The sequence below is a fragment of the Parasteatoda tepidariorum genome, chromosome 5 (genome assembly GCF_982258835.1).
Source record: "Parasteatoda tepidariorum strain Cologne lab strain chromosome 5, Ptep-v5.0, whole genome shotgun sequence".
NCBI lineage: Eukaryota > Metazoa > Arthropoda > Arachnida > Araneae > Theridiidae > Parasteatoda > Parasteatoda tepidariorum.
Window position 1 is genome coordinate 83,387,911 of NC_141759.1, and position 120,096 is coordinate 83,508,006.

At 28.6% G+C, this 120,096-nt stretch overlaps 7 protein-coding genes across 11 annotated transcripts; 4 read left to right on the forward strand and 3 right to left on the reverse strand.

The window, feature by feature from the left end:
- The first annotated feature begins 7,595 nt into the window (after positions 1-7,595).
- LOC107448168 (uncharacterized) lies at positions 7,596-18,501 on the forward strand. Of its 4 annotated transcripts, none has more exons than XM_016063283.4 (4): positions 7,596-7,734; positions 12,901-13,170; positions 14,413-14,547; positions 18,301-18,501. In XM_016063283.4, the coding sequence occupies exons 2-4, from the start codon at positions 12,909-12,911 to the stop codon at positions 18,393-18,395; spliced, it is 492 nt and encodes a 163-aa protein (XP_015918769.1). In that variant the 5' UTR covers positions 7,596-7,734; positions 12,901-12,908; the 3' UTR covers positions 18,396-18,501. The 4 variants fall into 4 exon arrangements, with proteins under 4 accessions (XP_015918769.1, XP_015918770.1, XP_087020552.1 ...); XM_016063284.4 differs by lacking the exon at positions 7,596-7,734 and adding an exon at positions 8,025-8,110; XM_087164426.1 differs by lacking the exon at positions 7,596-7,734 and adding an exon at positions 8,036-8,135.
- Positions 18,502-28,729: 10,228 nt separating this feature from the next.
- On the forward strand, positions 28,730-45,461 carry LOC107448162 (EF-hand calcium-binding domain-containing protein 7). Its single transcript, XM_071184731.2, has 10 exons — positions 28,730-29,227; positions 29,334-29,532; positions 32,164-32,219; positions 32,353-32,482; positions 33,778-33,869; positions 35,853-36,147; positions 37,766-37,905; positions 40,934-41,143; positions 42,636-42,743; positions 45,364-45,461. The coding sequence occupies exons 1-10, from the start codon at positions 29,105-29,107 to the stop codon at positions 45,445-45,447; spliced, it is 1,437 nt and encodes a 478-aa protein (XP_071040832.2). The 5' UTR covers positions 28,730-29,104; the 3' UTR covers positions 45,448-45,461.
- A 787-nt stretch (positions 45,462-46,248) lies between these two features.
- Positions 46,249-49,685, reverse strand: Srx (sulfiredoxin). The gene is made up of 2 exons (XM_016063286.5): positions 49,327-49,685; positions 46,249-47,537 (listed from the first exon to the last, which is right to left on the reverse strand). The coding sequence occupies exons 1-2, from the start codon at positions 49,597-49,599 to the stop codon at positions 47,328-47,330; spliced, it is 483 nt and encodes a 160-aa protein (XP_015918772.3). The 5' UTR covers positions 49,600-49,685; the 3' UTR covers positions 46,249-47,327.
- A 72-nt stretch (positions 49,686-49,757) lies between these two features.
- On the forward strand, positions 49,758-60,079 carry LOC122269720 (leucine-rich repeat-containing protein 42). Its single transcript, XM_043044110.3, has 5 exons — positions 49,758-50,256; positions 51,836-51,954; positions 52,939-53,024; positions 55,836-56,013; positions 59,800-60,079. Exons 1-5 carry the CDS (start codon positions 49,859-49,861, stop codon positions 59,862-59,864), a joined length of 846 nt encoding a protein of 281 aa, XP_042900044.2. The 5' UTR covers positions 49,758-49,858; the 3' UTR covers positions 59,865-60,079.
- A 3,944-nt stretch (positions 60,080-64,023) lies between these two features.
- On the reverse strand, positions 64,024-65,567 carry LOC107448170 (methylmalonic aciduria type A homolog, mitochondrial). The gene has a single exon (XM_016063287.4). It carries the CDS (start codon positions 65,301-65,303, stop codon positions 64,134-64,136), a length of 1,170 nt encoding a protein of 389 aa, XP_015918773.3. The 5' UTR covers positions 65,304-65,567; the 3' UTR covers positions 64,024-64,133.
- Positions 65,491-97,288, forward strand: Art4 (arginine methyltransferase 4). 2 transcript variants are annotated; one of them, XM_087164427.1, is made up of 14 exons: positions 65,491-66,168; positions 68,199-68,333; positions 69,754-69,854; positions 74,920-75,024; positions 77,327-77,437; positions 77,626-77,803; positions 79,308-79,398; positions 80,196-80,277; positions 82,081-82,256; positions 84,607-84,744; positions 86,139-86,320; positions 87,858-88,001; positions 93,823-93,935; positions 95,196-97,288. In XM_087164427.1, the coding sequence occupies exons 1-14, from the start codon at positions 66,036-66,038 to the stop codon at positions 95,331-95,333; spliced, it is 1,827 nt and encodes a 608-aa protein (XP_087020553.1). In that variant the 5' UTR covers positions 65,491-66,035; the 3' UTR covers positions 95,334-97,288. The 2 variants fall into 2 exon arrangements, with proteins under 2 accessions (XP_087020553.1, XP_087020554.1); XM_087164428.1 differs by lacking the exon at positions 93,823-93,935 and having other exon boundaries at positions 65,786-66,168.
- Positions 97,289-98,499: 1,211 nt separating this feature from the next.
- MED8 (mediator complex subunit 8) lies at positions 98,500-110,939 on the reverse strand. The gene is made up of 7 exons (XM_087164429.1): positions 110,757-110,939; positions 109,071-109,183; positions 107,366-107,510; positions 104,708-104,848; positions 104,546-104,630; positions 102,544-102,699; positions 98,500-98,676 (listed from the first exon to the last, which is right to left on the reverse strand). The coding sequence occupies exons 1-7, from the start codon at positions 110,760-110,762 to the stop codon at positions 98,600-98,602; spliced, it is 723 nt and encodes a 240-aa protein (XP_087020555.1). The 5' UTR covers positions 110,763-110,939; the 3' UTR covers positions 98,500-98,599.
- Between the last annotated feature and the right edge of the window lie 9,157 nt (positions 110,940-120,096).

Below are 120,096 nucleotides of genomic sequence, written 5' to 3' on the forward strand. Positions count from 1 at the left end.
AAAAAAAATCTCTGGTGGTTGGCAAACCTATATTATCTATTATACTGACACCCATATTTACTATAGAACCGTCCACTTGTTTATTTTGTTGTATAAATTATTTATTCTGTATCTGTTACATATCTAGTCAATATTCTATACTCGTTAATAATGGAATAACATATAAAAGTTTCACATTTTGTCTATTGTGTTTCCTATTTAGTTGTGTGGAGCTGCAACTCTAGTCAGTTCTTATTTACTATCAATAAGAAGCCCATTGTCAATATTATACTTTCAAATTACGTTATCATATTTAATTGTTTATATTTCCTTTGACTTATTTATGACTAAATTTAACCTGGGAGGACGACTACTGAACGAACATTAATACGTCCAGGGATCATGGAATGGCCCCAAATTTAATTCATTCATACGCTGTTAAAAAACTTTATTGTTTTTATTGGAAATATTACACTATTAAGTCTTAGACAATGAATATTTATTTCTTAACTATTTGAAGCTTTTTACCATTTTTTGTGATAAAATTGAATGAAGCATAATATTTACTGCTCTGATAATTGGTATATAAATTTTTATATTATACTCAATATGATGTTTTATTGAAAATATAAATGCATACAATAATTTTTATTCATATTTTGTTTTATGGAATTTTATTATATGTTCCTTGCGAAGAAAAAATTGTGCAGTAATCGCTAGTTCCTGTAGTTCTCGATTTCTTGAGCAGAACTTCCTTTCAAAGAAGTTTTTTTAATTTCTGTTTTGGTGACAGCAGGTGTTTAATATTTAAAATCGTATTTCACGATTTAAACTTGGATTAACCACTGATTTGCTGGTGTTGATCACTAATAAGTGAAAAAGATCTTCGCTTTTATATACAATTAGGTGACCTTGTCTGTTTTTATGCACAAGTTAGTGGATTTTTGTTTGATAGCAAAGCAATTCTTGTATTTATTGCGTCAAAACTTTCATGAACATTGTAAGCAAGTAGAAATCATTTTATTTGATACTAAATATAAGTTTGTTTGTTTTTTAAAAAAAAAGTTTAATTTTTGTAATAATTAATGGGAATTTTCGAGTATTACCAGCTCTAGAGTTCTAGGAATGTGAAGCCCTGGGCATATGCCTCTCTTTTTCCTACCCTTATGACTCCTCTACTTATAAAATGTATTTCAAAATTTGATGTGTATGTAAAGATAGATAGGTGTCCCAGGTTTTTTTTAATTTTTTTTTTTTTTATAAAATATATTTTAAAACTGGAGCTTGTCAGGTATTTAAAATATTTATGGCCGTGACCAATAACTTTCTTTTTCTACACTGGCAAGACCAGTGTATCTTTAGTAAAACAAAAAAATTTTAAACATAATTATAAAATATATATTGAGAAAGAATATTTACGCTTTGAACAGCGTTAAAATCATAAAATAATAATATTTTCCTCGCTTAAGACTAGGACTGGGCTATAAATCGATATATCGCGACATATCGATTTAACGCCTATATCGGCAAACCGATACAGCGACTTTCATTCCAAGCGATGCATCAGAAATCTGATTTAAGCCGTCGAGTGAAGAAGACGATATAGCGATACACGCAAGGACTTTCTCTTACGTTCCGATGCCAACTCGCGCTGTGGAAGACGATATTGTTTCGTTATGTTGAGACGGCCTTGACTGATGAGCGGTAGAATCAGAATCACTTTTGAGACCTTATATCGTTATATCACATGTTCGTTTTCGCAACTTCGCGATTTGAAATCGTTTCTTGTAGATTATTTTCAATGGGATTAACTTCGTGATCGCCGTCGTAACCTTGTTCTGAACGCAATCTATTATTGAAAAGAATTTATAAAGAAAAGTTTATTCATTAATTAGGTAAGTTTTTTATTTATTTTCTGACAAAACTTTTTTTATATTTTTAAATGTGAAAATTATCGGAAATCTAATTTAAGGCACCCATAAGGAATTAAATTACAAAGTAAATAAATTTGTTAGGTTATTTTTTTACTTTCTTTTAATTTATTAAAAACCTTTCGGATGAAACTTCTAATAATTTAATGGGCTTCTATTACTGATTTTAAATTTATAAATCTTGAGTTGTTTTTAATTTTAGAAATAAAGTTAAAACAAAACTTATTTTTTGGACATAAGTCAATAAACTTTATTTGTTCAAAAGAATTTGAAAAGTTTGCGAATTTTATTCATTTCTTTTTTTTATTTTTTATCAATTACTACTTCGTTTTATCATTATTTTTTTAAATCATTAAAATCATTATTTTTTTAAAATCATTGTTAAAATTCGTTTGTCATTTGTTAAAATCATTATTTTTTTTTAATTTTCGTTTTATATTATTAGTTAATTAGCTAAATATATTACCGAATATCACAATTCTTTTGTTTTTATTTTTAAGAATTTAATTAAGAAACTTTGCCTTACTTTGTTTTTCGTTCATAATTCGGTCATTATTTAATTTAATTTAATTATTTATATGAAATAATAATAAAAATAGTGTTTAAGAAGCATTTTTTTTTTCTAAAATTTATTTAGCTCTTTGTTTTAAGCATACAAATAATTTTTTAACGAACTTATTTTTTAAATTTTGTTCCTATGCTGTTAGGTAAATATATTGATAAATTTCACTTTTATTTTTTATTTTATTTTTAAACTAAGAAATCTTTTGTTATTTGCGTGATCATTTTTAGAAAATATAACAAAACTTGTGTTTACTTCTTCATTAAGAATTTGAACATTACGACCGAACTTAATAATTCTGTAATTATTTACGCATAATAGTACAAGCAAATATTGATTTGTTAAAAAAAGTTCCTTTTTTTAAAAAAAAAAATATTTTTAACACTTTGTTTTAAGTGTATAATGAATTTCTTAACAAGCTTTTTTTTTAATTTTTTAAATTTTCTTTCAATAATTTCAGCTAGATATCTTTATAAAATTCCCTTTTTATTTTTAAACTGAGAAATCTTTCAGAGAACGAAAATTTTAAGAAATTATTACAAATCTTATGTTTACTTTTTAGTTTAAAATTCGAACATTTTTAATTTTAAACTTCGGCTTTTAGTCAATCTAACTTTTATTTTAATTAAAATATATTTTGAAATTTTAAAATCAGCTTTTGTGTAATAACAATATTTTTTTTCATTAAGGGTGTTTTAGGGGTTAACTTAAATTAAGACTGCTTATGCCTTATAAACGATAAAGAAGTGCAAATATTTCATTCTGTATCTACACACATTTTTTCAATAAATATTTTAAGTAAGATTTGTACATCTTAGTCAATTTATTTAATATCTTTATTTAGCAAAACATATATATTTTCAAATTTATAAATTGATTTAAATCAATATGCGTATGAAGTCTTGATAGAAATCTGACTTTCTGTGCCTTAAAGTAAATGAAATTCAAAAATACTATATCGCGATACATCGCTATATCGCGATGCAAAACTGACGATATATCACAATATATAATTTCTAATATCGCCCAGTCCTACTTAAGACCTTTTTTATGAAATAGCTCATGTGTTGAAATAAAATATTTACTCCCGAGTTAATTGTTTATATTAGATTTAGACACTTTTTCATTAATTTTTTCTTTGAAGTTCAATTACAATTCATTTCATTTTTACCAAATTATATTGGCTATAGTGTCAGTTAAGGCTTATTGTTTTATTATAATAATGTTTTGCTGTGATGTTAAACATCAAATCTAGTCTCAATCAATGATAAGGAGTTTCAAGATAATCATTAAAAATAGAAAAACTTTAATGGTGTTTTAACTGTGCTTTAAAGCAGTATCAAAAAATTGAGTGAAAAACTGTGTTTGAGTCGCATATTTTTATGGATTAAAACTGCCTGAGATATAATGATGTAAAAATTTTCTAAAAATTCATATTAAAGTTAAGAAAATTGTCTCCTATTTTTTTTCAAACTGAGGTATAGGATGCTTGTAATTAAATATTTTTGTACTTTTATTGCTAAACAGATTTAATATCCACATTTTCCGTGAAAATAATGCACATTAAAAATTCAGATGTTCCCCATTTACTTCAATCAAAGTAAAGTTTATGCAGGACCTGTGCTAAGCATTCGCCACCTTGCCAAATGTGATAAAATAGTAAATTTGGCAAATAAAATTGTGTTTTGGTGAATAATTTTTTCCACCAGCTAGAAAAATATATATTTAACTCGATCCTCAAAATTACGTCAAATTGATTTTTCTAAACAAATCAGTATTTTTTATTAGATTACAGTAATTTTCAGTAGATGCACTACATAACCAATTAGAATTGGGTCTGAATAATATAATAATAATAATAATAAATTGCTAAGATTTGCATTTGGTGAAGACTTTCAAAAATTAGTGAATACTTCTGATATTTGGCTAATAATTTGAAATCCTTAGCACGGGCCCTGTGTATGAAATTTATATTCATAGTGTACTAAAGCTGTAAACAGGCACCTGTTCCAAATTGTAGTTTTGAGATCAAAGTGGCATGTTTCATGTATTCTTAAGATAATTACAAATATCTCTCTACCTTCTTTCATTCTAAAATCTAGAATGGCACTCACTGGAAAGTCTTGGGGGATCTATCCCTTATGTGATTACCTGGATTCTAGAAAATAGACAGGCTTGGAGTATACTTGCATATACTCTCCGGTTGTTTACATGACTGCCGGAATCGAACTTGCAATCCCCAGCAATCTGAGGGATGCCTTAACCAACTGTGCTACCAGAAAGCTTTGCCAATGTAGGTCTCAAAGTTACAAACTTTAACAAGTTGCCTATTCATTGTATGAATGCTGGAAATATTAATGAGCTTTAAAATCAAGTCAGTCAATCAGCGTAGCTCTCGGTCAATTAATTATAGTTATCTCCTTAAATGATTAAAAAAAAATTTAATAGCTCTGATTCTGAACCTGTATTTCCAAGTATGTATAAAACTATTGTAAATCCCTTCTTTCTGTTATCTTTGTGAGAAAGGACTGATGCTGTAATTTTTCATAATGTAACCAAAGATTTTACATGCGTTATTTATATTTATTTATTGTTACCCATCAAACTAAAAGTGTACTTATAATTGCTTTTTAAAAAGAGTTATGTATCGTCAGAATATCTGTCTGTGATAATTATTAGCTGCATTAAAATTGTTAATATCAAATCTTTCTCTGTTTAATTTTGTCCTTTTGTTATTAAAAAAACTAATGAAAATAAATTATAAAATTTACTCTTGAAGAAGACTCTGTATAACTAATTTAATTTGTTTACATTTAAAAAAATTAATTTAGTTATAGAAAGTTATATTTAATTTTTCAATTAGGTATAAACTAATAATTTTTTTTTTTTTAAATTTACTTAATTTTGCTAACTTAATGTTATTAAGTAATAAAATATATTTTTTCTGAAAAAAGTAACATGCTATTTTATACTTACTCTTGAAATTCATTATTAAATGATCTTTTTTTTATTATTATTACTTAATCAATTCTCTAAGATTTTATCTGAAAAAAATTGCTAATTTTTAATTTCAAGTGTAATATAGGTTTTTTTCTACCAGACGTGTGATTTTATAGTATTTTTACTGAATTCAGTATTTTTTTAGCCTTCCTTTCAGTTTATTTTTGTGTAATTGTGCATTCATATCTCAAAATATGCCGACAAATAGACGTTCTTTCCCGATTCGGTATTTTTCGTTCTGATTGGGTTGCATGTCTGTTCTACTAACATTTTATTTGAAAATAAGTTTCAAAGTCTACTATAGAGTGCAATATCAATCTCTTTATCTCAATTTACATTATTTTATTTTCATTAAATTATATAGTATTATCATAAGATTCTTGCATTTTTTCACTAAAATCTATATAAGATACTTGTATTTAGAGTTCACTATTTAAAAAAATTATTTTGTCTATTTTTATTTTATGAAGTAGTCTGTCAAAATTTATACAGTGGAGAATTATAAATCGATAAGCACTAGTATCAAATTTAAATATTGTAACTATTCAGCCTTGTAAATTTATTTTTGAGTAATCTCATAATATTCTCATTAGGTAAGATCATAAAATATTTTCATTTATCAACTGTAAATTTAATTACTTGTATTTATAGTAGCTTTACAAAAAAATAAAAATTCTGTCTATTGTAAAATAAATTATTTTTACTGTAAAAAATTTTAGTTTCTCATTTTTATTTGGTGAATTACCCTACCAGAGCTCTTTTAGAAGCCTCGAAGAGTTCTAGAAGTCAACGAGCATTCAATACAAAATCAAAATAAATAGATCTATAAAACATTAGTCCAAGAAATTTTATTATATGACTCTGAAACATGGTACCTTGGAAAATCAAACACCCAAAAAGTTGAGATTTTTCAAAATAACTGTCTCAGAAAAGTTTTAAAAATTGTTTGGCCTGTTAAAATTAGAAAAAGCAAACCTATCAACAAAATGAAACCAATAAGAGAAGGTGGAAATAGACAAGACACGTATTGAGAACAACAAGAGAAAAATTGGTGCTTGTTTCTCTATTTAGGGCCCCTGATATGTTAAAGAAAATGGGGAAGATCAAAAACGAGTTGGCAGAGACAAATGAGAAAAATTTAAAGGATTAAAGCATGGAAAAGTAGGCTGTCTTCCTTATGCGCCAAATGGCGTGAAGAGCCTAAGTAAATATTCTTTCAAAATTCATACCATCTAAATTGAATTATAAACACTGGATAAATAACTATTTATGGATTTTCCAGAAATTGTATGCTCAATCAAAGCCAACGCTAAAAATTTCAAAATATTGGCCTAATATCAAAAGTCCTAGTCAAATGTAAATCTTAACAATTTTTTATAATTGTATATGATTAATTTTTTCCCATAGAAAACTATATTATGGTAGTTTGATTCAGGCTTATATTATTTGGACCCAATTCTAATTGGTTATGCGGCGCATCTACCGAAAATTACTGTATTCGAATACTGAAAGGGCAGTGATTTAGGAAGAACACACACACATTGAAAAACTTTATACTTTAAAATATCACCAATGAGTGTTGATTGAACGAAGCTATATAATTATTTTGAAGATTTTAAAATTGTTTGTTTTAAATTCTTCGTTTGAGCATTTGAATTTAGAGCTCAAACAGTTTTAGGAAGCAGCATTAGGATGTGGTGCAGGTGCTTCACATACTCCTCTCTCTAATTTAAGGAAGAATTTGCTCCCAAAAGTGTAAATTATGTGATTTTAACTTAATAGTAAAAGATATTGATCATCCAACAAATATCCGCCGACAATCCAACCAAGGTGTATCTATTCCAGCATATATATGAATTTTCATATGGATGAATCGAATTGGCGATTGAAATAAGCTATAGGTCGCGTAGGGCAAAACTCCTTACCTATGGCAACACTTCGCATGTTTTCATCATTAACGTGTGTGGTTTGTAGTTTCTGTCTTGATTTTCTAAAAAGATTTAAAACTTTTTGATTTGAAAATCATATAGAACAGCTGGTCTTCTCCCAAGATAACGCATTCGAGAGTTGTGATCGCGAATAGTGCAGTATCACTTCTGCGTTTCTTTTCTGAAACAATCAGAGCTTTAGCAAAAATAGGTCTTAAGAAGCTTTTATTAATTTATTCATTGAAGCTGGCATCAGCCATTGAAATTTTGTCTTCTGCTTTTCTCCTCTACTGCTTGCTGGTGTTCATTTTATCAGCTTACCAGAGAGAAGGAGGTAAAAATATTTCTTAAATTATCTCTTTGATGATTGAGTATTAATAGTTATCAGATTTCGAGCATTCGATTATTGTTTATGTTTTCTGCGACTTTTCTTTTCAATGAGCTTTCAAGTCTGCGAATTTTTTTTGTTTCATTTTCTCACCATTCTATTTTTAGTCAATTTTATCGGTTATAGTCCATGTGTGTTTACTTTTTTTAGAATTTTTTTGTGTAAATCGTATTTCATATTTGACAGTTGAGTCGCATTCTGTATCCAATTGTTCCCAATTTTTATCTTCTCTTCCTTCACAGGTTAATTAATTCGATTACGTAATGTCTCAAGAATAGCTTGGACTTAACGGCGCCGGAAAAAAATAAGGTCGTGTCTGAAGGTCTGGATCAAATTCCTAATATTTTGTAGAATTTGTTTTTATTTATAATTAAATGCCTACTTATTGTCGAACTCAACCTTGGTGATTTTTATAAAAAAAAATTTGTATTAAATAGGTATAGCATTCTGAAAAAAAAAATTTTTTTTTTTTTTAAAGCATTTCAAATGTTAAAGATTTTTTTTTTTTTTGCCAAATTCTTAATTTCGTGCACTCTTAGTAAATGCATTTGTTTCATTTGTTAATAATAATTAAAATTACATCAATTTCTGTTGCAAAGTTTTGCATCCGCCTTTCTAATTCATTGTAACGTCACAGCCTACTGAACTGGATTTTTCACTTGATTTCTGGATTTTATAAATATATATTTTCTGGATTTTATTTATTTATCTATTTTCAACTCAATGGTTATCCTGTAATTTGTACTTGAATTAATATTCCCTGAATAAAGTAAGCCTGATTTTTAATAAGTAAAGTTTCTCCTTTTTAAATCCTTTAGGATTTTCATTTTTTAAAAAGAAAAATAGGATTCAGAACTCTTAATTTCAAATTAATAGTCAAATAATGTGTTATAACTGTTTCAAATAAATGAACATCTGAAATAAAGATTTTAAAATTAAGAGTTGAAAAGTATAATAAACATTTTATGTTTGAGTCTTTATAATGTTAATCATTAAAAAAAGATATTGCAGTCAAATGAAATTTATAATTATTAATGTGATGTACTTTTTATATTTTATTAATAATCAAAATGCATGAAATTTCCTGTATCTAGAACATTTCAAATACTATGCAATATCTTATCTAAAATACATATTGCGTAAAATCAACAAATTTTTTTTGCCTCCTTTTCTTGGCAGCTAGGTTTGTAATTTACTATAAAACTTTGAGTAAATGTACTTCTTGAGATTTTTATTTATCTTTAAAAGAAAAAACAAGTGATGAATTATTTTTAGATGTAAAAAATGCTCTGTGTTTATTTTGAAAAATAATTGTTTATTTTAATGTTCTCTTCAAATCCTAATTTTAGTAATGAGGAAAATTAACCTTTTAATAATGATGCTGAACCATAAATTTCTTTTCAAAATATTATGGTAAAAATCAGATCAAAATGATAGTAAAATTTTGCATATAATGTCTGCTAGTACATTAACTCTTAGTTTAATAATCTATGTATTCTGGTCAAAAGTAGATGTTATGTAGACATTAGATAAGTGTGCAAAAATAATCATATTCGTGTGCTGTAATAAGATCTTGGTAATTGCAATGTTGTAATATAGTTAGGGTTATGGGTTAAACCAGACTTTTCGTGAAAGGTTCATTTTCACTAAGTCTTGAAAAATACTCTTTTTTTTTCCTTTTTTTTTTTTTTTTTTTGAATTTTTGATATACAAACCTAATTTTTTCTAATTAATTACTTAAACCATTGGTTGGTTAGAACATTTTGTGAATGATCCATATATGTGAAAATTTATTAATAATTTTTTAAATGAATGAAAATGTCTTTTTTTTTCGGTAAAGAAATGCAAAAGAACATTTCTTTTAAGGATATTTTGTTTTAAAATTATGAATTAAAGCTACTATTAGTTGAATTTTTTGAAAAAGCTGTTATGAACAATAAAATTTTGGAAACAGTCCATTTTAAAGATTAACTTCGTCATGAAGGGTTCTTTTCACAATAAAAAGTTTTGTGAAGGGTCAGTCAACAGACTTAAATACTTCCAAAAAGGACCTTTGATAGATGATATGCTGTTCCAGGTTATTTAGACAATGCTGTGTGCTAATGCATCACAAAGACTTAAATTTTGCTATATATATATTTTTTTTAATATCTATTTTTAATACAATATTTACGTCTTTACAAGAAAGAAAACCACACTTGTAGGAATAAATATTTTCAGAAATAAATAATTATTGTGCGAATAGTTTTTTTATATTTATTTTACTCTGCATAATTAGTAAGGATGTCACGAATATTCGGTATTTGGCCTATTACAACCCTTTTGAAGAAAATTCGGTTGGCTAAATTTTAAGCCAAATGTTCGGAAAAGTATACATTATAAAAAAAATTTTATATGTTTTTTTTGGGGACGGGGGGATTTTAATAGATTTTAATAAAGAATAACCTAAAATCATATTTTTTGTAATACACTATTAGAAATTTTTACTCATATTCGTTAGGTTCTGAAACTTATAAATTTAAGTTCTGAAAAGCAAAATTTGTAGAATTGAAACTAGATTACTTTGTACAGAGCCATGAGTTTTTGTAATGCTGATTTTTTCTTTTTTTAATTATATTCAGGCAAGACAATTTCGTTTTTTTTTTTCAGCATTTTATATTTTAAAAATTACGAACTTTTTTATTTCATTTTTGCTTCTTTTTCTGTTTTAAGTAAAGTGAAGCATGGTAACAGTACGTTGCTAATAAACTTTGTTCTTTTATTGCCACCTTTTTCTTGTACAGTTCAATAATGACTAAACTCATTTTTATATTTAAAAAAATAGATAAAAAAAATCGTGATCTAGCCCCTGAATTTTCGGCTACTCTGCCAAATAACTATTTGTCACATCCCTCCTTTAATAGTTAGAATAATTTTATATAGATAATTATTATTTTTTTATGTAGATAATACTTTATACCAAATAAGTTCTTTAAAAAATAGTACAGTAGGAGTAGGGAACCAATTATCCGGAACGATCGGGACCATCGCTATTCCGGATAACTGATTTTTCCGGTTTTCTGAATCACTACAAAAAGCCGTTTTTTTTAATTCTTAAACCCAACTAAAAAAAATAATATTTGGAAATAATCTTAAAAAGAAGAAAAAACGAAGTAATACACTAATGATTATTTCCAAAATGATAGTAAGGTAAACATCTTTACAAAAAGAAAGAAAAATCCTAAAATATAAGGAAAAAAAATCTTTTTTTTTTCAAAAATGGCGGAAAATGTATCGAATTTCATTCCGGTTTTTTGGTATTGAATATTGTATTGAAATATTTATTTATTTTTTTTAAATTAACAATAGGAATTGGTGTTCTATTGAGCTGTGTATAAAATAAAATAAATATGTGGGTGTTAGTTTTTCAATTATATTTTGTCCTGTTCTATATAAAATAAGAGAACAAAAATTTTACCTCATGTTCAAATAAACAGGACCTGCATTGTCTTGCAGGGTTTCCACAGGTCTGAAAGGATAGTGGAAACGGTAACATTTTTATTTTAGTTCTAAAGATGAAGGAAAATTTTATAATATTGTTTTGTTAAAATCTGGAAAATTCCCTCAACTTACTTAGCCCCCCCCCCTCCCGAAAAAAAAGTGAATTTTTAAAGTTGTAGGTAACACCAGTCACAAACTAAAGTTAAATAGGTTTGACGTTATAATAAGTAGGTTAACATTCCTTGTAAATATTCCACTTTTCAATGGAATTTTTCTCAATTTCTTCATTTAGTGATATTTTTGTTTCTCTCAAAATTTAGTATTTAACATATCAAATAAAAAAATTTTAATATTCTTATAAAAAAATTTTTTTTTTATATAGATTTATAGTTTTGTAAGAATGAAATTTTCTTGAAACACCTGGAAATGTGGAAAATTTTATGTCTAGAATTAAATAGAGAAATCTTGTTCTTTCTAATTAAATTTGTGTCTATACTAGGGGTGCACAACTTTTTTGAGTGAAGGTCCACTTACACACCACGTATAGTAATGAAGGGCCGCATGCGTATTTAGTCATGTTAGCGGCAAATATAATAACTTTTATCTAAACATTAGTGCTCTAGGCACCAAATATTATCAGTAAACCTAACATATTTACAAAAAATTAAATACTTTTAATTATTTGAATTAATTTAAAACTAACTAAGAAAACTGATTGATATATATATATATATATATATACATATATATACATATATATATATATATATATATATATACATATATATACATATATATATATATACATATATATACATATATATATATATACATATATATATATATATATATATACATATATATACATATATATATATATATATACATATATATATATATATATAAATATTGTGAGTAGGATATAAATTCTAACCATAAAGAAGCTTACATAATAAAAGTGCAAAAAAAAAAACATTTTATAGAGTAATATAAATTTGAATTAAATATTTTAATAGGAGAAAATTAAAATGTTTAAAAAAAAAACCAAATTAAAGAAATTTTTTACATCAACAGTAGGCAGGCCGCATGTGGCCCGCAGGTGATAGGTTATGCACCCCTAGTCTATACTATATTATAAATTTAAATTTGTAGGATAATGTTTTCATACGCATGTTCCTAGTAATATAGCGTATAATGTAAAAGTAAAAATTCAAAAATTTTGCTGAAACTTATCATTATTTTAACTACTTACTTATCCTCTACGTGCCTTGGGCACTTAAGGCCTCCAGCATATCCCTCCGACGCCCCCTGTCTTTAGCAATAGATCTTGCTTCCTCCCAGCCAGATATTCCACATTCTTTTAATTCGCCCAAAAACATGCGCTGGATGGTAAGTCTGGGTCTTCCTCTTGTTCTCTTACCATCAGGGGCCCATGTAAGCGCAACAGATGAAATTTTTTCTTTGGGCATTCTAAGGATATGTCCGAGCCAGCTCCATCTTCGTTTTTTAATTTCATCTTCGATTGTTTTTATTTTAGCTTTCTTTAATAGATTTACTTAACTTAACTACTTACTTAATTATTTAATTAAGTTTTCATTCAAGTATAAATTGTAGTTATCCTTCTTGTTTCAGAAGAGTAAATGGCAAGTGGTCTTTATACTTTATCAACAAACCTTTCTAAAAATATATGTCAATGTCTAAAACATTCCATACCTAACACACATCCTCCCAAGACAAAATGGCGAACCATCACCAGCCTGTCGTTCAACTCTGGATTCGTAGATGAAACCTACTCAGAAGTTAAAAAGTGTGATAATGCTACCAGACCATTGGACTTATATGCTTTGAAACAAAAAGAAAAGGAAGACTGGAGGAATTTATCATTACAAGAAAAGCAAGCATGTAATAATATTTTTGCGATTTTATTACTAGTTATTTCAAATTATATGTTTGTATTTTTTATTTTTATTTTATTTGTAATTTTTTTTCATAGATAATTATTATGGATTATGTTTATAAATTCTTTATATGAAATCTAATTATTATATGTCTGTTGATTTGATAATTTTGAGTTTTTACATTTTCACACTACTTCCAAATTGTTTTAAAGAATTTTATGTAGGTGCATAAGTTTAAGACTAAATATTGTCTTTCTCTATAGAGAAACTTAATCTACATTAAATTTGTTTATATTTTAGGTACTTTTTTCTAATTTAAAGGCAGTATGACATTAAAGTATTTTTTGTACACATATATATTCTGATAATTAAAAAGCATTTTTGCTTTATCTTTTTAAGAAGGTGGGGGAAACACAGGATCCTTGAACGATACAAATAATTGGACAATCAGGTAAATCGATGTTTGGATAATTGGGCTCTACTGTAGTGCATACTACTCTGAAAATAACTTAGCATGATTTTTTGTTTTAAAAAAAAGGTACTGGTGGAGCCAGAACAAATAATTCAAATTAAATGCTGCTTTTTATATATGCTAATGTTTGCTTTAAAAAAAAAATTAGGTTATCCAAAATAGCTTAATGATCAAAAAAAAATCTAGTTTTTAAACTTTTAACATATTTTGCTTCCATTTATTTATATCTGTCCTATTTTTTACTTTATTTTAGGTGTCTCATCTAGCTGGATGATTTCATAATGTCATTGATTAAAACTCTTTAAAATTTTTTAAAAAAAAATCAATTTAAAAATTTGAATTTTTTTCCAATATATTTTAAAAAGCATTTTATTTATTTATTAAATTCTAAACCTTTGATTGTCCTTTTTTACATTTTAATCTTTTAATTTTATGTTTTGTTTTTTAGGTATTACATCTAGAAAGATGCTGGTTTTATTTATTATTTCTTTTAATTAGTATTTCTGTAAATTTCTCTTATTCTTGTTCTGTTTGTTTTTTATATGCTTTCAGAAACATGCCTATATTCGAAGCGGCGGTCTCTTTACGTTATCACGCTGGATCGCAATCACGGTAGGCTTTAGCCATTGGCAGCTGTTTGTGTTCTAACAAAAATTTTAAGCCAGTTGCCCATTAGCTTTTTTTCCTTCTCAAACTTGCTTGTAAATTATTTTAATTTGAACTTTATCCTTATCATTACAAATGTATTCAACCAAGTTTTTGTCTCTGTTACAGTGTATCATATGAGTTTTAGCCAGCCATTATGCCTTGCTGAACAACCATCAGATGAGTGGAAGCTTATTTTGGCGGGAACTTTTACAGCTATGGGACTTATGACTTTAGGACTTTATATGTGGCTCTCAAGATTTGGTAAGTTTTTAATTTGAAATCTGTACCCCATGGTGCTTAGTGTTTTTAAAAAGTACTTAAATTTCCCTGAGAGATTTTTTCTGAATGAGATTTCTTTCAAAATGAGATTTTTTTTCTTTACCATGTCGATTTTCGCCTCATATTATGCAAAAGCCTGGTTTTCATGTTTTATTCAACGTTTTCACAATACGTTTCGGCCTACCATCATTCCGTATCATATGAAGGCAGCAATCATTTTGCATGTTTGATTAAATTAAATATTTGCGGGTCCACATGTGCGTCTACTGACCTGAATTCGGTGAGATTGTTGAACTTTCGTATGCAACTCTGCTGTATTTTGCAAGCAGGGCTTTGTCTAGGTTTTTCTAAGAGGTGACTATTTTGTTAAAATTTAGACATAATTTTTGAAAATTAAAAATTATTTTAAAAAATCAACACAAAAATATGGATTTATCATTTCTTATGGGACACAAAAATAAAATTATAATAAAAAGTATTTTGTGAAACTACCGTTTTTCCTAAAGTTGAATTTGTGAAGGTACCGCTAAACAGTAGTCAATTTAGCCGGGACAGACCTCTGGCAAGATATTCTCAATTTCGGGCTTCATTTTCCACCCTCTGATATGGAACGAAAAATCTCTTGAACATTTTATAATAGCTAATATAATCAGGAAAAAGAGTTCTTTGTCAGAAACTAGTTATTTTATCATGTTCATGTCAAGTGTTTGAAAAAATTGTGTTTTGTCAATGTACATGGTACTTAAAAACATTTTTTGAGTGCTTAAAAGGTACTTATTTTATCAAGCTAAAAATAAGCACATACTTCTTCGAAAGCTAATCATTGAGTGCACAGTAGACCACGTGTGGATTAGAGATAACCTTGGGTTGGTTACAGTCAGGGTTTAAGCTGAGTCTAAAAATTCATTAGCAAAAAAGCTAAAATCTGAAAAAAAGTTTTAGCAGAATGCTAAAATGCCATTAGGCTTATAAAATTACTTTATATCAAACAAGTACTGTAAGTTATCTGACAAAGAATAGCTTAATGTACAAGAATATCAAAAAGAATACCTATAACAAAAAAAAAAAAACACATTTATTATTTATCAAAACATTTTGGTTTCTAATTAAGAATCTTCCTTTCTTTCATGTTTGCCCATTTTACAAATGCTTCTTGAAAGTTAAATGCACTTTCAGGGCCCTAAATATTAATCATTAACAAATATATATATCATATATTCTAGCCATTTTTGTTGATCGCTATGCTTCATCTCGTTTGATCACGTTTTTTTCGTGAACGCTAGCGTCATGGTTCTTCTTGCGAAAGATATTTAGATTTTTCTCCTTCTTGTTTGATCAAGTTTTTTTCATGGATGTTAGCGTCATGGTTTTTCGCGGAAGCTTTTTTTTAATGGAATTTAGTAAAATCCTTTAGCAAAAATGCGAAAATGCTTTGTTGAATTTTAGCATTTTTGAGGGGTCTTTTCGCATTTTGCGAAAAAAGCTACCGTAGCGGAAACCCTGGTTACAGTTAAGAAAATGATAATCAATATTTTAAAAAAGAAATAGTAGTTAAATGAGTAAAAATGCAAAAAGCTAAATAAATTCATTTAATACGTTGCAAAAAGTTTAAAAGAAAAATAATAACTAAACTAAACTAATTTGTTTGAATTTGGAAATGTTTGCTTTCGTGTGACCTAGCAACAACACAGAAGAATTTTAATTAGATATTGTAACATTGCTAAGTTCAACTTAAAAACAACCATTTTTCCAATAATCACTCAATTTTTGGCAAATAAAATTAAAACAATAAAATCTTGTATTTTATTTTTAAAGACATTGTTTTGATAATCCAGATTATTGAAATGAAATTATTATCATAATTCCAATTTGGTTGTGATTCTAAACTATTAATGAGCTAGATTCAATGAACTAAACTAGTTAGAAGTAATTTCAGCTTTAATATTTAAGTTTAGTGTAAAAAAAAAAATTGAGGTGAAAAATTTTTTAAAAGTAATTTACAACAAGTAGGTATAATAAAAATAGAAGCATTAGAAATGTCTTATCATCAATGAAGTTTGTCTTAATGTGCATTTTTTATTACTAGAATTCTAAAACTTCCAGGCAGAGTCAAATTTGAAATAATATTTTATCTAGCTAATAAAAGTTATTAAAAAAATTAATTCAATAAGTCCCTAAACTACAGTACTATCCATATTCTACAATAAATATAAAAATATCTCTGAAACATCCTAGAAATATTTTCATTGTCTTAAAGATGAGTAACTGTAAATTCAGAGTCATATAGCTGAGTCAATGACTGGCTGAAAACTGGTTAGAACTTGTTTTCTGATAATAAAAAACTCTGATTAATAACTGATAGGATATCAGTTGTTAATCACTGGTGTGATTAATAACTGAATTTATTGTGATATCAGCCTGATTCTGTATTTGTAATCAGAAACCAAATATTTTATTTATTTAGCAAGAGTAATAATTTCAATTTGTTATGAAAGATAAAAATTAGCAATCTAAATTTTTTAATCAAATTTTTTTTAATGTCATAATTTGACATTATAGTTTAAAGATCTCTTGTTTTTAACACCTAAAAGAATAATTGATATTAGTTTTTATCTTTAATGGTATTTTAAAGATTTTATCTTAAAGTTACATTTTATCTTGAACTTACTTTTTCTTTAGGAATGGTTATTCTTAAAGTTTCTCTAATAAATAAAAAAATTTATTATTTCTTATGCCTTTTAAACAAATATTAAATTTGTTATGGGTTAGATTATGAATGATATAATTTATTATGTAAGTTGTTTGATAATTATAAATTTATATTTTTAGTGCTGTTTGTTTTACTTTTTTCTTAAAATTGTCTAATAATTCTTTTAGTTAAAATTACTCTTACTTTTTTATCTCAAATAGATTATTCTTTTGGAGAGAGGGAGCAAACATTATTTTGTTTCTAAACAATAAAAATCTTTTTTATTTTATTTTCACACGGTTTTAATAAAAAAAAATTTAGCAACATTAATGCATTGGGTTTTAGTTGTTTATTGCGTTTTTGTTAACTTCATATTCAGATTTTTTTTTAAATATTGCTCTGTAAATTTCCTAAGTCTCATTTTCCCTTCCAGCCATGTTTATAGTTCTGACAATTTATTATTTCTAATCAGAGTTCGCATGATTAAAATGACTTGATTATTTCAAATGGAAAATAATTTATTAACTCTTTATTAAAGGCGTGATTTTATTTATAGTTATTATTTACATAAAGATTCTGGAATTTTACCTAAATCTATCTGGAAAAGTCAGGGAAAGTTTTTTGTCACAGACTCTCCTCGACTCTGAAAATCTCCTTTGGCTCTTTTGTCCATTAAGGACCTAGGCCTTCTTTACCACACAACACGTTAATATGTGATTAAATAATGATTTAGTAGACGGTGTAAAGTTGAATTTATATTAGCTAAAAAAGAACTGTGGCTTCTTGTAATAACAGAACTGACTGAAGTGCCTTATGGACCAGGATTTTGTTACTGAAGGACCTAGGATTTTGTTATTGAAGAATTTTTTGAACGAAATTTATTCTAAGACTTCAGTCCAAATTTGGATTTTTTGATTTTTTTAATTCATCTGTTTTTTATCTCCAAGTTATAAATTATTTTTATTATTATTAAAAATTGGACTATAATTTTATATATTCATTGTTAATTTAGATTTTTATCGATAATTTTTATTTATTTTGGTTAGAGCGCACTGAAAATGTGATTGGTCCTCTTTCTCCGAAATCCAAGGAAGAAATGAGTTGTACATGTCCTGACCAAGAAATCTCAAAATCTTCATGAAGCAGCCAAGTGTACAATTATTGTTTTAGTAAGGTGTAGTTATTGTTCTATTGTAAAATATTGCCCACTGCATCGTTCATGGAATTAAATTTTTCTTTTAAATATATTTCAGTATTGTTTCTTTGTGTCTATTTATTTTTTTAATCGAAATATTTTTGTTGGAAGTCTGCATTTGTGCAACATTTTTATTCTAATTTTAGGTAACTAAGTATGAAATAGAAATTTGTAACTTAGTTATGAGCACCAATTAGTGTATTTGAGGTCTCTACTCATAGAATTGGTTTTTAAAATGCATAGAAATTTGATCATTAGAGCAACAGTGATTCAGGATATGATTTGCATTTAATTATTTATTTGCTCATTCTACATGATTAGTTGGGTGCAAATCAAAATTTAATCTCTGACTCATAAATTTCTACAGTAGCTTGAGTAATTTCAATCATAATTTAATGTTTATACCCTAAAAAATTATTGATTTGAGGAAATTTCATGATTATTCCATGGTTAAAATTTTTTAATTTATCCACTGTCCGGGTTCTGAGGATATTGGATAATCAGGATTCTACAGACCTTAGAATAATTTTACTAAAATGAGAATAAAATAGTATATGCATTGGGGGACTCAAATTAATTTAAGAGAATATTTTTTTTCTAAACCTGTTTGATTGTGAAATGAAACAAGTGTGTTGATAAATAATTACTAACATATACAAGTTTTAACCAACAATTGGTGATTCTATGATGTGTCTCTTCTCTATTTAAATATTAATTTACTGCCCCTCCCCTGTGTATGTTTATTTTTCTTCATTTTAGATTAGATGGAAACATGTATATTCAATGAAATCTTCATATTGAGAAAAAAATCTGAATCTCCTACACGTTTGCTTTGTTGATAATAGAAAGAAAAAGAAAACCTCCTTCAACCGAATACATTTGTTGCCTCTCTGTTTCACAAAATATTTTTTGTTCCAAAAAAATATGTTTTCTGAAGAATTTAAATTATTTTTTAAACGTAATTAGAAATTTAAAACCCTGTGTGGAAATAAGTTACTTGAATCAAACATTTCAGAAGTAATTTGCAAGATGTATGTTTTGATAAGATTATATTTACTTATAAAATAGGAGAAAAAAAACTTCATTTTATTGATCCAAAAGAAACGCAATTATGTGGAAGATTGGGAAGAATTTGAAGTGACAAAAGTGATTAAGACATCTGGAAATACATTAGAAAAGGAAGACTAAACAGAAAAATTTCAGCAAAATGTAAAATCACATTAAGGGTGTTCATTAGAGAACACCTTCTATACATAGAATGCATTTGGTAAAAGTTTTAATGAAATTACTTATTGGGATGTAAGTTAGTATACTTTTATAGAACCTATATTAAAGTTTGGCTATATTTCAGTTGACAGTATCAACAGTTAAGTTTGAGGATACAAGTCTGCATTGAAAGGGCAATAACTTTTCTGTCTTCTTTATCTTACTGTAACAATATTTATAAAAGAAAAAGAATTTCTTTGGTTTAATTGAAATGTTTATCACCTATTTAGTCAGTTTAAAGAAAAACGTGAAAGGTTTGAGGCAATTTTATCATTGACTCTTTTTCCGGAAGTAATATTTTTCATTAAACTATTTCTTAATATAATTTTGACATGGGTATTTTAAAAGTTAGTTTATTTTCCATTACATGATAAAACATGCCAAAGATTTTAAATCTTACATAAAAGTCACATTTTTGCCAATTGTTGAAGTTTCTTGAACAATTTGAAAATGTGACTATTATTATATCACCTAATACCCTTCATAATGTCAGCAGGGTATATTTATTATTTTATTTAACTTCTTTAGTAATCTATCCTTTCCAAAGGCATGCATTTAAAATTTTAAAAAAAATATTATTACTAAAGTGCTGACTGGACTGTTTAGGGATCAAGGAATTGACCCTGCATCAGAAAAGCTCTGGGTTCTAATCCCGGGCAAGGCATAGATGTTTTTTCATCCTCTGTACTCTCTGTCCTTACTGTGTGTGAGAGCAACGTTGGCCCACCTAATATGGTGCTCCTGAAAGAGTGGCTAACAAAATCTGCCTTGTAAGTAGAGAAAAACAATGAAACCCAGGCTTAAAAGGGGTTATTTTGGGTTTTATTATCAATTTTCAAAATCAGCCCTTTCTTTAATGAATCGTTATTTATTATTTGACTTTTAACATACATATCCCTACTTTAATATAACAGATAACTTTAAAACTGAGAATTCGAAAACTTATTCCATACGGATTGTTCATGTAGGAATTAATGTAAATCTCATATGTATTAATTCAGGAATTTTCTAAGTAAAATTAGTTACATGTATTTATATAGGCACAGCTTGAAAGAAATTACTATAGGGACACAATTTTTTTTATTTAGGTGAAATAAATCATGCAATTAATTAGACCATGCAGAATATGATAATGATTTTATAGATGTGTATCTGTATACTTAGAATATTTCTACCACTTTTTAATATTTCTGTATGTATAGTGCAATTGTTCTTCCAAGTCTGTTTCATATTTCTAAAGATTTGATAGTCAAATAAAAAAGTATTGAATACATTCTACTGAAACATGTCATACACGACATTTAATATTAATTAGCAATGAAAGACAATATTTCCTGTGAAACGGAAATTATTAATCCATAATGAGAATAAACATAGTCTCTCAAATTTTACCTAAAAATTTATACGTGAAACAAATTAGAATGTTTTGTTGGCTGCTATTAAATAAATAAAAAAACAATGTTAATGAATTTTTGACAGTAGGGAAAAGGATCTTTTAAATTTAATAAAAATAAAAGTTTAATAATTAAAATTGTTAAATGATATAAAAATTATCTAAAATTTTTACTTTTGAGTGAGCAATATCTTCTGGATGTTTAAGAAGGAAATAACTTAAAAGAGGAGAATCATGAAAGGAAAATTGCTGAGTTTTGGGGGGAAAAATTGAAAGGTCACGTGCCCACTCGATGCTACGCCTATGTGTGTGAATATATATATAATAGATTTTAGTACAAATCAAGTAACTGTAATGAATATTGAACTAAAGTGAATGAACAGTAGTTTTATTATGAGTTTGCCTGAAATAGATTTGTTGATTATATTTTAACTTGGAAATAGATCTAAAGATTTAAAACTTAAAGGGCAAAATAAAAAATATTTTTTAAATTTCATAAACATTAGGAAACCACCTAATAAAGACAATATGTTTCTCTGACCTCAATAATATATTATTTTATCTTTAATTACAGAAGGAATTTTAATTAGGAACTTTTTATTAATATTCACAGAAAAAAAAATGGTACTACATTGAAGTTTTTATTTTAATGATTGAATTTGTTATTTTGCTATCAAAGTTTTCTTTCGAACTGAAATTGTACTTTGAAATCAGAATTTTAACTCAAAAAGTGTTTTTCTAAGTAAAAACTTTTTTTTAAAAAAAAAGCTCATATTTTTTAAAACCCTGTTTGAAGGATACTGTTAATCGTTCTGTAATTTGATCAGTAAGAAAATAGATCTTATTTCGACCAAAATATTCCTACTTTTCTTCCTTCATTTCACAATTTTTCTTGAGGTACATCAACTTCAAATAATAACAGGATGGCCTTGCCCCTGACACTTTACATTTTAGCGTTTCTTTTGAGGACTATGTTTCATAAACAAAGAAGTTCTGCCCATACAGAATGTAACTCAATCGGAATAAAATCGAATTTTGATATACGTCAAAAGTTAGCTATTGCAATGTCACTTTATTTCAAGCCATAAAGAAAGGATGTTTATAATTCATTGCCAAGATAACAAAGGATAGGAAGAAGAAGAAAAAAAAGACTTGAAATAAGAAAGTGAAATTCCAATTCATTGAAGATTTAGAACTTAGATTTTTTTTTTGTCTACATTAATATCATACGCGAAACACTAAGGTGGACTGTGGCTAACATGAACGTTGCTGGTGGGGGAGGGGGTGGATATGCGCTCCCTTCAATATTTCATGCAGCTCGGGAAAATTTTCGTGACTCATCATCCATTTAAATTCATCTAAGTTAAGAAGAAATTTATTTATCATTTTGCTGACATAAGAACATTTTTTTTCTTTTGAGTAAGATTTAAAGAACTTTTGTGACTGCATATGTTTAGTCCCCCTCTAAAGTTGATCTCATGTAACACATTTGATGGCTTATAGGGCAAAAATAACAGTTAGATCACAAAGCGATTAAATTTATCAAATAGCGTTTAAAAAAAATTGTCTGCCAGTCGCCACCAAATCACCATTTTTAGGTCAAAAATGCACTTAGTGTACATTTCATTTTATTAAATTTTACAATGAATGTTTATAATGTTCTGAAAAATATTTTATTTCACGTTTGCTTATAATTAATCTTCCTTTCTAGAAATTAACTTCGTAATGTTTACCATATTTTAAGAAGCTTTTAAGTCGCCACCTGTATCAAGGAAAATGCACTTCGTTCCTATTTCATTTTTTTTTAATAAACTTGCAATTATCATGAATATTTATGAAATTCTGAAAATTACATTATTTTGCGCCTGCTTCTAATTAATCTGCATTTTCGGAAATGAACCTTCTAATGTTGAACATATTTTGAGAAGTTTTAAAGTCGCCACTTTTTTGGCGAAAATGCACTTCGTTCCCATTTTATTTATAAATTTGTAATTATCATGAATATTTATAATATTCTGAAAATTACCTTACTTCACGCTTGCTTCTAATTAATCTTCTATTTAGAAATAAACTTTGCAATGTTTACCATATTTTAAGAAGATTTAAAAGAAATGCCTTACATTATAAATATCAACAGCGTTTTAAACTTTTTGAAAAAGTGACGATTTGTATTAAAAGTATACGGCATTTCTCAAAATATAGTTAAGATTACAAAGTTCTTTTATGTAATGTAGAAAACTTTTGAGAAACAAGTGAGAAGAAAAACTTTTCAGAATACAATATATTTTTAATAATTCCGCTTTTATTAATTAAAAAAAACATAATGAAACGCAGAGGATAAATATTTTTAAATGGCCATATAGCAATTCTCCAAACTTGTACGCATAATCGAAAGAGTATTTTCAGAAAATGTTTTTAAAAAAATTAAGTTTTTTTTTTTAACACAACTCGCTAAATTCTGTTTCAAATATAAAATATAAGTCTGGGAGATTTTTTATGAAATTTAAAAAAATTTTGTGACCTACGATGCATTTAAATCTGGTTTTTGAAAGAAAGATAGGCGTAATATTCTACAAAATTGCGCAAATATGCAAAGAAGTTTTTCCAAAAAAACTTTTTTCAAAATGTAATCCTGCGTCAAATGTAAAACATTATTCGACGGATGATTTTGGAATTTCTTTTTAAAATTCTTGGCGACGTGAGGGTACGTTTGAATTTGGTTCTATCAAAAAAAATAATAATGCATAGCATTCTTTAAAATTGCACATATATGCCAAAGAGTATTTTCAGAAATATTTTTTGAAACATTTAATTTTTTCAAAAAGTACTCACAAAATCCTGCGCCAAGGAATTGATACTGATAAAATATCCACTGAGTTATATAACTCAGTGGATATTTCAGAAATTTTTTTAAAATTCTTTGTGACATGGGATACCTGTGAATTTGGCTTCACAAGAAAGATGGAGCATAGTATTCTCAAAAAAATTGGTCGCTGAAGAATATTTTCAGATTTTTTTTTTTATATTTAATTTTTTCCAAAACTTTTCTCTAAATCCTGCGTCATTTGGCGAACATTTCAGGAATTTTTTGCGAACTACGATACATTTAAATCTTGTTCAATAAAACGATATGGCATAACATTCCAAAAAATTGCCCATAGATGTCAAGGGATATTTTTGGAATTTTTTTGAAAAAAAACTTAGTTTTCACCAAAAGGACTCAAAAAATTCTGTGTTAAATATAAAATATTCAGTGGATATTTTATGAAATTTTTTAGAAAAAAAATTTGCTATCTTCGATACTTTTGAATTTAGTTTCACAAGAAAGATGGTGCAAAAAATCGGCCCAAGCATGCAAAAAGGAAAAAAAATTCATGTTAAAGATTCATGTTCTCAAATTCAAAATTCATGCAAAAAGAAAAAAAATTAGTGCAATTCATGCCAAGGAAAATTTAAAAAAAAAATTTTAACTTTATCCAAAAACACGCAAAATCCTGTGTCAGATACAAAATATCATAATTTATGAATTTAGAGAGCTATGAATTAATGGCTCAAGGGATAGAGCGCTAACCTCTAAATGAGGTAACCCGGGTTCGAATCTCAACGATGGCTATTCGATACAAATTCCGCACCTGGCTTGTAGCGACCACTGTGCTGATGTAAAATATCCACAGCGGTGAACGGATCACGGGTTACCGTAGGAGGTTTTCGTGGTTTTGAAACACAAATGCGAATTAGCTCCATCAAAAAGTCCTCAACGAAGGCAAATTTCTTCCAATACTTGATACAGGAGTTCCATTGTGCTCAGAATTGGGTTCAAAATTACAATTCGGAACTACGGAGTTGAAAATCGGTAGCCGTGAACTCAAAATTGGTTCGGTTGTTCAACGACTATTTAATATTATTATTGTAATATTTAAGAATTATTATATTATTGTAATATATATCTGTATAATTTTTTGCATCATGTGACTTATTTAAATCAGGTGTCATATGAAATGGGCATCATATATTGTCCAATAAAAATCAATGTCTATAAATATTAACTCTTAGCGCGGCTGATGCAATAGAACCGGAACTCCAGAAGAATAGAAAGAATGGAAATACCCACATATTTCAGGAGATAAAAACTACAAGTATTACAATTTCAATGATTTATATTAATGTCAAATGTAAACGTCTGAAAATGCAAAATCTTGCGTCAACTGGAAAATATGTGACAGATAATTTGCGAACTTTTTATAATTTACGTATCGTACTTTTCATATTTTTTTTATTTGAAACTAGTTTTATATAAAAAGTACGGTATGTCATATTTTCAAAACTATATCAACATACGTTTAGGGTTATTCATAAAAAAATATTTAAAAAAAAACTGCCAAATCAAATGGATTTTTTTTTGTTCGTGGGATCAAACGATTAAAGAACTACAATTCAATTCCAAGCTGCTTCCCTATATGGAAATTGAACCATTCCATATTTTCTGCGTGTGGAGGTGATGCATGTCGGTAACAGATACAGCAGGTAGAATTTGGGAATCGGAAATGAAATATTACCATAGATAGAGCAACAGAAATTTAAAAGCTTTTCAATGCTTCGATTTAGTCACACTATGTATTAATTTGTATTGTAAATAACTATATTTATTCCAGTGGCGTACGCAGAATTTTTTCAAGGGGGGTGTTCATAATTTTCTGGAACTACTAAAAGAAATTCGAGTATGCAATAAAGCACTATTATTTCCCTAATTAAGACAGCTAGACAATTTTGACTTTTTATTTAGACAGCATTGTTTAGTTGAATTTTGATTTGATTTTTTAAATTTAATAACATAATGTAATATCTTCTGAAAAAAAGACATATGGGTGGGAAGTAACACTTTGAGGGCCACTTCCACATTCATCAGATTTTGTTATGCTAGATGCTAGAAACGTTTTCTTCAACGGAAGTATCACATTTCCGTACAACAGAAAAACTTACATTGGTACTATATGCTGTCACTTCACTAATTTCAGGTCGTGATTTTTCTCAAAGTAATTAAAAATTGTTAAATTCTTGCGTTTTGACATCCTAAAGATCCAAGAACAGAAAATATGTATATATATATATATATATATATATATATATATATATATATATATATATATTGGCGCAGAAATATCCGCTATGTTACTATCTCAAAGTTTCGAGCGGGTAGGAATAACTTCAACGAGCACAGTATCACCAATGTTATTGTTACTGATTTCTTCCCTGGTCAAAATAGTGGCGACGACGGGTTTGGCGATTGAATGAACTTTTTGTTAAGACAAAACAGATTTAGCGACAAGCTTCGAAAGACAAGCGGCAGAGATAACTCTTAGTCCGACTAACTAACTCCACTAGCTAACTATTCAAGTTTTATCAGTGTACCTATCCAGTGTTGGATATATGCTCTTTCATCGCAATGGAAAAATAAATTGGAGGATGGGAAGGGGGTTGCTGCGCTAACAGTAAGTTAAATCTCAGAATGTACAATAGTTGAAAATCATAATTCTAGTCTGGGTTATACATAACAATAAAATCGCAATTTGATACATAATAATAGAAACAATTGAAGATAAAAGAAAAGTAAATTATTTACACTATTCTAGGATTCCAGAATCATCGCGTTAAGATCTCGCGAATGCCAGCCAGTCTCGAAAACTATCGCGACTGGCAGGACAGAAAGGAACCAGTCCGTAACATTATCACGTGAATGTGGTTTCGAAAGTACAACCTTATTATAGTAAATGTTTTTTCAGTATTCTGAGAAATACCGTGAGGAAAAAAAGTAGACAAAAGGCAAATAAAAATATATAGTCTTGAAAAATAATAGCCCGCATAATTTCTACTAAAATTTTAATTTTTGCTATTTTGTCTGAGCTCAAGGGGGATGTTTGAACCCCTAAACCCCTCCCTTGCTTACGCCACTGATTAATTCATTTTTCTCCCGTAATTTGGTTAAATTTTTTCCTTGCAGTGAGAGTACTGTCAGAGTAAGAAATACCGGAGGAGTGTACACCAGGTAATGGCGATTTACGTTAAAAAAAAAAAAAAAAAAAAAAAAAAACGTAAGAGATCAAAATACTAAAAATAAACATTTGCGATGGCAAAATCTTTCTGTTGTAGTTGTAGTTCATTTACGTCGCACTAGAGCTGCACAATGGCGACGGTCGGTGAAACATCCCTGAGGATGATCCGAAGACATGCCATCACAATTTTGATCCTCTGCAGAGGGGATGGCACCCCCGCTTCGGTAGCCCAACGATCTGCGCGCGAAGTCAAGCACTTTACGGTAGCACAATTTAGCGAGGACCAATACCGCACACCTTCGGTCCCTGCGCAGACTGGTCCAAGTGGTCACCCACCCGCACACTGACGGCAGCCAGTGATGCTTGACTTCGGTGATCTGCTGGGAACCGTGTCTTGACGATCAGTCCACTGCGGGACGGTAAAACCTTTCTAAACCTGTAAAAAGAAAGGTAGCATTCAACTGTCGGTAAGGAGACAGCTTGGAATTAAAAGACTAGCGCTGCACGCTTTGCTGTTTTATGATCTTGCGTCGGGTTCGTTGTAAATTGACTTCATTCGAAAAAATAAATGTCATATTTTTCAGAACTGTCCTTTTATGTATCATATATATATATATATATATATATATATATATATATATATATATATATATATATATATATATATATATATATATATATATATATATATATATATATATATATATATATATATATATATATATATATATATATATATATATATATATATATTGTATACATATATAACCGGTGCTGAACAGCCGAGCCACTTTTGAGTTCACTGGTCGAAACTAAAAGAAATCCCAGTATAGGATGATGGATGTATAGTGAACATCAAACATTTTTTATACTTGGAAGTTGAAACTTGAAGGTGTCTTGAACTCTTTCTTCTTTCAAATCTTCTTTCTTCAATAAATTTAAATTTCTTTTGTAGTCTTTTACATAGCAGTTTTTTTCTCGCCTTATGACTTAGACTTTACACTTAGATAAGAATTCTAAAAATGAATAAGGAGCAATCTTAGTGAAACAACCAGTGTATAAAAAAAATATTTGTTTAATATTTTCAAAAAATTTTATTTTGCTCAATACATCCTTATGAAATGGAAAATTTCGATCGCAGACATTTTGATTTTAATTTTCTCTTCTTTAATTTTGTTTATTTGCTTGAAACAAGTTATATATATACATACGCAACGCTCGAATACACCATCTGGGGAGAAGACTGGTTCCATATCTTGATTCACCCCCTTCCCTCTTTTAGCAATTTCGATATTTTCCCCTGTCTTATTATTTTTCGTATTTAGTTGTCAAAAATATTTTTCAAAATTTTCACGAGGCTTTCTTTTACAGCTATGCTCAATGTAGTTTTCAGTTCCATATGAATTCCTAACTTAGACTTTTTCAATTTATTTGGAAATCAACACAGAAACTAACGTACTTTCACTCCTATGACTCTCCACACGTTAATGGTGAAAGCATGCGAAGTGCCGGCATTGGTAAAGAATTCTGCTCCACGTATTCACCAGTATTCTTCTCTCTCAACGGTGATTGGCTGTGCGTGAGCAGCTGCGACTCAAGACATTACAATTTTGTAAGCTACAAGCTAATAAAAATTATTGCATAAAGTTTAATAAGGATTTCATGACCTTTCGTGATTATTTATTTTCTTTAAACTGATTTTTGGTCTCAAGTCATTCATTTTAGCATTTTTAACCACTTAAATATTTTTGTATAGAATCATTGCTTCGTTTATGCATTGAAAATTTTAGATTAAATTTTTTGAATCTTTAGATATAATGAACGAAATTATTTCTTTCATTTAACATGTATATTTAAAATTAGTTTCGGAATTCTGAATATTCCTTAATAAGTCTCAAATTTTAAATATAAGTTAATTTTAAGGTTTTTTACGCAAATAATCACGCATGACTACTCTAAGTGGTACTGATTCAGTTTTTATTGAACGATTTTTAAGTGCTTTTAAAACCATTGGAGGAAATGATCTTGGTTTTATCGATTACAATGTATTTAAAAACCTTTTGAACAAGGTATTTATTAAATTGATGTCTTCGTTGTAACAATATGTTATCCAATATTCGATTATAATTTGTTTTCTTTTTTTGTTATATTCTCTTTCTTTTTTTTCTTTCTTAGATAAGTGGTGCTGACGGAAATGCTATTTTGAATTTAATTGCTGACGAACAACATGTCCGTGAGGGACAGCTAGATTTCATCAGTTTATGCTTTTCAATTTTGACTTTCAAAACTGTTTTTAATTCATTTTCGTCTGAGAACGGAAAAGTTCAACTTGTAAATTCTGGAGTCAATACTCAAACCTACGTTAAAAATAAAGGTAATAAAAAGTATGAGGAAGATTTCCATATCGGTTCCTATGCCAATAAATTTCCAAATTTTTGAGACAGTTGGGCAGACACTTAAAAAAAAAAAGTAGTAAAATAGAATTTAAAAATAACCTAAAATAACAAGGAAAATGTAATGAATTTTGATTTTTTCTTTACAAACTGGGAAAATACAGGGAATTTTGTTTCTTATTTTTGTCTTTTAAAGAATGGTGACCACTCAAAGCGTAATCTATGGAATATTTAACCATGATATTTCAGCTATACTAAACTATATTTAGTTTACTATAGCATTATTTAAGTATGTAACTCTGTTTTTCGAGCAATTGTAACTAATAAATATAGTTAACCCAATGTAGCTCACACAGTAGCTGTTGTTTCGTCTTAATATATTGTGTATAATATGTACAGGGAAATCACGGGAAATTTTTTCCAGATTTGAGTGGAAACCCTGTAAAAAGGGATTGCTTTGTAGGATATAATTTGAAACCTGTGCCAGACTAACTATTAAGCATGGACATAGGGCACCACAAAGCTCCAATAAAAAAAAAATTTCTTGAAATATTTTTTACACATTTGAATTCGATTAAAAGCTCTTACACAAGATCCTAATTTAAACAAAACTTTTATTTTATTTTATTTATTTCAATCCCACTAAATTGTAAGAAAGTTGTGTATCCAATCTTAAAATGACTAGTGCTTTTACCTAACAGACCACCTCCATAGTAGATGGCATATATAAAATGCCAGGGGATAGCTGAGGCCTGAAATACATCACTAAAGCTGGGAAGAAGCTTTGTGTAAACAAGTATAACAAATTTTACTTACCCTGTAAATAGTTTTATTAGTCTATATAATTTAGAGTCTATATAATTTAGTCTATATAATTTAGAGTAATAAGAGCTCACAAAAACTAATAATAAAGGAAATGATTATACTGTCGTCTTTGCTTTCTACTCTGACTTCAAGTGATACTGAAATCAGGACTGCGAATTTCCCAGGTTATTTTAGTCTAAAATAGAGTGAAAATAATAAAGTTAAGTCTAACTAAAGTAGAGTTAAGTCTAAAATGATGAAAAAACTTGGTATACCATAAAGATATATCTTATTTTATATTTTTTAATGTAGGATATACTCTTATTTAATAAAGATAAAAACAAGAATTGGAAAAATGGTATTGATGTAGCAGGTAAGATACCACTATAATTAGTTCTTAGACAGTGCCAAAAAAATTTATTTTTAGAGTTGTGGTCGCTCAGAAAATAGAGCTTTTGCCTCCTAATGATTGACCCAGGTTCGAATCTCAGCAATGACTGGTCAATGTGAATTCTGCAAGCTACTCACACTGACCACAGTGCTGAGGTAAAAATATCCTCAGTGGTTGTGGATTAGAGTCCTCTTGTTACTGTGCCGACAGTGGAGGTTTTCATGGTTTTCCTCTTCATGCAACATTTGCATTTTTTTTAGTTATAGTAAAAAATTTTCAGTGCATGACATTCACGCCTTCATGTTTATTATACAGGTCTGTTCTCTGATTTGTTTACATAATTCTATTAGATTTTTTTATTTAATGAAAAATTACAATATGAAGTATATATGTGAGCCGTGATGGCTCACAGGATAGAGCGTTTGCTTTCCAAAGAGGTGAACCGGGTTCGAATCCCAGCGATGGCTGAATGATGCAAATTCTGCATCTGGCTTGCACTAACCGCACTGCTTACGTAAAATATCATTAGTGAGAGATCACCTTGCCGTCAGACTAATCGTGAGAGGTTTTTGTGGTTTTCCTCTCCATGTAACGCAAATTCTGGTTTGTTCCATCAAAAAAGTTCTTCATGAAAGCTAGTTTGTCTCAATGCTTGATCGAGGAGTTCCCTTGTCTTCTAGGTTGGGTTCAAAATTACAAGGCTATGGAATTGAACATTGATAGTCGTAAACTGAGAATTCAGTCAGCTGTACTGAGTCGGTTAGAATATAGAAATAAAATTGGTTGATTTCAAAATAAATAGAATTTGTTCATTTAATTTAAAATTTTTAATTCCGTTATACTAAAAAACGGAATGAGAGCACAATTGCACAAAAGAGTAAATAAGCAAGAGTATTATATACAATCCAAATTTATTGCAATGACCGAAACACAACTGAAAAACTACAAAGGATATTCAGTGGCACCAACCTAAAAAAGCTAACTAAAGCAATGAATGACCTTCTGCATGAATAATTAAAAAAAGAAAAAAAATATTTTGAATTTTTTTTTTATAAATCTTTCATTACTCTAGGAAATATCTTCACTTTTTTGCTAGTCAGTGAAGAAGAAGAAGTTAAGGTTGTATTAATGATTCTGGTTTATTAGTAATTAGTATGTTTATTTGTGATTGGATATTTTTCTTGAATATATCTGTTATAGTGACGTTTTTGCAACCAAAAATCTTACATGGCCCTATTATTCTCTTGTTTTAACTAGAAGGATGAACAGTGATTGTTTACTTGGAAAACTAATATATTCTAAATTTAATTGCATCATAATTTAGACTACATTGATGAATAGTGATTGTTTACTTTGAAAACTAATATATTCTGAATTTAATTATATCATAAATTAATGCAATAAATTTTATTTCCAGGCACAAGTAATCATGGTAATATTCATTCAACTAATGTAGCTGGTTTAAATGCGGAGGTAATATTTTGAGAAATATTTCAATATTTAATAGCAGTTACGTATTTAAAAAAAAATTGCTATCATATTAATATGTATATTTTAATTTATAAATGTAGTAAATATTTAATTAACAACTTTATATTTCTTTCAGGCACATTTTACAAAATCTGTTAAAGGCATACTGTTTTATAAAAACGGGGATCAACTTGGCTACCGATATCAGCTTGAAGTTTTAGAAAACTCTCTGGTAGAAATCTTTGCTAAAAGTATAATTGATGGAAGTAAGAAATACTATCACCATTTTAATTTCATATATTTGCATTTTAACAGTTATCTTCAATAAAATGTTCTTTTTTCAATGAAAATTATTTTCGTGTTTCCTATTTCGAAGCTGCAATAATATTTGATTATTTGAAATGATTATTTTGCATTGTACACATTTTTCATACTGCAATGTTTAATAAACTAAGTATATTTTTTTTCTTATTTCCTTTCAAACTTAGAAATATTTAATAAAATGTGACGTGTTTAAATAATTGTAATATTCTTCTTTGAAATTCAATTCAGGGCAATTATTTATGTTTTAATTTTTATTTATTTTGAGTTTTGATGACAAACTTAATTAATTGTGTTGAAATCAGGGTATCCATGCGCCTGGAAAGTCATGGATTTTGATATAGAACAAAATATGTCATGAAATGTCATGATTTTAACTATTTTTTAAAAAAAAATCATGAAAAGTTATGGATTTAGGTCGCCGAAAAATCTAATTTTTTAAAATGGAATTTATCTCCATTTCATGGTGTTCCAAATGTCTGAATTTGTAACAAAATCCCCACTCACAGTCATATTTGATTAAAATATAAAATGTTTTTATTGTGTTCTTTAAAAATTACGGTGCTCTTTCAAAAAATGAAAGAAAAAACATAATTTCTAGAGCGAATTATTTATTTTAAACTTCTGTGATTTCAGAATTTTTGTTATTATTTTTATTTTTTATTTTATCAATTTGAAATTCTAGCTGAAGCAAGCCAGTCATAGGTGAATTTTTTAATTCCGAAATGAGAACAGAAAAATCAGGAGTATTTCTTTCCTTTCCGATGAACAAGAAATGTATCTTTAGAATGTAATTCTGCAGAAAAAAAATGATTTGCTTTCATATTTTTTTCATCTATTTTATTGCTTCAACTCTTTCTTTACTCTGTTTTTTAAATTTAAAATCTATAAATATGACGATGCAGAGTATAACAGTTTCCGTTATACCTATCATTTCAATGAATGTTATTAGGATAATGCTTTTTTAAACTTATTGTTGTGTTTTTGTCGGAGAAAATAGTAACTTCGGTAAGTAATGAAAAATTATATGAATAAGTCATGGAAAGTCATGAATTTGAAAATCTAAAATGTAGCAGATACCCTGTAAAATTCTATTTGTAGAACATTATTCTTTAATGCTTGATAATTATTATGTATGTATTTTTTTATTATATGTATTTTTTATAGAATTGCTATATATTATGCATGTAGTAACATATTTTACTTTAATTACTATTTTAAAAATTATTTCTTCTTTTAGATCAGGATAGCAAAATACCTATAGAGATTTTAGTATTTCAAGATGGGAAGAAGAAATTGTTTGTTTCCTCATCATCAGTCATTAATGAAAGTGTAAGCATGCCAAAATTTTTCGTTTAAATGAGTACCATAGTTTCCTTTATATAATTTTAAATCTAATATTCACTTTGTTATTATGATTCCTTATTTTTGGATATTAATACTTGGATATTAATCATGTTTGGATATTACCTTATTTTTGGATATTAATAGGATACATTGGTGTTTTTATATTTCTGTATGTTAATCTGATAAAAATGATTTAAGGCTTATAATTTCTCATAATTATTTAAATGTAGATATTAAAATAATTTTGAAAGGTTAATTTCAAACATTGATTTATAAAATGTTTTATTTCCCTAGCAATTGAAAGTCTCAATGATTTGAAAGAAGCACATACTGGACTTAACTTGTTCATTTTTTTAACACAATAATTATCTAAATATTTTCCTAATGAGATAATTGTTTTTTTTAAAGGATAAAGTGTAAAATGTTTTAAAAAAATGTTTTTAAAATTTTTTTTGGTTTGAAAGTCATTTTATTGTTTATGAAGAAATAATAATAAACAGATATATGAAGATATAAAAGTAGATAAAAAAAACAGGAAAAAATGTGCAAAACAAAACCGAGTTTCACTTTCGCAATTTGGATTTGGGCACGATTGTAATTTCAGAGAAAAGAAATATCTGTAATCAATGAAAATAATGTGTTATGACTCAATTCAGAAAAAAGAATAGAAACCAGTTCCTAAAATGAATCCTGCAGTGGACTGATTGTTAAGACCCCAGCAGATCACCGAAATCAAGCATCACTGGCTGCAGTCAGTGTGCGGATGGGTGACCACTCTGATAAGTCTGTATAGGGACCGAGGGTCTGCGGTATTGGTCCTCATTAAACTGTTCTACTGTAAAGTGATTGACTTCGCATGCAGTTTTCGGATCATCCTGAGGGATGTTTCCCAGACTGTCACCAATAGCCCATTGTGCAGCTCTAGTGTGACGTAAATGAACTACAACTGCAACAACAACATCCTAAGACGAGATAAACCCCCTTCTCTTCTACTTGTTAGTTAAGTTTTGTTTTATTATAGGCCTGTTTCGAGAAAATCCACTGGTTGTTTTTCCCTGGGGGATCAGGAAATATTATTTTGTCTACATTATAAGCTCTGCAGGTAAAGAAAAGCAACTATTTCATTTTAAGCATTGCACCGCTTTTGCCAAAAAGTATTGAAGAATTAATGTGGCAGATGCCTCAGATTTATTTTTGCCTTGCAAATTAGTAAACACAGATGCCCAGCTATGTTCTTTGCTGATAAATCTTTTTTTATGATATTGCTGATCAATACAGAGGTTTCTGCTATTGGGAAGTAAATTTTTTTAAATTTAATTTCATATTTCCTATATTAATTAGTTGGACGAAATTTAGAACGCATGCCAAAATTGTAGACAAGTTAGCAGTATAAATAGGTTGCCCAGGGTACACCACGCGGAGGTAGGTCTACGCTGCACCCCAAACGACTCATGGCTGTCTTTTCACTCGTCTGGAGACAAGCTTTGAAGTCGAAATTCAAAACACAAATACAAGATAGGATTAAATCCAAGATCTAGAGTGGTGAAGATCTTGCTGATATGCCCGATTGCCCAAGACGTGAGGCAGTGGCATTTTTCCGTCTGGTTACAGGACATGACTGCCTGAGTGAACATCTCCATACAATTGGTATTTTCGACTCCTCTCTTTGTTCATTATGCGACCTGGGAGAACCTCTGAATAGTGCTCATCTGCGTCGATGAGGGGCGCATCGTGGTTCTGCCAACTCCGAGACCGCCTCGTATTGGAGAGCTAGGGAACACCTGAGGCTTCAATGACTTCGATCAATATTTGTAATTGCTTGCTCATTGTTTCGCATTGACTTGTTTTTATAAATATAATATGCCTTGCCATTTGAAATAAAAAAAAGTATTAATTAGTTTTGTTGTAATTTATTTCTTAAAAAAGAAGGTTGTGAGTTTTTACTAAATTATTCTTTATCTATTACAGGGTTACTGCTCCGTGAAGTTTCAATTAAAGAAGGGAAAATACGTTTTAATTCCCATTCTTCTAAAGTGGGACCAGATATCCGATAACATATCTTATCTCCAGGATGCAAATCCTCTTATGCAGCGCAATGAAGATTCTAATCCAGAATTCTCTCTTCCGTGTGAAAATGCTTTGAGAAAAGTGTTTGAAGCCATTGATGTCGATGGAAATGGCCTCTTAAATCAACTGGAGTTTGATTTATTTATTCGTTATACTTCTGGGGAAACAGCGGCTGAAGAATGGACCACTGTTGAAGGTTTATTATTTCATCATTTCTTGTAACCTGGTGGCAGAATTTTTTCGGACTTTCTGCTACAAACTTCCCTAGCACTAATATTTTGCTTTAGGATACTTTTGATTAAAACAATTACTAGTTTAAAGTAACAGAAACATTGTGTTTACAGAAGAAAGTATATAATAAAAATGTATAAAGTTTTTTGATTGTAAAAGTAATATTTTTTTAATTCTAATATTATGGGCGATATTCTCGCATTTTGTGGGCAGAAAAATGCACTAATTATTTCCTCTTTCGAATTTTGTAAATTAGAATTCGTTACACAAATTAGAATTCGTAGCTAAATGAAACGATGATAAATTAAAATTCGTACATAAATTAAAAATCGCATAACCCGTGCAATTACTCCCAAAATAAAGATCACAAACCACGCGAATTAGACTCTGAAAAAAAGATACTCAAATAAATGTATGTAAAATATGGTGTTCTTTAAAGAAAAGAAAAAAATGAAAGAAAGAACATAACTTCTGGAGCAAACTATCTTTTAAACTTCCGCAATTTCTGAATTTTTTATTTTATACTATTAATTTGAAGTTCTAGCTTCTCTCATTATGGATTTTTCTTAAAATCTCAAAATGCCGCCGTGTCGTCTCAATTCTGCCACGGGGTCTTGTAGAAGGTGTACTTTTTCAATGCGTATGGAAATGGTCATACAGTCAATCGTGCTTAAAGGAATACCATTGGTCTTAGCCAAATTTATTCAACTAAGCGAGTTATTTAATTAAAAAGGGAGTTCATTATTTTATCTTAAATGCGAAATTTTTAAGAAATTTTACTTTTTATCGGTATATATATTTTATAGTATAATTTTTATAGTATTTGCACAGGCAATTTTTTTTCCAGATTTCATTGTCAACCCTGTAAAATCAGATTATTATAGTAAAAGTTAAAGTTCAAACAAAAATTGGGAGGTAGGGTTGTTTTGATCTTCTTATGCTAGTAAGAGAGGGAGTTATTATTTTTATTTTTGCTGACATTTGCTTATTTTTGCTGACAAGGGGAAAGAGAAGGCCCCAAAATTTACCAAAAATATGCTTATGTAATATTCAAACAGTCTTCAAATTGAGTCGAAAATCTAAAATTACACTTATATGAATTATTTTCAAAATATGTATTCGATGATATCGAACCTAAACTCCCGATTTCAACACTTAGCATTGGGCAGATGACAAAATCAAATACTTAAACAAGAGCCTCTTTTTTTTATTGCAGATTTGGATTTTTCTTAATAAAGTTTCCCCTCTTAAAAGTTGTTGCATTTTAGTTAAGTGACTCTGTAATAAATGGTGTGAAAAGTGTGTTGGAAGATTTGTCAATGAGAAAGGCCTGTTAGTTTGTAATAATAAAACAAAATTGTTTGGCATTTTGAAAAACCTAATTAATGGTACCAAATTCGACCCCCTTCTTCACTCCCGGACGCTAGGGGAACTCGTGGGGGTGGATCTTAGATAAGGGGAGGGTTAAGAAATTAGTATAACTAATTAAATTTGTATCTGTACAGGATTAGTTTGCTGAAAATTTTCAATATAAAATTTTTATCTTTATATATATTTATCTGTTGTAATGTTTTTCTTTCCAGATAATTTTAAAATGCAAAATGGTCAGCTTACCTTTGATGGTTTCTTGGAACTTTACAGATTAGTCTTACAATCAGACCCTCCTGATCTTTTAAATATGTTTCAGCAAATGGGTATAAATGATGAATTTGAACTGAAAAATGTGAGTTTCATAAAGTTCAAAACTTGGATTTTTTTTCATTCAAATAAAGCTAAATAAGATTTTAATTTTTCTTTTTCAAATGTGTTTTATACAGAGTATCTGCGCACCTGGAAAGTCATGGGAATTATAGAAAGTCATGAATTTCAGAATTGAACAAAATTTGAAGTGAAATGTCATGTTTTTAAGTATTTTTTTAAAAGAAAAATCATAGCAAGTCATGGATTTAGGTTGCCGAAAAATCTAAACTTTAAAATGGAATTGATTCCCAATTTCATGGTGCTCCGAATAACTGAATTTGTTACAAAATCCCCACTCAAAGTCATATTTTACTAAAATATAAAATATTTTTATCATTGTTCTTTAAAAATTATGGTGTTCTTTCAGAAAATAAAAGAAAAAACATCATTTCTAGATCGAATTATCTTTTAAATTATTTATTATTTATTTTTTTCACTTTATCAATTTCAAATTCTAACTGAAGCAAGCCAGTCAGTGGCAAATTTTTTAAAATTCCGAAATGAGAACAGAAAAATCAGGAGTATTTTTTTCCTTTCTGATGAACAGGAAAAGTATCTTTATAATTCTGCAGAAAAAAAAGAAGCAAAAGTTATTTGCTTTTGTATTTTTTTAAGCTATTTTATCGCTTCAACTCTTTCTTTACTCTGTTTTTTAAATTTAAAATCTATAAATATTAAGATGTAGAGTATAACAGTTTTGGTTATACCTATCATTTTAATTGATGTTATTATAATGCTTCTTCAAATTTATTGTTGTGTTTTTGTCAAAGAAAATAGTAACTTCGTTAAGTCATGAAAAATTCTTGGAAATAGTCATGGAAAGTCATGAATTTAAAAATCAAAAATGTAGCAGATGCCCTGTTTATACATTTTAAATATTAAACAACTTCAAAGCATAACACAATTTTAACTTTCGATCATTTATGTTTTTATAATTGAACTGTTTTTGTTCTTACATAATTTATTCAGATAATAATGTACATATTTCTAAATAGCGTTAAGTTTAATTATCAATATTTTTCTTGTTTCCTTCTATCTCCTTCTAACAGTTCTTTCAATCTTCTATGTGTGTCGGATTAAGTAGAAACTTTTCTTATGAATTTGCACTTTACATCATAGTCTTATTATAATTATTGCTTGTGCAAACTTTTATCGTTCCCCTAATGCTTAGCTTTTATTTATTTTGAAAAAGAAAAAATTCATAAAAACGTGCAGTACTTTTGTGATTGTTTTCCTGAACTTCAAATGATTCACTCTTTCTATAATTAAAAAATTTTTTTTCTTCTTTATGTAAATGTAATTTGATAATAAGAGTAATGTGAAATACATTAAAAAAATGCTGTATTAGTTTTCAAATTATTCTGGTCAATTTTTTGGATTTCAGGACAAATTATTTCCAAGATGAAAAAACAGCATTACTACAACTATATTGGATAAAAAGAATTTATTATTATTTTTTTTACCTGATTCTGGCTTTGATCTTTAATTTTGTTTTAATTATTTGTTTCAAATTTAATTAATCTTTAAAAAATATCTTGTCATTTTCTTTTTCTTTTCGCATTTGTTTTATCTCTATTTTTCTAACAGTGTCTTATCTTTTAAATGGTTTTTATTTCCATTTTAAAATTCTATTTGTTCTATTCTATAGTTTTATTTCAATTGTAAAACTAGCATTAATAATGTTTTAAAGAAAAAACCATTATTAATGCTAGTTTTACAATAATGATTCATAATACTATTTCTAGGATTTTATTTCGACCCCCCTTCGGTAATTACATACTTCTATTTCTATGGTTTTATATCTGTTGTAAAACCAACATTAATAATGTTTTAAAGATTAAAAGAGGATATCTTTGTAATATTTAAAATGGAAGACAATTTAGGAAGCAGTATTAAAATAAAGTTAGGTGCAGTTTTGACAAGGAGCACAATTGTCAGTACCAGGACTGAATGATGTACTACTGAGACTGATGTACTACTAGCCATAAAGACTTCATTTATAGCATTGAAACAGCTGTATGCAGTTCCGGATTACCTATTAGGCCAGACTAGGCCATGACCTGGGCCCCCTTAAAATGGATTTTTTGAAAATAAATGTAAAAAAATTAATAAAAACAATGATTTTAAAAAAAAATCAATTTCAAATATATATGTTATGATTATAAAATGTTATGATTATTTTTTAGTTCTAATTTAACAAAATAAAGTACGATTTAATTTGTTATTATTTATTTTTATTTTAAATATGCTTTCTTAAATGAAAAGATATATAAATACTTTTATATTTGAATTAAAAAAAATATACGAGAAAAAAAATTTGATCTAAGGGCCCCAAAAATTTGAATGGCCTAGGGCCCCGAGTACGCTTAATCTGGCCCTGGCTGCATGTTTTAAACTATTTCATACATCCTTTTCACATTATCAGGGCTGATTGTGAGTCCAACTCAAAAATCCGGAAAACTTCTTGAGTAAAATCATTAAAGTCGCATAATGTCTTTATAAATTTAAATCATTGATATTTTCAAAACATTGAATTCTAAATAAATTATATACAGCATAACTTAAATGAATAATTATGTATAAGTTTATTTTTATCTCTAATCACATTTATTATTCTACCAGAAAAAATATTTACAAATGAAAGGTACCAAGTATAAATTCTAGTTCTTCTTGGGCACTACAGCTTATGACAGGCCAAGGCCGTCCCAAAAAGTTTTTGCCATCTTGATCTATTCTGTGCCATGGCCTAGTTCTAATATTTTTAAATAAAATATACAAGAATTTTTATACATAAATGTGATCGATGATTTCCTGAAACTCCGGGTTCTAAGATTTCCGTAATCTTCCGGAGTGCAATTTGGGAAAAATCCGGAAATTCGGATTTTTTGCCCAGCACTATCACCCCTGCATTATTTTCTGTATAAAAACTCCACTTGTTTTTCCTACCAAATGTTTCTTTATTCATACCATAAAATATGTTATTTTACATTTATTAATCAGAATATTTTTAGGTTCAACAATTTGCACTTGTTGTAAAATCTGAGACAGCCAAATTCCACCTGACTCCTTTACCAATTTCTTCTTATTTGGAAGTGTCTGAAAAAGTTTTGAAGAAATCAGCCGTTGAACAGGGTGTGTCTTCAAAAATAAAAGAAATGAATGACTTGTTTCTTTTCAAACACATTTTACCCCATAGAGTTACTCTAGTCATCCAGAATCAGGTTTGTTTACTTTCCTTTATTATTGTGGTTTAAACAAATTCTGAGCAACTATATAATTTACTGAATGCCTAAACATTATATGATTAAAAAATTATTCTTTGAAATTTAAATATGATAATCTATATATTTTTTGTTAATGTTTCTGAATTTAAAAAGTTGATGTTGATTTTTACATTAACTGATTGAGAGTCGGAGTGGCTCAGGGAATTGAGCGTTCACTTTACAATGAGGTGAACCGGGTTCGAATCCCAGCAATGACTGTTCGATACGAATGCCGCATTTGGCTCCCACCGACCACAGTGCTTAGTAAAATATCTTCAGTGAGAGATCATAGGTTAAAGTCCCCTTGCCATCAGACTAACTATGGGAGGTTTACCTCTTCATCTAACGCAAATGCGGCTTAGATCCATCAATAAGTCCTCTTCAAAGGCATATTTCTCTCAATACTTGATCCAAAGGGCCAGGATAGCCTCTTTGGTAGGGCGCTGGACCCATGTCCAAGAGTTCGTGGGTTCGATCCCAGCCGGCCGAAGACTCACCGTGTAGTAAATGGTGACTGATGCACATTAAATATGTCGAGTTGCAAAGTCCTCCATGTTCCCATGTCAAATCAATGCATTTAGGGGTACTGATCTAGGAGTTTTCTTGTCTTCTGGATTGTTTTAAAATAACAAGGCTACAGAGTACAGTATTTGTAGTCATAAACCCAAAAAATTTGGTCGGCTGTTCAACTACGGTTACAAAGAAAAATTAACTGACTGAGTGTAAACAGCAACTTATAAGACCTTCTTTTGCATTTTTCCTACCAAAACTCCAGTTTTTCTTTTTTATTCAGTAAAAGAGTTGTGTACTCAGAAGAACTTTCTAAGTAAACTTGCTCTGATAGGTAACAAAAACTTTTATAAAGTGTTAATGAATTTCAAAAGTTGAAAATGAATATTTTATAATATGCAGTATTATTCAATCGAATATATACAGTGCCTTATGAACTATCTCACTTGTTTTCCCACCAAAATACTAGTTTTTATCCATGTTATTCAATGAAAGAGTTGTATATCAAGAAAAAAAATTCTATATAAACTTGCGGAATGCGAACAGAACGTTTTATTTAGTTTTAATGAATTTCAAAAGAGTTGATGTTAAGTATTGTATTAACCCAATGAGTGTGTGCAGCGCCCTATGACTCTCTTTTACCTGTTTTTCCTACTATAAACTAGTTTTTTTCCTTGTTATTCACTGAAAAAATTGTGCATTGAGAAGAAATTGCTATATGAATTTGCCCAAATGGGAAGCAAAATCTCTTTATTTGGTGTTAATGAATTTTTGAAAGATGATGTTTAACACAGAATAAGCGATATATTGTGATGAAAATGAAAAACTGATTATTAATTAGTGAAATAAATAACCTGCAGATATAAATGTTTAACTCTCTTTAATATAAAAATGCAACAGATCAGTTTCTCATTAATAAATTTTATTTTCCATTCTTTAGTCACATAGCAAAGTGATGGTGAATCTAGATTGCAGTGATAGCGTTAACTGTGAGAGTCACAGGAAAAACCTAAGTTATTCTGCTGAAGTAACTCCAAGAACAAGCAAGGTTAGTATTCTTCTTCCTCTTAGGCACTACAGCCAGTCACTGGCCAAGGTCATCTCAGTCAGTTTATCCCATCTAGATATATTTGATGCTATATTTCACCATTTGTTAACTCCTAAGTTCTTTAACAACTTCTCTATTCTAAATAACCACTTTGTTCTAGGTCTTCCTCTTTTTCCTTCTGGCGAGTTTTATTATACAGGAATTATATATTTCCTCAAACTGTGGTTGTTCAATTCTTACTTTTTAGAATATATTTAATAAGGATAATGTATTATGTCTTAAGTTTAACGCATTTACAATTTCCAAAATAAAATTCTGCTTATAGTAAATTTTACGAAATTCAAATATAACCTAATGAGAGAAAAAAGTCTCATTTTTTACTTAGTGGCTATATAACAGTTGGGCTGAAAAGTTCGTAGGCTAACATAGAAAAAAAATTTTTTTTGATGAAATTTCATTTTATTATTCAATATAGTTTCCTTCAAGGGTGATACTATGATTATAGCGGTCATATAATTTTTCGATACCATTTTTATAGTACGATTTGTTTTTAGCCTCAAAATAGGCCTTAGTTTTAGTGATTACTTCTTCATCGGTGCTAAATTTCTTTCCAGCGAGCATTCTCTTGAGGTCTGAGAACAGGAAAAGTCGCTGGGGACCATATCTGGAGAATACGGTGGATGCAGAAGCAATTCGAAAAGCAATTCATATAATTTTGCCATCGTTTTCATTGACTTGTGACACGGTGCATTGTTTTGATGAAACAGCACTTTCTTCTTCTTCAAATGGCATACCCAAATATTCATTCACGATATGTCCAACACGTTTCTTTGATATCTTTAGAGTCTCAGATATTTTGATCAACTTCACTTTATGGTAATCTAAAATAATTTTGTGGACTTTTTTTATGTTTTCGTCGGTAACACCCTCTTTGGCGCGTCCACTGTGTGCATCGTCGCCGGTGCTCATTTCGCCTCGTTTAAACTTAGCAAACCACTTCTCAATGGTTGATTTTCCTGGTACAGAGTCCGAATAATGTTTCTCAAGCCAAGCCTTGGCTTCAAGAGTATTTTTTTTCGCTGAAAAGCAATACTTTATAAACACATGAAATTCCTTTTTATCCATTGTTTTTAAACTAACAAAAGTTGCTTCACTAAAAATACTATATCTCACAAACTAATAGTTCGGCAGCTGTCAAATGTATACACGTGTCTTTCAAAGGTTAGAACTAACTAAAAATCATATGTATTTAATAATAGTAACCCCATCTATGTGTCAGCCTGCGAACTTTTCAGCCCAACTGTTATATAGATTGATTTTAATTCAAAGCATATGTAAAAAAAGTTCTGATGTTAAAAGATCTGATATTATATTTTATTAAAAAATAACTCATTCAGTATGCAAAAATATGATCGGAAACACTAATGATTCATTTTGTAAATAATGGAAATATTTACATACAGATTTTTTTAATAATGAAATATATGCTGTCCATAAAAGTTTATAATATTCGCTTTGGGGAAAAAAATATTTTTAATGACATTAACTTATTTGACTTTCTTATACTTTTTTCAATTTCAACAAGCATTTTAGTACTTAAATTTTACTTTAAGACTGACAAAAAAAAAAACATAATTCATATAGTAAGGAGCATATAAATGAACTAAAAATACTATTTTTGAAAAAATAAAATTTTTATATGGGAAATTAAGTTGCAAAAGTTGGAGAAACATTATTATTTTGAACATAATTTTATGACAAATATAAGTTTTTATCAGATTATTTGTTTAAACTTAAAACATTTTAGTTTTTATCGTGAGATAAATTTATACTAGGATTTGACTAGCCAAATAATATATTTCTTATATTTGTAAAATAGTCCTTTTATCCTGCAAAATTCATAAAGAAATAACAGGATAAAAGCAAACATTTTGATGGACAAAAGCATAATATTGTTCATAAATCTATGGTTAATGTTGCATTGCTAATATAAAACCAGTAGATTAAATCAGTTTACCAGCATTAATGATTAAGATGATTTACCCAGAAAGATTTTATTAATTTAATTTTGAATAATACCTCACTCATTCAGTAAAATTCTAATTATTTATTACTTTAGTGTAGAAAGAATTTTCTTTTTTAAAATTTGATTGAATGGTCAATTTATAGAAGGTTTAGATCAGCATTTAGAAATATTACTCAAGGTAAATTTTGGATTATTCAACACAAACGATTGACAAGTAATCAAGATAGAAAATGTCTATATATATTCTTTTTTTTTATACCAAAGACATTAATTTTAAGACATCAACTTGAAATGTTTCTTACCATTAATAAACTTCTTCTTGTCAGTGTATAAAATGATGTATTTATTATAAAAATAGTTATGCATATCAGATAAAAACAATATCATATTATATTAATTTCAAATTATGTTTATTAAAAATGTAAAATTTGCTGCCTTGAAATTTTTATATTTAAAGATCTATGTAAATTTAAAAATAATTTTTTTAATATCTTTAATTTTATTAATATAAAGTTACAAGTCAAACATTTAATTATCTCTTTTTATTAAGATATTATAAACTATACTTACTTTCATACTTTATTTTTATTTTAGATTGTTCATCATCTGTTCCCAATTGATGTAAACAAAGATTGGAATGTAGAATATAAAGAATCATTTAAAACTGACTTAAAATAAAATGTACAAAACTACTTTTTGTTGTTCTGTATTGTATTTTGCATCAATACGATAATTAAATAAAAAAAAATGTAAAATTTAAAAAATTAAGCCCTTATATTGATTGCTACTATAATATTCAAAATGCATCTAAAACAAATTCTTCATAATTGCTAATACAGAAATGTTATGGCTGCAGTTAACTAAAGCAAACCTTTTAAAGAAAGACAACCTTTCATTTGTAAATAACTTAATTTTAGATTAAGATTTTAATATCTAAAGTAATTTAAAATTGTTCAAAACTATGATTTTATGAAACTCAAGAGTTAAATTTTTTTTATAATTAGATATTAATTCAAGAATGTTTAATGTTAATATTGTCTTAAAAACATTTCATTTGTTTCTTAATATTTTTTTTGAATTTCGCTATTCTCTGTAATAAAATAGCCCTAATATGACATAAAAACTAGATTAAAATGACTGATTAAGCTAAACTTTTTCTGAATTCAAGGAGTTTTCTAACATAAAATATTGCTTTGGAATTCAAATGTATGTTAGTAAATTAATTAGTATTATACCAATTTAAAATAATGAACAACTTCTGTTAACTATGCATCACATAAGTATCAAGCCTTTTTCTGAAGATAACACACATATTTTGAAGCTGCCATAATTTATATATTTGTTTTTATTTTTAGCACCGTCAAATAGTAAAAAAAGAATTGTCAGTCTGAGCCCATCAAACGTTATTGAACTACACTATAATCGTACAATTTATTTGATATATGTTTATATTTGAACATAAGAAAAATAAAACAATAATTTATCTTAAATATTTATTAAAAATAAAAATATATACATTATTAATATAAATTGCACAGAGTTTTTATCATTTTAATTTGAAATAAATCAGTTTAATGCTACTACAGTTCTATACAAAAAAAAAAATAATTATTTTGCAACATTGTTTTCGATTGCTTTCACTGTAAAATAAATGTTTTAAACTATTAGATTTTTCAAATTGATATATTTTAATTTAGAAATATTTAATTGATGTTAAAATATACATCTTTAATTAGTTTTACTAACACTTTATATAACTTTTAAGAACTGTACAAACCTTGCTTTAGTTAATATCTTTCAAATAAAACAAACTTGCATTGTTTTAAGAGTTGTTATAAACTAAAACTTTATTAACTAAACTATTCCAATAGAAAAAAGTCAATATCCTTAATGCATTTAAAAATATACTTCATATTCACCGGCCTTTTAAATTCAACTAAAAGTGACCAGATCACCTTCATTCATAAAGTTTTCTTTTGTTTATTTATGTCTCCAGTCAAGGCACTAGTTTAGATGACCACAGTGCTGCAGAATATGTTCACAAACAAAGTTAGGGGAAAATTCAGACAGCCCTGGGGAAATTTTTGATAAAATTTTAGAAAAAAAAAAAATGCACTGAGGAAATTAGGTTTCTAATTAAAAAGAAAATTGCTAAAAATTTTTTTTATTGTATAAAAATATTGTGTTGCTTCCCCCCTCCCCAAAAAAAAAAATTTAATAAAAAATTACACTTCTATTATAATTTTTTGGAAAATATCAAACCAAAGAAACTTTGTTCTGGAGAAATGTTGATGACCCGACATACCCTATTTGTAACGCTTTATCTGTTAAAGTTCATGAGCTAACTTTTAATCACAGAAAGCTGTATGGAAACAATCTTTTTCCAAAATCCAAAACAGTTTTAGACACTGAAAAAAAAATTCATAATTTTTTAAAAAGTTTAAACAAATGTATTCAAAATGATTCGAATCTTGTGTATTTATCATCCACTCTATTAAAACTTCTAAAAATTTTCATAATATATATCTCTTTCAATACATAAATAATAATAAAATTATTCATTTTAAGTCAGGAGTAGATCCCCCTAGGTAGTGTCTCAAATCATTTATTGTAGATTTAACTAGTTTGCACCTAATTGTTGGAAGACCAAGTCTTTTATGAGCCTCGTAGCGATGACATCCACCAAAAGAATAGTAATAGTTTCCGCCTTCTCTCCCTGTTATCCACAGGACATCGACTGGTGGCACATTTTCTCGTGATTCAGGATTCTAGAAAATATAAATTTTTATATTTTGATCGGGGACAGTATTTTGACCAGAAGAATCTGGTACATAGAACCAGAAGAAAGTAACTAAAAATGACTTACAATTATTTCACAATGAATATCATAAGAATAGTAGCTTAAATTTTAATAAATTAAATTTAAAAAAGTGTCCGGGAACTAAAAGTTTTTCACATAAACTTGTTTTTAAAAAAAACAACCTAAGTAACTAAAAATAACTCACCATTATTTCACAATGAATATTATAAGAATAGCTTAAATTTTAATAAATTAAATTGAATAAAGTGTCAGGGAACTAAAGGTTTTTCACATAAACTCATTAAAAAAAAAACCTTAATGCCTAAAAATGACTTACAATTATTTCACAATGAATATTATAAGAATAGCTTAAATTTTAATAAATTAAATTGAATAAAGTGTCAGGGAACTAAAGGTTTTTCACATAAACTCATTAAAAAATTTTAAAAAAAACCTTAATGCCTAAAAATGACTTACAATTATTTCACAATGAATATTATAAGAATAGCTTAAATTTTAATAAATTAAATTTAATAGAGTGTCAGGGAACTAAAAGTTTTTTCCCATAAACTTTAAAAAAAAAAAAAGTACCTAAAAATGACATACAATTATTTCACAATGAATATTATAAGAATAGCTTAAATTTTAATAACTTAAATTTAATAAAGTGTTAGGAAACTAAAATTTTTTCCACTTAAACTCTTAAAAAAAAACATTTTCAGATTTTTTATTCTAGTTGTCTACCTAATTTTAAAATTTTAGTCTGTTTAAGTATTTATTCTTCAGCATTTGATTTCAAAAATTATGTGCTATTTGTAAATTCTAAGTTTGATTTGTGATTTGTAGTTGTGTATATGTTTAGTTAAGTGCCTCAAAATTATAAGTTTGTAACAAAATACAATTTTTTTTTAAAAAATTTAATTTAATTTTATGACAAATTTTAAAATCTATATATCATATTATTTATTAGTCTGTTTGAGTATTCACTTAACAGCATTTGATTTCAAAAATTGGTGTGCAATTCGTAATTCTAAATTCAATTTGTAGTACTGTATAAGTTTAGTATATGATTTATTAATATAGTAATTATTAATAAAATTTGTTTGTGATATTTTAAGAATTCTTTATATAATTATGAAATAAGATTTTACGATACTCATTTATGTAATGTATAGAAAGATTAATGTCTTTCGTAATTCTTTGAATTTATTTTATTCTCTAATTAGTGCTTCTTAGGAGGGATTTCCGTAACGTGATCTGTGGCAGAATAGTTGCCAAGTCTTGGCAACTTCGGGGCAGTGGCCCACCCTGAAACTATAAAAAAACATCAAGGAGAGGGTCAAACTCGAAAGGTATAACTCGTAACCACCCCTGGGCAAACATCTACGTGTTTTTTGTTTTAAAATTTGCAAGTTTAAAATCTATTTGGCACCTTAGTGATTGTAGTTGGCGCGACAGATCACGATATGGAAATATCCCCGCTTTTCAGTTTTCATTAATTTAATGCTAGGAAATTAATACAGTCATTTAAACTAGATTGCAAATATAAACTGCTTAACGCTTTCAATGTTTGATATTTATTTTTGAAAAAGAGTTTCTCTATTTTTATTTCTTTCACTTTTGTTGGAACCTACCCATGTTGTTTTTCACCGTGGAAGAAACTTACCATTACTGATTTAGATAAACTTAATATGCAAATCAGTTAAATTATAAGTAATAATTATATAATATTTTTTAAATATTTTATTTCCGTTTACCTTTAATGTTTCCATTAAGCTCAAAACTTTATCTTCATCTAATTCGGAAGGAAAAGATCTTATTAATACATTAAAAGGAACATCGTGAATTTCATGTATATGAGCTGCATGAATGCTTGAAACTGTTGTTTTTTCAGTCATAGTTCGTACTATATTTGGAAAATTTGAACAAACTTTTTGACGAGATAAGCTAATAACGTTGATGTTCTGAAACCATAGAGCAGTACTTGTCATTCCAAGTAAAATCCGGGAAACGGATGTAAAATGACGCATTATTTCATAATTCGGATGAATTTATGGGCGAAACAACAACAAAACCATGTTACATAACCACTTCTTATGAATTCATTTTTCCGCTTAAACCAAACTTTATGAAAAATAAAAAGTCTATGTAAGCTAAAAGCAAACTTCTTATATGTACGAACCTCAGAAAATAATTGCTGTACCACAAAATACGAAAGAAACAAAACAAAACTTTTCATTCAACTGGCGTTTTAAAATTATGAGCATTATTCGTTAACTATTTTTTTAAATGACTTATCATAGTAGTAAACCCCTCAGTTTATTTAATATTACTCTAAAATTCATTTCCTCAAATGCTGAAGATATCGAGACTTTAATAGGATTTCCTGAAATAGTTGGAAAGAAAATTTTTGATGAATTTATTTTCCGTGAAAAACAGTTGGCTGAAGATGGTGTTCTGTTCAAAAATGTTTCAGAACTTACTTTGTCCAAAATATTACACATTTTTGTGACAGCTTACGGTTATAGTGTCTTAAGAACTCTCAATTTATCTTACAGTTTAATTGTAATAAATGAATATTTTAGCTCCATTATAAAACTTCTACCTCCTCTCGTAGAATTATGTCTTTGTCATTGCTCTTTGGGAAATAATCATGAGATAACTGAGTGTATTTCTGACATGATATGGTGAATGAATAATTTTTTAATCTATAAATCACAGTTTGATTTATAAATTTCTCCAATTACCATACTAATAATTAACGTCATTTCCATCATAATCTGGTCAATAAACAGCGTGAAAATATTAAATATAAAACTTCATTTTGTTATGTGGTAATTGTTTCGATTCTAATGAATGAGTTCTTATATATATGAAAGTAATTTCAATAAAATAAAGTGTTATGAAAAAAAGGGGATAGATCCGTCTTGGTACCTGTTTACGCTAATTACAATCGCAAATCTATTAAAAAGAAATTTAAAATTTACAAAAATTTTAATTAAAATATAAAGAGGGTTGACTGTGAGTTATACTCTTTGAGTTGGTCCCTTCCTGTGATGTTTAATTTCGCCTAGAAGTCGTCAACGCTTGGCAATTATTTTAGGCTAGGTAACGATAAGAAAATCTATGCTCTACCAGATTTACTCTTTTCAGTCGATTATATTTTAATATTTTTGATGATATATTTTAATATTTTTTTTAATTTTATTTTCCTTAAATGTAACAAAATTTTTAGCATGAAGATCTGATTGTGAAAAAAAAAAGAATATTTGGAGGCAAATTCTAATTAATGTGTTATTCAGTTTGAAGTATATTATTAGTTCGCTACATATTCATCATTAGTATTGAATCCAACAAAATTACTATTCAGTGTGTAATTCTTACTGTTCAGTGATAATTGTATTCATGTTTTACTTTTCAAAACTGAAGAATGTTACATTACAAGAATACAGTTTTTGAATTATAGAAATATAACTGTATATTAAAATTTTTGGGCTGATATTAGTTGCAATTAAAAGTTTTTCACTGGAACAAGAAACTTAAAAATTTTATCAGTCACATTTTACTATTATAAAATTTGAAAATATGATTAATATGTTTTGCTCAGAGTTCCTAAAACTGTAGCAACTCTGCTTTATTTTAATCATAAATGTTTCTGATAATATGTCATTGATTAATTTTGATGTATTTCAATATATGTAATTAAAAACAATATATTTAATTTACGAAAAAAATTATGTTTAAATCCTACATTTTTTTAAAATTATTTAGGGTTATGTAATGAAAGTTTGTTAATTTATTTTTAAGAATTATATTTTTTAGCTTCTTCTTCTTCATAAGCGCAACTGCCTTTCACAGGCCAAGGCTGACTCGCATATTTTCCTCCATCTGGCCCTGTCCGGTGCGACGGCCCGCCATCGGTTGACTCCCAATAGCTTGAGGTCCCTTTCAACGTCGTCTATCCATCTTGTAGGTGGTCGTCCCCTACGTCTCGTCCCTTCAATTGTGGAAAAAGTCACTTTTTTGGCAGGGACGGCATCAGAATTTCTGAAGAGGTGGCCCAGCCCCCTAATGCGTGATGCTTTAAAAGTTCTCACAATGTCGGTCCCACCGAATTTGTCATATTTTTTGTAAATTTCCTGGTTGTAAAGGTGGAACTTGGTTTTAGCTTAATAACCTTATATTTCTGTGATGCGAATTTTGAATACTTGTATTTTAATATAAATTTTTGTACCTCATTTTTAAAATTGTTTTTATTTCTTATAGCTTAAGAAAACTTTGTCTGAAACAAAATGGTTTAAAAAATACAGTTATTCGAAAGATATCAATTCCATTTAGAATGTTTGGTAAAGGTCCTAAACACTTGGAATGTATAGATTTGTCAGGTTAGTTAATTACTATTTACCATCAAAAGTTATAAAAAAGAATTGAAATATTTTCAATACTTATGTTTTTATTTCATCATCATCATAGTTGGTCAGACAGCCTAATGTGGGCCAATGCCTTCGTCTGAAGATTTTTCCATTAAAACTTCAAATTTATCTTTGATCTCAAATTCTTTTCATTGCTTGCAAGGAAATCAGACTCCACCGAATCAGCCCATCTCAACCGCGGCCTTAAGTTTATATTTACTTTGTCATATTTATATCATTAAAATGACAGGATTTATAATAACTTCTTATAAAAGTTCTAGCCAACTATAATGTTCAGCTCGTCTGTTTACAATTTAAAAACCCCTCCACTAAGTATTTCTTTGCCTTCTGATTATTGATTTAGATTCACTATTGGCTACACACCATGATTGTATAGATTTTCCATGATAGCATACCTGCAAAGTGTCCTGTTTTTTAACGAAGACTCCTCTATTTTACTAATATCTCCTGTTTATCCGTATATTCTTAAATTTTTCCATATTCGTTGAAGAAATTAAAAAAAAAAAAAAATGCGATAAAATATCTGCTGATGGCAAAAAATACTTCTCTTAGTCCTCAACAGGTAGTGCTATTGCCAGTACTGCAGTGTATTGAGTGTTAATGTTTAAGTAATTATAAATAATGGTTTAAAAAAAATGTTCTTTAGATTAAGATTTATATACATATTTTCTACTTCACTAAATGTTAGTGCTTATATTATTTCCAATTTTGTATTTCTCTTTTTAACTTACATGTTTATGCATGATCTATCAAAAGTTTACTGATACCCTAAAAAATTTTGCTAGTAAAATCTCAGTTATCTTATTTCATTGGCAAATATGTGATAGAATTATACTGTTATCATTAAAAACAGATTAAGATATTTAATATTTCTAATAAGTTTTTTTTTTACAGCTCTCATAATAGTTTTGATAAAATTTTATAATATATTTGCAGATAATCCTTTAACAGATGAAATTATTCCATGGTTAATAGTTTTCAAGAAATTAAGATGGATAAATCTAAGCAACACTTGTATTACGGTACTTTTTAATTTTATACTTGCTATTATGTTTGTTTTGAATTCATTATGAGTTATGAAAAAATGTATTTTGAAGAACTGATCTCACTATTAAATTAAAAATAAATATTAAAAATAAAAAACTCAGTCATAAAGATTTAATAATAAAGATAATAAAGATTTATTTATATATTTTTTTATGTTAGAGAACTATTCTGACTGTGTATTTTAAAACCACCCCCTCAAAGATTGGACCCCTGTGACGCTCATGAAAGTACTGGTTGATGGGCCCTAAAATTTTTATTGACTTCTAATTCCTTTTCAAAAGAAACAAAATGTAAAGTATAAAAATATATATTGTAAGTAATAATGGATTTTAAATTATTTATTACAGGACAGTAATATTTGTGTTATTTCAATTTTATAAAGGTTATCTACATAAACCTTGAATAAATAAATGAAGTCTATTCATATATCATGTCATAAATAATTTACAAATATTATTTTTTAAGCACTATTTACAAATTAATTTTATTAATTAGCTTTTTCATTATAATATTTCATTTAATTTCAATTAATCAATAAATCTCAAATTTCCTTAAAGCAACCATTTAAATACTGATAACCAGAGCCCGGATTTTGATGGCCTAAAAAATCTCAACTAATGCTCTTAATAAATGCAAAAAATGCCCTTAAAAAGTGCAAAAAATGCTCTGAAAATGCGAAAATTGTGCTAAGAACTTAAATAAAGTAAAAATATTGAACTAAAACAATGTTTTACTCTTTAATGTTTATTATGAGTCATTTCAAAAAATATAAAGCAATGCAATACTTGTTCTACGTTCATTAAAGTTTGCAAAATATGTTTTATATTCTAAAATAACAAAAAAAAAGGAAAATATATTAACTCCAAAACATTTTTATTCTGTATAAAACCTTTAATGAATATAACAACTTCCATCTCATAATATTATTAAATATCAGAATTACATTGAATTATTAAATGTTTTTTCATATTTTGAAATGTAAACGAGCGCTTCTTGTCTAAAAGTTAATTTTTATACTTGGAGAAGCTTCTTTCAACGTCTACTGATGTTATTGGTGTGTACTTGAAAAAGACGGTCTCACTTACTGACAATTCTTCATCAATTTGAAAAGATGTTGCTTCACCTGTTAATATCCTAGAGATTTTCTTCATTGTTTGGAAGCCAGTGTTCTTCTCCAAAACTTTGTTCAATTTAGCTGCTTCACTTTGTCCTATCTTTCCCCTTGCTTTTTGCAACACTTGACTCACTATGTCAATATAATTTATTGCAACGCAAAGTTCTAATTCTTGTTTCTCCAAGCTTGTAATTGTCGAGGATATGGTAGCAAAGTTAGACTTGATAAATGTTAAGTTTCCTTCGATTTTATCAGAGGCCAGCACGTTTTGAGCTATCTTAATTGATGCAGCATTTTCTGAATCAAAAAACTACAGACGATGGACTTCACTATCTTAAAATTAAGCATGCATCAAATCAGGTACCCCATCGTGTGATTACTTGTTTAGGGGACAAAGCCAGACTAGGAGCAAATGTTTTGAAACATTCTTGACGATATCGGGGTTTCAGAAAAATCTTTTTCACATTTGACACCAGATTGTCTACATCAGAGTATTTTTCACGGATCTCTTCGGAACACGATGAAGTGCATGTGCAAAACAAGTAACATGAACTAGTTTTGATAGTCAACTATAGTCAAGAGTAGAAAAACATAATGGCATGCAGGTGGTATTGAGGGAATATGAAATGTAAAATTATAAGACAAATCTTGCATTTCATGTAATAAAAATGCCCCAAAAATAATAAAAACTCAGAAAAAATTAACAAAAAACTTAAATGCTTTAAAATGCAAAATACGCCCCAAAATTTAAAAAAAATGCCCTATAAATCTAAAAACAAAAAATGTCCAAAAATGCAAATGTCATTAAAATCCGGGCCTTACTGATAACCTTTTTAAAACATAAGTTAAAATATTTGGTTTAAAATTAAAAAGATATACTATTTAAGATATACTATTAGATTTTAAGGTATACTATTTTCAGAAATTTTTTTAAATGACTACATATTAGAATTAAATGTATTTTTAGAGGTCGTTTACTTTCAGATAATGATGTTTAATATTTTATAATTTTGATACCTAGTTATTTATCTTTTTTTTTCAATATTATAGAACTGTTGTTAAAAAAACTGTGTATAAACTGTTCAGAATCAATGAAAACAAAGAATTTTTAAATGCAGTTTTATTTCAGTAGGGAAACCCAATTTAAAGTTACATTATCTAGGATGTCCAATGATTATAAGAGAAAAATTTAACCTTGACAACAATTATATAGATCTCTTCAATATATCTTACAAGCAAGGGAATACTTAAAAGGGAATAATAAAATTAATACCATTTAATTTCTTGATACATTAATGAAATAATTATGTTTAATTTACAATTTGTAAAAGCTTTTAAATGATTACAGATTTGAAATATATTCTTAGAGATTGCTTTTTTACAGATGATGATGCTTCATATTTTAAAATGTTTTATACTTATCTCTTATATATATATATATATATACACTTAATCTAATTTTTTTGGGACAGAAGTTTTTAAAATACTAAATATCACCCTGTTTAATATTTAAACCATTTTTTCTAAACAATTCTAAAGCAGATTAGAATTTTGTTTCAAATGTATTATTTAAAGCTCATTTAAAGTCATCAATAAATTTATGAAAAAAATAATTAGCATTTTTATACAGCTGATTCTCTTTGTCAATAATATTTTTTCTCTTTTCTTTTAGGATAAAGGTATTAAAGTGCTTATCAAAAATGGATTTTCTCAATATTCCAAATTGAAGGAAATTACACACCCCATTGTTACAGAAGGATGGGCTACTGTGATTATTGAAAATTGGAAAAATGCCCATGGCCTAAGGTTAAAGTCTCGCAAAACAATTAGAGGTTCTCGGTCATTACTAGGTAAAAGTATTTAATTACATAAATTTGATTAAGTCCACATTACTTCAGGCTAACAGCAATGTGTTTTAAGTATGGGCTTAGTAAAGGAAAAGGCTTGAGGAGCACAGCCCCTCTTTTTGTGAAACAACAAAATTTTAAAAAATGTGACAAGTAATTTTTAATGAAATAAATTTTGTTTAGTTCTCATGTTATTATTTTTAAATGTTTAATTTCCTAAATGTTTATTTAAATCCAAATTGCAATCTTCTCTTATTCTTTTATGAAGGTCTAAAGAAATTATATTTTAAAATTTTGAATGTTGTTGCTACTTTAAATGAGAGAACAAATCAGTAAAATTCTCATTCTAGCTATTGTAAATTAGAAAATGTGTACACTTTACTCTTTTTTTTCACTGTAGTTTTTTTTATTAATAAAGCATTTATGACGTAAAACGTTATTGATAGATAAAAACCTACTTTTCCATGTCTACTCCTTTAATGATAACCATTATGTTTATTAAATGAGAGATTAAGTTTAAAATATAATATTTTTTTTAAAGTGATCATAACCTAATAAGATATACAGAACATAGCTATTAGACGAAAGGATATTTAATGCATCCTAAAAAGAAAACTAATTTGGATAAAGCTTACATTTTTAAAATTAAAAAATACTTGATATACACTACCCTACAACAATGGAAGAGAGACTTTCAGATTTTGATATTTTTTCGAATTTCTCATGAAATTACTTAGCACACTATTTTATAACTTAAGAAATGTTTAGTTAATACGATTTTAGCATTCACAGGTTTGAAAGACCGACAATAAATTCTGAAAGAAAGCAAGTATTTTTTTAACACACTATGCCTGAAAATCAAGCAGTAACTGCATAAATGTAACTGTAAATCTACTTGTAACTGTAAATCTAGCTTAAATATTTATGGCGATGTGAACATTTTTATAAAAAACTAATTTTTTTCTTTTATGATTCTTTTCTTTTCTTGATTCTTTTCTTTTATGATTTATTGCTATAGCTGTAAAAATATTCAGTAAAATTAAACAAATTTTTTGGAGTATATTAAAATTAAAAATGCACCAGATATTGTAGTTCTTTTGTAATGTAGTATATTGTAGTTCTTTTGTAATGTGCATGTGCAAAAAAAGTTTAAATTAATTTTTTCGTAATTTTGTAATTCATCGTATTTAGCAACTAGTGAAAAAATTCCGATTTAAATATACAAAAAACGTAAAAAGTTTTAAGCTATTTTCAAAGTAGTTTTTTAACTTTTTAAAAGAAAGCTCAAAATAAACAGATATTTTCCACGAATGTTATTATTAAGTATTTCAAATTACACTACCTTAGAATAACTGGACAGCAGGAACAAAATTAAATATGTGAAAAACCCCTTATCAAACCTTATTTTTTTTAAAAAAAGTACAAAAACTACTTAGAAAATTATTTGAAACTTTTAACGATATATAAATCAGGAACAGCAGGAACAAAATTAAATATGTGAAAAACCCCTTATCAAACCTTATTTTTTTAAAAAAAAGTACAAAAACTACTTAGAAAATTATTTGAAACTTTTAACGATATATAAATCAAATTTTTTCCATTAGTTGCCAAATATGATTCACTATAAAATTATGAAAAAAGCAACTTTAAATTTTTTCTGCACTTGTGCAGTACAAGAAGCTACTACAAGCTACTTTTAATTCTAATATCTCGCGAATTTTTTTTAACAAATTTTAAAACAATAATTTTGTAATTAGTTTTAAATCCTCTTAAAATTTTAGTTAATTTTACTAAATCTTTTCAAAACTATAGCAACGATACCTAAGTTTAAAAAAAAGTTTTTTTTTGTTTGTTTTATGTTTATATTTTACTAAATATTTAAACTAGATTTACGAAATTTTATGCAGTTATTGCAAATAACAACCAAAGTTATAGATAGAAGTTATATGTTTATTGCAAAAAATTTTTCGATTTGAGTGTCCAACAATACTGGTTTTCTTTTACTATTTATTGTTGGTCCCTTAAACCCATGAAAGTTTTTACCTTTATTGTAAAGTACGAAAAATTGCATGAACTAAGCATTTTCAAAACTACTAAATGATCCTCTAAGTATTTCTATATTTCTAGAGAAATTCAAAAAAATATTAAAAACTGAATGTGTCTTTTCCATAATTGTAACTAGATAACAAAGAAAAAAAGTATAAAAATTTGACTTTTTATCATGCACATTATCCCGAAAAGTTGAGATAATAAATTTTTGTAGATACCAGTAGACATGTGCTGATGGGTTTTGTACTAATTTTCAACATAACAATAATTAATTCTAAGTTTGTATACTTAAAAAATATAAAATCTAAATTCTGTTAAGTTTAATTACTTTAAACCATTTGATTAATCTGTTAGACAATTGCTTTTATTTAAAACATAAACTTTTTATTTCAATATATGGGGGGAAACTATTGAGCTGTGCCACCATAGTTTACATTTATCTGCATAATATTTTAAACCATAATACAAAATAGGTTAAATAAGTGGATAAAAATACAGTAAATAATGAGTTATGTTAGAAAAATGAATTAATGACTGAACAACTAAGTTAGTACTAAAATTTAAATTCTGTTAGTACCAAAATAACTAATTCATTATGGAATTTGACTCACAAATACCTTATTAATTAAATATTTTGAGAAAGAAAAAGTAAATCTTTTTATAGAAAGAAGTTAGGAGTTTAAATAATAGTTATAAATTGCATCCTACTTAAAATAGGTAAAGTTATACTGAGAGAAATACTGATTTATTAAACTGGAGAAAAACAACAACATTTTTGTTGCTTTTATAAAAATACTTGCCTGTCTAAGATGTGGGTATTTATTTCAAATCTGAAATTAGTTCTACTTCTAAATCTACAGATTTTTTTTAAAATGACATATTTTGTTTAGCTTTTGTCGAAACGCACAAGTTTAAAAACTTTATACATAATAGAGTATTGCGTAAATGTTATGACAAGCTTCTAAGGGAATTAGAGCTCATCATCAGGCATCTGCATAAGAATCCATCCCCATAATTGCCATCATACACAGCTTGGGGTACTTCTCTATTACGACCTGTTCAGAAAAACACAAAGAAACAGTTCATAATAGGGGAAGTGCCCCTAGCGGTGTATGATGACTTATCCAGCCATGAGTTCCCATGCAAATTTTATCCTGGTGATGTGCCCTAGTTTATCTAAAAGTTTCTCGGAACATTAACGTGACCTTCTGTTATATATAACGCTTTTAAACTTGTACATTTTGTCAAAAAAAGATTTAAAAATTTAATTTTTAAAAAAATCTGTAGTTTGGAGAGAGAAACCGCTTGAAGATTTGTAATCAGCGGGATGAAAGTATCTGATATCTGTTAAAAAATCTCATACAACAGAACAAAAAAACAACGAACAAAAAAAATTGTTCCCAGTGTATTTCTTTTTTAAGTGTGATCATAAAACGTTTATTTTCCTATATCAATGTAAATTTAATTCATAGAATAATTCTAAAATTTATTCAAACCCAGTTTTATTTTGGTTACCATATGTTTCGTTCAAGACATAAGGTACAATGTGTTTAACGTAAAATATATTTTAAATTAACGTTTTAGTATTTTCAACGTTTACTTTAGTATTTTACTTTATAAGCTTAAACTGGAAATATTTCTATGCATAAATTTATACCAAGTATCTTTTTATTTGTTTATTTTGAATCTGATGCATTATTTTTTTTTATTATTTTATCAAGTATTTGTTTTATTTTTCAGAGGAAAAGAAATACAGTAATTGTGGGCATCTGATTTTATTTTCAACCAAGAACTCAGGCAGTTAATCGTAAAACTGCTGATATTTTAAAATGTATTTTGATTGAAGACATTGTTATTATTAACTATACATTTTGATTTAAATATGAAACTGTTAAAATGTAAAATACTTAATATTTGATAAATTATACAATGAATTAATATATTTACTGCTATCAAATGCTTATATACTGCATAAATGCATGTACTAAATTTTTTGTATGAAATAAATTAATTGTTCTAATTGTTTCTTTTTTATTGAAAAAGTGTCTTTTAATCATTAATGGGGAAAAGTTGCTTAACTGTTTAATAATTTTAATTTTGCAATATTTCAAATTTGAAAATAATAAAAGATGCAATGCATCAAAGGAAAAGCAATGCAATAGATGATGCAATTGCAACATTTTCTGTCAATATGGAGATTATTTTTGCTGTTTTACTTCCTGAACATGTACCAACATCTGTAATAATAATTTAAAAAACAATGTTTTTTTAATTAAAAAAAAAAGATGTGAAATAAATACATAGAAATGTTTTAGTTTTCTCAGTTTTTATTATTATTTTTTATTTAAATTATTTGTTAAAATAGGGTTTTTATTTGATCTCCTGTTTAAAATCAAATACAGAGAAAAAAGTCTTTCAAATAATGAAATTTGATAAATAGAGGTTTATTAAATCAAAATTCAACTGTATAAAGAGAAAGGAAATTAAGTCTAACAAAATAAATTAAACATGATAAATAATTAATAAAGCATACAGAATAAATTTAAACAGAAATTCATTCTTTGATATGTTTGATAATTTAATTAACTGAATGATCACTTCAATATGAAATGCTCCAAACATGTATATTTAAATTAATTATATTTTTAATCATCTTGGCAGTATTATTTATTTGATATACTTATGTGCAGTTTGATTAAAGATGATTACCTAGTTAAATTTAGATCAAGTTTCTTTTTCTTTGTTTCTACTAAGTTTAAATTAGTTTTTTATTTTCTGAAAAATTCAATTTCTCCTATTATGTTTGGTAAATTCACACCTGTGAGTCATAGCTATAAAGTCTCTCAAAACACTTGTTCTGCTTTTAAAAACTATCTTTTAAAACTATTTACCTAATTATAGCAGTAGTAAGCTAAAGTTGGTCATATTGTCGTTAAGCACTCTAAAAATTTTTTTGGTAATGATGTTATATCAATATTATTTTATTAGATTTAATATATGTTATCTTATAAATTTTTCAAGTTAACTCCTCATGATTATTAAGTTTTAAAAACAAGTTTCCAATTATTACGTTTTCTTTATAAAATATTTTTTGCCTTTGCACAACACTTAATTTGACCAAAATAAATTTTTCCAAAATTAAATTGAAATTAGATCAATAAACAAAAAACTTATTTTATAATTATGAATAATTGATATTCTTTGTGAAAACTAACATTGAACACAATTAAAAAAATATATTAGGGCAAAAACATTTAAGTGCAAATTTTGAAATATTTTATTGAATACTTTTCCTAGTTGCATGCCTTTGTTAATTTAAATACTTTTTTAAATTCATAAATATTTGATTATGAAAATAATCTTAAAATTGATTCTTCCTATACTCAATTTGGATACTTGGATAAAAAATGTCTTTCATCAGTAAAGGTTCAAAGGTTTCAAATCCACCCCTTCCCCCCAAAAAAAAATGGTTTTGAACAGAAATTATTAAAATTAATATATTTAAATAAAACAGTTTTGAAAATATTTCTCCAATTTTATTTACATCATCTTTTTTCAATCACTAGAAATCAATAACCAATTTATTAGAATTTGTTGAGGTCTTTTCCAGTGTTCAAATTTCTATGCTTCAAATCCGATCAAGGAGACGTGTCTTTCAAGTTAAATAGTTTCTGTAGCTAAGCAGTTAAAATTAATAAAATTGCTGTAAGCATATTGTAGTTGAATCGGCTTTACAGGAAAGAAAAACCTTAAAAAATGTTTTATAATTAGTCAGATAGCAATGAAAGTTGTAGTTTCAATATTTTTAATACATTTAAAACAAGATCTGGCAATTTGTTTATTTTCAAAATAACTGTAATTACTCAATTTTCAGAAATAAGTGAATTTAAACACATACCATTATAAATTGGTGATCGCAACACTTGAATACGCCATCTGGAGAGAGACTGGTTTCATGCCTTTGACCCTTCTTCTTTCCCTCTCCTCCTCTTTTCAGTTGTATAGGAATATACTATGATATTTTCCCTTTTCTTAATATTTCTCTTTTTTATTTAATAAAAATATTTTTTAAAATTTCCGTGATGCTTTTCTTCAGAACTATGTTTAATGTAGTTTTCAGTTCCATATAGTTTTCCAACTTAAAAGATTTTAATCTGTATGAAAATGAAGAGAGAAACTAAAGTACTTCCTTCCTCTATGACTCTCCACACGCTAATGGGGAAAGCATGCAAAGTGTTGCCATAGGTACAGAGTTCTGCTCTACGCCACCTGCAGCCCATTTTGATCGCCAATAAGTGAATTTAAACTCATAAATTTATAAATACTTAAAGAAAAGGATTTTATTAAGTAATAATAAACACAAAAAATCTGCTCTACAAATCTGCTACAAGTTCTGCTCTACGCCACCTGCAGCCCATTTTGATCGCCAATAAGTGAATTTAAACTCATAAATTTATAAATACTTAAAGAAAAGGATTTTATTAAGTAATAATAAATACAAAAAATTTTTCAATTTCAAGATATTGTCTAATTGATATTGATTTGGTAACGATCTAAAAAGTTAGAACTTCTTATTTTAAACATGAGTCTTTAAATTCTAACTGTAATGCTAATTCTAATTTACAAAAAAAAAAAAAACCTTTTGTATATTATTTAATGCAATATACTGATAGTTTGGTCATTGAGAATATGTTTAATAAATTCCTACATAGCGCTATTTTTTAATTCAAATATGAAAATCAACTTATCTATTTTTTTTCTCCATCCAAAACAGTTGAATAGTTAAAAGATAAAATACAAATAATTGTTGTTCTGACATTCCTAATAAAAAAAATTTGTCATTATATTCTTGATTTTTGTCTGTGTCCAGAATGACCAATTTTCTTTGAATATAAACGTGGATGATTGATTTGTGGAATTGAAAAATTTGTATTTTTGAGCCAACATCTTTTTCAAATACTTATGCTAGCAAAAAACCTCATAATTTGATAGTTCAAACTTAGGTACCATCCACTAATTACACACATGGTTCACTCTTATAACCTTTCCAAAAGAATTCATTATATCCAATTCTTTGGAAATTCAACTGCTTCTGGAAAAAAAAACTCAATTAACAATTTTGCATTATCAAATTTAACTGTGATGAATTGATGGGTTATTATTGTTGTTTACCACAAATATAGGAACAAATCAATTAGGATAGAGTTTGTAGTTTCACAATTATTTATTCTTCTCCGAATCGATTAAAAATGATAGACTTGAATAAACAATGCAACAATCGTATAGAATTTTGGATTGAAGAGCATCCTCTAAATCAGTGGTTTTTAACCTTTTTAAGTCGCGACCCAAATTTGAGAAATATGTTCATGTCGCGACCCAAAAAAAAGTCAAAATTAGGCTGAGTAAGCCACAATGACTTCTTCTAGGAGGTGTTGGTATTACTTATTATGTGGTGTATTACTAACTTTTTTGGTTCAACTGAGCGCGACCCAAGAAATATGCTTCGCGACCCCCATAGGTTAAGAACCGCTGCTCTAAATTACTTTTGCACAAAATTGAGAAGCAGAATATTTAAGTGTTTTTGTTTCAGGATTAAAACCAAACTTTAAAATATGGTTGATTAAGGAAGTCTTGAACACTAATATAAATTTTAACTAATTATCAGTATGGGAGAATAATATAATTTTAAATCCACAGTACTATAAAAAATTATACTTGAAACTGTTAAAATTTTAGTTTTAATAATTCTGTTTCTGAAATTAAAAATGACTTTTGTTACTATCTTTTTGGCATTTGTTACTATTTTTTTTGAGATCTTACTTAAGTAGAGCAAATTATAATTCTTATAGTTTTTGTTTACACATTTTATTAGTTGTCTGGAGTTAAAAAATGTCCTGATATTTTTGTAAAATGTTGCTCTTAATTTTCCTTTAAGCCTTCCCTGCAAATAATGAAACATTTAAATATGATATATTCTATATTTTATATTCAATTATGTATAAAAATATATAATTTGCTATATATATTGAATAAAAATAAAGTTTTCATTACTCAACCATTATCAAAATTGTCTTTTATAAACTCATCAAATCTTTTTCAAGAAATGTTTTCAGCAGTATATCAGATGCTTGTCCAGGTGTTATAATCCCTTCTTGAACTTTTCTTTCCATATCTGAAACTAAAGCTTTAACATTCGGATGCTTCTTAAATGCTGCTAACAAATTATACTCAATATGAATCCACATCCACATATTATATTGTTCCTGTCGCTTCAGTTCAAAATCACCCGATTCTTTCAAAGTATTTTCAAAACTAAGCATCTCCTTCCATAAATTTTCAATACCATCTTTGGTCCGTGATGAAATGCACAGAACAAGAGGTCTCCATACTGGATATCGGCGTCGAACAAATTTTAATGCGCTTAAATATTCAGTCTGAATTCTTCGAGCACTAGGTAATAAATCACCATCTGCTTTATTAACTACAACCATATCTACTAGTTCAACAATACCCTTTTTAAGGCCTTGTAATTCATCACCCCCAGCAGGGGATACAATCATTGCAAACATATCAACCATATAAGATACATGAAATTCAGACTGTCCAACACCAACAGTTTCAACTATTATCACATCATAACCAGCACATTCACACAAGGCAATTGCTTCATTTGTGCTTCTGGTAACGCCACCTAAGCATCCACTAGCGGGTGAGGGTCGTACGTAAGCATTTATGTCTCTAGAAAGCTCTGGCATTCTAGTTTTGTCGCCAAGCAAGGATCCACCGGTAGTGGAAGATGATGGATCCACAGCTAACACGGCTACTTTGTGGCCTTGGGATGTCAGAAGTTTGCCAAGTGCTTCAATAAATGTTGATTTTCCAGCACCAGGAGGTCCTGTCAATCCAATTCGGAAACTAAGTCCCTTTTTTCCCAGTTTTTGATGCTTTAATTTGGCTTCCTTTAAAACCAAGCTCAATAAAAATTGAGCTTCAGCTTTTTTTTGAGGATGCTGAGTTTCAACTAGAGTTATAGAGCGTGCAAGAGAGCTCCGTTCACCTTTCTGTAAGCCTTCGAATAATGACAAAGCAAATTTATACTCATTTTCTGTTATACTGCTTTCAGTGGATTTAGTCTTTATAGTGGAAAAGGAAAAATACGAAGAGGTTTTTAAAAGGGGTAGTTTGCAACTCTTTTTTAAAGTTACTGCTTTTAGGAACGAAAAGCCTTTCGTTAGAGGTTGCATTATTTATTTTTTTTTTTGTTTTATAAATTTTCAATATCCATGGAAAATTAGGAAACTGGATTAAATTAAAATAGTGAAAAAAATATGCTTATAAGAAAATGTTAAACATAATAAACTTTTTTCCTAGGACATGAAAAATATAAATCGTTCATTACGAATCGGTAAAAGCAAGGAATTTTATCAAGTCAACAAGCAAAATGTAACGGTACAACGAGACGAGGAAATAATCAGATATTTTTGATTTAAGAAACATAAACAAAATTTTAAGAGACCAGACGACGTGATTATTTTTGCCAGATGCAGATTATTAAATATTATTTAAAAAAAGCCTTAATATCACTAAACAGATAATAAATGGTGAAATTAACCTATGGAAGTGTAATATTTCCTACCTGATTGGCTAGCTGATAACCAATCTGAAAGATTATTGGGTTTCATACAAACTGAACTATAATTTTTTAAAAAAAAAAGTGAAAAGTCTTGTCGCCTTCTTCTGTATGAGTAAATCCGTAATTTCAAAACGATAACTTAATCGAAATCAATTTACTGTAATTACCCTTTTACCTGTTTGTTGCTTTGTCTCTGTGTTGTCATTATAATGATAGCCGTAGAGTTTTTCGTCAATTTGCGTGTTTTGCCTAGAAATCTAACTTAAATAGCTGTGTTCGCCTTTTCCTAAGTGTCTATTTAAACTTTTTCATCTCATTTACTATTTAATTAATCATTATAAACATGGCTGCCACATTTGAAGATGTGCTTGTATCTTCTTTGTCAGAAGACATGCAAAAGACTGAAAAAATTCCGTTCCCCGTTACTCTTCATGTTGCTGATGAATTCGAAAATTTAAATTTAGTGTTTAAACCGAGTATGAAAGTTTCTTTATTATGATTATATAAAATAATTGTTTTTTTTTTTAATTGCACATATTTGGTACAGCTTTTGATTTCGTACAAATTTAACCCGATCTATTGTTTCGATGTATTCATATTATATTTATTTAATGTTTAAAATTACTTCCATTTTTGTGACTGACTAATTTTATAAACATTTGCTTTTCTTGCTTCGTTGTTAAGTTCAACACGTGCGTCATAGACCATTTTTCTAATTTTATCCGATTTTGTTTACTTTTAGTTAGTATTCCGAAATGTTTTGTCCATAAATATTCTTCTTCTATTTTAATGTAACAGAGCCAATTTTCCTTCAAATAATGTATTTCAATTACATTATAACCGAACCTAATTTGGACGATATGAATTAAAAAGTAAGATAGTGCTTCAAATGAGACAATACTTTATACTATTTGCTAATATTGTGTAATAAAAGATGTGTGAACTCTTTTGTTAAATAATAGAGTTAATATTGTGTTAAAAATCAGAAGCAGTGAAATAATTTCTTTGAAATCATATCTCATTGAAGTTTCTAGAATTTTGTGATGACAAGTGATAAAAAAGAATAAGTTTTCCAGAAATGAGCATCCTTCAATATGATTTATTGGCCGTACAGTGTGATTTATCGTGAGATGTAAAGTTAGTATGACAATTGCACAGATACTAATTTATTTACATAAAACTAAATTAATATTGCTTTTACGATTAAAAAGTGTTATAAATTTTTATTCTGTACTTCTGTAAATACAACGTTATTGCTACTTTAAATAAGTAATTGTTTTAATCCCCGAGGTGGAATCGTGGCAACATTGTCGCAGATGGTTACTGAGTTCTTGCAGAAAGATTTTACCTTAGGGAAGAAAAAAAATTTAGCTTTTCTTTTCTGCAGAAATTTTCGAAAGATTTTATCTTTTCTTCAGTATTATATTCAAAAGATGTCTCCCTTGCGCATCGGAGTTGGGGAAAAATGCTTATGATTTTTCATTTGAGAATGATGAAAAATAAAGAATAATGAAGTAAAAAATTTGGTTCTGTTTTCTGTAAAAATTTTCTTTCTATTTTTTTCATGCAGTTATTACTACTGATTTGCACATAACTTTTAAAATCAGGCATTTCCAATACAATATTATTAATACAATATTATTTATTACAACAACTGAATCTCGAAATGAAAACACGCATTTAGTAACCCCCGTTGAAGAGTCCAATTTGTGTGATTTCGCCGTCAATCTTTTCCCCCCGGTGGTTACTGTTACGGATTTCACGATCTTTTAAAAATTTTTTTAATGTGATGGTGAATTACAAAATGTGAGAAATGTGATAATGTTGCCCATAATATTTATTTATTTTTTGAAGTTAACGCTTCTGTTACTTTAATTAGTAACATGTATATTTATTTTTATATATCTTGCTAAAAGATATTAGTATTAGAGTGGTATGTCACAGAAAGCCCGAAAAAATTCTGCCACAGGGGTTATAATTAAAAGTATCTTAAAGCGAAATATATAAGTGCTAGGGAAGTTTGTCTCAGAAAGCCTAGAAAAGTTCTGCCACAGGGGTAATTCTTTTATATTATTATAAATTAACGTGTATTATTTTAACTGAATATTGTTATTGTTTTATATATGTATATATATATACACCTATAGGGGTCTGTCCAGGCCGAATTTACTACCATTTAGCGATACCTTCACAATTTCATTTTTAGGAAAAACGGTAGTTTCACAAATTCAACTTTAGGAAAAAGGGTAGTTTCACAAAATACTTTTTCTTAAGAGAAACAATAAATCCATATTTTTGTGTTGATTTCTTAATATAATTTTTAATTTTTTACAAATTATGTCTAAATTTTCACAAAATAGGTACCTCTCAGAAAAACCTAGACAGACCCCTGGCATATATATGTGTGTGTGTATTAATAATGTAAGATCTATTTTATATTATTGTTTTTAGATTTTTTAAAGAAAAAGAAATATGACGTATAAAATATTATATCTCCTCTTTCTAGCTGGAACCAATGGTCCCGATTCTCTCCTTGAAATAGTGTTTGATAAAGATACTGATGGAGCAAAATTAGGAAGCCATTGTTATGTAATAAGCAAAGAAGTCTCTACTGTCCATTTACAGTTTAGAAATGTTAATGGTAAAAGATATTTTAATTTTATTTGTTTGCATAGCTTTTTAGTTATTAGAATTGATAAGAATTGAATTTATGTTTATTGTTTTTTAATGTTATATTCTTAAGCTTGAGTAAAATTTGCCTTAATTATAACTTTGAAAATTTATGTTTTTATTGTTAATTTTTATAGTTAATTACAGTAGCCTTTTAACACTAACCTGTGTTAAAATTTTTACTTTAAAATTAATTTAGTTTCAGAAGCATAGCTGTGAAAAAAAGTTTCTCAGCATGAATATTTCCTTTACTAGGCACATTATTTTTTATTTTTTAAAAAATTATCTAACCTTGATGTTTCAAACTTCAAGAACATAATTTTTTCGATAATATGAAATTTAAAAAAAAACACTGTTAACCAATTCATTTTAATTTTTATTTCTCCCTGACCTATCGATTTATTTCTTATTCTCATTATTTGGTCATGTGTGTTTATTTCTTTGTTTAACAAATTATTTTTTTCTCTCTAATTTCTAAAGTATTTAAAGTACTTATGCACCAATTTCTTCTATTTAAAGCTATAAAAAGAAATTTCCATATTTGAAAAGTCTGAAAAAAAAGTCTGAATTATCCACCGTTTAGTTTGACCAGTAATTTCTCTATGGTATTTTTGAAATTGACTTAAACTTGATAGCTCAAACCATTATAAAAGCAAAAATTATTTCAAATTATCAACGATTTGACTTATTGAAATTTTATTTTGAACTAGTGGGCTGCGCCCCCTGCTCGCTAACGCTCGCCAACCCCCGAAAATTGCTACGCAATCTTATATGGTTTGCTTCGCAAATCGAGCTTGCTTCACTCGCTACTAACTTAGGTACATTGCAAATGCACAAAATTCTAAGAATTCAAAACAATCATTCAAATCCATATAAAAACTTTTTTTTTTTAAAAAAATTACATATTTTTAGTAAATGCTAAGTCATTAAAATAAATTTGAATTCGAATAAATGACATGTAACTCGTTAAACCTATTAGAAATGTGCTATAGTATAATTCGTGATGTAAATCAAAAATCGTCAAATGAATTCGTAATATATAAATTCGTAAAAAAAGACCGCTTTGGACAAAATACTAAAATACAGATCGATCGACAAAGACCTCTGCCTAGCTCAATAGTATGAGATTGCTGCAGCTGATGCTCTCTGGCTATTTCAGTTTCCGTTTTTAAAGGCACTGTATGTTGATTCACCTCAGCTAGATTTGGCATGTGACATTTTTAGCAGCAATCATTGGTCGATTCGCCATGTAAGAGAAATAGTAATGTAAACAAAACAAAGCAAACGTTGCCACCGGCGGAAAAGAAATACCGCCAAAATTTGGTAGCCATGTAAGAGAATTATATATATTAGATATTAGTGTTAATTTTATTTTTTAATTAATGTTGTAGATCTCTCAAGGTTTAAAACAATTATTGATGGATTTCGTAATGGCAGAAATTCTATGTTTTCTATCCGTACTGATGATTCTTCAGCTACTCAGTATTTTCAGGTATGTTTGAATTTGTGATCTTATTAATTTTTAAGAAAATATTTCCCAAGCATGTAAGCTGTCTACTTCCCCCCAAAAAATAGCTAGTTGCATACTTGCCAACTTTTACGGATTATCCGTAAAATGTACGGATTTACGTCTAATTCTACGGGCCTACGGATTAACCTGAAATTTATACGGATCCCCCGTTTTTAGCGTTGCACGATTAGCGCATCGGTAAAATTCCGCGATTATCAGCTGCTACGGAGCTAGAGTAAAACCATTTGTAAAGGGGGAAAACAGAAAAAATGACAGGAGTTTTCCGATCTATTCCAAAGCAACACGGTAACCATACACCCCTTATAAGTGGCTTATCCTCGTAACCATAGTAACGGCACGTTCACGTGTAAACCAGTTGATTGGTTATTCTCCTTTTCTCCCTCCTAACTGCTTCCAGTCTCCTTTAGTGAATGCGCTGTTCCCGTCATTATTGCCACTCCCCGTTTCTACTACGTCACTGAACTAGCCGATCCAAACGTCGTTCTCCCTCCCTCTGTAACGAACGAAAACGGTGCTGAACTGTCGACTACTACTTTGCTTGTAATCACGTGGTGTGCGTTAAAAATGAAACCGAAGAAAACTTATTTTCAATCGTATAAGAATTCTTATACTGCAGAGTTTCCATGCATAAAAAAATCAAATAAAGGAGAAAAGTATGCTTATTGTACGATTTGTTTTTCTGACTTTCTAATATCGCACGGAGGTAGAAATGATATACATCGCCACGTGACCGGACCGAATCATGCCAAGAACATTGAAAACGCTGAAAATAACCAAAGACTAAGCAAATTTTTTAAGCCACCTGATAATGTCCAAGATGAAGTAATGCGTGCTGAGTTATTGTTTACCTCTTTTTTAGTTGAGCATAATGTTCCGCTAAATGCCGCCAGCCATGTGGGTCCGCTTTTTCGAAAGATGTTTCCGAAAAGTGAAATTGCGAAACGTTACGGATGTGCTAAAACCAAAACTGCATCCCTTGTCCATGAAATGGCTATGGATCGAACTTCAGAAATCATTAAATATTTGCAAGAACAAGCATTTACTGCAGCATGTGATGGTAGTCACGAAGCTGATTATAAGTTGTACCCAGTTGTGGTGAGTTATTTTAACGTGGATCTTCAACGCATTGAAAGTACTTTATTGGCAATCCCAAATTTGGAAGGAAACTCCACAGGTGAAAATATAAGCTCCCTTCTTTTAAATGTGTTTGCTAAATATGACATTCCTTTTAGAAATTGTATAGCATTCAGTGCAGATAATGCTTCCGTTATGCAGGGAAAGAAAAATGGTGTTATTTCATTTTTAGAAAAAGAAAATGAGCACATAATATCAATTGGATGCTGCTGCCATTTAATACATCTTGCCTCTGAAAAAGCTGCTGCAACTTTTCCCGTTAGGATAGATGAAGTTTTGGTAGATATTTTTTACCACTTAAAAAGGAGCGTTAATCGTAAGGACTCTCTTAAGAAATTTCAGGAAATGTATGGTAAAGAAGCACAAAAAGTGCTTAAGCATGTGTCAACTCGCTGGTTATCGTTAGGGAGAAGTCTTACACGCTTGGTTAATCAGTGGGATCCACTTACAAGTTATTTCAGAGCTGAAGTTTCCACTTCCAGTGTGTCTGTATCATCTACTTTGTCATTTTTCAAAATACCAAAAGTAGTTGATACAGAAAGCAACACAAGAGTAGAAAAATTGAAGGATAAGCCTAAAGTGGAAACTAAGACACATAAGCAGGACCCAACTAATGATAAAAAAAGGAAAAGTTCACAACAAGAAATTGTGAATATTGTTAAAAGACATAAAGCTCAAAAAGATTCTTCAACTTTATCCAAAGAAGAGAAAATTTTTATGTTTTTATCTTCAGATTTGAATAAGTGCTTTAGTTTATTTCTTTTAAATGTTATCCCTACATTTGAAAAGGTAAATGTAATTTTACAGTCATCTTCCCCACAAATTCATCGATTAAGAGCTCTTCTTTTGGATATGTTGAAAGAACTTTTTTCGAAGTTTGTTAAACCTTCTGAGGTTAAAGGAAAAGAGTTAACATGTGTCAATTTTCATTCTTCTTTCAACCATAAAGATCAGCAAGATTTAGTTATAGGCAACGCAGCAATGGACTTAATTTCAAGTTCTTCGGAAGAAGAAAAATCATTGTTTTATTCAGCTGTTATCAAATATTTCATAACTGCCTGTGAATATATTATTAAGAAATTCCCTTTAAATGATCAAGTACTCAAACATGCTGAAGTTGCTGACTTAAATAAAATTGAAAACTCCAGTTTTGAAAGTGTGAGATATTTTGTAAATTTGTTTCCCTTCCTTTTAAAAACAAAAAGTAATGAAACCAAGCTTACGGCAATGGACGAATTGCAGAAACAGTTTTGCCAACTTCAGTTGGAAGATTTGAGTGAAATAACTGTTCCAGATAGAGCAATTGATGTGCAGTGGTCAATGATAAGTCAAATGAAAGGTGCGGATGGCATGTTTAAGTATGAAAAATTGGGAAACATTGTATTGTCAATTCTTCTCATACCACATTCAAATTCAGAATGTGAGAGAATTTTTAGTTTGGTTAGAAAGAACCGTACTGAATCGCGAACAATTATGTCTAATAAAACTTTAGAAAGCCTGCTTATATTAAAAACCAAATTTTCTAAAATCTGTCACGAACAAGTGTTTGAAAAAGATTTTTTAATTAAAGCAAAGAAGGCTACTTCAGCTTCTTTAAATTCAGCATCCTCTTTTGCTGTTGATTTAGAGGAAAACCCTTAAAGAACTATTTTATTTTGCATATAACATTTTTTTAAAAAGTAGCATCATTGTAATAGAATTTGAAATAATTGTAATAGAAATTGAGATGACAAATGGTTGGTTGATTAGATATTTCTGTACATTTTCTAACAAGTGCAATTAAAAAATTTAATGAAAATTTGGTTCTTACTTCATCAACATTCAATCATGTGATAGATTCTATAATTAATATATTTATTATTCATTTGTGGTGTATTGTTACTTATTAAATAATTCGAATAGTCTTAAATTTTTCGTAAAAAAAGTTTTACTGATGGCAGTTTTTTTAAGTTGGCAAGTATGTAGTTGATATCTGAGAAAATTTAAAAATAAATATTGCTGTTTCAATGTAATTAGCTTTTATTCTCTATTAATAACTTTATTACCTTTGTATATTTATTAAAATACGATATTAAAGTTGAGTTAGGTATCTGAAATATAAAATATAACAAATTCATAGTACTAGTGCAGTGTTTTCATTACAGAAAAAAAATGGGTGAGAATTTCTCACCCTTTCTCAAAAACAGGGTGAGATTTCAGAAAATTACGTAAGATTTCTAAAAAGAAAAAAAAATGAAAAGACTTGGGAAAAAAATATTTCTTTAATTATAATACATTTTTAACATCTTCTAATTTTTAAAGCATTAAATATTTTTGCTGCATCATCTTATGGAAAATGTTCTATATCTACTTTTTCATCAGCTATTCTCACTAGGTTGCTCAAATGCTTATCAGTCAATCTGTTACGATATTTTGTCTTAATCCGGTTTTGGGTGCTAAATGACCTTGCAACAGATGCTGAATTATCAATTATTTGTAGCATTGTGCATACACTTTCCTATCCTCTACATCAGCCAGCATTGGCTTTTAAGTTATTTCTGCTATAAAATCGGGAAGTACGTTGAAGTTCTTTCCAAGTTCATACTTCATGCTAGTATTTGAGCCATATCCGTTGAATATCCGTATTTGTTTCGTTTTTACCGTTTCTAACAACATTTGTTTCATTTGTCTTAACAATGTATTTGTCAATCTAACATTCAGGCACAAAAAATTTTAACGTTTTACATGAAGAAACCTTACTTACGGTGAACACGTGGTTGCAGAAAAATGTGTTCTGAAAGGGGTTCGGGGAGGGGGGGGTGTTATGGTTCTGAACAATACTGGTAAATAGGGAAGCTAGATAACAAGGACCGATATTGAAAATAATGAAAGATCAGGGAAGAAAAACGAAGCGGATTTCATTCAAAATGGCGGAAGACTAAATTTTTTCCAAAATTTGCGAGATTCAGGCATTTTTAAATTCATTAATAGGGTGTGCGAACTTCTCGCGTTACTAACTTTTTAATGCGAGGAAAGAAAAAAATATGCAAGATTCTCGCGCTGTAGTGAAAACACTGTAGTGTACATGTATTTGTACATTTATAGTACTAGTGTACATCATAGTACTTAGTTGCATCATAGTACTTTAGTTAAAAAAGTAACATGAATGCTACTTTTTTTGAGAAGCCTTTAAGTTTTTTTTATTGTATGGCAGTATTGATGTTGTGTTATCTAATTTAGTCAACATTCAGTGTCTTATAATTGGATTTTTCTTTTAGACTATGTTTATAAATATATATTTGTAATTGTTGGAGTATTTTCTTTTGACCATGGAAGTTGAAAATTGCAGATAAAATATTTTCTCTTAATAAAAATTAAAATTTAGAATTAACTGATTGAAAATATGATATGAAAGTATAGTTAATTTATTGATGTTTAAATAATTAATCGACGCTTGCTCATTGGCTAAAAGAAGTTTTTGGATGTATGATAGAAATTTCATTTGTTTTTTTACTACTCTCAAACAATCAAAAAAAGTATACAAAAATCTGTTTTGATACAGTTATTGAGCAAAAACAATCTAGGGTTGGTGAGCAGGCGACTTAAACTAGTGGGTGTAGCGACTAAAACTAGTGGGCGCATCCCCCTAGTTTTAAAATTATCTCTTTATTTATAAATAAGTAATTATGTGGGGTTATTAATCAATCTATTTTGTTTAGACTTGGCATATTTTAGCTTTATTTTTAATAACATTATTCTTGCCTAATATATTAATGTCTCTCACTCAATGGATTCAAAAAATCTTCTCTGGTTTATAGTTAAGTCTTCAGAGTAAATTATTATCTAAAATTTATCTTTATTAGAAAGTGATACTTAAAATGTCTTTTATATCTTTTTTTTTTATTTTCTGCAGTTTTATGGATACCTTTCACAGCAACAGAATATGATGCAAGATTATATTAGAACATCAACTTATCAACGAGCTATTTTAGCAAATATTGACGATTTCAAAGATAAAGTAAGTATATTTAACTTATCATTTCCTAAACATTAATCACGTATTTTCAAAACAAGAAGAGTACTCTTCTTTTTTTCAGGTGTCCAACCTTCTCCCCCCCCCCCCAAATATTTTTTTCATAAAAAAATATTTTCTCCTTTAAAATTTAAATTTTCTTAATCTTGTTTTGAAAATTTAGTTGTTAAAAATAAATTGAACATATTTATTTAGATTTTCAAAGGTGAGCCAAATTTTTTTTCTCCCAATTTACCATAACAAGCATTGATTCCTTACCTGAATGTTGGGCTACTCAAGTACGCAATTGCTAAAATTTTTACATTGTTGGCAGTTGCTTCTAAACTGTATCTAGCGTATGTGGCAATTACTGGTGACTATTTGAGACTAAAATTGATGCAACCACGATTTCTGTTTTTACAAAAGTATTTAAATAAAATCAGCCAAAAAGAAACTTTTTAGATGATTGGCAATGAAATTTATTCCACAATTAAAACAATATTGTTATCAAAAATCTAATGACTGATTTTATATAAAAATGTTGAAATTTGTTAAATTATGTAGGATTGGAGGAAATATATATCAATGATAGTAAAGGACGCACAGATGTGGTTTAATAGTACGATTTAAGTGCCTCTAAAAGTGATAACTCTTATTTGGAATTCACTGGTCATAATAACATTGAAGATTTTTTTTAAAAATGTCGGACACTTGGGGTCTATTTCTCATTGGCCTCAGAAATACCAGAATTGATACGCTCTTATTGTTACCCAGTGGGCACCCAGCGTCACCCATGTCGTACAACCACAAAACCCGTTTATAGGGCAGGATTACAATCACACAGAAGAAAGGACATAGAACAGAGAGATAGAAAGTTACAGACATGCCTCTGTGAGATTCGAACCTTCAACCACTGGCCCTGTAATCCAGTACTGTAACCACTAGACCAGTGATAGGCCACATTAAAGATATCAGGAAATTGATTCTTTCTCGAACACCGTTGATTCGCAGATTCCCGCAGAACAATTGAAATTCAGACAAAGTTTTTTTTGAATTCGCTAATCTAAAACATGATGCGTAGCGTTTTTTAAGATGCTTATTTTCGTTATTTAAAAGCTTTTTTAATTGGGTGTTTTTAAAAAGTGCTTAATTTTCCCTCTTCAGAAATGAGATTTTTTTCGCTACCATGTCGACTTTTGCCATGTATTATGCAAAAGCGTGCTTTTCACATTGTTCTATTCAATATTTTCACAATTCATTTCGGCGTACCGTCGGTCCATAGCGAATGAAAGTGCCAATCATTTTGCATGTTTCATGAAATACTTGTCAGTTTGTATGTGCATCTACTGAGCGGGGTTCGGTGAGATTATTGCTGTCTCCTGTGCAACTCTGCTGCATTTTGCAAGATATTCTCAATTTCAGACTTCATTATCCTCCCTCTGCTTTCGAACCAAAAAATCTCGATCATTTTATAATGGCTAATACAATCAAGAAAAGAGTTCTTTGTCAGGAACTAGTTATTTTCTCATGATCATCTAAAGTATTTGAAAATTATTTTGCATTTTGTTGATGTATATAGTGCATAAAAATATTTTTTAAGTTCTTAAAAGGTGCATATTTTTTGTTGAAAGATTTGGCTATGCACCCTGTAAAATTTAAAGTTTGTAACTTACACAGAATCTCATTATAAAGACTCTTATTCTACCCGTATCAGCATCCTCTCTTTTTTTTCTTCATAAGTTCTCATTCACGCAATTTAAAACCTTACCCCCCCCCCATATATGTTAAAGAAAAACGCAATTTCGGTTAAACTTCAAGAATAACAATCTATATTAACCTCTGCTAAAATGAATGAACTACTGAAGCATACAAATAAGTATAAAATTGATAATCTAAAAGGTAGTTCTGAAATAGTTAACATTTAAAAGACAGTTGGCTAGAAAATATTCATTTTTTTAAAAAACTTATTTTAAAAAGTAGCCAATTTGTTGCAAATTTTGTTTTGTAACAGAATATTTTTTTTTTTTTTTTTTTTTTTTTGCATTGGGATGTATTTTTCCTCTTTTTTAATGCTACAATTAGAACAAATTAATTTTTAAATAGTACGACTTAGATATTTTAAGTCACGCATTTTATTAATAACTTTTTAACATGCTCGATACCATCATAAATCCGTGTTTGAACATTTTTAGTTCATTTATTCATTATTTTCCGTTATTGCAATTGATTTTCTCATAGTTTTTATAATTTCGATATTAGTCCGATATACAAAATTTGAATTATTAATAGCTTATTGTTTTTTCTACAGGTTGTTCTTGATGTAGGGGCAGGATCTGGTATTTTGTCTTTCTTTGCTGCTCAAGCAGGTGCTAGAAAAGTTTATGCAGTTGAAGCTAGTTCAATGGCAAAACACGCTGAAGTTAGTCCCTTCCTTAATATATTTATTTATGTTTTTTTGGTTATTTTGTTTTAATAGACAATAAAGCATTATATCTGTTCTGAAACTCAAAATAAAAGAAATTGAAATTACATATTAGTTAACGAATAACAATATTTCAATGCATTTGATTGTTTCATAAAGTTGATGGCATTGCTTATATTTTTCAGACTCTTGTTTATCATAATAAATTAGCTGGTCGAGTAGCTGTCATTCCTGGTAAAATTGAGGAAATCACTCTTCCCGAGCAAGTAGATGTCATTATTTCTGAACCAATGGGTTACATGCTTTTTAACGAAAGAATGTTGGAGACTTACTTGCATGCTAAAAAGTGGTTAGCTCCTAATGGTAAGTAGGAGGAATACATAGAAATGTTATTACTCTTTTTTTAGGTAGGGTTGTTTTTTAGAAATGTCATTACAATTATGCAAAATATTAAACTATGTACTTGTCCCGTAGTGGACTGATTGTCCCATCAGATCACCGAAGTCAAGCATCACTGGTTGCGGTCAGTGTGCGGGTGGGTGACCACTTGGATCAGTCTGCGTAGGGACCGAGGGTATGCGGTATGGGTCATCGTTAAAAGTGCTAGACTTCACATGCAGGTCGTCGGGCTACCGAAGCGGGGGTGCCATCCCCTCTGCAGAGGATCAAAATTGTGACGGCATGTCTTAGGATCATCCTCGGGGGTGTTTCCCAGACCGTCACCAACAACCCATTGTGCAGTTCTAGTGCGACGTAACTGAACAACAACAAACTATCTACTTTATCGCTATGTAATTTATCGTATTTGTATAAGTTGTAAATTTTCAACCCTTAAATAGCATTGTGATTCATGTGAGGAGTAAAAAGAATTAATTCAGAGTACAATAGTGACTTCAGGGTGTCATGTTGCTTTTGGTATATTCCCAATAATATTTTTCTCACTATTGATAAACTGTTCCAAAATGTGTATGTTTTCATACACAGTTTTCCTATCTTTATTAAAAACAATAAACTTCATTAACCCCTTGCCAGTGTCACTCGAATCCAGTTCGTTCACGCAACTACTGTGTGTAGTATTTGTAATGCATGAACTGACTTCACACAGGAGAATAATTAACGTTTCTATTTTGTGAAGCCTGCACTGCGTTCGTTTCTTCTTTAGGATACATAATTCACTATGTTCCTAATCGATGGCATTGTAGGTCCTATTTTATCACAGATTTTCACACAAGTTTATTGCAATTTGGGCTTGTGTGCAATACCATGTTTTGGGATATACCATACTGTATAAGATTTGTAAAATTTTTGTATTGAAAATCATATTGTGTTTTTATATTATGCTAGTTATATTATATTTAGCTTCAAAATTTTGTTTATTTTGCTCTAATTGAATAGTATGTGTTCGTAATCCATTACTTTTTAATGTGTATGTATAAATTATAAATACAGTAGTTAACTTTTATAATAATATAAAGAACAAAATTAAACTGTCAAAAAAAGTTTCCATATTTGGTCCATTTTTCTGAAATATACGTCACTGTTAAGGTTAAAATATATCTTTTAAGTTTCATGCATGTCTCCTATCAAATAAAAAAAAAAATTAATAGTGTAAGTAGAAAAAGAAAATATTGGAGATTTTTATTTAAATATATTTATTATTATTAATGGATGTAGTACATTTTCTAAGAAGGCACTTATAATTTTTAAATTTCAATTTAATCTCAGTGACCATTTTTGTCTGAACGCAAACAAACAAATTCAGGTCTAAGCAGTTTTCTTTCTTTCTTTTTTTTTTTCTATAATATTTTGGCAAATCTTATGTATTTTATTCTTATAAAATTTATCTCTGTAATATAATGTGTTGTAGGTAAAATGTTTCCTTCCCGTGGTGACCTGCACATAGCTCCCTTTAGTGATGCTGCTTTGTATATGGAACAACTAAATAAAGCTAATTTTTGGTAAGTTTATCTTTACATGCCTTTTATCTTTAATTTAAAATATTTTTTCTTTAACTTTTCGTGAATAAAATATTGGTCTTTTTAATTTTGTAGAAACCTATGTACTATGTATTTCACACGATAGGGCGCTCCATTAGATTTGCTGTAGCATATCTAATGGAGCTCCATATCCTGTTGTTTTTATTTAGTGTTACGAAATACCGCTCAAAAAACCAGTGTCTTTTTCCGCGTTAAAGATAAAATTTTCCAAACACTGCTCTCAGTACCAAACAATAGTTTTTCAAATTTGCAGTTATTTAGATCGAATATATATATATTTACACATGTATATTGTATACACAGAGCTCCCACCGATCTGAGAAAATCTGGAATTGTTAGGGAATTTTATTTTGACTTTCAGAAGCAGAAAATAGTCAAGTAAAATTGCATTTCAACAAAAAAACTGGAAAATTCTTACTTTGTACCTGAAAATAACCAAACTTAGAATTGTCAGTAACTGTAATCGAAAGTTTTCCATGTTTCCATCCTCATTTGCTCACAAAATCTAATACTTTACATTACAAATACAAAAGATATAGGTTTTCTCTGGTGTAAAATCGCTATGGTATAGTTAAAATATGGTCTGGATTTACATTGAATGTTTCCCGAAATATCTGGTGAGGTAAGGGAATTTTTTGTTTCTGAAATTAAGTGGGAACCCTGTTTAAACAGTTGTAAAACTTGTTGAATAAATTAATTTCCTTTTGTTTTTAACATTTGGATAGCACCTTATTGTATTTTCATCACTTCATTTTTAGGTATCAACAATCATTCCATGGAGTAGACCTAGCTAGTTTGCGTGATGCTGCTGTTAAGGAATATTTTAGACAACCAATAGTGGTAAGTTTTTTTGCCAAAATTAATTGTTCCTTTTTGTGCACAGCTTCTGCTTTTTATATACTTTTATTCCAAGGTTGAATTTAATGGAAGGTTGTGCATAAATTGAAAAGTTTTAAATAAAGAGTATGTTATAGATAAAATGAATAATATATATATATACTTTCAGAAAAACCCAATACTCTTTCCAACCTTTTCTTTTTTAATTTAGTTTTTGCAATTATCAGTCACGCTAGCAATTACAATGGTAGCTCAGAACTTAAATCACCGAGCTCAGCCGTTATTGAGCAGTTTTCTGCTTGTGGACTTCTTAGGGTTATAGTTATAGGGTATTCAATCTCAAAAAAGCTAAAACGTGTGTTAAAGTTTATAGACGTTTAAAAAATCAATCAGAACCTGAAGTGACTATTACAGAACTCTAATTAACTAAATGCGGCATTAATTTTATTTTTACTTTACTAATACATTATTAATTACAGAATGTACACTACGAAATTGTCTTACAAAATGAATATTTTTTGATATCATTGAGTTTTTAAAAAAAATCTGATATAGTAAAGAACATAATATGTTATATTTCTGCTGTGTTAAAACATTTGTTATTCTTTGAAATTTAATGCATTTGCATATAGGGACGATTTGAAAAATATACAGTTGAACCTGTTTATCTCGAACCTCTTTATCTCGAAATTTTTCAAATTCCCTACATTTGCTATCTAAAATAAATGTATTTTCCATGTTTATGCCGATTTTTTCCCTTCAAAACCTCCATTTCTCGAATTTCTAATAATAGAGCACAAATGTCAAAACTTTCCTTATCAGCAGAACTCGTAGACAGAGATGAATTTCGTGAATCCACAGGAAGTAAGAATGAACAGGTTGGGGGTGTTTCTTGGAATTTCAATCACTATCCCTGCATTTCCTTAACTAGAAAGGAATACAATGATTCTGGCAGTAAGTGAGGGGTTAATGAGTAGTGACCATCAGGGGTTAGCTTTTCAACATAGATAAGAAATCTAAGAATAGAAATTCATTTTGACCTCAAAATTGCAACCAATGGATCAAAGGATAAAGTGAACTATAGAAAACGATATATGAGGAATTTGCGATTTTTCTAACCTCAAAAGAATAATTGAAACAAATAAGGTTATCAGTTAAAAATCTTATTTATTTTTTTCAGTGTTAAATGTATGTTAAAAAACTGTTATGTAAATAGATGTATGTGGCATAATTAATTTAAAGAAATGTCTATATTTTTCTACTAAAAACAAAGCACTTTTAATGAAATTTCTTAATTAAATTTAATTTCTTTATAGTACCTGTATAACTTGAAACCTCTTTATCTCGAATTTTTCGCCTTTCCCGTGAGATTCGAGATAAACCGGTTCGACTGTATTAAAAAAATTTTGGTCAACTTTGCGGAAAGTATTTAAGATTATTAGCAGCTTAAAAATAGAATAATTTAAGAAAATATTCAAAACTGTGTGAAATTATAATAATTGTTGTAGTATTAGGGGCAAATAAAAAAGTTTGTAAACCAGGTTTTTTATCATTTCTAAAGAAAACAAAATTCTCCAAAAAATATGGGTGTTATTATAGGTTTTTTGGGCAGGTGGGTGAGTAGACATAATGCCAGTTGTATTTTTTTTATTTCATATTTACAAATTTTCAAAAACTAGAGAATGTCGTATACACACTGTCTTCTAATGTAAAGTAGCAATGTTATTTAAGAATGATGAATTATTTTACCTTTGTATTCAAGCTATTTTTTACATTTTATTAATTTTCTGTTTTTGTTTTATTAAGGATACTTTTGATATCAATATTTGTATGGCTAAGTCATTTCGACATACAGTAGACTTTCAGACTGCTCAAGAAACAGATTTGCACAAAATTGAAATTCCTCTGTCTTTCACATTAAACCAAACTGGTGAAATTCATGGACTAGCCTTCTGGTTCGATGTTGCCTTTTTTGGATCAAAGTAAGTATTGTTATTACAGTGAATTCTCTCGGGAACGACCAATCTCCATTCCACAGTCAAATGGTCGTTGACGGAGGTTGGTCGTCCTTAGAGGTTGCCTCCATTGACCGCAAAATTGTAATCAAAGGCACATGATTTTCCTCTAACGATTTCAATTTTAGTCAGTGCAAATTTCTTGGTGCGAAAATGCCACTTCATGAAATGACGTATCAGTGAATGAAATTTAACGTCTATAAAAATGATTCCAACTGATATAATTATGTGTCAAATTTTCCAATCATGAATGATAAAGCTATTTTAAATGAAGAATAAAATTTTTTAAGTTTGTATTTCATTTTATATCATAAAAATTAGTTAGCTTTAAAAGATAAAGAGGTTTGCTAGAGATGTTTAGTTTTTTCTAAAGTAACTTTTTCTAATTTAATTTCCAACTCTAAAAGTCATTGATAGCATCGTCTTTAGTGCCCCATGGCTGGGACATAAAGTTGTATTGTTTAAAAGTGCTCTCTAAATAAGCGTCTCACATGCATATTTTGACTATATGTTAATCTACATATTTGTTTTCTTAAATGTTTTGTTTTTATAATTTTTTGTGTTTCCTTATTTTACATTTTCCGCATTTGGTGCAGGTGTTTGCCCAGTTGTTGGGAGAGGTTTTAATGGTCTCTCGTAAAAGTTTTCTACAACACAAAGTCTATGAAAAAAATTCTGTGCCTCTCAAAAGTGGTCATGAATGGAGGTGGTCTTTGCATAGTGGTGGTCTCTCCTGGAGGTTTCACTGTATAATAAAAGACAAATAATTATCTTATCTTCACAGTTACCTTTTACCTGTTATAATTTTTTGTATGTATGAAATGGACATTAACATCATGGAGTATTAACACTTCCTAAACCTTTTTCATTTATACCTAAATTTAGTAATTTTGCAATTTAATCGACAAAGAAACTATTTTTTATATATATTTTAAAAAATATTTAATTATATACCTGTTTTACTTAATACAACAAAAGATATTATTTTTACGGTGGAAAATAGTCTCAAAGTAATAATTAAACTGTATTTATTTATTAGTATTTTCCTGAGTTTATAATTTTTTTCTTAATTCAAGGTAGGCTTGAATTAAGAATTCAAGGCTTAATTCAATTCTAGGTAGGCTTGTTCATTGGAATTAATTCATTAAATTTGTGCTTATTTTGTTTCATAAATAATTTTAAACTTTAATCAGTAGTTATAAGTAAATTACTTCAGTATAGTTAGATTTGAAAAAGAAATTGTAGGGTTTTATTAAAAATTTTCCCTAAAACTTTCTCTCTTAACATGCACAGGAAAAAACATTTATTATTACAAACTTTCACATAAATTTATTATATTATCTTTATGTACTTGAAATAATAATGTAGTATTTGATTATTACAGTTGAGGATCTTTATAACACATTCTTTGATTTTATGGAATTTTGTGCTATATCAATTATTTTACTCATCGTTAAACTTACTTTACTAAATCTAGCAATATTAGTCTCGAACAGAGAAATAATTTTGAAATTAAGCAAATAATTAGGTAAATGATGTAAAAAGTTAATAGTTCTTTCTTAGTTATCGAAATGTTAAGAGAAGACCATTGTAGTATGGGATTTAAGTTATCATCCTTGACTCAATGTAGTTCTGTTTTATTTTGTTATCAAATTATACAAATATTTCTTCAAAACAATATAGAAGTAATTAACACGTTAAGCGGAAAATGTAATTTGTGCTATTTTTTACAATCTATGTCAGAAAATTATTTTTAAAAAAAAGTTATATTGACATAGTCTTACTGGAATCCTAGACTTGACGACATACTTCAGTGAGTAAGGGGATCAATCATTCTTAGAAAGAAACAACTGTAAGACAATGCAAGAGCATTGAATTTAATTGGACAACTAAAAATAGTGCATCATGTGCCGGCATGTCTTAAAACAAATCAAATGTGAGATAAATTTTTTTTTATCTTTGTTTCGCTGTATAAGAGAATAGCCTGCAAGAAGCAATATTTTTAGATATAATTGTTATTAATTCTTATTTCTTGTTAATTGATTATTCAATAAGTTTTATTTTCCTCATTTCATATGATATAAAGAAAACAGTGCAACGTCGTTTCAAGAGTCGGAGATGCTGATATACGTTCATGCTGGAAGCTAGACATCCATTTAGTGTGCCAACAGGCTCCCACCCTGGGGATAATGATTTTTTTTTCTTAACTTGCAACAGAGTATAGTGTGGTTTATTGAACTGTGTTATATAGGTCTTCCACTGCATTAACAAATAAGTTAACTTAATGGCATTTAATTCATATTTTTGTTTTCTTTAGTCAAACAGTTTGGCTATCTACTGCGCCAACTCAGCCTCTCACACATTGGTATCAAGTACGTTGTCTTCTAGAAACACCTTTATTTGCACAACGGGGACAAGTTGTCTCTGGTAAAGTGATCCTTAATTCTAATAAAAGGTTAGTTGGATCTAGTTAAATTGTCTCACTTTTTTTGTTTGTTGTGATTTTTGTAAATAATTTTAATTGTAATTAATTATTTGGTAATTTTGTTGTAATTAATTATTAGAATGTTTTGTAATTAATTTTAAATTGCGCCCATTTTTTCTTTTAATTTCATTGAATATTTATTAAGTTATAGAAAAAAAACTCAAGACAAAATAATTAATTTTTTTTATAAAATTGTCCATTTCTCCATTTATATTTACTCTAGGTTTAGGAAATTTTATGCTGTTATTAAAATCAATTAAAGCAATTGATACAAGTTAGAAGTTTATTGCTTTAATTTCTGGCATATGGTGTTTAAAAAATACTAGTTTTCTTTCATAAATTGTTGTTGGTCCCCCAAAATTCTCCATTTTATTGCTAAGTAGGAAAAAACTCATGAAATAAACATCTCTAAAGTTATAAAATTTCTTTGGGTTGATTGTATTCTGAGTTTTTTGTATCATTCTTCCGGGTTTAAGAACTAGGAACGGACCGTGTGATTTTTTCGTGAAATTCCACGCATTCCAAGAAAATTGGTTAACGGACTTTCCTTGTCCGACCACATTTTCAGAGTTCTGCAATCTAAAATTTAAATTTTGAAACTTTCACTAAATCCTGTTACCGAGACATTACCATATATATGATTCTTCCACCAACTGGCGGAGATTCACCAATTTCGTTCAGTTTGACGGATATTTGCTGTTTAGGGTACTTGAAACTGCGCTGGAATCCGCTAAAATTGTGATTGCTTGATTTTAATAGCAAACAATGATTTTCATCTTCACCTGATTTAAAAGTTGCATGTTTTGATCTGTATTTACATTTTAAAAAAAAATCAATAGTGTGATTTGTATTCACACAATTTAAAATCATGTGTAATGATTATATTCATGCGATTTTAAAATCCAATATTGCTACTCTTAAGAAAAAAAATTTCTTCAAACAGTTACTATAAAGGTGTGATATACTTATTGGTAGGTAATTTAATTATAAATCTTAGTTTAAAAAATTATGTTAAGTATGAAACATGTAAGGTATATAGATTGATGTTTTTGCTTTGTGTCATAATCACTTCTATAAAATAATCCTTTAAGTATTTCTTTGGAAACATAAAATGTCAGAAACTGAAAGTGTCTCTTCCGTTATTGTAGGATAGTGTATATATTATAATTATAATTTTCTTATAAAGAAAGTGCTTAAAAATATTTTTTGAGTGCTTAAAAGGTGCTTATTTTTTTTTTTTTTTGAAAAATTTACTACACACCCTGGTAGGTGGTACTTACCATAATCTGTTCTATATGTACATTTTGGTATATATATTAAATTTTGCTTTTATCTTTTTGTAAATTTCTAATTAAAACTTTTAGGCAAAGTTATGATGTAGACATTGACTTAGCAATTGAAGGTAGTAACGTCCGAGCATTTAATACACTTGACCTCAAAAATCCATTTTTCCGATATACTGGCCAACCTCCTCAGCCCCCTCCAGGCTGCAATGAGACAAGTCCGAGTGAAGGCTATTGGCAAACTCTAGATGCCCAGCAAACAGGTATTAAGCTTCTTTGTTACAATATTTCTATCTTTTTTTTGTGAAATTGTAATCAATGTATTAGACTAATTTATGTGCTAATTCCAATCTATATGTTAATAATCTCGATGAAAAAAATTCAAATGAATTAGATCTTATAAGCTCTTTTACATTAAATGTAATTTTTTTTTTATATATATTTAAATTATTAAGTAATTTATGAAAATTGAATTGTTAGTGGTAGAAATTATGAAGTGGTGAAAAATCTTTAGTGGTAGAAATATCATTAAGTTGTAAACATTAAGGAGTCCAATGCTTTTTTATTTTATTAATTTTTTTTATAAAGTATTATTATTCAACTTTTCTCCATGTCTGTAAAAATTAAATTTTCCAAGATTGCAAACTCGTACATATCAGGCAAAAAAATTCCTCTGACTTATGGCCAAATTGCTGATGTTCTAAATTTTTAAATTTTCTTATTATTTTACTCTCTTTAATAAATATTTATATTAAAATTTAACAGTTTGTTGGACTTTAAAGGTACACATACAGGGGAGAGAAAAAATTTAAATAAGTGTTTAAATAATTTAAATGTTTTCTTTTGAGGCAAAATAGTTTCACATGCTTTTTTAGTTTTTCATGTTAAATTGGTAGGTATTTTCAGACATTTTATTCTTTTCCCATTCTTTCATTCTATTCTTTTCCCATTTTTTTCCATGAGGAAATTTTCGATACACATACTATGCTGTACGCGTATCTTATGCTTCCTTAATTTACATTTATTGTTGTAATTTTAACAACAATTGTCTGCTTTGAAAATTTAAATGTTATTTGACTAGCATATTAAGAAGTGTTTTTTTTTTCCTCACAGTAAATAAATTCCATTTAAAATTATTATTTTTGTTTAAAAAAGTACTGTATTAAATAAAAAATTACATGTATTATAAAATAATAAAAAATAGTAACTCGTTAACAAAAAAATATGTTTAGATAACTTTTGCAATTTTTCATTTCTTATTACAGGATGCGTGGCATTTTTAAAAAGTGCTTAAAGGTGCTTATTTTTGATTTGCATTTTTTAAAAGCCCTTAAAGGTGCTTTTTTTTTTTTTTTTTTTTTTCTTCTTCTTTTAAGTGATTAATTTTCTATCTTTTAAACAGTTTTTTTCTTTACCGTGTTGATTGTCGTTCTAAATTTTAAAAAATGCATGATTTTCGCAATTTTCTCTACAATATTGATCAGAAATGAGTTATTTTATCATGATTATGTGAAGTTTATGAAAATGTTTTTGAATTTTATTGATTTTATGTTCATAAATTAAGAACTTGAAAAGAGAGAAAAAAATAATTTTTATTACTGCACAGATCCTATTTATGATTTTTTTTTTTTTTTTTTAGAAAGTGATTAAAAATATTTTTCGAGAGCTTTAAAAGTACCAAAAAAGTGCTTATTTTTTGTTGAAAAATCTGGCTATGCACCCTGTATTACTTATTATAAGGTACTGTTTTTCTTAAACTATCAATTTATTCTGTGTTTTGCTTTCTTTTTCTTTTTGCAGCTAATAATGCAAATTTAGTAGTAAATGGTATAACGTTAATGAATGGAGACACTGTGATGGATGCCCATCCTGTTCAACATCACCTATCCCACAATGCAATGGGTGGTAATAGTTCACAACAGTCTAATACTTTTGTTCCTATGGGTAAGATTACTTTTCTTTCTTTCTGTAGCTCAAAATCTGCATAATAATTTTATAAAATTTCAACAACGAAAAAAGTGTAACCAAGGTGAATAATTTTGCATGGAATTCTGAAAAGAAGTTTTTCAGAACTCCTTATTTTTCTCTCTCTATCCTTGAGTGGAGAACGCAACCCTCAAAACAATGTGAATCATCATCAGCATTGGCACGGCAGCCCTATTTGTATTTGGGCCATTGTGAATAAATCAATTGCGCTGCAATCTCCTAATATTGTGGTTCTTATTCACTCAATTTTAATATCAATCATTGATTTTTGTATTTATCTGATTTAAAAGTTAGGTGTTGCATTTTGTATTCACGCAATTTAGAAATTGTGGATTGTTATTCTTGACAACGCATTTCAAAAATCCGATATCGCGGTTTGTATTTACGCATTTTTAAAACCCAATGTTGTGATCAGGGTGGCCACCCACCTGGAAAATCTGGAATTATCAGGGAATTTTTTTTATACTGGAAAAATCAGGGAAATATGGATGAAAACCTGGAAATTTTAAAGAAAAGCTGGAAATTTTTTCTTATTTATTTTTTTTAATTTCACTAATTCAAATTATTTGCTAATTTTCTTAATTTATATTGTTTCATCCATTATACCCACATTTTTTAGATGGAAATGTATCTCCAAACAGTTAAAATATCATCAACTTACTTTGGCTCTTACTTTGCTTTCATCAAAATTTGCTCCATTATAACCCTGTTAAACTAGAATACAACATAAAATTCTCTCATGGTTGCTAAGTAAATGTCTGATCTCTATGCAGACTATGGGACTGTGCAATTTACGAAAGGCAAAGATTATGGTGGATGTGGAAGACGGGGTTAGGATTCGGTTTTTAAATTCTGTCAGTGTTCACACAATGATTCAAGTTTGTTCGCAATTGAGAGTGGTAATTTTTTTCTATTTTGACAAAATGTTTTTGTATTTTTAACTTTATTAAATTCTCTAAAAATTAGTTGGTTACAATTTAATAATAACAGATTTTATATTGCACTCTTTTTCTGAAAACTTTTGAACTCCCATTCAAAGAAATCTGTAAATTATTTTTTCTCAGCAAACCAACCAATCACGCTTTTCCCCCCATCACTAACAGCAATGTTTGTCGACAAATTGTTACAATTCTTGCATTAATGCTAGTTTTTTCTATTTCATTTTAACCTTTTATAGTATATTTTTATTTTGAAAAAAGTTTTTTTTAGAACTAACTATATATTAATATCAAATTTTACGGTTTTGTTGGTAAATATTAGTTTTTAGATTCAAAATTCGAATTGTATAGTTATCACAATATCGAAAGTTCGTAAATGTTGCTTGCATTCCAGAGATGATATAATTTTTTTTTATTCATATGTGTTTAGTCAGGAGAAGGAAAACGAAACTTTATCTATTTTTTTTTCTTCTATAGAGTATAGAACTAAAAATTAGACAATTTTACATTTCTGACATTTATTTTCTTATACTGAATCTCTTAAAATAAAAATGCTATTTCAAAATAGTACCATTATTTAAAAATTTCACTTGAGATATTGGTTTAAGGAAAATATGATCAGTGAATTTTATAAAAATCACTGGTAAGATGAAATACAGTATAATGCAATATACAGTACAGCTTTATATTGAAATGTAATTACAGTGATTCACAAAAGTGTTGATACACTTATGACTTTCAATGAAATAAGACTATCCATTAATTAAAATGAATGTTTCAGAATGTATATTTAATGATAAAAATTTGTGTTCTAATCTTAACAAAACTGAAATATTTTAAATGACTATATGAAATATTTTAAAAACAAAGGAAAAGTTTATTTTTAAGGAATCAATCATCAAAAAGTGACAAAAACTTTATCCCACAAAAGTCATCATACACTTTTAAAGAAAAAACTCAGTCTATTAGTAAATCTAATTTTTCGTTAAATTAACATTTAGTGGAGTTTCCTTCAGCATCTACAATAGCTTTTAAAGGTTGAAAATACGTGTAACTAGTTTTTTTTTTTTTTTGTCAAGTGAAATTCGTGCAGAATATTTTTTTGAAATTTTTACAGAAACTTTTACAACACTCAATTGCAAATTTATGAATTTTTCCACAAAATTTATAATTTTAATCTCTGATATGAAGTCCTTCTTTTAAGCATTTTATCACATATTGCACAGTTCAATTGAATACAGTAAACTAATTTAACATATTCATTACTGATTTACCTCTTATGAAGACAAATAATCAAATTTGGTCTATTTTATTACGACCACAAGTCATTTTTAAATGATAAAATAGAATATTACGGAGTTAACAAGCAAAAATTAAAATATAATTTTGCTATTATAGGTTTGATACTAAATTGCTAATAAAGAAATAAAAAATTAAATGAAAAATAATTAAATAAAAAAAGCAATTGATGATAATTTTAATTCTGAGATCCGAAACATTTTAATGTACGTTGACTTTCATGGGGTAACATTTTTGTTACCATTTGATTAAAAAGTTAACTTTTGCTTTGTTTTTAAAATATTCCGTGCAGTTTTGCTAAGAATGGATTATACAACTTATTATCAAATACCCATTGTGAAATATTCATTTTAATTATTGAGTTTTTATTTCCTATTTCAATATAAGTTATAAGTGAGTGAGCACTTTTGGGAGCCACTGTAATTATTGAAAATTATTGATATAAAATCACCTGAAACGGTTTTCTTTTCCTTAATGAAAATATATTAAACAATACTTATCCAAGGTTTTATTGGTTATTCTGATTTTGTCATTTTGTAGGTACACTTTGAGCAAATACTACTTTTAAAGTAACACATTAAATTCAATAGAAACAATTAAAATTATTCAATAAAAACAATATATTCTGCAAGCTAAACATATTATTTTCTCCACATCTTAATTTTTTAAAATTTAATGTTGTACCAGAACATTAAAAAATGATAAAAAAAAATATCATGTAAAAAAATTAATTTTTTTTCAAGATATGTATAAATAAAATGACATTTTGAATAAGATATTTTACAATACAGACACTTTTCTTGTACACATCCTACACTTTATAAGAAAAAAGGAAAAAAACACAAACCTGGAAATTTTAAGATTTTTACCTGGAAAAATCAGGGAAATTTGAAATCTGTTTTGAGTGGCCACCCTGTGTGATTCATATTCATGCGAACTCAAAGTCTAATTTCGCGATTCATATTCACATGCTTTTAAAATCCAATATTGTGATTGGTATTCACACAGTTGAATTATCAAACATTGATTTTCATATTTATATGTGATTTAAAAGCTATGCATTGCAATTCATATTGACAAGATCTAAACAATGTGCATTCGTATTTACGCTATTTAAAAATCCAATATAGAGATTCATATTCACGCGAATTTGAAGTCCAATTATATGATTCTTGTAAGAAGTAAGTTTTTTCTTGAATTGCTTAATATAAAGGTGGGATATTCTTCATTAGTAAGTAATTTAATTAAAAATTATATTAAATATGAAGCATATAAGGTTTATAAATTGATATCTTGATATCGATTTTTAGTTTTTTATTTACTTAGTCACTATTACCCCTGATTGGCTTATTACTCTTTGTGTTCCTATTTTTGTTTTTAACAAGTTGGCGGCTATGCATTTTGGAAGTAGACACACAGCTTGAACTATTAAAACTATTATTAAATAAACTGTTCAGTTGTCTACCTTTTGCAGATTTTATAACATTCCATTGTATTTATTTAAAACAGGATTTTTTTCCTAGATCCTTCCAGCAAAAATTTCAATCCTGTTTTGAAAACTTTATTAAGCTTGAAATTAATTTCTTTAATTCATGAGGAAGTTAAAAATCTATTTAACTAAGGCTAATTATTTTGTTATAATGATTATGAAAAATTTGGGAACTATTTTTTATTTGTACAATTAACCCCCCTCCTGGATAAAAAGCAAATTAAATGAAGATTCTTATAAACTTGCAATAATAGATACTGATCTAATTACATCTGAATAGTTATTAGTTGTTAATTGTAATTGTATTCCCAGCATTTATTTAAGTCATTTTGGCAACTAACAGAACGATAATATAAATGTTTACCTATTGAGTTGTTTCTAAAAACTTTATAAATATTTTGAAGAATATCAAAAAAGTATTTGTTCTTATTTGACGTTTAAAAAATAATTTCCTTTTTTTTAAAAAAATGAAAAAAATTAAATTTCATTTTTGTAATAATAAATATCTTTACAGTCATTACAAATTCATAAATGGACTGCAGATTTTCATAATTAATAGTATTATACCAACTACAAAAGAAAATGTATGGGTTTAAAACAGAGAAACTTTATTTCAAAATATTATGAATAAACAGGTTTTACAGGATAGTTTTAAAACTAAATCATAACATAATCAGCTCTGCCAACTCTTAGGCTATTGTATCCAATCTTAGACTCACAAAGTATTTTCTCTGACTTTTTTTCTTAATGAATATGAATCTGCGGATATATTCTGGCTCCTTTTTGCACAACCCAAAAACTTCTTCCTCTAGATAAGCTGTTTTGTTTTGAGTGTGTTATAGAAATATTTTTTTAGTGCAAATTTTTGTTTTAGGAAAAGATGACAACACTCGTTTCTTAATGTCGTAAAAACTCAGTATTGTGTTTTACAGTGGGGAAAAAAAATTTTTTTTTTTCTCATTCTTTTGGTGGTGTCAATACAAAATAACGAAAAATCAGTAGCAGAGAAAGTAATGTCTACTGTGTGTTGACGAAGTTAAAGCTGAAAGTATTGACCATTCCTTAGTCTTCTGAGAGAAAATTCAGCCACAAAACAAGAATCCTAACTTAAATCTGTTCTTTCTTATCAAAATGAATTTGGGAAGGCAAATCCGACTTTCAAGAAAAAAATCAGTCATTTAGATTGTTTCAGATCAATAGTTCAATTTTAATTATTTTTTTATTGTAATTTTTAGGGGTAGGAAAATTTATTTTAAAGAATGAACAAATTAATTTTTTTATCTTGTTAATTGTTTCTTCTTAATCTTTTTGCTCATTGTGCTATGCCATAGTCAACAAAATTCATAGGTTTTTCAAACTTTTGAAGTTGGTAGGTCTGCATAGTTAATCAAAATCAAATTGTGAAATACAAAAGAATCTAAATGTATTTATTAAAAATTGTAGATAACAAAAGATTAATGACTTGTACATATTGTCACACAATATTAGTCTTTAATTTTGTATCGTGTTTTATAAAAATGCCAAACATCAAAAAGAGAAGAAATAAAATGTAGTAATTAAATTAAATTTTAAAATTATTAAATTGTTAAATTTTACTTAATTTTCTAGTAATAGATGCTTTTTTTTTATTTAAGGTAAAAGTCTTCATAAGTAAATTGATTTTATTAGAATAAAAGACACTGTTGCAAACACACAATAAAAACTTATTTACATATGTTTACTATAAATATGTTTTACTACAATTTATTGATATTTTATCTGTAAAAGTTAAATTTGACCCTATTTTCTCAAAATGTTTTATGCAATATATTTTAAAGTAACAGATTATACAGACCTATAGATGCAGGGTCATTAAATCATTTATTTTTTATATTTCAATGGCTCCTTGTGTCATTCTGTGATTCAATATCCTTTAATAGTATTCTATTGTATGAAAATATTAATACTTTCGACAAAATTGAAGAGGAATATTTTTCTTATTGATATATTCCACTACTTTAAATTGTACTTCTTCATTGGGTTTATCCTTAAGTGAATTTTTTTCTTCTTAAAGGGAATCAACAAAATTCCGGAAATAGCCCAAATAGTCGAACAACTTCAAGAATACAAGCGAGTGTACCAACTAGTTCTATCGGAGGTGGCATTTCACCTTCTTTATTTACTCAGGTACCTGATTTTTTTTTTAAAGCGTATATATGATCAAGAATTCAATAATTTTTTTTATTGCATGTGAATTCATTTTGATTTAGTTATATTAATCCCTTTCCCTAATTTACGTGCGACTCCCAAATTTTTTTTGATCAATTAAGAACAGTTTAAAAATCTTCTTGTACCTGTTTTTCTATTTATAATTTTATCAGAACATTTATTTCTTAACTTTTTTTTCTTCCTTGAATGAGAGTAATGAATCTTTTCATTATTTTGATTACTTAAAAAGGAATTGATCCAACTAATTTATGTCTGAAAAAAGTTGTTTTAACCTTCTTTATATTTTAGTGTTTGCCAATTGCAGTTGATGGTAAAAAATTTTCTTAAGTTTTTTCTATTTCAGTAATTGGATGTCTATCTTTTTTTCCTATGAATTAACAACGAAACCTTGATACAATTGTTTGAGTCTTATCTCTCTAATTCCTCTGGCAAATTTCTGAAAATGCTAAAGCAACAATACATAAGATTTTCCTACCATTCTTGCATTCTGTCTGAACACGAATGATACAGGGTTGCCACAGGCGACTAAAATTCAACTATTTTTGGTTTGATGTGACTATGGCAACTTTTTTTGCCTGTAAAGGTTAAAAAAGCAACTATTTTCAAGAAAAGGAGACTTTTCTGTACTCTTAGCGATGTTTTTTAGCATAAATTGGGCTGAAAACCTGTGGCCTGCAGAAGCTTCTGAACACATTGATTTTTTTTTTCTTAAATAATAAAAAATTTTGAATGGTAAATTTGAGTCATCACTTTTTAATTTGTTCAATTTGCACAGATTCAATTGTAAGTCTATTTCATTTCTTGATCTCCTTTTCAATGGTAATTGCTATGAAATTCCGCATGATTTTATATATTTGCCACCAACTTATCTAAATGGGTCATTGTATATGACAAGTCATTTACTAAAATTTTAGTCATATTTTTGATGAATTTTGGTTCTTATTTAGGCAACTATTTTCATAGTTTTCAACAACTATTTTCATGCTTTAGGCTATTAAAAGCAACTATTTTGTTCTTTTTTTTCTGGCAACCCTGATGATAGTATTGGAGCAAACATCTGTTTCTTAAATTTATTTAATTGCGCTTTGTTTTGCATGTCATAATTCAGACAGGCATAGAAAAAATATGTAATATTTTCTGCATTTTATATTTAGTATTGATATCTGTAGTGAAGAATATCTTGATTTTATTACTAAAATATGTGTTTTTCCATTTTAGCAACAGCAAAATGTAGTCCTTGGTAATACCACTCATTTCCCAGTCAGTAATAGCTTGATGATTGGAGATTATGCCACTCCAGGAAATATTGTTATGCCCGGTCAAATTGATTTGGTCAGCGCATTTAAACATTCTTAAGATTTTTCATTTGCAGCAGCAGTATTAAAAGAACTATATTAGGGTCTGAAAAAGATCAGACAGATATTATTTTGTTCTGCTCTATTTTGAAATTATTTATCTTTTACCAAAGTGACTATGCTGAAATAATGTAATTCTTCCTTAAATTATTTTCATGATAGTTAATTTAATGTTATTTTAATTATTTAATTTAGCTCATCGACGTATTTTTAATAATGTAAACCACTCTCTTAAAAAAGGAACATTGAAATTTCTGGATGATTGATGTAAATGTGATATTTAATTATTGACATTTTAAATCTGTGAATTAGCGACGACTGGAAATTTGTAGCATTGTAATTAAACATTTGTTGTATTATTGCATTCCAAAGTATCCATCTTTGTTTAAAATTCTAATATGGTTGTCATTGGTTTTAAAAAAAAAAAAATTTGCCTTAAAATTGGCAGCTAATATAGAAGCCTTTCTTTTTAACCTCCATGAATTTTGAGTCATAAAATAGGATTGTTTTAGTTGCAACTCTTTTTACTTATTCAACTTTGAAAAAACATTCCTTTAAGATATTTTCTAACAATTTCTCTCTGGATTTTTTTTCTTTCTTTCTCTTTGCACTTGAAGTTTAGATCAATATCTCTAGTACTAGCTTTTGTTTTTTTATAAAAACATTCCAATTTGTTTTTAAAAAATGCTGATAAAAATCTAAACCATTTTAGGTATTATAATTTCCTTATTTCAAAAAAAAAAATTTGACCTATAAATTCCAAAGGAAGGAAGTTATGTAAATAAATATTAATATTAAATTATGTTCTATTATGCTGCAATTATGTTGACAATCAGATAAATTCAACAAATTTATGTTATAAGATTATTTTTTGTCTAACTGCTATACTAAAAGTTTTGTCATCTTTTCTGTATTTGCAGTTTCGTTTGTATTTATGATGTAAATGTGCTGAACCCGATTAATTTATTATACTATCGCACCCTAGGGGAAAAAAATTACAAGTTTTATCTTAATTTTTGTTTCTTTTTATCCTGCAATTAGTAGAGACTACACAGTTCTTTTTTTCTTTCTTGTGCAACGACTAAGCTATATGCAGATCAACCAGTTTAATAAGGTTACTCATTTTCCGTTTTGGTTTAAGAAACATGATTTATGAAGAAAAAAAAATTTGTACAAAACACAAATTTTATTGCCATGAATTTTATTTGTTACTTGACGGATGTTTTTATGCATGAAAATAACTATTACTATTCCTGTGTAAATAAACCTTATATTTCAACATTTATAGTTTTCAGATTTCAGTGATATTTTTTATCTGTTATCTTATGACGAAAATTATTACCTAATTTACATTTTCTTATTACTACTTTAGGTGAAAATATTAATTTCAATCTCTGATTTATGAAAAATTAAGTTTTTTCCTTCAATTTTATTTTTACGACAACATTTAATACTAATATATTTCTAGGTGTACCGAATTAAGACTGAAAAAAAAAATGGTAATGACCACAGAAAAAGTAAAGGTCACCACTTACTAATATTGTGCTTTTTAAGATAACTAATGTTGTAAAACTTATTCGATCAAGTTATAGTTGATAGCCTATGGAATTCCAGAAAAATAAAACTTCTAAATCTAGTTAATTTTTAAAAAAAATTCTGTATGTGAATTTCATAAAGCATGAATATTAGTGAGGAAAATATAACAGTATCTGCACAAATTATGAATTTATTTTTTCGTAAAGCAAGGTTTAAAGCCTTGATTTTTTATTGTCTCGTTGTATGAGACGTTTTGTATTGTCTACTATAAATATGTGTGTAAACATTGTATCAAATTAGTGTCATTTGCCTGTTGCATAATCCATTTTAACATAAGTTGTGAGAGTTGCAAACAATGAATGCGGACTGTTCTTCCAGCTATACTTCAGTTTGGTGACCAGAATAAATTTAAAAGTGAGACTTTTTGCTTCCCTTCTTTCATTGAAATTCACAACAAACATCATGTAGCAATTAAAATATGCTAAAGGACAATTATTGATTGAATTTCATCAATCTATTGCCATAGCAGTCATCAAAGTACTCACATTCAAGTAAAATATATTTTAAATGAAGGATCCTTTGTGTAGGAATTAATATTTACTTTGTTTTTGATGAAAGGGCCCAAGTTTTATTATATAATCACAGGGTGCGTAGTATTTTTAAAATGTGCTTATTTTTGATATACGTTTTTTAACCTTTTAACGGTAGGTTAATTTTCAAGAAAACAATTATAAAAGTGCCTTTTCTTTTTTCTTTTTTTATCCTGTACAAATACACATTTGATTAGTGCTGACATCTAGTTTAAAATAAACTATCTACAATTACATTAAAAATATCCTGGTACTGGTGTGTAAAATGAGAAATAAAATGTTTTACGGGCAAAAGAAATTAATTAGTTTTATTCTTATTGTGGTGCGTTACTACTGAACACTCCAGCCCGGAAATATGGCAGGAGTGAGAAATAGAGGGCGAAACCGCACTCCGTCATTTTCACAAGGAAGGGGTTAAAAGCCTTTAAAATTGCTTTTTTATTTTATTTAGGGGTTTGTATAAAGTGCTTAATTTTCTATCTTTTAAAAAGAGATTATTTCTTTGTCGGTCTAAATTGCAAAAACTGCATGATTTTTTTGCAATAGTTATCTGAAACAAGTTATTTGATTTTAAATTAAGAACTTTCAACAATAGAAAAAATAATTTTTATTACTACACAGATCCTAATTTTTTTTTTTTTTTTGGAAAGTGATAAAAAATATTTTTTGAGTCAAGTGCTTATTTTTTTATTGAAAAATCTGGCTACGCACCCTGAATTACATGTTTTATTTTACTATCAACTCATTGTTTTATCTGTCTATGAACTACTTATCTTAAAAATCAAAGAGGTTTGACTAAGAAGAGGAAGATAGAGATTAACATATTTAAGCAATACTCATTCCTTATTTTGATCTTTTTTATAGTTTCGAGACTATGATAACAGTGAAAAATTAAGAGGCATTGTTGTTCTTACCCTATATTGCAATTAAAAAATGTGAAACATTTCTGAGTTTACATTTTGTGTCCCTGACTTTTGATTGTGAGAAGCTTTAAACCTATTATTTCTACCTAGAGTCATAAAAGGCTATAAATGATCACTATTTAATCAGACAATGGACAAATACATTTATTAATAGTAAATATTTACAATACATATTGAGAACCATAAAACCTTTTAGTAGCAGTTCATTCCATTACGAATCATCTTACATATGGGTGCATACTTCCAGCTGACTTGATATTTGTTTTAATAGCACTGGGAACTTTCCCACCAGATGCTAATAAGGAAAAAATTATAATTAGCTATGTTATATTATAAGTTTATAAAGAATAAGTTAATGTCACAGCTAAGCTAGGTTTAAAAAAAAGGATATTTTTGGTTGGCATGGAACCAGAAAAAAAATGTCTACCATTAACTACCACAATAAAAGCAAGTTAAAAATTCAATTATCATTTATTATATATATAATAGAATTACCTAATTGAAAACTTCAAGCGCATCAAAAGTAAACAGCAACGAATTTAACGAAACAAAAATGATTTGGGGGGGGGGGGCAATAACTTGCCATTGCCAACAAAAAATAAAGGTAAGAAACAAAAACTAGAAAAACCACAGAAGCTGAGAGGGATAAGGGATGAACAAGAAAAATCACTGGCTGAGAAGCAAATCGGCGTGAAATGCATTACCATGCAAAGGAAGGGAGGAAATAGTGTTGTTAACAAGATAATCTGGCATTCAAATAAATAAAACAAGATCCTAGGATATAAAAAAAAGCTGATGTGACTAGCTGAATTTATGCCCTAAGTCGCCCTGGCACGGAATGTGGTAAATGCCCACATTCTAATAAGATCTTCAAGAGACTTAAATTTGGGTTTGTAATCAGGCCTGAAAATGGTTTAAAACAAACTGGAGGGAATATTAACAATTTTGTAACAAACGGGAGAAAAAATGGTGAAGTAATGAGTTCGCTGTAAGGATTATAAGACAACTGAATCAACTTCAGGAGTGTTAAATCCACGATTAACAGCAAACGAGCAAGTTAAGTTCAGAGTTGAAAGAAGAATCGGAGCAAAGGTTAAGCACAAGAAAAACGAAAGTGTGAAATGCAGACACTTCCTGACAATTGGGGTGATTAGAATAACTCCAAACTTTATGTCCTCCACTCTTTGGCTGCTAACTTCTATAGTTGATTCAGCTTTTGCTTAGCCCACTAGACTCTTAACGCCCCTCTTCTAATCCATACAAAGAACTTGTTACTTCACCGTTTTCTGCTCTCGTTATTGGTTTTAAAGTCATTTTCAGTCCTATTAAATGAAGTCTAGCTTAGCTTTGATAATGGCTAGGACATTTACCACATTCCTTGTCAGTGCGACCTTGCCTACATCGGGCTAACCAGACGCTTTTAAAAAGACAAATAACCAAACCAAAACTAGGCAGAATTTGCACTTTGCTAACTAAAATGTACCAAGAAATGCTTTGTGAAGAGTGAATTTTAAAGTAAAAGGATAGTTACTGCTGAGAAATTATTTTTCTAAAAAACATTTTAGGAGCATAAATGTATTAGTTATCTTATATAAACAACCTAAATATATATAAAAAAAAAATACTAAATGATCTGCAACAATACAGAAGGTAACTGATACTAAGGAAAAGTGGTACTAAAGTCATTGATGAATTACCAGCATTTCTGATAATTAATTTACTGTAGAAAGATGAATTTTCGTGATGCAGACGAATCAGCATTTAAAGAATCTTAATTTCTAGAAATTAAACTTCGCGAAAATTCATTGACAGTGCCAACTTTAAAAATAATGCTAACGTTTAGAAAAAGACACAATAACATATGTCTTCATCAATGGTTTTGGGTTTTTGATCCTTAATATATGGAGCCAATACTCTCAGGAAAGTATAAGTTAGGATCCTTTAATGTTAATTTCACGTTTTGCATACTTAGCTATAACTCGGACGAATTATCAAGCGAATCAAAAAATTTCTAAAGATAATTCGATGTAAAAAGTATTTATTACTTAAGATTTTATATTATTGAAAAAGTGTTGAACTGTAATGCGAACAACACAAATTTTACAATATTAAATGACAAAATACAGGATTTTTTTTGTGAACTAGCAACAGATTTCATTTTCTGTTTTGTCATTTAAAATTGCATATTTAAAAATAATGTAAAATCAAAAGTTTTTCATTTATTATTAAACGATTCAATAACAAATAATTATTTAAAAGTAATTTTTACATGGCATTATCATAGGCTCAAAACTGTTTAAATTAGCTTAGAAACTTTTCGAGGCATGTGACATTTACATTAAGGGACCCAAACTTATGTTCACTCTCCTGTCGAAACTATTGGGACCATATTTTCCAGATTACAGCTACACCCCATAAACAAATGCTCATTGAAATAAAGATATGTGTCATTCCATAATTTAAAATATAGTCCACATTAATTAACTGGCATGTTTCTAGTATACCCTCGCATCATTAATTAGTCCTAGCATGTAGCAATCTGATTATTAGATCAAAAGTTATTCAGATTTTTAATTTGTGCACACGTGGCTCAATACTTTCTAAGGAAAAGAAGAATTCCTATATATTTTTCCTCCTTAAAATAGAGTATACTTATAAATATACTTGAAGTATATTTTAGTATATAAAGTATATAAATATACTTGAAGTATAATTAGGTGGCCGAGTGGTTAGCGTGCCTGACTGCGGAGCCATTGGTCGTGGGTTCGAATCCTGCTCAGGGCATGGATGTTTCTTTCTCTCTGTGTTCTATGTCCTTTATCCTTTGTATGTGAATGTGACCCATAAACGGATTTGTGGTTGTGATGTGGCTTCGCCACAGGTGCCCACTGAGTACGCGAGAAGAGAGTAGCATTTCTGTGGCCAATGGGACAACACCCCAAGTGCCCCCCATTAAAAAAAAATTTTTTTTTAATAATTTCAGGGGTCGCATTCCCCCTAAAATTCATAAAATTCCTGAAAGTATGTGCAAACCATAAAATTCCTAAAAATCTGATAAAATTTTGTTGGTGTTCCTAAAAAATTAGAGTTATAGGCTAAATATAAATAAAAAAGCAATAATCTAAAATATAAGAATTTAACTACATTAATTAAAACTGTTAATTTTGCCACATGGGAATTCTGATCCTGAGAGAGGTTTTTCGATAAATAAAGCAATGCTTAATGTGAGTCACCATGAGAATACTATTATGTCTCTTAGACTAATCAAAAATACCATTCGAAATTATGGAGGAGTGTTGAAGATCACCACAACACTATTGAGGGCAGTAAAAGAATCTCAAAAATCATATCAAGATTATTTTAGAAAAATGATCATGATTAATTTGTTTTTCTCTAACTTCTAATATAAATTGCTGATTTGAAATCTAATAATATCACACAATAGTTTTTCTTAATAAAGTAAGGTAAAGGGTAATAATAAAGTTTTGATTAAGAAGGTAAAAATTAAATAAAAATCCAAGTTGGTGTTAATTTATTTTTTCTCTTGATTTATTCTCACTTTTGCCTGTTCCTGAATTATGCACTTAATTTCTGATAGGTAATATGTAAAGTTGAAATTTCATTTTTACTCTTTAAAGATTTTATTCTTGACTTAATAAATTTCAGAGCTTTATTTTATGGCTTGCAATTATTTATGATATGTGTGGATGAATTGTAATAATCTTCTGTTATGTAATAAACTACCGTGTGATCTGTTTTTATCCTAGCAAAATCATATATTACCCCTAAAATTTACCTAAAATTTTTTGAAAAAAGTTCCTAAAATTACCCTAAAATTTTAAAAAACTTTGCTGCTACCCCTATAATTTGGAATAAAATATTTTCTACTAATGTTATTTTCTTGATGAATGAATAATTAAGTAAAAATAATTTTGATAGTTAATGAATGCAAGAAACTTTTGATTATATCACTACTAATGCAGTTAATAGTCGTATCCTGATTCATTCAGAAGCAGACTACAATAGAGGTGCGAAAAGATAAATTAATCTTTTTGTTACAAAGTCTTCTCTATCTGTTTAAACTAAATTAAATCTTGTAAATTCAAATTTAACACAGATTCTAAATTTTTAACTAATAGATTTAATATAAAAATAGTTTTACCTGGCCTATTTGGTTGTTGAGGTGGCGGTTGGGAACTGGTTGGCTGTCCTTTAGGTGAACCAGTGGCAGGCCTTAAACCTTTTCCAAGCGTGATTGCACAAATTAGAGCACCAGTATCTGATATAGATGAAGTTTGTTGGGCACTTGCTCTTTGTCCTAATTAAGATACAAATAGATTAACGTTAATTGGAATTTACACAAATTAGAATAACTTAATGAACACAAATTAGAGCACCAGTATCTGATGTAGATGAAGTTTGTTGAGCACTTGCTCTTTGTCCAAATTAAGATACAAATAGATTAACATTAATTAGAATTTACACAAATAAGAATAACTTAATTAACACAAATTAGAGCACCAGTATCTGATGCAGATAAAGTCTCTTTGTCCAAATAAAGATGCAATTAGATAAGCATAAATTAGAGCTCCAGTATCTAATAGTCTGTTGAGCACTTGCTCTATGTCCTAATTAAGATGCAATTACAATTTAAACTATAGGACAACTTATTATTTGTTTAAATGTAATAAATTTTGCAAAATTCAATTATATTTAACATTAGAAAAATTTTAATATTTCCTACTTCAAAAATAAAAATTACAGGAGTCTGCAAATTTTTTAGGTGAAAAGCGAATAAACTGAAATTTCAGAGTTTTAATGTTTAAATCAGTAGTAAGAAACCCGTAAATTGGTACAGGGGTGCCCAAGGAATACAAATTATTTCCATTCCATTTACTGTAATGTATTTCTCTCTGGTTTGTGCTCCTTCTATGGAACAGAGGTTAACTGGAAGCTTAGTGATGTCATCTAAAGAAGCAGTAATATCGCGAATGTTGTTTTAAAGTCGTGTTTAAATACAACTGCATTAAAATTATTAAATCAAAACTATCGAAAATATAAACAACAAAAAAACTTCCTACATTAAATATTTATTTTATTCATCCCTATTAGGTAACATTCGAGAAATATACTTAAAAAAAAGTTTTTTTTATCGTTAAAAAAATTAATGACGGGAAATTGTTGGTTAAAATTGCAGTTTTGCCCTCTTTCGGAGGGGGCAGAAAAATGGTCAAACGCTGACCAGTTTGCAGCAATAAAAATGTTAGGGAGCACTGGTTTAAAGAGAGTGAAAGTTTAATTTGGCTAAAATAATAAGCCCAGCTACAATTTTTATAGCATTTGGAATTTGTGAACCCCTATATATAATTTACACATTTCATTCGCACATTTTCAATCAAAAATACTCACCTAAGCCTGTTAATCTAAACTGAACTCAGTGGCGCTACAGCCCATGAAGGGCCAAGACCTACTGTGCCTATCTTAGTTTTCCTGACTTTGGGCTCTGGAGCGCAGATGTTCCGGTAAGGTGCAAGCCCAGAAACCCCTGTGTTTAGTCCCCAAGCATGCTTGGTACTCATTTTATTGACCCACTGAAAGACTGAGTCAATCTTGCCCGACCTGAGGATAGAACCCCAAACCTGTGGCACAGAAGCGCTACCGTTTAGCCACTGGGCATAAATCAGTTAATCTACTATCAGTGTGCGTGTGTTTTTAAAAAGTGCTTAAAGTTACTTATCTTTGAAAGCCCTTAAAGGTGCTTTTTTCATTTGGTGTTTGTAAAAAGTGCTTAATTTTTTATCTTTTAAGAAGAGATTTTTTCTTTGCCGTATCGATTATCGTTCTAAATTACAAGAAATTCATGATTTTTATAATTTTCTCCGCAATATTTATCAGAAATTAGTTATTTTATCATGATTATATAAAGTTTTTGAAAATGGTTTTTAATTTTATTTTTATAAATTAAAAACTTTAAAAGGATAGAAAAAAATAATTTTTGTTACTGTGCAGATCCTAGTTATGAATTTTTTTTTTTTGGAAAGTAATTAAAAAAATTTTTTTTGAATGCTTAAAAAGTACTTAAAAGCTGCTTATTTTTTGATGAAAAATCTGGCTACACACTGACTATTTCTATAAACATAACTGAAATTAGGCAAAATACACACCTGAATCATTTTCCCAAGCATCTCTGCTGGCTTTCACTGTATCTAACACATTGTTTACTATTTTGTTGATTGCCGTGATCTGTTTCTGAAAAAGCAAAAATAAAATATAAGCATTCAACCCCTCTTAAGTTCCAGTATGTGAAAAAAAAATTCTTTTATTACTTGAGCCATTTCCATAGGTACAGTACTACTCTTTAACATATATTGTTGCTCTCGCTGTTCTACTTCAGGGTCTGGTTTAGTTCTTAAATAATCGGGAACAATTTCATGGTTGAAAGCATGAACTCTGTTTTCAGTTAATTTCTAGAAAAACATAAATAGAATTTGAAACTTAATTTTAAAAAAATAATTATTTTTAAAAAGGAATTACAGTAAATTTTGTATTTCATTTTTAATTATGGTAAAAAGAATAGACACTATAGGCAGTAATTTTCTGGTTGAATCTCTAAATGAAGTAAAATTTTCAATAAGAAACAATAAATTCTTTATTTCATTTTTAATTATGGTAAAAAGAATAGACACTATTGGCAGTAATTTTCTGGTTGAATCTCTAAATGAAGTAAAATTTTCAATAAGAAACAATAAATTCTTTATTTCATTTTTAATTATGGTAAAAAGAATAGACACTATAGGCAGTAATTTTCTAGTTGAATCTCTAAATGTCTATCTTTTAAAAGTAAAATTTTTAATAAGAAACAAAACATATAATTCAATGCATATACATATGCAGAAAAACCTTGATAATCCAACAAATCTAGGGATTAGGGGTATGTCAGAAAATCAAAATTTCTGGATAATCCAGTTACCTTATCAAATCCATTTTTTAGGTGTACAAACACTCTATGAGTAAAATTAAACAATAAACCGTGGATATAATTAAATATAAAAAACAAGAGTTTTATTTATTTTTGCTATTAACAATACAATGTCATGAAACGTCAAGAGTGGTAATTAGGTAACAGCTTTAATAACTGTAAAACATGTGTCAAAAGGAAAGTTGGATAATAAGTGTAGGATAATCGAGATTCCTTGTAGCAGAATTTTCTGAGTTGATCTGAAACACCATCTTCATAAATCTCTTTTTTTTTTTCTGACCCAAACACAATAAAATGAAGACTAATATTGTAAAAATTAGGTTTACCAAAACTTATAGCAAAATTTAAATTAGCAGATAAATCAAAATTAAATACAAGAAATGTAAGTTTGAAATTAATTAGAAACTTGCATAATAATGCTTAAAAGAAAGATGAATAAAAACTATTGTTAAAGCATCTTAACTAAAACAGACATCAAGCTCAAGTGGATAGATATTTTTTCAGACTATTATTGGAAAATTTTGGTTTATTAGTGAAATTCATACCTGTAAACAGTATAGATAAAAAAAAAAAGGAATGCTTTTACTCAAAAGTTCTGCAATAATAATTTTTTTAAAAAATAGCTAAATTTAAATCCACATACAGAATCAATAGTGAAAACTTCTAAATATCTAAATCTTCTAAAATCAAATCAGATTATCTCAAATTTAAAAATGGAAAAAGGAACAGTACTTTAAAATTTAGGTAAAAATTTAAAAAATATATAAAATATTTTTCTCCAATTTTTGAAATATTTTTCACTTTTGTGAATATATTTTAGTCAACAAAACTACACCAGAGCCCATAGTAAAAACTTTTTCTACAAACTTAAGTTGCTGCAACTGCTGTATTGAAACACTGCACATATAATTCCTTTTTGTTTATCGAGAGGATTGAAAAGAAAAATTAACTTTGCCAATCGATCTCTATTTTATTCAGCAATTTGAACAGTCAACCCAATTTTTGAGTTTAAGACTACCCCTGTGGCAGAATCATGGCGACATTGTCCTAGAACATTACAGAGTTGTTGCAGAAAGATTATTTATTTGGAAAGCGAAGAAGTTTGGGTTTTTTTATCTACAGAATTTTTCTAAATATTTTTCTTTTCTGCAGAACTTTTTTTCCCCTTTCAGCAGAATTTTATTAAAAAAATGACTATCTCATATATTGGAGGTGGAAAAAACTCTCGTGATTTTTTTTTATATTTTCTTTTGAGAATAAAAAAATTCCGCAATGACTGGCTTTAGCCAGAATTTCAAATTTATACTATAGAAAGCATTTCCAAATAGCAAAAATTTAAAAAAGGTTAACTATACAAATATTTTCTTAGAACAGGAACAAGAATATGTATTCTTTTATACCTAGATTTTAAAAAAAAATCTTACATTTATAATTAAAAAAATTATATACTGTTCTATTCTACACATGAAGGCTTTTTTGTAAACTGAAAGTGCTTCTGTTGTTTTAAATTAGTAACATATATACTTGCTACTATTAAAAATGTGTCTTAAAAAGGTATTAGTACTAGAGAGAATTGTCGCAGAAAGCTCGAAAAAATTTTGCCACAGGGAAGGCTTCTAATGGTCAACTCTATAGCCTTATAATTTTGAACCTAATTCAGAAGACAAGTGAACTCCTCAATCAAGTATTGGGAGAAATTTGCCTTTGTGGAGGTTTGTTTTTAACACAAGCCGAATGATAAAAAATGTGTAATTACACATTATTCACACTATTAATGAATGAAACTATTAATGGACAGATATGTTTTAAAACATAAATACCATGTGAAAGAAAATGTCAACAATTTAGTGAATTTGAGAAGAATCAATATTAGATTACAGGAGTATAATAAAGCATATTTCTTCATTGAATACTTTATTTTAAAGAGTTGGTAAAATAAATTATTTTTCATCAATGTTTCTAAACATTTCCTACCACTAAACAAAGAATATGAAACAAAACTTACAGCTAACTCTTCATCTCGATCAGGAGACAGTACTAAAGGTAAAAGTATTCTGTTCCTCAACAAAGGAGTTTTTTCATTTCTTAAAATTTTTAAAACTGTGTTTACTTGACCAGATAAAAGTGCAAAATTATCCAAAACCATTGGCCTGAAATAATACACAATATATAAAAGAACTTAGTGATAACAGCATGATATAAGCAATGAAAAATGGATAAAACAATTTTTTAAATTGTAATATATCATTGAAAACAACTTGAAAAAAATTATTCATGTCCATGTCTGGTAGGAATTAAGACAATTGAGCATAAATAGAACATATGTGTGGTTCCTTGTAAAAATAGTATAACTCCAGTGCACAAATGGTGTTAAAGGATTTTTATTAGTTTGTATGCATTTTTTTGTTGTTCATGTTTAGTATTATTGATTAGCGATAAAAAAAGTAACTCTATTAAAATCTTATAAATACACTCTTCAACTAAATACTTCTATTTGTTTTCTATACACATAAATTTTTAAAAGGCTTATTATCATAATATTAATCATGAGTTTTACATTTCATAATTTATTTACAAAGAGATAATATGCTTTTACAATAAACGACTCATATGTAATAAGAAACTTAATTTTGTACTTTAATACAATTACTTCTTTGTTTATGGCATTAATTTAAAGAAATATTTCCCATTTCATTTAAGACTAGTCGCAAGAACAGCAGAATCGGGGGAGACTTTAGCCTCCTCACATATCATAAATGAAGGGACATAGCCCCTTCAAAGATTAAAATTTTTTATTTCATATTTGTATAATTAAATTTACAATTAAAAGAAATCGAAAGTTTTTGTATCTGAATTCTAAAAAAAAAAAAGCCTTTCATTTCAAATGAGCTTTAACATTTCCTTGGTGAAAACTGCTACCAAACCGTTCCTTACTCATCCCCCCACAGAGGAAATAAAAAAAATATATAATCCACTTGGGCATAAATTCAATTTTAACAATGCTAAAATTATTTCCACAGCAGTTACATCAGCTCATCTTAATACCCTGTGGAATATTCATTTAAATGCTCACTACCTTGATAATGACATTAGTTCCTACGCATGGACGTAGCTATTTTTCTATTCAGGCTTTTAATTTGAAATGGGTTATAAGTAGAAATGAATTAATGTTATATTTGACGAATTGTTATTATATGTGAATATTTGAAGGATTATTATTATATGTGAATATTTAAAAAATAAATAACAGGCGGCACGTTTCAAGCGTATTTTAGACGCCCATTTTCAAGACTTGAATCAGAAAAAACAAAAGGCAAACATTTTATCCTGATTTGCCTCTCAGCCATAGTGATTTTTCTAGTTTTATTTCTCACCTTTTATGTTTCAATTCTTTGTAGGTAACTTTACACTTTCATTTCAAATTATTTTAGTTCCTTTACATTCACACCTGGCAAGTCAAGAAAATGGACGCCTATTTTCGAAGTGCTTGAAACATGTTGATTGTTATTTCTTATTTGTTTATCTTTGAAGTAAATGAAATTTTCAATTAGATAATAAGGGAATTTTTATTTAACTTTAAACAATGAAAATTTTCACAATATAACAAAAGAGAGTCGAGTAATTTGCTTAATATAAATTTATGAAAAATTAACCCTATTTTAATTAATTGAATACATTTGTGATTGAACATTATATAGAAGTTTTCTTACCAACTTAAGTTTTCATTTTCAAGTTTAGTAATGAATGAAGAAATAGACATTTTTAAATCTTGGCAACGGTTTACCAAAGTATCAAGACTCACTTCTAAAGCTTTTTCTTCTTTCTGCAATATAAAATAAAAAATAAATAAATGAAACATCAAACTCAAATCTAGCCATAAGTAAAAGTAACAATATAGACATTAGTAAAAAACTATATCAAGTTATTATCTAAAAAATAAACAAAACAAAAAATAAATAATAATAATTATGAACTTAGGCAACTTCACCATCTTTTTAAAATGTGATGTTTAGTGGTCTGGCCAGTTCCTGAATGAATGAATGGTCATTCGGGAAGCAGCTAAATAAATAAATCAAACTCAAATCTAGCCATAAGTAAAAGAAACAATATAGACATTAGTGAAAAACTATATCAAGTTATTAACAAAACAAAAAAAATAATAATAAATAAATATTAATTATGAACTGAGGCAACTTCACCATCTTTTTAAAATGAGATGTTTAGTAGCCTGGCCAGTTCCTGAATGAATGAATGGTCATTCGGGAAGCAGCTAGATAAATAAATCAAACTCAAATCTAGCCATAGGTAAAAGAAACAATATAGACATTAGTGAAAAACTATATCAAGTTATTAACAAAACAAAAAAATAATAATAAATAAATTTAATTATGAACTGAGGCAACTTCACTATCTTTTTAAAATGAGATGTTTAGTAGCCTGGCCAGTTCCTGAATGAATGAATGGTCATTCGGGAAGCAGCTATCTTCTATCTAACAAGTAGAAGATACCTATCAAATATCTGCATCAGATGCATAATATTTGAACACCTACATAGAATATTTAGCAATCATTAAGTTAAAAATAAATGAGAAAGAAATATTAATTTATATCAAAATTAACATAAACAGTTTTAAAAAATACCGCCAAACTTAATTTTGAAAACACATACATTTAAAAGATTACAAATTAACAGTATACTGACGATTTTACAAACTAGTAGCAATTTTGTATTATAAAATAAACACTACACTTAATAGCATTAGATTTTAACAAAAAATTTTTGAAAAATTTGATTTGATTCATCAAAGAAAACTTATTACCTAGTAATAAACAGTGTATACTGAGGGGGTACATTTCCTTATCCAGATCTGTTGTGCCAACTACAATCGCCAAGGTGCCAAATAGATTTTAAACTTGGAATTTATTTTTAAAAAAACCTGTAAATATTTGCCCGGGGGTGGCTATGAGTTATACCTTTCGAGTTGGTCCCTTTCTGTGATGTTTTTTTTTTAGTTTCTCGCGGGCCACTACCGGGAAGTTGCCCAGACTTGGCGATTATTCTGCCACAGATCACGATAAGGAAATCTTCCCCACACAATATTAAATATAATTACTAAAAATAGTGCTTTTTAAACAGAGCACAAAAATTTCAACATAATAGATCGATTACTTTTAAGTAAATTCCTATACATTTGTAACGTTATTAAGTGCTGCAAACATCTGTCAAATGGTGTAGTCGCGTAATGACAATTAATACTAATCATTACAAAGTAATGCTATATAATTTTTTATTACAATCAAATATAGATTGTTTTACATTGAGCAAGATGTCAGATGCGTTAATTATTTCTAAAATTTGAATTAAAAGATACAATACAAGTGCTTTTTTTCTTTACCTCCATTTTCAACGATGTAAATGAATCTTTAAAAAGCAAGGTCCAAATAAAATGTTAGTGGTTTCTTTTGTCAGACTGATATTTATAAAAAATAATACAATCACAGAAAATAGCAAAATAACAAAACCAAATTAAAAAACGGAACGAGCTGCCTATTTTTGTACGCTTTAATCTTCCTTTCTCGTTTCCAAACAAAAATTTAAATGTAGCTGATTCAATTCCTAGGTGTCGCGTACAAAAAAGTTGGCACTTACGAGCTGGTTGGCAGTTACTAACTTCTTTGTAATCAGTTTCAGTATGATACTGATAAAAAATAATAGCGAAGAAGACAACTTATAGAATGAAAACCACCCTACTATCCTGACGGTGAGCGCCATCATCACATAGACTCATAACAAGGAAATCTGAAAATAATTCATTAAAATAAGATGGGTACTTTATTTACCTCGCACTAGAGCTGCAATTGGCCACCGCCTGGAAAATATCCCTGAGAATAATCCGAAGCCATCTCAATTTTGTGCAGTTCCTTTCCCAATTTAAACATAGATCTGAGGGTGGGGGGATTTCACCAGATCTCTGTACCCATTGTACTCCTCAATAACCAACCACAGGACTTTCGATTCCACAGATTTTACGAGCACGTATATCGAATGTACTCGGTGGGACTTAGCGGAATCCAGGACGACCCCGATTACTCTGGACCGTAGTCCGATTCTCTAACCACTGGGCTGCCACGGCTCTGAAGAAAAAGTTGTTGTTGTTGTTGTAGTTAATTTACGTCGCACTAGAGCTGACAATGGGCTATTGGCGACGGTCTGGGAAACATCCCTGAGGATGATCCGAAGACAAGCCATCACAATTTTGATCCTCTGCAGAGGGGATAGCACCCCGCTTCGGTAGCCAAACGACCTGCACGCGAAGTCGAGCACTTTACGGTAGAACAGTTTAACGAGGACCAATACCGCACACTGACATCAGCCAGTGATGCTTCACTTCGGTGATTTGCTGGGAACCGTGTCTTAACGATCAGTCCACTGCGGGGCTCTAAAGAAAAAGGAGGGAGTACGCTAAACACGAATAAGACAATTATAAACAGGAAAATCTTGAGGTATAAAACAGGAAAATTTTTAGGTACCTTGAGACCTTCATCTTGCTTAACTCTCTGGATATCATATGCATCCACAGTCCCAGTTTTGTATGGTCAATGAAACTTCTTTTTTCAATTCAATAAATTCTATTATCTCTCAATTCGAAACAGAGTACACTGAAGAGCAACTAAATCAGCCATATCATTTAGAGGAGAGGGACGTAGGGCCAGAGTAGGCAAATTAATTACATATAATTAGTTAAGGCTAGTGTAGACTAATGGAATATTTCTTTAATTAATCAATCGAAATTTCTCTGTAAATTCTGGCAGATAGACAAAACTATGCTGCATTTTCATGTGTGTTACAAGACTAAACATTATACTGTTAATAAGAAATTAAAAAACAAGGTTATGTGAAGTAAAAATAAATTCTTAATTTTTGCTTCAATTGCAATTACAGCTAATCATCGTTTTTCACAATAGGATGATCATGTTATGCTTGATGTTATGTTTTGTTATGATCATGTTATGTTTTGTTATGATCATGTTATGCTTGAATATGTTTATTGCATATTTAATCAAACACTTTCGATATGCTTTTTTTTCATGAGCTTAAACAATGTGTTTTTTTGTTATTAAGTTTAAACAAAATGATAACACTAAGGGGACAGTGTGAATATATAAGTGTCGGCTACTGTGGGTATGTAAAGACTATTTTTATGTGGGATAAACATAGTCTTTAGTCCCGCAGTGGACTGATCGTTAAGACACGGCTTCCAGCAGATCACCGAAGTCAAGCATCGTTGGCTGCGGTCAGTATGCGAGTGGGTGACCACTTGGATCGAAGGTGTGCGGTATTGGTCCTCGTTAAACTGTTCTAATGTAAAGTGCTCGACTTCGCATGCAAGTCGTCGGGCTGCTGAAGCGGGGTTGCCATCCCCTCTGAAGAGGATCAAAATTGTGATGGTATGTCTTCGGATCATCCTCAGGGATGTTTCCCAGACCGTCGACAATAGCCCATTGTGCAGCTCTAGTGCGACGTAAATGAACTACAACTACAACAACAACATAGTCTTCATTGGTTTTAAATTTAATGCTTGTAAGAATTTCCTTTTTTGAAATACGGTGCTCGCCGTCTATTAAAATTACGTCCGTTTTGAGAACTATAAATTTTATTAGACTGGTGATTTTATTAACCAAAATATCTACACTTATGAAACAAAAATTCAAAGTTAAACTACAAATGCATTAAAAGCTAAATTGATTACTACATTTACACTTTATTTTTACTGATCCTGTTATTAGCATTTTAACTCAACATAAGTAACATTTTTTTTACAAAAATTTACTGAAGGCATAGCATTTCAGCTTATCTGTATCATTAGCAAAATTTAAAATTTAAGAATCAGCATGATTTTCGTAGATGACAGAGGTAATTAATTGATGGTAGCGGAGATTCGTTTGGGCAAATACGTGTGCAACCGTTGAGAAGTCGATCATTTATATGAACCGAAGGGCTACCAACAGCGTCTCCTCACTGTTCAAGTGAGCATGATGGCTCAGGGGATACAGCGTTCCCCTTCCAATGAGGCAAACCGGGTTCGAATCCCAGCGATAGCTCGTCGATACGAATTCCACATCAGGCTTGCACAGACCACAGTACTGACGTAAAATATCCTCAGTGGGAGACGGATCACGGGTTAGAGTCCCCTTGTCGTCAGGATAACCGTGGGAGGTTTTCGTTGTTTTCCTATTCCTGCAGCGCAAATCGGGGTTAGTTCGATCAAAAAAAATCCTCCACGGTGGCAAATTTATCCCAATACTTGACCTAGGAAGGAGTTCATTTGTCTTCTGGATAGGGTTCAAAATTACAAGACAGCGAAGTTGAACATTAGTAGTTGTAAACTCAAAAAAATTGGGTTGGCTGTTCAACGATTGTTATAAAATAAAATAACTGTTCAGTGAACATTGATGTGTATTGACAGCTAATGCCTGTTAATGCATCTATGTTGACTACTGTTCATCGGCGACGAAGGCTGAAATTTCAATCGGCTACCTATCACCACTCAGTAGACGGCAACTGGCCGTGAGTGGCGATAGGTGGCCTTTTCTGATGGATCACGTTTTATACTCCACCTCAGAGATAGAAGTCGGGTATATGGTGTGAAACATCTGAAAGCAAACACCCTGCAACAATATGCAAAGCGAGCGAGGCGGAGTCTCTTAACTATTTACGTTTGAATGTTTATGTTTCACTCATAAGTAAGGTGATCTCCAAAGCAAGAAAATAGATTCAACCGGTTCGGTTGCGTAATAAGTTCTGCTTTGTGTGTGTTTGAGAAAAAAGAACTCTTCGCACACTTCAGAACTGGTTTTTGTTTATATTCAGAACAAAAAAAAAAAAAAAAAAAAGGCTTTTTAGAAACGTGTGTTTAAAAACTAAAAAAAAAAGATGCTTTAAGCTTTGGTTTAATAATCATTTAACAGTTAACTTAGCTACGTCACAAAATGAAAAATTGACTAATTGTCCATTGCCGGAAGGATCCAAGCTGGAGTAGGGAGCATTTTGGTCTGGGAAATGTTTTGTGGTATTTAGAGCTATGTTCATTGTAGTTTTCATTTCCATATAGTTTCCTAACTTAAAATCAAGAGAGGAACTGACGTACTTCCTTCTCCTATGACTCTTCACACGCTAATGGTGAATGCCATACGAAGTGTTGCCATAGGTAGAGTTCTGCTCCACGCCACGTGTAGCCCATTTCGATTGCCAATAGCATCAAGGCTTGCCCCCCCCCCATCCGAATTAATACCATTTTACACCATCCGAGATTCCGGAAGAGACGATGAAGATTAAAGAGGAATTAGAGTATTGGAACAGATTCTGGGACAATAAATACAAAACAATAATGGCAGAAACTGACGCGCTCAGGTTACGCAGCCGGTTAAGGCGCCTGGATCATCATGGCCCCTTCCTTAGTTAACGTATTCCAAGAGCTAGGCTTCTTCTCCTTTCTATATTCTCTGTTCATGGGACAACAAGAAACTGAAAAAGTCAAAATGGAAAGAAAACAACTTGAAAGTAATCGTGGAATATCTGGGAACTGGAAAAATTATATCTGGCACTGAAAAGTTCATGGAAAATCACGGAAATGTAATGGAATGAGACTGAAAATGTAATGTGATCTAATTGCAATTGGTAAGAATTGGGCTGGAATGCAATTGGAATACGAAATAATAAAAATTATATCTGGCACTGAAAAGTTCATGGAAAATCACGGAAATGTAATGGAATGAGACTGAAAATGTAATGTGATCTAATTGCAATTGGTAAGAATTGGGCTGGAATGCAATTGGAATACGAAATAATAAAAATTATATCTGGCACTGAAAAGTTCATGGAAAATCACGGAAATGTAATGGAATGAGACTGAAAATGTAATGTGATCTAATTGCAATTGGTAAGAATTGGGCTGGAATGCAATTGGAATACGAAATAATAAAAATTATATCTGGCACTGAAAAGTTCATGGAAAATCATGAAAATTTAATTGAATGTAACTGAAAACGTAATGTGATCTAATTGCAATTGGAATGAATTGGGGTGGAATGCAATTGGAATACAAAACAATAAAAATGATATCTAGCACTGAAAAGTTCATGGAAAATCACTGAAATGTAATGGAAAGGGGCTGAAAATGTAATGTGATCTAATTGCAATTGGAATGAATTAGGCTGGAATGCAATTGGAATACAGAACAATAAAAATTATATCTAGCACTGAAAAGTTCATGGAAAATCACGGAAATGTATTAGAATGGGACTGAAAATGTAATGTGATCTAATTGCAATTGGAATTATTACAAATATAATTATGACAAATGTAGTAAAAAAAAAGAAGGAAAAAACTGGAAATCGCAGAGAAGATGTTTAATATTTTCACCATCATTTGTAAGACATTCCATTTAAGTAGTTTTTTCAGCCTATTAAGTGTTTTCAAAATTCAGTTTAGACTCAACGAAATTGAGATAATAAGTTGCAGGATCTATCGAAACATCAAGACGCTTCTAACGTAGAATTGAATTTTATTGAAAAAAAATGGTTATTTTAAAGAATTGGAAAAATTTTGTATTATGAAAACAACCAATCATAAAGCATTTTCGAACACGGACATTTAAGTAGTTTGAAGACATTAATGAACATCTTATTTCTTCCAAGTTGAGAATTTTTTAAATGAATTGAAAGATTTTTTTTACGAAATTATAAAATTCGTTTATCCTAAGATTATTACAAGCAATTAAAATTTATTAATATAGATTTATTATTTTTTGTTATTTTATTTATTAATGGTTGAAAAAATAATGAATTGTTAGATACATAAATTTTGACTTCATTCTAAATTATGTAACTTTGTATGGCGAAATACAAAATTTGAACGATTTCGACGGAATAGTTACCGATAAATCAAAATTTAAATATTTAATTTTTTTAAAATTTGATTTCTCAGGAATTATTCTACCGATTTTGTTTAAATTTTGTATTTTGTTATATAAAATTACATAATTTACAATGACGTTAAGATATGTATACCTAACAATTAATATATATATATTTGTTTGACCATTCAAAGCCTAACGTGACAAGTACGTCACGTGAATTGTGAGAATTCTATGAGAATTCTTCTGATTTGAAAAAGGATTATTTTCACAACAAGCAAATGTTTTATTCTTTCAAAAAATCAAGTTTTTATTTTTTTCAAAAATCAAATCAAATTTTTATTCCTTTCAAAAATATTTATTTAGTTCTAAAAAAAATCACTTTTTTCATAGGATTTTTTTTTTTTTTTTTTTTTTTTTTTTTTTTTGCCTTGAGCTGGAATCTGGCTTTAATGGGCAAATAAATAAAATAATAGAAAAAGAATTATTAATAATTATTACTTGCTTGGAATAATCTTTGGATAAAAGGATTATATAATTATGTGCAAAAATGTTTCAATTCACTGGCAAAGTTTTCTCGATATGAAGAAATATACAAAAAGTAAAATTAATATTAAGGAGTCCAAGCTTTCGACAACTCGCCTGAACAAATTTGGGAAAATATTTCCAAATTACGACTATCTCCTATATTTTGGGGGCAAGGGCGCCGGCAGCGGGGTGCAAGGGGATGCGCTTGCACCCCCCTGGCTTTTTTTTAAAACAATTAAAGAGACACAGAAAAACAATTTTGTTATAATTTTTTTTATTAAAAATATTTATTCAAAAGCAAATAATTAAGTAATTATTGATGCATAACAATTAAAAAATTGTTTAATCAAACAAGAATTGTAATCGTCTTGTTTGCTGTCCAAATGTGTTTATAACTTTTTCAATGAATTCTGAGTCATCGTTGATTCTTTTCTTATGCACAAACTTGCCCGATATTCAAGCTATATTTTTAAATTTCATTTAATAAAATATAAATAATATTATATTTTCTCTTAGTTATTTAGTTTAACAAAGATGTATAACACAAACTGACTTCTCACAACTGCAAAACTTCATCAACACAATAAATACCAATGATAAGCGTGCACAAGCACGTTAGTATACAAAACTACGGTTTGTAGTTATTTGTGTTTCAAAGTCAGTAGCAATGCCAGCGCCATCAATAGTTTCTCGTGGCCAAATTTGCAAGTACAAGAAATTCGTACTTTTTTTTAAATATCTTGTTAAAACAATGAAGAAATGTATCTTGAAAAAAATTAACAGATGAAAGTATATGTAATAACAAAACAAAATGTAATAAAGGAATATTCTAATTTTTTTTTGGGGGGGGGGTAGTTTGCTAGAGGGTTGCACCCCCTTTTATATTATTCTGCCGGCGCCCTTGTTTGGGGGTCAGAAATCCGGATAGGGATGTTCGGTTTACTTTAATGCGCGCTGTACAATGTATATAAAGATTTAATTTGATTGGGAAGTAGCACATCGAGTTCTTTCCTTCTTAGAGAAGAGTTCGTGAACTACAAAGAATTTCCATGCATAATATTCAATGTTGAGATTTCATTACCAAATAAGTGGTGTCGTTAAATGTAGGTGGAATTTCTCTCAACTTAATATTCATAAAAACGTTTATCTACATCACTAAGTGGGTAGTATCAGTTCACGATCTGAATATTTTACGAACGAAAACGAGGAGTAAAATAATTCTTGTGTAATATTTATCTTCTACAGCTTCCCAACTTTTATACCGCTGCAGACCGGTCAACGTTTGATAATTTTACAGAAGCCCGTTGAGGGGGAGCGGACGTTCATAGTTTTTATATTTTAAATGCTTTTGATTTATTAATTTAAATTTAATTGCGTGCAAACATGCGTTCAAAAGAAAATATAGTTGATTGCTCGGTATTGGTGCGGCTTTTGGCGACGTTTCTCAACTCCCAATTTACCTCTCATCCTAAGAAATTCGCACAAATCCGAGAAAAATACAGCTCACAGTAAATAAAATGGAAATACAATCGGACTTCTATTTAACGAACTTCCATTTTGCAAATTTCTCTATTTTGTGATTTTTTCGAGGAACCAAGAACATTTTGGAAATTTTTTCGTAAAATAGCTTCCACATAGCGAAGTAAATTTTCTACTTAGCGAACATTTCTTAGAGATCCATTTTCCTTATTTCCCAAAATATTTCATAACATTTCAAACTTGTTAAACACATTTAATGAAGGAATGAGTTTGAATTGATTTTCGAAGTCATTTAACTTTTAGAGAAAACAGTACAATCGCTTTCTCTTTTTGTTTGTATTTCGAACGAAAAACTCAAACAAAATTAACGGATTTTATCAGTAGCAATTAAACTTAAGAGCGCATGTGGTAATGTATGTTTAAATACTTTTACAATAAATGCAGATACAATTTTATGCATAAATTTAGCTTTTTTTTCAGTTGAAAATGTATGTAGCACGATAATGTAACACTCGATGATGTTGTGTTTTATTCTTGCTTTCCATGCAGATTTCTTTTATGGTTAAGATTTACAAAATAAATAGTAGATACTAGTTTACAAGATAAAGGTGCTATTTTAATTATGTCTAGTGTTTAGGAATTTAAAACTTGTTTTGCGTTGCTTAAGTTTTTCAAAGGTGATTTTCAATTTAATGAATTTTCCATATAACGAACTCATTATCGGGATTTAGCGACTTCGTTAAATAGAGGTCAGACTGTAATTTAATATTTTTTTGGCGGCCCGGTACCATTTGTTCCACGAATCGGGGACTGGGCTCCACTGTTCTACAGTTTAAGGTTTAGTAAAAATACCCTTTCACTGAAAAAGAAAAAAATAATTACCTACTTTTATAATTAACAAGATGTAATACTTTGTTAGAAATATTGACTCATATTGAATTTCAATATCGTACAAGTTTGCTGAACCCATACCTGCCAACTTTTACGAACGTTATTTTCTACTGGCAGTCGATTTTATGCTTTAACCTCTTCGATTCATAAACGCATTCTTGCAAAATCAGAATCAGGATTGACAAAAATAAAAAGCGGTAGCTTAAATACTGGCACTGCTATTTTGACAGACTTCTTTTGCGTTCATTATAATCAACCTTAGTCTAATTACAGAGAGGCGAATTGCTCCGGAATTTGACAAAATATTTTTAAAAAAAAGATAGTGAACCACAAACTTAAATTTGCTGATATTTGGTTAATTTTGCCAACTTTTTTAAACTCCCCACAAATTGTAACGAAGTGTCATATCACATAAGCCTTTGATTTATTTAGAAATAGTGGTGAGTAAAAGCCCTGTAAGTCGAATTCATAAACCAAGAATAAAACATTAAAATACTACCACTCGAAAATATTTATTCACTGTCCGGAGTAAGTTGGCATCCATGTAATTGCATATCCATAACAGCCAACTTTCCCTCTTGCCGAGAACTTATTTTCCAAGTGGTAGTAAAACAATGACCAAAAAACAGTCTAATCCAAAAATATGTTAACATTTCGACCATGTTGAAATTCGCTTTCGTAAAGAAAATTATTCTGCGTTTGTATATTTGTTGTAAATATTTATATGTAGTGGTGGTCAAACTCATTTATAATTTAACTCAAAAAGTTTAATCGTACAACATGAGTTTCGCTACCACTTTAAATATGAAAATGAAATCTTCAGTGAAAACAGTAACAGCTGGCAGTCAAGTATATCTAAACAATGTTTTGAAATAAGAATTAGATAATTTTTGTATTATGGAGAATTAGATCAAAGCGTTTT

Excerpts from the sequence above, each read along its gene's own strand:
- LOC107448168 (XM_016063283.4), top strand. The coding sequence starts at position 12,909 with ATGGCAAGTGGTCTTTATACTTTATCAACAAACCTTTCTAAAAATATA. Across the intron at positions 13,171-14,412 it reads ATTACAAGAAAAGCAAGCAT|TGTATCATATGAGTTTTAGC; the intron begins GTAATAATATTT and ends TCTCTGTTACAG. Across the intron at positions 14,548-18,300 it reads TATGTGGCTCTCAAGATTTG|AGCGCACTGAAAATGTGATT; the intron begins GTAAGTTTTTAA and ends TATTTTGGTTAG.
- LOC107448162 (XM_071184731.2), top strand. The coding sequence starts at position 29,105 with ATGACTACTCTAAGTGGTACTGATTCAGTTTTTATTGAACGATTTTTA. Across the intron at positions 29,533-32,163 it reads AACCTACGTTAAAAATAAAG|GCACAAGTAATCATGGTAAT; the intron begins GTAATAAAAAGT and ends TTTTATTTCCAG. Across the intron at positions 37,906-40,933 it reads ATGAATTTGAACTGAAAAAT|GTTCAACAATTTGCACTTGT; the intron begins GTGAGTTTCATA and ends GAATATTTTTAG.
- Srx (XM_016063286.5), bottom strand. The coding sequence starts at position 49,599 with ATGCGTCATTTTACATCCGTTTCCCGGATTTTACTTGGAATGACAAGT. Across the intron at positions 47,538-49,326 it reads GCTTAATGGAAACATTAAAG|AATCCTGAATCACGAGAAAA; the intron begins GTAAACGGAAAT and ends TATATTTTCTAG.
- LOC122269720 (XM_043044110.3), top strand. The coding sequence starts at position 49,859 with ATGACTTATCATAGTAGTAAACCCCTCAGTTTATTTAATATTACTCTA. Across the intron at positions 50,257-51,835 it reads TGTATTTCTGACATGATATG|CTTAAGAAAACTTTGTCTGA; the intron begins GTGAATGAATAA and ends TATTTCTTATAG. Across the intron at positions 53,025-55,835 it reads TAAGCAACACTTGTATTACG|GATAAAGGTATTAAAGTGCT; the intron begins GTACTTTTTAAT and ends CTTTTCTTTTAG.
- LOC107448170 (XM_016063287.4), bottom strand. The coding sequence starts at position 65,303 with ATGCAACCTCTAACGAAAGGCTTTTCGTTCCTAAAAGCAGTAACTTTA.
- Art4 (XM_087164427.1), top strand. The coding sequence starts at position 66,036 with ATGGCTGCCACATTTGAAGATGTGCTTGTATCTTCTTTGTCAGAAGAC. Across the intron at positions 69,855-74,919 it reads CAGCTACTCAGTATTTTCAG|TTTTATGGATACCTTTCACA; the intron begins GTATGTTTGAAT and ends TATTTTCTGCAG. Across the intron at positions 88,002-93,822 it reads TAATACTTTTGTTCCTATGG|GGAATCAACAAAATTCCGGA; the intron begins GTAAGATTACTT and ends TTCTTCTTAAAG.
- MED8 (XM_087164429.1), bottom strand. Across the intron at positions 104,631-104,707 it reads TACCTATGGAAATGGCTCAA|AAACAGATCACGGCAATCAA; the intron begins GTAATAAAAGAA and ends TTGCTTTTTCAG. Across the intron at positions 98,677-102,543 it reads TCAACAACCAAATAGGCCAG|CATCTGGTGGGAAAGTTCCC; the intron begins GTAAAACTATTT and ends TTTCCTTATTAG.